The sequence below is a fragment of the Numida meleagris genome, chromosome 9 (assembly GCF_002078875.1).
Source record: "Numida meleagris isolate 19003 breed g44 Domestic line chromosome 9, NumMel1.0, whole genome shotgun sequence".
Lineage (NCBI taxonomy): Eukaryota > Metazoa > Chordata > Aves > Galliformes > Numididae > Numida > Numida meleagris.
This window is the reverse complement of record NC_034417.1, coordinates 12,395,459-12,533,744: the sequence shown is the minus strand read 5'-3', so window position 1 is coordinate 12,533,744 and position 138,286 is coordinate 12,395,459. Positions and strand designations below refer to the sequence as shown.

At 51.5% G+C, this 138,286-nt stretch overlaps 6 protein-coding genes and 2 long non-coding RNA genes across 12 annotated transcripts in view; 4 read left to right on the top strand and 4 right to left on the bottom strand.

Moving 5' to 3' along the window:
- Window positions 1–9,820, top strand: part of LOC110403925 — a 32,126-nt gene extending 22,306 nt beyond the window's left edge. Inside the window, exons 3-4 of the long non-coding RNA XR_002441914.1 lie at window positions 7,304–7,399; window positions 9,312–9,820. This is a non-coding gene — a long non-coding RNA (uncharacterized LOC110403925). The remainder of the gene's footprint in view (window positions 1–7,303; window positions 7,400–9,311) is intronic.
- Window positions 43,732–53,690, bottom strand: RHCG (Rh family C glycoprotein). Its single transcript, XM_021407741.1, has 10 exons — window positions 51,917–53,690; window positions 48,471–48,657; window positions 47,847–47,997; window positions 47,550–47,697; window positions 46,984–47,150; window positions 46,152–46,289; window positions 45,662–45,798; window positions 45,010–45,134; window positions 44,702–44,775; window positions 43,732–44,607 (listed from the first exon to the last, which is right to left on the bottom strand). Exons 1-10 carry the CDS (start codon window positions 52,125–52,127, stop codon window positions 44,542–44,544), a joined length of 1,404 nt encoding a protein of 467 aa, XP_021263416.1. The 5' UTR covers window positions 52,128–53,690; the 3' UTR covers window positions 43,732–44,541.
- Window positions 57,113–74,374, top strand: TICRR (TOPBP1 interacting checkpoint and replication regulator). Of its 2 annotated transcripts, none has more exons than XM_021407576.1 (22): window positions 57,113–57,951; window positions 58,646–58,931; window positions 59,500–59,738; window positions 59,947–60,190; window positions 60,699–60,831; window positions 61,576–61,712; window positions 62,299–62,508; window positions 62,825–62,973; window positions 63,709–63,803; window positions 64,094–64,187; window positions 64,337–64,416; window positions 64,697–64,939; window positions 65,531–65,627; window positions 65,804–65,876; window positions 66,538–66,678; window positions 67,167–67,257; window positions 67,752–67,813; window positions 68,590–68,745; window positions 69,454–69,602; window positions 69,809–72,086; window positions 73,484–73,597; window positions 73,926–74,374. In XM_021407576.1, the coding sequence occupies exons 1-22, from the start codon at window positions 57,310–57,312 to the stop codon at window positions 74,042–74,044; spliced, it is 5,832 nt and encodes a 1,943-aa protein (XP_021263251.1). In that variant the 5' UTR covers window positions 57,113–57,309; the 3' UTR covers window positions 74,045–74,374. The 2 variants fall into 2 exon arrangements, with proteins under 2 accessions (XP_021263251.1, XP_021263249.1); XM_021407574.1 differs by having other exon boundaries at window positions 61,576–61,721.
- Window positions 75,338–84,700, bottom strand: KIF7 (kinesin family member 7). Its single transcript, XM_021407554.1, is given in 19 exon segments — window positions 75,338–76,098; window positions 76,290–76,439; window positions 76,522–76,720; window positions 77,028–77,234; window positions 77,397–77,612; window positions 78,073–78,249; window positions 78,582–78,707; window positions 78,910–79,107; window positions 79,199–79,401; window positions 79,618–79,752; window positions 79,871–79,980; window positions 80,097–80,278; window positions 80,420–80,632; window positions 80,761–80,904; window positions 80,989–81,520; window positions 82,736–83,153; window positions 83,264–83,464; window positions 84,150–84,474; window positions 84,476–84,700. Coding segments are annotated over 19 exon segments (4,191 nt in total). The 5' UTR covers window positions 84,623–84,700; the 3' UTR covers window positions 75,338–75,790.
- Window positions 84,787–87,434, top strand: LOC110403836 (ras-related and estrogen-regulated growth inhibitor-like protein). Its single transcript, XM_021407557.1, has 4 exons — window positions 84,787–85,553; window positions 85,839–85,892; window positions 85,987–86,300; window positions 86,376–87,434. Exons 1-4 carry the CDS (start codon window positions 85,421–85,423, stop codon window positions 86,784–86,786), a joined length of 912 nt encoding a protein of 303 aa, XP_021263232.1. The 5' UTR covers window positions 84,787–85,420; the 3' UTR covers window positions 86,787–87,434.
- PLIN1 (perilipin 1) lies at window positions 87,606–93,406 on the bottom strand. Of its 2 annotated transcripts, XM_021407556.1 has the most exons (8): window positions 91,828–93,406; window positions 91,174–91,372; window positions 90,958–91,040; window positions 90,353–90,605; window positions 89,912–90,153; window positions 89,695–89,838; window positions 88,933–89,166; window positions 87,606–88,669 (listed from the first exon to the last, which is right to left on the bottom strand). In XM_021407556.1, the coding sequence occupies exons 1-8, from the start codon at window positions 91,870–91,872 to the stop codon at window positions 88,304–88,306; spliced, it is 1,566 nt and encodes a 521-aa protein (XP_021263231.1). In that variant the 5' UTR covers window positions 91,873–93,406; the 3' UTR covers window positions 87,606–88,303. The 2 variants fall into 2 exon arrangements, with proteins under 2 accessions (XP_021263231.1, XP_021263230.1); XM_021407555.1 differs by lacking the exons at window positions 91,174–91,372; window positions 91,828–93,406 and having other exon boundaries at window positions 90,353–91,035.
- On the bottom strand, window positions 93,780–98,400 carry PEX11A (peroxisomal biogenesis factor 11 alpha). 2 transcript variants are annotated; one of them, XR_002441845.1, is made up of 4 exons: window positions 98,227–98,400; window positions 97,893–98,008; window positions 96,369–96,998; window positions 93,780–96,263 (listed from the first exon to the last, which is right to left on the bottom strand). XR_002441845.1 is itself a non-coding variant. In XM_021407573.1 (3 exons), the coding sequence occupies exons 1-3, from the start codon at window positions 98,280–98,282 to the stop codon at window positions 96,436–96,438; spliced, it is 735 nt and encodes a 244-aa protein (XP_021263248.1). In that variant the 5' UTR covers window positions 98,283–98,400; the 3' UTR covers window positions 93,780–96,435. The 2 variants fall into 2 exon arrangements, 1 of the variants encoding a protein (XP_021263248.1); XM_021407573.1 differs by having other exon boundaries at window positions 93,780–96,998.
- On the top strand, window positions 98,470–106,976 carry LOC110403845. 2 transcript variants are annotated; one of them, XR_002441846.1, is made up of 3 exons: window positions 98,470–99,134; window positions 99,291–99,407; window positions 99,756–106,976. It is a non-coding gene; the product is annotated as an uncharacterized LOC110403845 (long non-coding RNA). The 2 variants fall into 2 exon arrangements; XR_002441847.1 differs by having other exon boundaries at window positions 98,470–99,407; window positions 99,756–99,854; window positions 100,602–106,975.

Below are 138,286 nucleotides of genomic sequence, written 5' to 3'. Positions count from 1 at the left end.
CCAGGAGGACCGGACCAGACTGAGACAGATGCCTAAATTAGTGACAAAGCCTTTTGAATGTCCCCCCTAGACAAGGGTTGCCTTGTGCGTGTGTGCGTGTGTGTGTGCATGCTCGTGGGTGTGTATTTGTGGCTGGGTGGCAGCTTGCATGTCTCCCCATGTTAATTAGTTTTGCATGCATGTCTGATAAGGTGCCAATGAATATATTTGTCCTTCCATTGGCGAAAGCTGTCTCGGCGGCAGGGGAGATGCGGGGCGCTGGGGGTGTGCTGAGCGCAGCCCGGGGTAATTGAGCTGTGCGGGGCTGGAGGAGAAGGGCTGAGAGCCCGGTGCATCAGCGGGGCCGGGCTTCCCAGCCATGGGTCGGCTGCCTTCTTTGCAAATTGCAGAGAGTTTAAAAAAGAACTGAAGCTTTTTTTTGGTTCACTGGGTCTTTCTGTTCGTCTTTACTGATTGTCTGGCTGAGGGTCTGTGGGCTCTTTCTTCTCCTTTGCCCTGTGTCTCTCTCTCAAGTCCCTTAAAAGGTGTTTATTTCCAATGGGTTTGTATCCATCTTTGTATGTACACATACACATGCAATCACTCACACAAAGCCCCAGCAACAAAACCTCAGCCTGCTTCTCCAGCAAGGCAGCCGCATCCACTGCCAGCTACAAAGCATGGGAAGGAGCGGAGCTGGGGTGTGCAGGGCATGGAGCAGTGGGAACAGGAGCTGGAGAGACAAAGGCAGTGGTGCTACCAAGGATTTATCAACATTTGCTCAGGACAGAGTTATTAATTACAAAGATAAAAGTCTTTCCGCTTCCCCAGCATAGGGACCAGCACATAGTGTAATTCCTAGAGTGTATCCATCCATCCGTCCGTCTGTCCATCCATCCACCTTCCTGCATTCTTCAGATTCACACAAGAATCCATAGGATGTAGAGATGTAAACACCAGTTCATGTCTAATTAGGGGTTTTTTTTGCATCCTTCCACTTAAACCAACAAGACTCGAGAGCCAGCATACATTTATTGAGCAAGAGGAAGCTCTAGAATGGCCAGAGATGCCTTCCCTCCCTGTGCCCCCCTCTGCTGCTGAGCAGCTGCTGTGCTGAAAGAGCAGGGAATTACATGGCTGAGCAGCGACTGCCACAGGGCTGCTCTGAAGCGAAGGTCATTTGGGGAAGTTTTGCTGCATGCAGGGTTTGGTGGCTTTGCTTTCTCTTCTATGCTTGGTTCCCGGCATGCGTGCTGAGGGTGTGGAGAGCAGTGAGGCTGGTTCTGGTTGGGAGATGGCTTGGTTGGAGCAGCTGAGCGTAGGGCGAGTGCCTCGAAATCAAAGAATCGTAGAATAACCCAAGTAGGAAGGGGCCCATAAGGATCATCGAGTCCTCCCAGCTGTTGGAACAGTAGGCATGGTGGGCAACTCTAAGCACTCCTGGGGAGCGTGCAGGAAAAAGGGACCCCCACGAAACGCAGATTGGAGAACAAAGGCAATTTCGTGTGGCTTATCAGCGGTGCCTAATTGCGCAGGGTGAATAATGAGCGGTGGGGGAGGCAGCTCTGCTGTCCTCCTGACAGGCTGCAGCCCGTGTCTGGAGAGCCCGAGTCAGTGCCAGCACATGGTGGGGGTCCTTGGAGAGGGCCAGCCCCGTCCTCTGCATCTGTGCCCCTTTCAGAGCCACTGGGGCTCCTCTGTCACAAAGCCACTGTGTTAACCCCACATCAGAGAATCACAGAATTGTAGGATCGTGGAATCATGAATCACAGAATGGCTTGGGTTAGAAGGGACTTTAAAGATCATCCCGTTCCAGCCTCCTGCCATGGGCTGGGTTGCCAGTCACTAGAACGTACCCTATAAACCAAAGGGGAATGTGCCGTTGGAAGAGGTCACTGCGCATGTGCTTGGACCCGTTGTTGGCCTGCAGAGTGCATGCGTTTTCCACAGCTGACCCTGGTGCAATGTGGCCTTTAATGGTGAGGAAGAACTGGGGAATGGCCTGCAGGACGGTGCCCTGTCCCTGCACAGAGGCAACACTGCAGACCCCTCCAGTCCATCTCCCACCCCTCCACCCCACTCTGTGCACCCCCCACCCGCCGTTCCCTCATTCTGCTCCCAACCCCGTGCAGGGCCATGGAAACCGCTTTGTCAGAGCTCCGTGCCAGCCTGATCTGCAGAAGAGCTTTTTTTTTTTTCCCCGTTGGGATGACTATTCCCACACAAGCAAAGCCTCTTAATGAATCCGTGGCAGCAAAGTAGGTGAGGCGCTCGCCCTGCCAAGGCTGCTTGGCACGGCTGGAGTCACGTAATCGTGCTCAGCTGCCAGCGGGGACAGAGCAGGAAGAGTTAACGTGGGGACAGCGTGGGGACAGCTAATCCCAGCAGGACGGGTGGCACAGACCTGTCCTTCCTCACCTCCTCCTCACCGCAGCCCACCTCTTCCTCTCCCACCTCCTCCCTTCACTCATTTCTCCCATCTCCATCACATTGTCACTCCTCCCCCGGCCCCTCCCGTGCCCCGCTCTCTCCATCCAGCACGTTCCCCTCCCGCACGCTCCGAGTGGGAGCCAGGGGCTGTGCGTTTGGGCTGCGGTGGAGGTCACAGCTATATGGGGATTGTTTAAAAGAGATTTGCCCACATCCCAGCCCATGTGACCAGCCTCAGCTGCAGGTCTCTCTTTCTTAATCTGGAGATAAGCGTGATTATCCGAAGAAGGGCTGTTCGGAGCTTTGTAACTGTGACAGGGGAGCTTTCAAGTCGCACTTTGCTGGCAGAGCAGCGTTTAAAGCCGGGGAATCAGATTCCAAGCGTGGCTTTGCATCTCTTTGCTGCTGGGAGCATGGCGCGGGGCTGGCAGCAGGGATGGGAGCTTTATTAGGACTTTGCTTATGATGCGGAAAAGGAACCGGGGGAGGGAAATGGGGAGGAAAAAAAATCCCAATTCACCATTTCCCAATCGGTGGGGGAATCGCAGCGATGCTCTGCTTCCAGGAGGGCAGCGGGGTCCCATTGGCCTCACATCTGGGGAGCAGTTTGGTGGCCAGGAGGTTCTGCTGCTTTCAGTGCCATGCAGCATGGGCGCATTGTGTCTCTTTGCTCTGCGTCCCCGTCCCCATTGCACAAGAGGTCCCCAGGGCCCTGTTTGGAAATGAAATGCTTGTGGCAGCTGGGGATGCTGTGCCTGGCTGTCCCCTGGACCCCATTCACGGCAAAGCCTGCTGGAGGTGCGTCTTGGTGGGATGTGGGGACGTGGCAATCGTGTGGTTTAATGTCATGTCTTGCCATCTCGTACCAAGGGCACAGTCCCCAAAGGCTTCTTGCACCAGGACAAGCGTCAAAATAGGGTTTAGTGGAAATGTTTCGCCGTAGAGCAGGCGCTTCTCTGCTTCTATTTGTAGAATAAAAACTCCAAGCAGAGACTCATCAATGCGTCTCCTTTGATGGAGATGGGTCAAGGAGAAAGAAACCTGGATCCAAGCCAGGGGCTGGAATCTGGGTCGAGGCTGAATGAGGACTGAGTGCCAGCAGCGCTCTGGCCCGTCGCTCGGGCAGCACTCGCTGTTCTTGCTGTATCCTCCTTGGAAGGGGTTCAGCTTCAGGCCAGCCTGATCCAAAGGACACCTGAACAATCCCCTCCTGCTCGCACCCACTCATTGCTAGAGCTGGTGAGAATCTGCAGCCCCTTCTCCTGGGTTTATTTGCGGGGAGCAATTTCTTGCTTGTGTCTCATGATGCCAAAAGAAATCAGATGTCCTTCTTCCTCTTCCATGAAGGCACATCTTCTCTTTGCATAGTTTGGCCATGGTGGGTGTCCAGCCTTAAAGCAGCCCAGGTGAGAAGTGGGGCAGGATGCGTATAGGGGTGGAAATGTGTGTCTGTGGGGCTGGCAGCTCACTGTACCTCCAGCAGTTGCAGGAGGGAAGCGGTTGCAGATGCATCATCTCGAGCATGAGCTCTGCACTATCTATCTCCTACGTGGTCTGCTGTCCCCAGAGCCCCATGCAGCTGGTCTGTGGGTGGGAGCTCTGTTTTCCTTGTACCCCCGTGAACTTGATTTTTTGTTATTTTTCTCTGCGTGCCGCTTACATGAATCCTCTTCAGTGCCTACAGCTTATTCCATGGCTTTACCGAGGATCTGGCCAACATATGTAGCCTTCCTCTAGGGCACAGCTCTTTGAGAAGCTCGAAGCTGGACACAGCATGTTTTCCCAGTGGCTGCAGGGCTGAGCAGCCCAAATCCCGCATTGCACAGATCCCACACGTGCCCTGGGTGGGGGAGAAGCAGAGCTCCCCCCGCTCCTGGCAGCCTGGCAGCGGCAGAGGGAACGTGGGCAGGAGCACGGAGGTGTTGGCGGGTGCGGGCAGGAACACACGTGTGCTGGGACAGCCGTGCCCATCTGCACCGGCACGGTCACACGTGTGCCTGCGTGGCAGACCGTCCCCGTGCACCTCACCTGCCTGAATCCGTGGGGAGCAGGGGGAGAATGAGGCATCCCCTTTGAGAGCCTTTTAAATAGGATTGGATCTCTAAGAGAAAGGATTGAATTGATTGCAGGGGTTGAGTTATCTGCTGGAGGTTTCTGCCAGCTTTTGGGCACGCACAGGCTCAGAATGGCCAAGGTGGGAAGGAACTGACAAGCATTGGTGTGTCAAAGCAGGACATGAAGAACTAGAGGCCGCGTCCCCAGCTCACCCCAGCCTGGCACAGGGGAACATCTCAGTTCTGCAGCCTTCTGGGGCCAGCTCTTCTCCAGCAGTGACTTTGCCTCCTCCTATTTGCAAGTCCCCAGCACGTTTCTGACTTGCCCTGACAGTGGCCAGGGACAGCCAGACAGCCCTGCAGAGCCCAGGCATGCCAGGACCTGAGCTGCCCTGAATGGAGAGCTTCTTCTGGGCTGAGGAGGATGGAGGGATGTGAGGTAGGGTGATGCTGCATAAAGCAAAAGGGCGGGTGGGTCTCAGTGGAAGTGACCGAGAGATTTGGAAGATGGGAGCAGGACAGAGGGGACCAAGCTGGGGCCTCAAAGGGTGGTTCCCCAAAGGTGAGCTGAGCCCAGCAGCCAGGGCAGGGTGTGGCAGAGAGCAAGGGGACCTGTGAAGGAGTGCGGTCATGCCATGAGGAGTGGGAGAGCGGCTGCAGGGCTGGAGGAGGAGCTGACACAGGAGTGACATGCAGCTGTGTCACCTGAGTGTCCCCTGTCACGGCGTGGGGCAGTTCCAGGCCTTGCTCTGTTGCTGTCCCTTGGGGCCATTTGCTACAGAGCCCCCAGCACCTCGATGCATGAGTCCACTTTTTGTGACAGATAAAAACCAAAAGATTTGACAAAAATATATATATATATATATATATTTTTTTTTTTGCTCACCACCTCATTGCCATAGTAACAGAGGTCCTGAGGACACCTCCATGAAGTAGGTCACCGCAGACCCCGATTTGCTGCTGCTCAGGGCCAGTGCCGGGCATCCCCAATGGTACAGGCATGGCTGGGCTGAAAACGTACCCTGCAGTGGGGTACCCATGGCCATGCCCTGCTGGGGACACCGTGACATCACCCAGGTGCCACTGAGGGCCGTCCCATGCCCGGACACCGAACGTGGGAAACTGGCGTCCCTCCTGTTGGTGTCCCCAAGTCAGGGCTCCCTCCCATCCCCCTCCGCCTCCCTCCCCCCTTTCACTGGAGCCTCTCTCCTCCTGATTTGCATAATTTTCCATTTTCAGTGTCCCCTTTTCTTTTTCTCCTCTCCATATGGTGCGTCCCCTTCTCTGCCTGGTGCAGGAGCCCTCCTTAACAAGCTCGGCAAAGCCCTCTCTCTCAGGGGCTGCACATGAAAGATGCTCTGTAAAAACAGAGGCCGGCAAGGAGCCCTCCCCCTCTCCCCCTTGATTTATAAGGGGCCGGGATGTGGGAACGTTCCTGGGTCGTGCTTTGGAGCCGTCGGGTGTTTGCAGCCGTCTGCAGTGCCTGTTTGCTCCATCCATTCAGCGCAGACCCCTACGGCTGGCGCTCCCCGCGTCTTTCATCTGCAATGCAAAAAGAGTGGTGGGGAAAGTTGGTGCCTCTCCTGCATGCCCCAGCCTTTGCTTTCAGCTGGTGAGGGATGCTCTGTGCCTGCTGCTTCGGGGATGGGCTGTGCCCTTGCCGCTGCTGCCCCACCTGAGACACAGGTGACAAAAGTGGCACAAGTGAAACAGGTGGCACGGCTGGCACAAGCTCCCTGACCAAGCAGCGTTCGCCATTCTTTCACCATTCATCATCATCTCCATCCCGGCCTGGGTTTTCCCACCACCCCGCGGAGCTTCATCCCCAGCAGCCCCACGGCAGTATCTAAGCACGGACCCCACTGCCACCCCACTGCCACCCGCGGGGATCCCACCAGTGCCGTGCTGCCGGGCAGAGGGTGCCGGCCCAGCACTTGACGGGTTAAGCCGGTCTCCAGCTAATTTCTCCCAGCGCTCCCCTCCTCCTCGCACTTCTGTATGCAGCAGGCAGGGCCTCCGCGCAGGTTCCTGCACTGAGCTGTTGCCAGGGGAGTAGTTAGGCGAGTCTGAGCTATGCGGGGAAAAGGCCCGGGCTGTCAAAGTGTCTGAGATGAACCATAGCCCGGTCCCCCTGCAGCTGGGCCCAAGCATGCATCAGCCCTTGTTTGGAGCCTGGGAATGGCAAAGCCCAGGGAGGTTCAAGGGCAAACTTGCTATTCATTAGTCAGGGGTCCTTGACGTTCCCACTCTCTGTCTCCCTTCTTCTTCTTCTTCTCTTTTCTGTCCCTCTTTTGACAGATTCCTGGGTGCTTTGGGGGGAAAGCTCCCCTCCTCCTCCTCGCCCCGCCAAAAGCCCTCCCCATAAAATTCCTGGCAGACAGGCAGGGGGACAACAATGACGGCACCGAGAGCCGCATCCCGCGGGCATCCTCTGCCCCCCGGTGCCGTGCACGATGCACTCGCTCCACGCGAGCTGCACGTCGCCCATGTTTTATCATTGCGATGCTCACAGGAAATTGTAACTTGAGATAAGAAAATGTCAGCGGTATTCTCCTCTCACTGAGCCCAAAGCGCCACGAAGTTCCTCCATCGGAAATGCTACCACGTGCCCAGGTGCATAGGGCGGGTGTGGGATGGAGGGAGTGGTGCTGGAGATCATAAAGGTTGGAAAGACCACTAAGATCATCCAGTCCAAGCACCAACCCATCACCACCACGCCCAGATAGAACCCACTCCCACTGCACACAGCGCTTCATTGCTTGAAGAATCCAAATCTCACTTGTAATTACCCAAAGCAAACAACACATGGTCTTAATTTCAAATGATTTTTCCCTCCCCAGGCCCCCGGAGCAGAACGGAGGTGTAATGCTGAGGAGCTGCAGGGGAGAGCGCAGCTTTGGTCACATTGGAGTTGGAGGTCTTGAACCAGGGAGGAGGTAGGAAGGCTCTATTTGCATGACAGCATGCGTGTGTGCAAAAAGAAAGATATCGGGGGCTCGCAAAATGCAGTCGGGGATGGAAGGGAGGAAAAAACAGGAGGGGGAAGGAAGGGAGGGCCAAGAAATCGACAGTGAATAAGGGTTTTCAATGTAACAGCCCGGCGCAATTAAATTGTCCAGAAAGTTTCTCCGCACCGGCGGAGCGGGGCTGAGCTGGGGGAGGAGCAGAGCCCCTCCTTCCTGCCCGGCCCCAACAACGGGGCTTTGGCACACAGCAGTGGGCCCGTCAGGCAGAGCCGCCTGCGTTGGCGGGCTGGCACTGGGGGTTCCACTATCGAGGGTGCTGCTATTGGGGTGCCATCACTGGGGTTGTCACTATTGGGGGTGTCTTTGTCGGCGCCGGGTTCCATCCAGCCGGCTCCTCCAGCCCCTCCTGCCCCAGTTACCCAGTGCTGGGAGGTGCAGACCCGCAGGTGGGTGGTGTCCCGTAGCAGCGAGCGTCCTCTTCATTGGCACATTAATTGAGTTTCTCAGTAGTTCGAAGCAAGATCATGCGGCGCTGCCCAGGGCACCAGCGTGGGTTTTCCCCGGTGAGCACGATGGCTGGGTATCCCCCTCCCCTCCTGGGCTTGGGGATGTGCCCACCACCCTTTGTGTCCCATCAGATGGGGACGTTTGGGGTGGCTTTGTGTTATAGAGGACAACGCGGCATTGGCCGCTCCCCTGCTTCCCAAGCCTGGCTGCGTGCTCCCTGCACACACACACGTGCGTGGGGTCTGCCCTCTCTGTGAGCCGTCCCAAAACCAACGCACGTGGGCTGGACTTTTCTTCTGCCCCTCTACCGCGTAGGCTCTTGTCAAAGTTGAGCAAGAGAAAAGGGATTTTCCTTGGATTCCCACCAAGAGCCCTATGAATACTGCAATAAAGGGGTTACAGGAGATAACTATTTTTAAGAGGGAGAGAAAAAAAATAAAAAAATAAAAAACCACCCATGGAAATTGCAGCCCGGACCCCAGAGTGTGGAGTATTTGCACAGTTCAAAGAGTGGCGGCGGTTCACGCAGCCGCAGCCCGGGAGCGCGGCGCTGCGACCTACGGCGGATCGCATGGCGCCTGCTCCCAGGGCGCCTCATTAGAGCCACGCCGAAGATTTATCTCTTAAAATGGGCTCGCAAATATTTTATAAAATTTGCAATATTTCATAAAATTACGATGTGGCGCACTAAAAAGAATAAATGAGCCGGCTGATGGTGCCTTTTGCGCCCTAGATCCAAGCGCGTGGAAGAATTAGAGGTGTATTTGTCTTTGCTCTTCCCAGCACAGCAGTTTATAAGCAAAGCAAAGGGAGGATGGCGAAGGACGGGGCTGGGCTGCATGCTAGGGGCCCGTGCCTGTGGATAATGCAGAGAAAATGGAGGAAAACTCAAGGAAAAGGGGGAAGAACACGCTATAGGGTGTGGGGTGAAAGCTACAGGGAGAGCCATGGAGGGGACGATGGCACTTTGGCTCAGCATCACGGCTTCGGCCGCAGCTCCGTGCCTCATAGGTATCACTTTCCACAGGCAGCCAAGGGCGCTGAGGGCAGGGAAAGTTAACGTGAAGATTAAAACATCAGAGGGCTGCTCCTTTAGTGGCTCTGACATGCAGAGTAATCCCATGCCCCAAAGCCTACGGGGAAGGACAGGCAGCAGCCCCTCGGTGGGGCCGGGGGAGTGCGGGGCCACGGCTCCGTGGGTCGGGAAGGGGTGGGGTGACACGGGGCGGGATGGCAGCGGGTGACGGGGTGAAAACGGGGATGGGGTCGAGGCCTCGGTCCGCCCGTGCTCCCGGTTCTGTCCTCAGCTTCTACAGTTCTGTGCGCTGATGGAGCGAAGAGATAGTAACCTGTGTGCTTTTCCTTTCCTTCCTAGATCCCAGTGAGAGGAGAAGGGATGTCCTAAGCCTGAGAGCTCCTTCCTGGCTGCCCTCTGCCTGCACTCTGCCCATTGTCTCAAGGATTCTCCAGGAGGGGCCCAACCTGCAACGGCACCAGCAAGAGGCAGTGTTGGCTCCTGGACGTGGAGGGGTTCTGCAGAGCTTCACACCTGCGGGGAGGGAGCCAGGGCTCCGTGTAACTCCTGTATGTCACCTCCAGGACCCAAATTCCCCTGGGCAGAGGGGTGTGAGCGCTGTCTCAGCTGGGTGTGGGGATGTTGGTGGGAGCAGGAAGGAGGTGTGAGTGGGATGGATGCCGTGTTTAGAGGCTCTGCTCATGGAGCAGAGCTTGGCCCACACTGTCCATCCACGGGTGCGTGATGGACTCACCATGGACTGACCGTGCCCGGTCTGGGCAGCATTCCATTGCACTGTAAGAAAAACGCACTGTAATTCTCCTCTATTAAAACCAACCCCACCCCATGCGCTGTTGCAAATAAACACTCCTTTCTGCAAAAGCGAGCTGTGTGATGTGGTGCAGTACTGAGGCGGAGGAGGCGATGGGCATGGGGCTGCCTGCAGACACATCACGGGGAGCACGGGAGCGGCCCAGAGCCGAGCGCCGCGCCGTGCCCGAGCCAACGATCTCTATTTGGTCTGAGCCCTGTCTGGGAAGTCGCCGTTAAACCCAATGCAAACAGCCCCTGTGAAAGGGCATAATGAATATGTCTCCGGAATGATTTGGAGCTCCTTCTGCTTGCAGAGCGGGGTTCCCCATTGTGCCCGGCTCCCGGCGTGCTCTCGGCAGAACACGCGAGGTGGCTGCTTTCCCAGCTGAAACCCGAAAAAAGCAAACAATGGGTCAAGGCCCGCATTGTGCGAGCCCAGGCAGGCAGAAGGAGCGCAGCCCGGCATGGCCAAGTTCAAGGCTGGGCAGGGGGCCGGGCGCGCGGGGATGCTAATGGGGCCGCGCTGAGCGGGGGGGAGTGGGGGCTCTGCGTGCCATTATCCTAAAAGCACCTTGCAGGGTAGCAGTGGGGGTGATTGCCCGCTGTAGCAAGGGGTGCTGATGGTGCCGGGAGGGATTTGGGGTGCTGGGATGACTGGGGGCGGCGTTGCTTGCCGGGGGGTGGTCTAATGGGGTGGGTGAGCGCGACCGCCAGTATTGACATTGCAGGTGGATATCAGTGGGGAAACTGGTGCTGGAGAGCTGCAAATAGATATTGTGGGGGAAAACGGTGCCACAGGGACAGGGGGACGCACGGGGAGGGGATGGCACGGTGCACCACTGCCCACGCCGTGCCTGCAGGATGGGGCTGCTTTTGGCATCTCTGCCTGCAGAGGATGCGGGCACGGCTCAGCCCCTCCCGGCAGCCGCCCCCCCTCCCCGCATCCCTCCCTTTCCCCGCCGGTTCCCCCGTTGCGGCGCGGCTCCCCCCGGCCCGGATGAAGTGTGTGGAGACAGGCGGAGCGGCCCGTGGAAAAACACCATGGAGGGCCCGCACAAAGGGGGTTTTATTCAAATTTGTTTAGAGTTTAGCGGATTTGCATGAAAAATGTGTGAGAAAAGCCGGCTCCAATGACCTCATCCCCAGCTGCCATTAATGTTCAATTAAGTGCTGAATAGCGGCAAAGGGGGGACCGGCCGGGACGTGCAGAGAATCCAGGCTCGGGCGCAGACTGTGAGAACCGGGCGGCCCCCCCCGGCCGTCTGGCAGCCCCTCCCCGGGCGCGGCGCCCCGACGGGATCTCCCCGCCGCCCCCCTCGCACCGGGAGCAGCGCTCAGCCCTCCGAGTGCCCCCAGCTCGGCCTGAATCGAGGGGGACCCCTCTGGGGGGGTGTCTGGGAGGGGGCGATGCCCGCCCGAAGCTGTCGGCCGGGGCCCGGCCGGGGCAGGGCCGCTCTCCGCTTTGCAGACGGTGTCAGAGCCCAAGTTCAAGTCCACGCCGAGGGGCTCTGCCCCGGGATTCCCAGCTCCTTCCCATCCTCCGCCTTTTGTTCGCCTCTGACAATTGCTCTTTATTTCTTACACACCCCCCAGCCTCCCCCCACCCCCCCGCCTTCCCGCACTTGGCACCGTTTAGCTGTCTGCCTGCAAACTTAACAACCCCGGTTCTTGGTATAAGCACTCCAATTCCCCCTCTTTCCCCGTATAAACGCAGCTCTCCCCGGGTGCGGCCCCCCCCCCGGCTCCACGCACCGGCCTCTGCCCGTCGCGTACAGCCGCGGCCGGAGCGAACTTACTGCTCTGGGACACACGGGAGCGAACCGGATCCGCACAGCCCCCCCGGAGCCGCCCCCAGGCCGTGCTGCCCCGGGACAGCGCTCAGGTAAGGGACCCCCACCCCATTGGTGTGATGGGGCGCTGGCACGGGCACGTTTATGGGCTCTCTTTCTGCACCCCCCCCACCCCCCCCAGAATAAAACATCGCACGGAGGTTGTGCCTCTCCCGGGCCCGGGGCTGCCTGGCGCTGCCTGGCGGGGGAGGTCGGGAGGCCACGGGGACTTCCCCAAACTTCCCGGGCTCGGCCTCTCTCCGCCCCCTCGGGAGGGGAACACCCACCTCGGAGCGGGCCGCTGGGCTCGGGGGGAACCCCGGCGAGAAGGCACCCCCGGCGGCCTCGCCGGAGCCGTCGGGGCACCGGGCCCGCTGCCGTCGGGGCGGGAGGGTACTGAGCTCCCGGCGGGGCTCCGGAGGCAAACCTCACCCCCGGGTTCCTTCAGCCCGAGGGACTGGAGGGCGCAGCCCGAGGCACAGCCCCCCGGGCCGGGCCGGTACTGTCGAGGTGCCCGTAGGGAGCGCGGCACGGGGCAGGGTGCGTTGTCCGGGAGCACGGGGCCGCGGTTGTGCCCTCCTCCGGATTTGGTTTCGGCTGATTTTAGTTTTTTTTTAAGGCAAATTTGGGTGAAGGAGATGGAATGAACTTTCCCTCCCGCGATTAAAACGGAGAGAAGGAAGGAACGAAAATACTTTAATTGGCGAGAGGGGAAGCGATTTGGAAGAAAGAAAAAAATAGGGGAGGCGAAAGGCTGCGGGATATGGCGTGGGGAAGGCGGGGGGGTCCCTGGGAGCCAGGACACTGCCCCATTTCGGGCACAGCACCGCGGTGCCCTTCTGCGGAGCCTCGGGGCGGGGCGGCCCTGCGCGCATTCGTAGAATGTCACATAGCGCAGCATCACAGCGCGTAACGATCCGGTGTCATAAAATACAGCATAACATGTAAATAGCGGTGCGGCGTGTTATAGGGATGTAGCGCTCGGCGCACAGCTCTGCGCTGAGCTCCCACCAACGCGGCCCCCCCGGGGGCTGCCCCCAGCCCCGTGACGGGGTGCCCCCATTCTCATCCCCGCCGACGCCGGGAGAGGGATCGCACCGTTACTGCGCGGGCAGCGGAGACCCCGCGCACCTTTCCCCGCGGCCGCGGAACCGCAGTGGGCTGGGGGGGGAGGTGAGGGGGCTCCTGGGGGGCCGCGGGGCGCAGCCACCCCCGTCGCTGTCCGTTGGGCGCTCCCCAAATCACAGCGCGGCACTCCGAACGGGCGCACGTTTGAAAATCGCAGCGTTGGCGCACACCGGGGTGCGGACACGCCTGCTTTGGGAGGGGGAAGGGGGGGGGGAGCGAGGCTATATGAGTATATATATATTTTTGCTATTAAAAATATGAAAGAAAGAAAGAAAGAAAGAGCGCAAAGGTGCCTCCAAATTCCGTCCCATCCGTGCGTTCCCCCCTCTGCTGCTGGATAGGAGAAGGGTCCCACCCCCGTGTCCGCACACACGGCTGTTTCTCCCTCTCCGACCCTCAGCGGACGAACCGGGGGGGACAGAACAACTCCGGGGCCGCACCCGCGCCCTCGGGGCACCCGCAGCGGTCCCGCCGTGCTCGGGTAGCAGAGGCCGGGCCGGCGTCGGGGCCCCTCAGGGGGATGGAAGGGGGCTTCCCCCCCCACGGGTCGGTCAGAAATCAGAAATCCCCCGCGCATGGAAACGGCCCTTCCCCGGCGGGGGGGAGGAGGGGAAGGACGGATGGAGGGATGGAGGGGGAAGGAGGGATGGAGGAGGGCGGGAGGGGGGAAGGGTGCCGCGCCCCTGATTGGCTGCTCCAGCACAAAATCCGGCGCTGGGCTTGAGGGGAGGGGGCCCGGGGGATGTCGGGGGGCAGAGGTGGGCGCCCCCGGCCCCCCCTCCCGGCAGCCATTTTGTGGCATTGCTCTGCCGTCGTGCCAGGGCCGGGGGGAACCCGGCGCCTCGCTCTGTCCTCGGTGGGGCTCGGGGTTGTGGGGGGGTTCGGTGCCACGGTGGGAAATATATTCCCTCGGCCGACACGCTCGCCCATTGACAGAGATAAACATGCAAATGAATCGATTTGCATGTCATTAGCATACAGGCAGATTGGGGGGGGGAGGGGCTGCCTGTGTGTGCGCACTGCAGCGTGTGGCAATGCAACACCCAAACAGCCATTGCTGAAGGCTCCTGGCAGCGGCACCTGCGGGCCCCGCTTCGCCCCGATTCCCCTTCATCCCCCGACACGGGCACAGCTGGGCCCCCCCGGGCCCCTCCGCGCCCCGAGTTCGGTTCCCCTTTCCCGACCGGGTGCGGCCCTGCATGGCACAGAGACGGGCACGGAGTCGACGTGGCCGAGCCGAGGCAGGGCGATCCCGGGGCCATTTCTCTATTTCCCCACCGTGCACGGGAACAGAGGGGCTGGGGGGCTCCGTTCGGCCGCTGTCCACTGCAGCCCCAAATCGCGCTGGGAAAGGAAACAAGAACCCGCAGTGATGCGGAGGGAGCGCGGGCCGGGCTGTGAGCTGGGCCCGGCGGAGGGTTCTGGGAGCCCCCGGAGCTGGGGGACATCGGGGTGCAGCCCCCGGGGTCCCCCCGCCTCTGGGTACACACACCGCGGTGCGTCCCTCGGGTGCCCCCACTGCGGAGCATCCATCCCTCTGGGCACCGAGAGCACCGCACGCGCGGCCGTTCCCGCACACCCCGCGGGTACCGCTCGCCATGCACTCGGAGTGCCCCCCCCGGCCCCGCACCCCTTTCTCTGCCGGCTGCGGTGCGGGGGGCAGCGGCTGCGCGGTGCCCTGCGCACAGCCCCGCGGGTTTTCGTTGAGCTGGGATCAGCTCGCGGCTTCCTGCCCGCAGCGGGCCGCGGGGCGAGGAAAAAGCATCGAGGGGCGAATCCAGCCCGGGAGGGGTGGGCGTCAAAGGTGCCCGCCGCGCTTCTCCCTCAAACCCCGCACCTCTGGGGTGGAGCCCAAGGGGCAGCGGGCAGCGCCCGTTCTTTGCCCGACCCGGGGCACCGCACCGCAGCCCGTGACCGTCCCCATTCGGGGCTCACTTCGAGCGAGAACGATCCCTTTTCCCTCAGTCCCCTCTTCCCTCACGTCCCCGTGGGCACAACGCGGCTGCGGCCGCTCCGCGGGAACGGACCCCGCGGTTCCGCTGCGGTGCGGAGCGGCGGCTCCGGGCGGGACCCGGGCGGGCGGCTCCGGGCTGACTCCGCTTCGCGTGGAGTGACCGCACCGCTCCGCCTCGTCCCTCCGTCCCCGCACGGCAGCGGAAAGCGCCGAGCAATTTGTTTTCCGAAACAATTTTTAACGTCTCACGTGTATCCGTCTCCCCCCGTGTTTCCTCGGGAGAGCGAGGACGCAGTGAGCAGCGCCGGAGCGAATTCTTCCTGCTGAAAATTCCTCCCAAACAGAGTTAATAGATTATTGTCACCCGTAATGCCGCCTCTTTTCTCAGAGACTCGATACACAATCCGAAATTAGAAACACCGTTTTGTTTGTCGGTTTATTATTATCTTTATTATTTTTTTTTTATTTTTAATGTACCCGAAATCTAATTTTCTTAAGCTTAGGCAGCCCTGTGGAATAACCCCTGGATGACAGCCAGAATTTCTCTTTTAAGACGACAAATATACGTATATATATTTATGGCTAGCTATACATTAGGCGAAGCCTGCGGGAGAAGCACTGTGGGAGGACAATGCCGAGCGGGGCTGGACGTGTCCGGCGGACACCACTTAACGGGATTCTTCCTATTTAATTTCAGTTCCGAGCGAGAAAATTCGGTAACCAACAAGGGGTCGGAAAGAGCGATTCCCGGAGACCTGCGGGGCGGCTCCGCCCCGGTCACCCGTTCTCCGTCCCTTCGGTTTTGTTTATTTTTACGCCGACGATTATTCCCCGTGCCCGAGTTTTTCGGGGGAACGATGGGAGCGGCGCCGCACGGACAGAGCCGGGCTCGGGGGAGGGCAGAACAAAGTTTATTACTGCAGTGGGTGGGGATGCGGGATGTGTCCCCGCTCTGCGGAACCGCGCCCCGTGTCTCGGTCCGGCTCCGGTTCTGGGCGCGCACACAGCGGTTGCTGGGCACAGCCCGCACCCAGCTCCGCCTTTGGGACCAGCGCCTGTCAACGAACGGGAGCTGTATCTGTGCCGGTTCTCGGCGGCTGGGGCCGGGCAGGGCGAGCCCGAGGCTTTGCCGTCCCGTTCCGCCGTCGGGGCCCGGCGGGGTGCCGGCACGGGGCAGGGCCGGGGATGCGCTTGTCTCCCCGGCAGCCGCGCATCGCGGCACCGGAGAGGGCGGCGGGGGCTCCCGGCTGCCTTTCCGTCCCCTATAAACGTTTCCCCCTCGCAGGCAAATTCACCCTGCGCTGAGCTCGGCTCCGGTGCCCGCAGCGCGCCTCGCAGCTCGGCGGGGGCATCCCGTCGGGAAGGGGGAAAGGAGCGGAGCACGGCAGCACCGCGAGCACCCGGCGGGACGCGCTCGGGGACGCACGGAGCCCCGCGGAGCCGCGCCCCGACGGACGGCCCCGCCCGCCCCCTCCTGTCCAGGGTCCTGAAAGCGGCCGCTCGGCCGGGCCCGAAGCTCCGACGGGGCGGGCTCGGGCGGTACCCGTCAGGACGCGGGGCCGGAGCCGGGCACCTCTCCGCCGCGTTCACCGGGGGAACCGCCGGCTCTACCGGCGGAGAGACGGGGCGGCAGCTGTGGCGCTGCCCCGACGGCGCGTTTTCATGCGCTATTCTTCCCCGATTTACTGCTTGTCACCGGCGACTCAATGCGTTTCCCACTCTTTGGGACCTTCCCCGCCGCCCCCCGCCCCGGGGCCGTGCAGAGCCGGCCCGACTGCCCCCCCGTTTCCCCCGGGCACACGGCGCTGCCCCGCGGTTCTCTCCCAGCGCACCACCGCAGCCCCGCCGGCTCCGGGGAAGTTCAAGAAGTTGGTTGGCCCCACTCCCTGCGAGTGCGCCAGCCCAAACAGCAGTGTCTGCCCCGGAATATTTCACCGTCGGGGAGCGGGGGGGGGGGGGGGGGGAAAGCTAAAAAAAAAAAAAAAAGCCCCCTCGGGCTCTAATCTCCTATGCATCGTTACAACTGTCCGCAGCGAGGCGGGGGAGGCCGGGCTGCAATTAGCTATAGAGCCGCTCGCCTTGCAAACAGAGGGGCTCGGATTATTGCAAATTCATTTCTATTTTCCAGGCCAGCGCTTGTATTCTCTGTTAGCATAAGAATAGAGCCAGGCCCTGTGAACTCCTCCGACCTACTGACCCCTCTCCCCAGAAATGAATAGCAGCACTTTCCGTCCCCCCCCCCCATCAGCCTCTCCAGCAGACTCGAGCCACGGCCTAAATTCCTAATCAGGGTAATTTAATATATCTTAAGCCCCTGGCTGCTTTATTTTCGCTCCTTTTTTTAGTTTGTTTTAGGCATTCACCGGCTCTCACCCCGTCATTAGAGATCCTTATTTGACGGATATAAGAAGCTGTTATGAGACTACAAGTCTCTTTTTATCTTCTAAATAAGCTGTGCTTCCCTGTAATTAGAATGGTATTCCCAGCCTTTGAGGCCTTTCAGGACCGCCTAACAAAAAACTTGCAGGAGATGAATAATCCCGAAGGACAAACTCCCGTCCCAAGCGAGGAGCTGGGAAAGCAGCAGCGCCCGGCGTGTCCTGCTCCGTGCTGTCCCCGTGTCCCATTGTCCACTCCCCGGGGGCTCCTGTGGAACCCTCGGAGCAGGCACAGAGCCCCCTCCCCACAGCACCTCGCGGCCATCACAGCCCTAACGCACGGGGCACCCCCAGCCCCCCCCCCCCCCCGTCTCCGTGCTGCCACCCTGTCCCCATCCCGCAGGTCCCCGGCCGCCCCGTCGTGCCGTCGAGGGGATCGCACCAGCGCTGCTCGGCTCTCATTGGCCACCTCGGGCTGACGACGTGCTCCCAGGCCCTCCCGATTGGCTCTGCTTTGTGGCATCACGATTGTTCGACGGGGCTCCCCGCCGCGGGGCGGTGGGGGGGAGGGTGAGGGGTGTCCCGAAGTGATTTACCCCGGCCCGGCTCGGAAAATATCCACCCCGACGGCGCGCACGGCTCTGCCTGCTGGGACGGGGAGGACACCGCGGTGACGGGCGCTGCCCTCCCTTCCCCGCCCGCTTTGTGTCCCCACGCAGCTCTGGAGGTTTCGGGGGGAAAAAATATCACATATATATACATATATAAAATAGATGTGAAAATGCGGGGAAAGTGGCTTTGGGATAATTAGCCTTCTTGATGTGGTTGGAGAGTTATCTAATCCAGAGGAGCCTAAAGGCATCATTACGGAGACAATATTTCAGGAAATCCAATTCATTGGAGCAAAAATATGACATTCATTTTGCTGGTTATGTTATTACAAATATCCTTCAAAGCCGACATTTCACGCCCCCCCACCCCACCCCCCCCCCCCCCCCAAAAAAGGAGGAAAAAAAAAAAGGAAAAAAAAATAAGGAAAGAAAATGACCAGATGAAGAGCCCCCAAGGTACGGACTGCACACGGAGGAGGAGAGGAGGATGCTGAGCCCAGGACCCCAGCTGAGAAAATCGGGGGCCTGGAGGCTGGAGGGAGCCCCCGAGAGGGCAGGGGGCTTGGAGGCAGGAGAGATAGAAGCGGCAAGGAGAGGGGAAACCTCCCGGCCCCAAACGGGGGACACCTGCGCTGCAGCTGCCCGGCTCTGCGGGGCTGCCCCCGCCTCGCCTCGCGCCCGCGGTGCGCGCTATTTTCATCTCTGCTTCGCTTTCCTTCGCAAGGTTTCGGAGCCGAGCGTTCCCCGCGCGGTGCAGCCGGGCTGGTCTTTCCCCGCTGCTCGCTTCCCCGGCTCCGAGGCGGGTGAACCGCGAGCACCAGTGGTGCTGCTGGTGCTCCTGGTGCGCGGCTGCGAGGCTCTGCGGGAAATAAATGCTCTGCCTCTTCCCCTCTGGTTGCGGCGCTTCCCGGGCTCTCCCGGCCCGGCCCGGCCCTTCCTCCTGTCTCTTTCGGGGGCTGCCGGTGGCCGTCGGTCTCTGTCGGCGCTGAGGTTCGCTGCGACTTCCCGAACCCTTCAACGAAATCTACCCCCCGGAGCGCCCCTCGCTGCCCCTCCGCGTCCCGCCCCGCCGCGTAGCCCCACGCAGGGGCACAGACACGCGTAGCCTCCCACTGTTTGGCTCGCTCCGTGTGCTTTTGGGGAAATACGTGCAAAACGAGGGAAGGAACGCCGTTTTCTGTTCTTGCACCGCAGCGTTTCTGCTGTCGCGGCAGACCGGGGCCGGGCCCGTCCCGATGGGGCTACGGCGGGGGTCGCTCCCGAACCGCGCCCATCCCGGCTCCTCCAGCTGCTGCCAATTCTCCTCCAACTCGCAGCCCGGTTGTTTTGTTTAATTAAACTCAATGTCAGTGTTAATTTTCCGCCTGGCCGGGCAGCCCTGCCTTTGCCGAAGCCGGCGTGTTGGTTACAGATGTCAGTACGCCCCGTCGGGGCCGCGCCGTGCCTGCCACGCGTGTCCGCGGCCGCGGGGCCATCGCCAGGGCCGGGAGCTGCGGGGCCGGGCAGGGCAGGGAACGGGCTTCCCTTGCAAAGCCTACACCCGCGGCTCGGTCCTGCGTGGGCGAGCAGGGTGGACAAGCGGCGTTTCACAGGTTTTGTAACAGAGGTGTGCATTCCCCTGCAAAGCATCCCTGCTTTCCTCCGGGAAATGTATTTTGGGAGGGGAGAGTCGGTCCCGCCTGGTGCTTTAGGAATTAGATCCCTTCCTGAGGTGCAGCCCCGGCTTGGGGGTGAGCAGAGGAACCCAAAGCCATGGCAGCTCAGGGATGAGCCACCTTCTCCCCACACGCTTCCTAGGGCACGGGACGGTGGCAGAGAGCAGTGTCCCCTCCTGCTGCCGTCATCCAGCAGAGCCCCCAGCCGGCCCCATTCCAGCACCTCTCTGCTCTTCATTTCTACTATTTTCCCAACTTCCCTGAACGTTTTGTCCCCACGCTCCCAGCTGAATGCTGCTCCCTGTGCTGGGCATCCAGTGGCACATCCGAAGCCCTCTGCCACTGAGCCAAGCGATGAATAAGAAGTGCCCATTCACCTTCTCCCTCCATTCGTGCTTGCACAGTCCTCTCTCTCATCCTCCCCAGTCCCTCTTTTTTTGCAGGCTGAGGAGTCCCAGTTTATGGCATCGCTGTGGCAGTTCCATTGCTGGGCAGGCAATGGAGTTGTTTTCTCCATCCACGCTCAACATCGAATCCCCCTCTCATTTTAAGGCTGAGTTCATCGGCACAGGGAGACCCTTTTTTTGGCACAGAGAGACCCTCCTATGCCCCTCTGCACAGTGCCACATTGTATTGGCACCGGACACTGTCACTGGGCTGCTCATCCCTTTCCCAGTCCCTCCTGAAGCCCCCCAGCACCACAGAGCTCTGCCGCAGGAGCCCCAGGTTTTGTTACACCACTTTGTCTACTAACTTTTACCCGGTTATTCATTCCCGAGCTGCTTTTCAAACCTCGGTTTGCAGCAACAGGACCGGCCTTATTTACCAAACAATCGGGTTTATTGCTGTTTCGACTCATTCTTTGTTACAATTTCTATCTGTTTTCCCCATTAAACTTGGGATGTTGTGATTTTCCGGACCCCCCATCGAGCCCTTTTTCGGCAGTTGGCGATCCTCCATTCCCATTTACAAAGACCGATTCATGCGGGAGGTACACTCCAGCTCCTGAAATACCCATTTCATATTTAAGCTCTCCTAAAACTCTGGTGTAAATCTCATCTTTTGTCACTATTTATTTCGGCGTGAGCAGTTTTATAACCTTTCCTACCATTACCCAGCCCGTGAGCACACCCAGCTCCCACAAGAAAGCTCCTTGGTGGGGCATTTTTATAGGATCATGTCGGTGATTGCCAGCGCAGGGAATCCATCTGATATCCTCCATCTGCCTGCCACCCAGCCCTGCCTGCTTGTCCACCACGGGGGCTTCCATTTGCCTTTGGCGAAGGGCTCTTGAAAATCTCTTTGTTTACACCTGTGCTGGGGGTGCTCTCTTCATGCTCCTTTGGATTTTCATCCACATCCCCATGGGTACCGAGGGGTGCTGAGTGGTTTGGGGGTCGATGGGGTGTGTGAGAGGTGCACCCCACACATTTGGGGCAGTTCTTGCAATTGCCGCCGCTTTCCTTGCTGCCACCGCCACCGTCCCCATCCCTATGCCACATCCAAGGGCAAACCTTGGGGACCAGAGTATGAAACACACTATGGAGGGGATTTACTCTTCTATGTCTCCCCCAGATCTGGGTGCCACTAGGGTACAAGCCATGAATTCACAGCCCCAATTCCCAGGCAGCATCGCAGTCCAGGAGGGAGACGCTGATCTCTGAGCACAGAGCCCTTGGCCAGCATCCACCCCCTCGGATGGAGGTGCAGGTGTAAAGGCGTCAGAAGAGAAAATAGCACCCACAGCAATGGGCCCAGTGGTATTGAAACCGCTCGTAAACAAAGCCACTTGAGTGGAGAGTATTCAGAGAGACCAACAGCCGCAGGAAACTATAATTACGTTTAAATATTGTTAGCATCATTATCTTTTATCCGCGATCAGATTAAAACAATTATGGCATTTTCAGGAATTGTCCTGGCATTCTCTTGACCGGCGTTATCTGTCAGGCAGGAAATGTGATTTTCTCCCCGCTCGCTGGGAGAGGTGCCAGCACACCGGGAGGAGTGAGAACCAGTGCAAGTTCCCATCTGATGGAGAAAACCTCCTCCATTCCATTCCCTGCCATAGGGCACGGTGCTCCTTCCCCGTCGCTTGGAGTTCCCATTGCTCTGGGTTTCCCAACATGGGGCCGGGTGGCAGGGAGCGGACAGGGGACATTGTCCCGTGCTGTCAGGGACGTTGGGTGCGCTGGGGTGGTGGGTTCGGCAAACACGGCTCCGTGCCTGAAAGCTGTGGTGAGCAATTTACCCGAGGAACTCATTTCAGGAGATCTAGTCTAAGTTAATTAAAGATGGCTGGCTGGGGTCATCGCCTTGGCAACAATTAAGGGCAGGAAAGACGCCTCATTAGTAATAGTTTTTAACAAAAACCATAATTTTTCATATCGAGACAATTCCTGGCACATGAAGCGATGGGGACAGGGACACGTGCTTTCTGTCTGTCTGTCTTTCCTCACCCATGGGATAGCCATTGCCACCGCCTCACAGAGCTTTCCTGCGCACCATGGGCATGGATAGCACCAGGGACAGCTCCCGGTGGCACTGCCACCCCCAGGCACCGCCACGGCTCTGCTCTCCCAGCTGTGCCCTTTTTTTCTATATCCTCCCCACCCCCCCACCTCGTAATCCAGAAATCTTAATGCCAGGCTGGGCAGAGCAGCTTTATTTTCTACTTAATTAACTGTCATCCCGTGATTGATCAATTAATGATGGAGCCATGGCAGCAGTGCTCCGGGAGCTGGTGCACGAGGGCCAGGCTGAGGCTCCCACTGCCCCGGTGCCCCAGTGTGGGACCGTGCCAGCTCCTCTCCTGACAGCAGAGGACGAGGTGACGGATGGAGGATCCCTTTCTCTCTACAAATTCGGCCCTTAGCGGAGCAGCTGTGGGAGGAGGAGTGGAGCCTGGGGTGATGCTCTGTCCGCACCTGGCAGTGGGGGGCTGCACCAACCTGCTCTCTGCCTCCTCCGCCTCCGCCTCCTCCTCCTCCTCCTCCAAAGTTGCACAAATGGCTCAAACAGGAGGGATAAATATAAACTCCCTTCAGATATCCATAGAAACAGAGCTGGAGATGGAAGACCCCATGCAGCTAGAACCTTCCTCCTCCTTCCCACACACTGCTATTCCCAGTGTTATTCCAGAGCCTTTTATAAAACCAGGAGAGCTGGGCAGGGACCATCAGCAATCACCAGAAAAGTGCTGCCAGAAAGACCCCAGAATCCACTGGATGATTTACCCAGCACCCTCACAAACCTACACGCACAGCCACACACTGCTCCTACAGCACTGCTGCAGTTGACCTGCACACAGCTTTAGGAACTGGGATGTGTTGGTTCAGACCATGCACCCATAACACAAAACCAAACTACCCAAAGCAAGCAGCTCATTCTCCCCAGGAGCTCCAGATTTGGGTGTTCATCTCATTACATCACTGTGCACACACCAGGCCCACACATGCACACATACAACCACGCACAGACAGCTGGCATAAGACCTTATATAGTAGTACAAACACAATTCTATTTTTTAAATTAAAGCTCCAAATTGTTCATCGGAGATGACACACACAGTGCATCTGAGACCAGGAACACTCCCAGGTTGGGAAGCAGTTCTGGAAAATATCAATAACCATCGGCATTTCCTTACCTTCCAAACCCAACCTGATATAATAATGCACATTTATGGAAAGAAAATGCTGGAAGAGGCAAATCTAAGAGAAAATAGGTGTTTCTCCATACAGCCCACTGCTGAGATCTCATTTCAATCTGTGATGGTTCCAGGGAAATGTTCCCATGCTCAACCTGCTTCCCAACCCAACCCCTGTCTCTGCTGGGTGTTTTGGGGCTGTTTTTGCAGTGTGCTGTAGCAGGGGACAGAAGGGGGAGAGGGTGGCAAAGCAAATCTCCCCATCAGGGAGCCCTTGGCAATATAAGGAGAGAAAGTGGCTGGAGAAATGGGGAATGTTTTTGCAGAAGCAGTGGATGAGGATCCTCAGTGCTTCCCCAGCTCCTCTGCCCCAGTTACATCCATTCCTCTGAGGGAATGGGATGCTTATATACCACGTGTAGAAGCACATGGTCATGCACTTAGGGATTTTTAGCTAAGACAAATCAAGGTAAGGTACTGGACTGCCATGCTCCTGCTCACAGATACTCGCAGCAGGCACTGCTGGGTTAAAAACACCAGAATTACAGGCAATGGGAAAACACAGAAACAGAATGTTTAAAACGCTTTATCAAATTGTTGGATCAATTAAAACACTTTGAACGTGCACCAGAGCAGCTCCATGTCCTCAGCTTCCACGTACTGGAAGTGGGCTCTGTCCGTGATGTCCCTGTCCCTGTGCCACGTCCCTGCAGGAGGAGCGTGGTCCCAATGTGCCATGGCCCTGCACAACGTGACCGGATCCTAAAGATGCTCCGAGCTGGAGCCATTTAAACCCAATTAACAATCTGTAAACCGCCCCGGCCCTCGCTATTCATTAGGCAACCACAAAGAAACTTTATTTTAGAGTTGCAGCCCTTTTTTCAGAGGGAAACTTTTTAAATATGTAATTGGCTCTGGGAACCGGGACCCAAAGGGGTTGCAAAAGCAAGGGAAGCAATTGCCTTAATCAGTCCAAGATCCCTGATTTATTTATGTATTTATTTCTATTTCAAAGCGGTGCTGCTCATCATATCAGGGCCTTTAGAAGCACAATTATTCTCCCGACACAAGCCCTAACCTAGGCTGTGATTATTTGCCTTGCTGAAAGGCGGTGTTCCCCCCCCGGCCGCCCTCCCCGTGCTCTCGGGGCGGTTTCAGAACCCCCCCTACCAAACCCCACGTTTCGGCAGCTTCAAAGAACGGTGCAAATGTGGACGCCAGAGCGCTCCTTTCTTCCTTCCCTTTGGCTGCTTTTCAAGTTGCCTTGCAGATAAACGGGGCTCCCGGCCTCACTGCTTGCTGAAGGCACCCGAGGTCACACGTGCAATGAGCTGAGCGGCCTCAGCCCAGGTTGGATGGGTTTTGGCATCAGGGTGCAGTGAGAAATGTTTTATCGATGCTTGATGCACGGGACGCAGAGGGGATGTGTTGCCAGGCAGGGCCTGAACGCATCGGAGTGATGGGAGAGAATGAAGGGGAACGGAACAAAGCAGCAGTTGGGGTGCACGCAGCAGGGCGATGCCCATCTGATCCCAGCCAGAAGGCGTGGGGCTTTGGGCGCAGCACCCGCTGCAAATGTCACCCCATCCCACCCCGGTGCCATCCCCGGGCCATGTGCTGCGGCCACCCCATCCCCACGGTGTCCCCGCGCCAGGCGCGGGCTGGCAAGAAATTCTCCTCGTGCCCCCCACCCCCCGCACTCCCGCAATGCATATTTTGCGAACGTTTAATTGGCTGCAATTATTAACTAGCACGGACACTGGAAACCTGCCAGTCAGGGAAATAATGAACCGTTTTAATACAAATTCAGCCCGTAAACAAACGCGGCTGCGGCCGCCCGATGCTCGGCGGCGATGCTCGAGGAGGGGACTGGGGTGGGAACCACCATTTCCATTGTCCCACTCGGGTCCACATCCCTGGGAACGGCTGTGCCCCAAATCTCTGGTATGGGCACACCCTGGGCAGCCCCTGTCCATGGTTCGGGGGGGGGGGGGAAGGATGGGGCTCCCCATCTCAGATGGGGGCAAATCTATGAGGACCCCCCCCAAAAAAGGAGCCTGTGCTCCCCAAAGCTCTGCTTCAGTATTTCTGCTCGGGAAAATATGCCTGCAAAGGTGCGGAGCGCGGCTCCTCCGCTTTTGGTTTGTTCTAAAAAGGGCACAATTCTCAATGCTTACCAAAAAAAATCTCCCTTTTTTCCTTTTTTTTTTTTTTTTTTTTTTTCAGTAAAATGGGCTGATGCTTCTTTTAACTTTCGGTAATTTATAGAAATTAAAAAAAAAAAATAATTTGCTACGCGACCCAGATTTTAATAGCGCTCGAAATTAATGTCTCGGGGCTTTGTTTTATTTTATTTATTTATTTTTTGGGGAGGGATGAACTCACTCCTGGAACGGTGCGAAAGCTCTCGGATTTGGATCATGGAAGCGGTTCTGAATTGTTTCCCTGATTTAAAATAGACGCTTCCAACCAATGAATTGCTCTGCGTCTGAATGGGGATGAAAATCCTCTCCCTTCTGCACGCAGAAGCATATTTTACCATTAGAAAATAAAGCTAAATTTGGTAAAATGGGGGCATTTAAAAATATGTAGAAATTAGCGGCAGGGTGGAGCTGTGTTTCTCTGCTCTCGGGGACACTGAGTATAAAGGGTTTGTACAGTTGTCTGGGCTCTGTGTATTGATGCCTTCAGCACCGACTCCTTCCCATGAATCAAGCAACAAGGTAGCAAAGATCCAGCATCGAGAAGGCAGAAATATATATATATAAAAAGAAAAAAAGCAGGCACAATTTATTAAACAGCCGCGACGTGACAATAAATAATTTTTACGTCAATCAAAACCAGATTATTGTCACCGAAATTTGGATTGAAAAGATAAAAGCCTGAAAAGGAGAACTGAAATCAAACCGCGGAGAGGATCCCGATACCTTTGTTCCGCGTGGTAAATATTTTGGGTGACGGTTTAAAACAGACAGTTCTTAATTTTGTGGGGAAAAAGGTTGAGTGTGGTAGGCTTGGAGGAATTGTACTAAGAATAATTTACTAAGGATATATGGGCAGAATACACACAGGTTTGCGAAGCAGTGAGAAAAGCTTTTTTTTCTTTTTGTAGCAGCAAGGAAAAGAATATATATCTTTTAATTAAAAAAGATGAATATTTAAAAAAAAATTCTGTCCCTTGCAGTGCAATGGTGGGAGAGAGAAAACTCACAGCTCTCAATATTCCCCTGCGCCCTTCTGCGTTGCCCAAACAGAGCCACGGGGACGCGGTGGCCGAACAGTGGGCACTGTGGGGCAGAACGCCCCGGTGAGCGTGGGCTGGTTCTTCCCTGAAATTATTTCTATGGAGAAAAGCAAGGTGGTTTTTAAATACTGGGAGAAATAATGTTTTCTCGCAACCCCTTTCGGGTGCAGGAGGAGTGATAGGATTGTTTCCCCGAGAACGGAGGCCAAGGATGCAGCTGCTGGGAGGCGTCAGCGTCTCCTTTTTTGCCCTGAAATGAGGATTTTGGGGGGGGTCCTGAGCATCCTTGGGTTGGGAGGGTGCCCTTCTGCTCTGCCCTCACCCGCCTGCATCGCGCTGTGGCTTGGCACCGCGTCCAGATGGCGCCTAATGCGGGGATGTAACACGCTCACATCCAAGCAGAGTGGCAAGGACAGAAACACTCCATGCAACGTTTCAGGCGTTCATCCCAACAATGCCTGGTTCCTCCTCGCCTCCCTGCTATTATTATTATTGTTGTTATTATTACGTTGAAAGGATTTAGGGGCACCCCATAAAGAAATACGCCTATAAACATACCCCTCCGTAGAGGTGCCCAGTACTGGCTATGGGGAGGTACGGGGTTGTCCATGTTTGCTCCTGGTGCTGATGGATGGGTGACGAGGACCCAGCCGGGGTCGCACAGCTCTCATCAGCCACAACAGTTGGGTGAAGAAGGGACCTGACATCCCGTGTTTGTATAAATCACACCCATAAAAACAGGGGAAAAAAAAAATAAATCAAGGGGAGATGGCAATGCTTTTAGTGCCAACTCAGTCCCCAGGCTGGAACAAAGCTTTGAATTTTTTGGAATAAATGACGCTGCGTCTAATGGCTCCCAGCCCTTCCCTGGTGCCTGGCTGAGACACAGAGGTGATGGGAAGCGGTGCCTGGGCCTGGTGCTGGTCTGGCTGGTGCTGGCAGTGGGGCTGGCAGCAGGGCTCGGCCCCGTGGCCCCGCTCATGGGGCCGTGCTGCCGGCGGGCTCCTCTCTCTGCTCAATTGCACAGCGCGCAAATGGAATCGCTCCGCTCGCTGTGTTTGTGGCCACGGGAGTGGAAGAATTACATCGGGCTGAAAATAGTATTTACTTTTACTGATTGAAAAATAGATGTTTGAAAAAAAAAATGCAAAAGCAGGAATTGAAACTATAATTACAACAAACCGTATGTAAACTCCCAGGTAAACACTGATTATACTGTGTCATTTCAGCCAGACTTTATTAGCAAGGGAAGAAGAGAATCTTCTCTCTCTCTGCCTGCGGTGGATGCAGCGAAGGATCCCACCTCCTGCCATTTGCAGAGAGCACTTTTCACCCTCAAAAATCCCATCGCTGTGGCCTCTCACCATCCCAGCCATGCATGTCCATGGGTGAGGTGTCGGGCTCTGCAGGGCCGTGGCTTGGGGGCTGTACGGGATGAAGTGCTCTGTGTACGGGGCTGCTGCAGTGTCATTGTTATGGGATGAGAAGGGATAGGATGGGACGGGGTGTGATGGGATGGGAAGGGATGGGATGGGAAGGGATGGGGTGGAATCGGATAGGATGGGGTGGGATGGGAGCCCTGTTGTAGCGTCGCCTTTCCAGCTGGAAGGCTCTAAGCTCAGGGAAGGGCTGGTGCCAGCCCAAGGCTCCACGCACAACCCTGCCAGGCCCTCGCTTGCATCCCATCCCTCAGCTGAACTCCTTTGTCGGGGTGATGGGAACAGAGCGGGCACACTGTACCCATGCAGATGGGCACCCAGGTGGGCGAGGCAGCGTCTCCTCTCGCTCGCAGCCCAGAGCCGTTGAGATTTCTGCCCCCGCTGGGACTGGATGAGATGGAGTCTCACCGTCCCTATGTCAGGACACCATGGAGGGGCAGCATCACCCTTCCCGTGCCATCCCCTTGGGCCGAGCCCCGGGGTGCCCTGCGTGCCCTCTGGCTGCGGGATTCGGGGGGAGCAGCACGAAGCCCGGCGCCAGGTAGCGCTTACACAACGGGGCCACTTCCAGCTTTGCCATAGTGGCACCCTGTGGCAAAACGCATTACTGCAGCCACCGGGGCCCTGGCAAGGGGACACGGGGCCTGAGCCGGGGGTGGGGAACACTCCGAGTGCGGTTCCACCCGGGGAGCGCTCCGTCGGGGAGCGGCTGGGGGACGGGTACGGAGCTGAGCCTCGCGCCGTGCCGCCCGGCGTCGGGGCAGCGGGACCGGGGGCGGCGGGGACCGGGAGCCGGGGGGGCACAGCGCTGCCTCCAGGAGCGGGGGGGGGGCGGCCACGAGAGGCTCTTTGTCTGCCTGTCACGGCTCCCGGCGCTTCCCAGCCACCTCGCGCAGGGCAGGAGCTGTCGTGGAATCTAAATGGGGCTGCCCCGGCCTCCGGCATCCCCGCCGGGAGAGATCCATCACCCGGCAGCCCCGTGACAAAGAGGAGACTGGGGAAGGGTCGCCTCCAGGGGAAGGGCCACCTCTGCGAAGGGGAGAGCATGGTAAAGTCCCCACAGAAGAGAACTCAGGGAGGGAGGTGGGCAGGGAGGTGGCCGTGCCGCCGAGCAGGGATGGGGAGGGTTATTGACACAGAGGGCACGCTGCTAAAAATGAAATTCTCCCTTCCTCAGGCGGTGTTGACAGAAGAGGATGGGTAGGAGATATCGGCAGCAGCCATGCGTGTCCCAGGAGAGGATCTGCGGGACTTTGGGCATCGTGCTGGAGAGAGAAATGAGCCTGTGTGCGGGACATCCACAGGGAAAAAACCTCAAAACCTGTGTGGGAGCTGGGGGCCCCTGAACCACCATCTCACAGCCCCCCCCAGCGCTGGAGAAGGAGATGGAGGGAGAAGACCCCTGCACCCGCTGAACATGAGACTCTTGGTCCATGCACCCAAAGAGGAGAGGTGGAAGAAGTGAGCCTGGGATTTTCTGCTGTGGGATAGGGCTTGGTGCAGGGATGCTCCACCTCCATGGGCCCCCTCTGCGGTACCAGGTATCACCATGCAGGATTGTTCCAGCACTCAGAATAAAGGCTTGAAGCTTATACATTTGAAGCAAAAGCCAACATAGGAAAGAAAACCCATTTCTGGAGCAGCTTCAGGTTCAACCCAGGGCACCAGGCAGGTGTTTCTAGCAAGTGTTGGGTATTGCATAGATTCCAGGGATAGGCGTGATTTAAATGGTGCTGAAGAAGTTTTGGGAGAGATGGACCCAAGTTTTAGCTCCTCTCAAGCTGCCTCACAAGGGCCAGGGCTGCTGCCAACCATTCCAGCCGTCCCAGAGCCCCCTCTGAGGGGAAATGGCACAGATAAGCAGTTTTGCATGATGGAAGGATGCTCAGCCCCCTCCCCTCCATATGGGGAGCACCCAAAAGTGATGGCAGGAGGTGGCCAATCCCTGGTGGGGGACTGCTGGCAGTGATGCCTGTGCCCATCCACGGGGCTCCCCACAAGCTGCATCCCTTTCCCTGCATATGCATTTATAGACCTCAGCAAATGTAAGGAGGGCAAATAAGGAAAGGGCCCTCACCAGGCACTAACCACAGCTTTGTGCCCTCCTCTGCCCCCGTGCTCAGCACCTCTGTCTGCTCTGCCCTCCCTCTGGCTGTCCTCACACCTGCAGACAATTGGGTCCCCAACCACCCCCACTTCCCTCCTCCTTCCATGCTCCCCTCAGCTGTCTTGAAGCCATATCTGAAATATGCGGTATGTAGGAGGAGAAATTCAGTCTGACAGCAGTTTAAAACACTGCACTACTTGGCAGATTTAAATGCTATTTTAAATATAAGCTATGACACAACGGACAAAAATAGCATTGAAAATACCCTGTCATGTTCCATATTGCGAGGAGTAGAGAAGCAGACCAGGCTAGAAAGGAGCAGAGAAAGAGGCCAGATGGAGAAGAGAGGTTATTTTGTTTGTTTTAAGGAAGCAGAGTAAATGTATTTTGCATGTGACCAGGTGGAAGTGTTTTACGGAGCAGGGAGCCATAAATAAATAAATAAGTAAATCAACGAATAAATAAATAAATATTTGTTCTCATGAAAATCTAAGTGTTGTGTTCCATGTGGGATCTGCCAAGCACGTATTCTGGCAAATAACTGGGGTGAGGATGTATTTGTCAGTGAGGTGGTAACACCCAACGCCAGCACCACCAGGCTGCTATCGGGCTGCATGTGGTCACCTCTGAGCTTTTTCTTATTTATTTATTTTTTTATTCCACAGTTTAATGGGAATTTGATCCGCTCAAGACAAAAGAAAAAGATCCCCTAAAATAGCTGGAAGTGACAACCTCAGGCGCTGTGGGATGCGGGGCAGCTCTCCTCCCAGCTCCTTATCTCCACACATGCAGATGTACGGGGGCAGGACATGCAACACCCCTCCTCTTTGGTCTTGTGCCAAAGGAGCAGATTTCAGCTATGGCAGAGGCAGGTGCCCATGGTGTGGGTGCTCCATCCCCCTGTCCCAAAGCAGGGGCAGGGCAGGGCCAGCAAACCTCAGCACACTGCAGAACACAGGCTTTTGGGACAGCACCAGGCAGGGAGTGAGAGAGGAGAAAGCTTGCTAAGCTCCCCAAATGGCACTGTGACCTCCTCAGGCTCAGGGTCTGTCAGAGATAGGCACCCACATCACTGCATCTCCATGAAGCTCTCAGAAGCCTCCAGGGGCTGGGATCAGGGTCCTTGTGTCCCATATGCCAGCAGGGTTTCCTGGGAGCCGCAGCCACGCAGGTACGAGCAGCAGCAGTGACGCTGAGTGGGCTTGGGACGTTTCCCCAGCTTGGCTGCCCTGAGTTCAGAAATGTCCCCCCCCGTCACAGCGCATCATGATGCCCAAGTACCAGGCATGGAGCGATGGGCTTGGGGCTGCATGGCCCAGCAGCATTGCCATCCTGCATCCCCCTGCCCTGCCCAGCTGCAGCGGCAGCTCCGCTCCTTCCTCGCTCTTTGTTAACCGCTGAATTCATCTGACAACTCAAAGGGAGCGAGCGAGGGAAGAGACCTCGTGGCCGCAGCGGCCGCAGCGGTTCCCCGGCTCCCCCTCTGCCCTCATTTGCAATGCTTGAGTGGGGATTTCTCTATTTACTAAGCTAACAATGTGGGTTCCCAGGGCCGGGGCTGATGATGACATCCCGGCGCTGGTGGGTGGTGGGGCCGGGGGGGGATTGCATAATGCCGAAGCGGGCGTGGGAAACCCAAGCATCTGCGAGCAAAGTCCCTGCCAGCCGCTTTGAGCGGGGCTCAAAGGGCTCCCGGGGACCCGGTGCCGAGCGCCTGGCGTGGGAGAGGCTGGAGCCCGGGCGATGCCGTGTCCCCGCGGGCACACCGTGTCCCTGCCGCCGGCTCCGTGCCCGGAAGGGTTAACGCAGGTCTCCTCATTACAGGGTTAAGGGGGAGATGGCACTTGCAAATCCCTCAATTACCCGGGCCAGAAGGCTGCTCAGGAAGAGCTTTATTAACGGTCGCCGTCTTCATTAACTGCTTCTCAACAGCTGCCTAATTACGGCCGCCATTAGACTTGGCGGGGTCTCCCCACCACCGCCCTGACCCCCGGCCCTCTGATTAACCTTAATTACCCCTCCTCGGCCGGGCGCTCACCTGAGCAGGGCCGGGGCCGGGGCTCGGGGCCGCCTAATTGCGGGGGCACAGGGAGGGGGCCGGCGGTCGCCCGCCCGCTGCACGCCAGATGTTCAGCGCTGAAAAGCAGAGGGCTGCCCTCGCACTGAGCTAAGCGGCGGCAATGAGATCGCTAGCAGGGCATTGAGGGAGGCGGTGAAAGGCTCTCCCACCTGAGCCGATGGGGCCGGGCGGGCTTTGTCGGCGAGGAAGGCTGCGACAAGGGACGGGCAGCAGTGGTGTTGGGTTGCGCTACATCGCAGGGCCTCCTTGTGCCGTGACAGGCTGGGATGACCCCCAGGGAACAGGGGATGTTGCACTTGGGGTCTGCCCACGCTCTGTATTTGGGGCTGTCCCTCACCGCAAGGCCGTGATGGAGGTCACAGCGGGGTGAGGCCCTGCAGCCTAGCATTTCTACCCAAGGGCCCAGCCACCACCGCCTCAGAGCAGCTCTGAGCATCCCAGCTGAGCCCAGGGACATCCCCAGCCTTCTCTTCCTGTGTCCCGGTGCTGTGACACCGCTCACAGCCACAACAGCAGTGGGTTGGGGCGGCGCGGCCTTCTCCAGCCCGCCGGGCCTCCTCCCCAGGAGCTGCCACAAAGGCACGGCCGCTGCTTTTCTTCTCTCCATCACCGACCGCGGCGGAGTGCAGCTCCTCGTTTGCAGGGAAAATGGAGACTCTTTCTCCATCTCCTGCTCGGTGAGATGCCCCCACCACCTTCCTCTGCCACCCCTCCTCCCCAGCGCGCACCTCCCTTTTGGGAGAGGAAAAAAAAATAGATAATAAAGTTCTTATTTCCACCACATTTGCCATTTCCTGGTCTAAGTAAAGAGTGTCATAAGAGTGACAAGCTAAAAGCCACTGATTACTGTGGATTCATGGCATTTATTCTCCTCGTGAAAAGAGCAAACATCAGAAATAATGTGGTCCGGCCTGCCTCAGAGCCTAACCCTGCAATTAATCAGCATTCATGTGCAGAAGGTGCACGAGCATCTGATATGCAGAGAGGGAGTAATTAAAGGCAGATGCAATCCCCGCTTCCCGCAGGCCTGGGGAGGGTGAGCAGCCCCCGCCGGCTCTGTGCCCCCACCCCATCCCCTGTCCCCAGAGCCGCTGCTCCCAGTCACCCCTCTGCACATTGGCTGGAGGCTTTGGGGCCGAGCGCTGCTCTGGTTTTGGAGAAGGGATGGGGATGCACACGCCACGCCGTGCCCCCAGCAGCCCTGGCTTTCCATCCAAGTGTTGCATCCAAGGGGAGCGAAATACAGAGGGAGGATTTGGGGAAGGCGGTATTTAGCTGAGCTTCCGATGCCTTGAACCCTGACACGGCTCGGTGACACCGCGAGGAGGGGCGAGGTCCCCGCGGGCTGCTCGGGGCTGGGGCCTGCCCGGCACTATCGCTGTCCTCCTCCCGTCGGGGTCTGCACCGCTGCTCCCGCTGATCCTGTCGAGACCTTTAATCCGTGGGGGATCAGCAAATTAATCCACTAAAGCATGAAGGGCCTGAGCTGTGTTTAATCGCTCCCTTTTGTGTCGGGGGACGGCTAAATGACCATACAAGAGAAAAACCCACAGAGGGGTCAAAGGGGAGGCGGTGGGCGATTAACCCCCGTCACCTCCCTGCCGGCTGCGGCGCGGGGTGAGACGGAGCCGATCCCACTCCCTGCATCCCTGCGATGCTGGTGGTGAGCGTGCGGTGCTCGGCAGCCCCCGGCCACTTCCCATCCTCGGGCGAGAGGTCTCGGCCCAGCTCCCAGCGGACGCGCTGTTATCACGGCAATTACAACCCGATGCGCCCTTTGGGAGCTATTTGGGCCGAGGGGTCAGCGGGGCTGGCAGTGGCCGCATCCTCCCCTTGCTCCCGGGGAGGAGGCAGTGCAGAGCAGCCTGCCCGCCGCAGCGTGCATTGTGCCATGGTGGATGCTCACAGTTGGCACCGTTCAAAAATATCCATGGGGGAACCAGTGCCACCACCTCCCCCTCACCATCCTCACGTTGTAAAGCCCTTGGCCCTGCAGGGGCGGCCACGGCAGCATGGGTGCTGCGGCCCCCTCGGCCCTCCCCCCCAATTTGCTTCAAAAGGAGAATAACCTGCAGTATCTATATATTTTTTTTTCTCCTTTCTGGAAACTAATGGACTCCTTAAATAGCAAAAATTGCACCCTGTAATTAAGATCTTGCTTTTTAAATGATTAATCATTCTAACCCCTTCCAGCGGCATCCCACTTACTGCTGCTCTCATATTGAAATGCAGATCTGAGAGGGTGGGAGCCGAGCAGGTCTGCGGAGAGGAGCAATTAAATCTTCCAGCTGTCGCTGGTCCACCGTCCTCCTGCGTTTTGGGAGCCCTGGGCGCTGTCCACTGGGGTTTGCTCTACACCCCACACTGCATCTCCAATTTTGACCCTCTGATCTCCCTATTTCCAACCCATCTTTTCCTGTCGTCTCCTGTTTTCTGGGCTCAGTGATACCTCCTCACTGCAAGGTCTGATCCTTCTTTCTCTGGGAATGCTGAGCTTTCCACAAAAAGTGACCTGGCTGGTTTTTTTTTTTTTTTTTCCAGGTGAAGGGAGAACAACATCATCAACCTGGGGCTCATGACCTCTGTGCTTGCACCAGGACTCACCTCCCACCCTCCTCTTGGCCTTCCCTTGAGCAGCATCCAGACATCAAAAATAAAATCCTGTAAAAGACACTCATTAACACAGATCCCCTGCAAAGGCTTCCCCACAACCCAGACATATCACCTCCCTCATTCACTCTTCCCTGGGACAAGCCATGGGTTTCTTAGGAGACTTCAGCAAGGTAACAGCACAGCTGTGTAGAAACCACAGCCAAAAGAAGCTCCTCCAGCTCAATTCGCACTTATAGTCCCTGCTCAGGCTGGATGGGATCCTTCAGATGTTGTCTGTGATGTTTTCAGCCTGGTGAGGTGGACATAGGGGTGGGTGAAAGTCAGCCAGGGGAAATATTCCTGGCTTCATTCTGCTGGCTCGGGAAAGGCATGGACTCTCCTGAGCAGCCACAGAGAAAGGACATGGGATGCGTGTTTCTATTGTAATCTTCTCCAATAAAACCCATCCCTGCCCTCCCTTCAAGCTGCTCTCTCTCAATAGAGACCCCAAGGTGGAGAAGGGTGCTCCCCATCAGGTGGCAATGACACAAGGCAATGACACTGCCCTCCACCCTCATCCACCTGCCATGAAGGTATCTGAGAGGGAAGAAGGTCCCTAGATTCTCCCCATGGAAATATGCTTTGGTCTTCGCGGTCATCAGGGTGGCTTGTAATGGTGTGCACAACATGACCTGGAACTTTATTTCCCACTCAGCTAGAGGCCTTTTTCCTACAACAAAATGGAGATAACATCAACAGATCGTGCAACAGAAGATGGGGATCCACAAGATGCCCTTTTGTAGCAGTGCCTCTTAGCAGCATTGCATCCCCCATTACTTGGACACCCTCTCTCATACAGGTTGGGCTCTCCCAAGCAGCTGATGGTCCTCCGGGATTTGAAAGCCTTAAATGCTTGCTTTGTTGGTGTTTTAGCCTTGGTTTGGCTAGGGAAACCACTTAGGCAGCCTGATGTGGAAAGATCCCAGGGCCAGCTGGCTCTGGGCTGGTGCAGCTGGGAGCACAGGGAGGGTATAGAGGGACCCGATGGGACCAGATTTCCAAGCACCAGCAGGAAAGTGGCAAAAAACCCACCAAGCTCACTATTTACGGGTGAGCTTGGTGGGTTTTGCATCTCCGCACGGCCCCTTTCTTCCTTGCCTTTGCTTTCCTCTTTTTGCCTGGGCTCCAAGGCACAGGACCCCAACCCATCCCCGAGCCCCCTCCATACCGTCATTTGCATTTCCACCAGCCTTGATTAATGCCAGAGCCTGTTTATAGAGTTACAATCTCCAAATTAGGTTGCCGAAGGCATCCCGGGCCAGCCCTGGAAAAATCTCAGTGGCTGAAAGGAGCCATAACTAAGCCTTAAGCAGACGTCTTTATTCAGCTGTAATTGACGTTTAACAGACGTCTGTAACTTCGTCTGGACTTATAAAAAAAAAAAAAAAGTTCTCCCCTCTCTTTATGTTCCCCCCTTTTATCCAGCAGTCAAAAGTGTAAGAAACCACCACACAGCCCCACTCGGTCAGCGTGCAGCAGGGGCCGTGACAATAGTGGCGCTGAGACAAAGCCGCAGCCCACGCTGCACACACTGGCGCCTTGTATGTCTATTTACCTCCTAGAGTGGTTTATGCTAATTTATTGGCGAGTGGAGACCACTTCTGCATACTGATTCGCCTCCTCGTCTTCCTGAACGGGGGCCCTTGTCTGTAGGGGGGGGGGCAGTGGGGTGATCCCCTCCCAGTGGTGCCCTGAATAACGATGATCAGCGCCCATCGGTCCCCATCATCTGCCCCCCGTGTCCTCCCGCCCCACCAGATCGCTGCTTCCATGGCACGGTGGCTCTTTGGCTTGGTCCCTTTTGATGATGAAGGGTGGGGTGCATGGGGACAATCCGGATGCTTGAGCTACACCGAGGGAACCAAAGCAAGGGTTGGAGCCATGGGCACAGACAGGGCTGCTATAGATAGCTGTGGAGACAGCAGGATTTTCTTATAAATATCTCTGCTGTGTGCCTGTTCTGCTGACATGTGTGAGCATGGGAGGGTGCGCACAATTCAGGAAGACACTAGAAATCAGGATAAAATTATTTTCTTCTTTCTTGAGTGCTTATATTGTGTACTATTCTTTGCTGCACAATGGTTTATTTCAGCACTGGGACATGAATTCTCAGGTCAGGTTTTGCTGACTGTTCCATGAAGGCAAATTTGCCTTCCTCCTTCCAGAAGATGTGGTGCTGGGCAAAAGCCCCTGTGCTGCCCCTGGGTTTGGCATGGCAGGAGGACAGCTGGCCCCCTCCCAGCCCTCCCAGCAGAGCATTTTTGGGGCATTTCAGTGCAGAACAGAAGAATAAATGGGTCCTGGTGCTTCAGGAGTCCCAGCAGAAATGCAAAGCTCTCACCACTGAGGCCCTTCCAAGCACTGGTCCCAGCGAAGTCAAGGCTTGGGGGCAAAACCAGAAGGAATGACCAAGGCAAAAATAATGAAATCAGGAGCACTCCATTGGGTGCTGGGGGCCTGTGATCTGCAGCACATATAGGTCCTAGATACCTGGTCACTGCCATCAGGACAGGAAGGTTGGGGACAGTCAGATGCGAGTCCTTATGTCCACGAAGTATTGGGTGAGGGGACTGGAGACTGCACTGTGAAGGAAAGGGCAGCCTGCCCTGGCTGCACAGCAAGGCAGAGACTTGCCATCATCCCATGCCGGAGGAGAGCTCATCTTGCCAGAAAAGCCATTTTTTTCAGCTGCTTTGTGCTGCTTGAGCTCCGGAAAGGAGCTGTATTGCAGGCACAGATCCGGCCTTTTGTGTTTCAAACCCAGTGGCTGGGGGGTTTCTTTCCTTTTGGTGCTGCTCAAAGCGGCAATAACTCTCACAGCCCTTCTGGCATCTGGTTCAGCTGAAGGAAAGTCCCCTGCTCCCCCCATCCCCCTGACCAGGGCACTGGGATGGTGCCAGCCCGTAGCCTGGCAGTGGGCAGCCCTGCTTGCATCACTGCCTCACAGGAGAGGAGGGAGATGTGAGCACTATGGCTTAGGCGAGGGCACCTCATGCTGGCAGCTCCAGAAATCGCCTGGGAGACCTTTGTTTTAGTGATTTCTCTTCTTTCTTACAGGGTTGGCTTGGGCTGGCAGGGGGAGAGGGTGCTCTGGAGCAGCATGGGGCTGCAGGAACCACAAAACTGGCCCAGGGCTGGAGATCGCCCTCCAGCTCTTCTGCCTTGTGTTCCCATCTCAAACCATAACCAGAGGCACAAATGTATAAAGCTAATTTACTCTTGGTGGCTCTTGCTGGTGGCTCTTGCTTGGCCAGCAGTGGAGTGTCCTTTAAGGCTGCTTCCCCAAGGTCCCTATGCACCCTGATCCAATGGGATACAGGAGCTGTGGTGACCTCCTGCAGCCAGGCTGGGGAAACACATGTGTGGCAGCACACCCCAGACATTCAGGGTTGAGTTCCCAGCCCTGACACCACTGTGCAGAGCCTCCTGCATCTTCCCTTCCCCAGGACCAGCAGTGCAGCGGGGGCATCCCTGGGCCTCGCCTGCGAGCTGTTATCTGCCAGTCAAAGCGGGGGGAGAAGAGGACTCCCCCCAAAAAACAAGATGTCTGGTGTGAATCTCCTGATCCCGCTAACCCAAGGGCTCCGTGCAAGCATGCAAGCGGCAGCCCTGGGTCTCACTTAGCAACACGGCACGGAGCAGCCTGTGGCTCGCAGGAGAAAAAAGGGCCTTTTCTTGTCGGTGAAAGATTCATCGTTGGGCTGAAAGTGGCCCCTCCCCTCTTTCAAATACTTGTCAGCAGGGAGAATACAGCTTAGATACTGGGCTGATCAGATCATGGCTAATCTGTTATTCCTGCCCGCTAAAACTGCCGGAAGACTTTCAAACAACTTCACTGGGAGCGTGTGCGGCGAGAGGGAGCAGGCGGAGGCACGGAGCCACTGGCAGCCCCAGGGCACCTCCTGCACACTGGGCGCGTGGGGCATGCAAGCCCATTCCCCTGTGGACAGAGGCGATGGGTTGGCCAAAGTATACCCTGTGGTGAGAGCTGGGTCCTTGCAGTCCTGCTCCTCCCAGCCTGGCTGTTTTGGAGACGCGTGTTGGTGTGGAAGGATGTGCCTGGGCAGCTCAGCAGTGCAGAGTAACAAAAGAAGGTGGCCAGACCAGAGAAAGGTCTAGACAAATCAAGCAACTTATATTCCATAGATTACACGAATTTCACATGGTAGCCCAGATTCTGCTCTCCCATAGGTGGGGGTAAATCCTAGAGTTCTGTTAGTGGGAGAGGTAGGAGCACGCTCACAAATACCTCCTACCAGCACCATGGGGACAATGCAGCCTGTGGCCCCCCGGCTCTGCTTGGCTGTGCTCTCACTGCTCCTCTTCTCAGCGCTCACCGCCATGCTGATTCCTGAAATCAGCAGTGGGAGTGAAGAGGGGCGGTGGGAAAGTGGTGCTTTTGGCTGGGAATTGAATACAAAAGCACTTTGGCCCAAACCATGGAATTTATAATCTTTGATTGAAACTGCACAATTTTAACATTCAAAATACAATCAGACACTGTTCTACCTCTCCCTAAATGCTATGCATGCCTGAGCATCTTGCCCACGTGCCCTGCTCTGCTCCCTAGCTTTCTTGCTGCCTTGCGTTGCTGCAAGAACTGCCAGCTCAGAACTAAGCCTGGATTTAGCCCAAATCTTCCCCTGTTGGGCTCAGCACTAACCGTGGTTATTTTGCAGACCCTCAGAGGGACAGCTCTGCCTGTCAAAAGGAAAACTCCCCTGAAGTGGCCTGAGCTGATGGAAGCTGTTGGTTGGGACACAGGGTACCCAGTGAGCCTAGAGACAGGCTCACGCCCCAGCAAGCTCCTCTTGGTCAGGAATAATTAATTACCTTCTTGAGGATCTTAGCTTCAGCCCTTCCCTGCTCATACACAAGCTCTGGAGAGGAGGGAGGGAGGAGACGGCAGCGAAGAGGGTAGAGAATTAATTGGACATTGTGTTGGGAATCGCCTCCTGGTTGCTGTCAATCTTGGGAGTGAACAGCCTCTTGTCTCACTCAATAGGAACTTTATATGCTCCTTTAATCCTTCAGTCCGTATTGTCAGGGCTTCCCCCCTCCTCCTGTCTCTCCTTCCCACCGCAGGACTTTTGATGACCCCAGCTGTCTGAGGCAATACAAAGAAGCCCCTTAACAAACACCCTGTGATCTATACAGGCAATAAAGAGGCTCCCCTTGACAAGGATTTGCGGGCAGAATATATGCAAATGCTGGGAGGTGGGTGGGGAGGTGTGTCGCAGGAGCTACTGTGCAGCTTGGCACAGCTCCCGGCCTTGCGATGGGGTGAGCAGGGGATGTGGCACAGGTGAGGGAGGTGACACAAGCAGCAGCCAGCAGGAGAGGGCCCTGGTCATCCAGGCTGCACGTGAAGGCATCCAGGGACATGCAGAGGGGGCTCCCTGTGACACACAAGTACTTTGCTCCCTGCTGTCACAAGGGGTGAGGAAAGGGGGTCTTGGGTGGCAGTGGGGTGACTGAGAGCCTTGTGTGTGTCTGTCACAGCAGCATCTCTACAGCTCATGGATGCCTGCAGCATGGGTTCCTCTCACTATCACCCTTTTCTCCGTGTCCCTGTAGGCTCAGGACAAGTGGCAGTGCCAGCAGGCAGCTCTGTGTGTGCGTGTCTTTTGCCGGCTCACAAGGTATGAGAGATACAGGCAGCATCTCTCCTTGTCCATCGATGGTGATGCCACCTCCCCCCTCTATCATTCACCACCTCTCCGTGCTGGTCTTGAGGTTTTGTTCCCACTCCAGAGCCAGAGGGGTGAAACACTTGGCATGGCAGAGGCCGGGCAGCCCTGCAGTGAGGTGTGAAGCTCAAGAAGCAGCAACACTATGTCTTCACATCCATCAGCATGTGAAGGCCAGAAGTCCTTGCTGAGGCATGGGGTGGCAGCAGCCTGTGGACACGGGGCTGGGTGCGGGCACCGCGTGCTGCTCCTTGAGAGGCCACGGCCACCTCCTGAAGTCAGGAGGCCATGCTCCTTCCCACATTAGCACATGAATGGGGCCGGGGGTGGGGGGGGAGGCGGGAAGGGGGGCAAGCCCCCACTGTCCACTCAAGCAAACAATTTGGCTAGCAAATTGACATAATTACAAGGGACAGAGAGAAAAGAAAGGCAAGCCCCCTCCCCTGCGCTCCAGAGGGCCCGACCCCTGCCGAGTTACTTAGACCCTTTGTGAGACTCAATGCTAGGTACTGATTAGGGAACGTATGCCCTTTTCAAGGGCCCTAAGTGATTGGCTGCCTTAATCTGATTACAATTTACAGCACTCCTGAAGAAGGGGCTGGAGAGCCTTTCACACAGGCGTGGACGCACCAGGTCCAACACGCACACACTCACACCAGCACAAAGGTGCACGGATGGGCACTGCCACGATGTGGCCAGACAGCTGGCACGCGTCCCTACGGGTGTGGTGACGGGCACACGCACGTGCAGTGCCAGCATGCACCCGCAGATGTGCCAACGTCATTTGGCACGGGGTGCTCATTGTGCTAGGGAGTGTGTGCATGTGCTCAAAAAGTGTGCATGTGCTGGGTGTACGTGCATGTGAGACAGCACCCACACAGTTGCAGCGTGGGCATGGGGATGAGGGGCTTTGCATGCACTTTGGGCGTGCAGTGAGCCCACTCCAGCCTCAATCTGGGGTTACACTGTACACCCACACCTACATAGACACGCACACAAGCACAGACATAAGCACGTGTCCTCTTGCCACAGATGGGGATCCTTTGCAAGGATGTGGGGGTCCCCGCCAGTCTGCGCTGCCGTTCTCCAAAATCTTTGCAGCAGCTTGCGGGAGCGGGAGTGTGATCTAAGCCCACCACCTGCCTATTAAAAGCAGGATTAAATGGTGCTGTTCCCCCCCTTCCCACCCCCTTCCCTCTCTCTCTATCATCCCCTTGGGGAAACCACCATCTTTACATGAGATTTTCTCTCTCTTTTTTTTTTAACCTCTTTTCTGCTTCGTGCTCCATAGCTCCCAGGGGATTAGCAGCCAGGCTGGCCCTTCCAGCCTCCTTGAAGGAGGGTTGTTTCAGCCAGCCTCCCCATGGGAACCTGCCCCAGGACAGCTCTGGTCAATGCCTCCGGTGCTTCCCAGCCAATTTGTACCACCTAATCCCCATGGGTATCAACAGCTCCTTTCTCACACCTCCTCCTGCCTGCCAAAGCAGGCCAATCCTCCACTCCCCGTTGAGAAACCCTCTGTCCACCGCTGGGGCCGTGACCACACTTCAAACGCGCTGGTCCGACCGTGGCATTGTTCATCAGGGAATTAAAGCTGCAAGGCCGGCCCCAGAGAGTGATTTAGGTACTGAGACCAGACTGAGCCCCACGAGAGCACGGGCAATAAAACGCTTCACTGCCCAGGAGTCTGGGCAATTCAGGTGTCTTCCCACGAGGAGGAGGCAGAGCCCAGAGGACAAGGAATGGGGCTGGGGCTCCCATCCACATGAGCACATGGGGCAAGACTATGTCCCGGTGCTCAGAGATGTATGAGATGTGGGCTAACAGCCTTGCTAAAGCAATGAGGGCTGCTCAGTTTTTTGGTTACTGAATCCCATGTTTTTCTTCAAGCTGCTGGGAAGAGAGACCAGAGGCTCTGGAGCCAGATCTGGCAGCCTCCCCATAGTGGGACACAGCCTCCCCAACATGCGTGGGATGACATGGCCAAAATCTCGAAGCTCCTCATTTTCCTGTCCCTGAACTGGATCAAGGTGGAAAAAGTAAGCCAGCTGGACAGTCCAGAGCAGGAGCAAAACTACCCTGGCCAAAGCCTTTTGGGTTGTAGACAACAACATCAGCACCTGGAATGAGACAGGGAGATTTGTAGCTCAAGTCTATTACTTAGGGATGCTGAACTGCTATATTGAGGGACACCCGAAGCTCATCCCAAAGGGGGCACAGCCAAGGAACCAGGAATGCCCTGTTATAACAGCAATTTAGCTGAACTTCCTCTTAGACTACAAAGCCGTCTCCCTGCATCCTACGCTGCTGCTGTGCTGGTGATGATTCCTGTGGAGGATTTTAGGCCTTTTCCTTTTTTGCTACTCCTCTTTTTTTAACCAGTGAGGTTGTCTCAGGCTAAGCAAAGACAACCTTGGTTCAGAACAGAGCATCTCCTGTGCTTGGCTGTCCCCATCCCCTCGACATGGCGGGGGAACACAGTGTTTCGGCACCTCCTCCTCTGTCACAATGTTTTTCAGCTCCACCAAGCAAAGTGTCCAATTAGAGCAGAGCCTCTTGCTTCCATCTTTGCCGACATTTAATTAACATGCTGCTGCTGGCAGCCGCTGACAAATTCCAGAAACATGTTGTAAAGGGTTTTTGTCTTTACCCAGCATGGAAAATGAGGGTGTCATATCCCAAGGGGATGTGAATAGCTACTTTTGACTCCCCCCCTCAGGTGTGAGAATTACAGCTAGACACGGTGAAGAGACCTATCAGCCCTTCCACCTCCTTTTTTTTTTTTTTTTCTCTTTTCCTCTCCTGCTCCTCACATATCACGCTGGCAAACACACAGGTTTTAGGCCTGATTTTTACTCCTGTCTTTTTCAACTCTGGTTGAAATCTGATGTTTTTCCTGGCTGGAAGATAGCCCAGTTAAGAGATGGAGGCAGTGATCTGTCGTTGGGCTCTTCCCACCAGAATAGCACCATAAAGTGGAAAGAATGGTCCGATCATAGAATCATAGAATGGCTTGGGTTGGAAGGGACCTTAAAGATCACCCAGCTCCAACTCCCTGCCGTGGCTGCTTGCCCAAAAGACCAGGGTGCCCAGGGCACTGTCCAGGCTGGCCTTGAGCACCTCCAGTGATGGGGAACCCACAGCTTCTCTGGGCAGCCTGCGCCAGGGCCTCACCACCACCTGAGTACAGAATTTTTTGCTAACATCTAACCTAATTTTTCCCTCTTTTAGTTTAAAGCCATTTCCCCTTGTCCTATCACTATTAGATCGTGTAAAAAGTCAGTCCCCCTCCTGCTTCTAAGCACCCTTCAAGTACTGGAAGGCCGCAGTCACGTCTCCTCAGAGTTTTCTCCAAGCTGAACAAGCCTCTCAGCCTTTCTTCATAGGAGGGGTGCTCCTGCCCTCTGAGCATCCTTGTGCCCCTCCTCTGGACCTGCTCCAACAGCTCTACATCCTTCTTGTCCTGGGAGCCCCAGACTTGGACACAATACTCCAGATGGGGCCGTACAAGGGCAGAGCAGAGGGGGACAATCCCCTCCCTCTCCCTGCTGGCCACCTCTCTGTTGATATAGCCCAGGATACTGTCGGCCTTTCAGGCTGCAAGCACACACTGTGGGCTCATGTCCAGCTTTTCATCCACCAGGACCCTCAGGTCCTTCTCCGCAGGGCTGCTCTCAGTGGGTTCTTCTCCCAGTCTGTAGACATATCTAGGATTGCCTTGACCTAAGTGCAGCTCCCTGCACTTGGCCTTGTTGAACCTCATCAGGTTCTTGTGGCCCCACTGATGATACTGGAACAAATGGATGTAACAGTAGAAGAGGAAAGGGCCTTGCTGGCCTGCAGGTTACATGTGAACAAGCCTCACAAAGAGCTGATGGAGGTCTCAGTAAAGAAGTCAAGAGGAAATGATGGTGGGCAGCACAAGAATATGGTCTGATTTTATGTGGTTATGTGTGGAGCCAGGAGTTGGACTCAATGATCCATATGGGTCCCCTCCATTTCGGGGTATTCTGTGATTCTAAAAGCAGGCCTTGGGCAGCACTATAAGCGCAGGGGCAGCTCCCACACCCCACACCACTTACCCCAAATCACAGCCCAGGGGCTCAGCCCTAGCCTGCATGCCGTGCCCCACTGCCCTCTGCCTGCATCGGGGGCCTATACTATGAAAAAGAGCCACGCTTTTATTTTATTCACAAGAACTAATTACAAAAGTGAGCCACCGGAGAAGTGGATGTTTTCCTTCACCAGCTTTCCCCAGGAGTCTCTCTCCACACGGGCAGGGCGGTGCGGCTGAGGACGGCGGCCGCCATCTTCCCGCGCCGGGGGCAACCCCCGCTGAGGCGGTGGCAGCCCGGCAGCATGGCGGCTCAGGGCGAGGCGGCCTTGTCGGGGTTGTGCATGTGGTACGCGTCGCTCTCCTCGTCCTCGGGCACCTGCAGCACAGCGCGGCCCGCTCAGCTCCGCTGCCGGCCCTCATGCGGAGGGCGGCAGCGCCATCTTGTGCCGCCCGCCACCCCCGGGCCTCACCTCCCAGTAGATGTCATCCTCGAAGCAGTTCTCGTCGGCCGCATCGCCCCAGATGGGCAGCTTCAGGATGGCTCCTAGAGCAGGGCCGATCGGGGCTGGGTTTTGGGCCCTGTCTCCCACAAACTCCCACCCCACCTCCCTGCCAGCAGAAGTGGAGGCTGTGGTCTGATCCATACTATGGCTCATCTCTTGCAACACAAGCAGGAGGGACCCACCCAGCCAAGGCAGAAGTATGTGGATGTCTCCATTTCAGCTGCAGGCTTGACTCAGACCTTGCCTCTTCACACCCCTCCTCCCCCCTGGCTTACCCACAAGGGTTCCCCCAGCGAAAGCCATCAGCAGAGAAACCACAATGCCAGCTGCCTGGAACCCTCCTTGCATGCTGGGTGTCCGTGTCTTGTAGCTGCCAGTGAAGTCAAATGCCTTGATAAACCTGCATAGGTTGGAAGTTGTGAGAATTGCTTCGGGCAGGAGATCTTCCCCAGTCAGAGAAAGATTGTGCTGAGCCAGGGTAGAAGAGCTCTGTTGCCCTGAGCCCTTGAGGACTCCTCCCTAACCCCATCCACCTTCTGCAATGGACTAGGAGATTGCTGCAAGACATAAAACACTGCTCACTTCCTTCTTTTATGGTTCCTGGCAAGGTTTTACCTAGGAGGAGTCCAAAATACAAGCATTTATTTTGTATTTCAGAACTTCAGTCTTACCTGAGCCCCAGAACAATGCAGAGATAAAAGGAGGAGTGTTTCTGCATGCCCTGTGCCCCAGAATACTACCAAGGAGTAGAGCTATGATTCACTTTTTGAAGACAGCAGAAGTCAGTAAGCTCAACATAGTGCACCCCATGTGAAAGAGATAACAGTGAACACAGAGCAAATGCTATTAATTGCTTCTCTCTTCCAGCCCGAAGAACCCCAGAAACTCCCAGAAGAACTCTCGTGGAAGAGTTTCAAGCCGTCTTACCCTTCCTTTCCATATACATCCTCTGTAGCTGCAGCTGCAGTGATGGCTCCCACAATGCCCCCTATAAGGCCTGGCATGCCATGGAGGTTGTGGATGCCACATGTGTCCTGGATGTGCAACTTGGACTCCAAAATAGGCTGAAGGAAAGGGAGGTAGAGAGAAATCAGAGGAATGAGCATAGCCCTGGAAAGGATTAGTTCCTTCCATGGAGGACTGGGATAAGTAGAGAAAGAAGAGTGATATTATGTGTCCCATTCTAGAGCTAAGGACTTGTAGAAAAGTAGGTGAAATGAGCTCAGGGCAAAATAATAACTCTCCTTCACTCCCCTGTTAGGAGACTGAGCCTTACTTGGCATTTTGAGGTAGAAAATGGAGTCAGAAGTGCATCTCCATAAGGGACAGTGGAAAACAGGAACCCTCAAAGGGAAGTGAATCCATTCCTGGTCTTCTCAACAGAACCAGGGCTGCAGACCCCCAGAGCAGCACTCACCGTGAGGTAGACATACCCCACTGTGGACACAATGCCACAGATGAACCCAACAATGAGGGAGCCATATGGAGTCAACATCATCTCCGCGCTTGTGCCCACAGCCACACCACCAGCCAGCGTTGCATTCTGGATGTGGACCTGCAGGAATAAGCACCCTGTCTTGGCATCTCAGAGAAATCTCAATTGTTCAAAGCCAGTGCAAATGGTAAAGCAGGAGAATCAGCTCTGAAAATACTTCCAGAGGAAATATCAGGGCCCACTTTCCTGTTCATTGGTGAAAAACAAGAGGAGAAGAACAAGCAGCCTCTGTCTGTAGCACAGGCACACATAGACTCCCACTCTCCATACCACACACATTCTTTGCATCCACCAATCTGGGTGGGGAGTTGTGATGAGATGGAAATTGTCTCACCCATGTGTCACGCCAGCTCTGCTGTCACACACTGTGCACCCACACACATAACACGTACAAGTCAGCCCCCCGATTGCTCACAAGCTGCTGCACAGGCCCTGCTCAGCTTGCTGGGGAGTGCTGCCAAACATGGCTCTGCATCATGCCCATCAGTAGCTCTCCTGGGAGAGCATGTCCAGCCCTTGCTGTGCCTTCTGCCCATCACATGCAGGGAGGGCATGAGCGTGCACTGCGAAAACATCAGAATTCACTTCCCACCTGCTTTTTCAGTGCAGCCTGAGTTTCTGGCTGGAGGTTGTTTGCACCAACACGCTGTGAAACCCAGTGCAGCGAAGGACAAGTGTCACTCAATTCCTGGGCCCTTGGTCAATTTCAGTGCGAGTTCCTTGGGTAGTGTAGGGCTATCTGCTCCCAGCTTACCATGTCAAGCTTGCCTTTCTTCTGCAGCATGCTGGAGAAGGCCACTGTGGTGAGGACACAAGCAGCCAGGGAGCAGTATGTGTTAATGGCAGCCCGATGCTGGGCATCCCCATGTTCAGAAATAGCTGAGTTGAAACTGGGCCAGTACATCCACAGATACAGGGTACCTGGTGGGATGGGGAGGAGGGAGTAAGGAAGAAAAAGGGAAAAGAAAGAATACAGAGATTGGAAGAAAACCCTCTAAAGGAAGATGTTTCTGCAGAGCAAAGTTAAAACCCCTAGTCATAACGCCCCAGAGCTGTGCCCTCCATGATGGGATCAGCACCAGGAGGGGCTTGCAGCGAAGGGGAACCAAAATGCTGCCTTGTCTTCCCAGGCACCACCTCAGCCCAATCACTACTGAGGGGAACTGAGTACTTCTGAGGTGTTGAAAACTGGGATGCAGAGCTTCTTGGTCCCAGATCTGGGTTTTGGTCTGTTTTTTTTCCAGAGACCTGAGAGGGAGCAGCTCTCTGCAACTGAGTGGTACGCACATACCAATGCCACAGAGGCTGTGCCTGACTCACCGATCATAGCAAAGAGGTCGGAGTGGTACACAGAGCCTTCCTTGTCTTTACTCTGCTCCAGGTTGGGTCTGTACAGGATACGTGTCACGGTGAGGCCAAAGTAGGCTCCAAAGGTGTGAATGGTCATGGAGCCACCTGCGTCCTTAACCTGCAGCCATGGGAAAGCAGAGGTTCATTTCTGGAGTCATCGCTTATTCTGGAGATGAGATGTGGTCTACATCCTGCCCAGCATGTCTACCCATCTGGCTTTCCAGTCTGCACTCGGTCTTGGGGAGAAGGGTTCTGCCTAAAGCTTACGTGAAGCAGGTTGAGGAGGATGTACTCATTCACCGCAAAGAGTGTGACTTGAAACAAAGTCATGATGAGGAGCTGTATGGGGCTGGTTTTGCCCAGGATGGCCCCAAAGGCAACGCACACAGAACCCACGCAGAAATCAGCATTGATCAGGCTGGAAAAAGGGAAGGAAATTTGTGATTTTATAAGGAAATACTCTTCCATAATAACTCACCTTCACCCACACTGAGCTTTAAGAGATCCCACTGTAAGGCATATAGTCAGTTAGGAGCCAACCCCGGGTTTCTCATTGACTTTTCTCTCAACTTGACATGTTGTCCAGGTATGGAGCTTTCCTCCAAATTGTTTAAATAATGAGAATAAAGGATCTTATGTGTTCTTAACATTGGGGTCTGTGGTGCTCTGGTTGGGTACTAAGAGATGGCACTCATTTCTCATGTAACAGTACCACCATCATACAGGTACCTTTGGACTAAAAGGTGGAAAGCAAGTGGGGTTGTGCAGAAGGAAGACAACATTTTGGAGACTGTAGTTTGCACATAACACAGGGACAGGCACTGGCTCTCATCCCAGCTGTTCCACTGCCCAGTCAAAAAGTGGCATTCCAGGGCCCATATCTCTCCTTACTTTTCCACTCCAATAAGAATCTTCCCATTCTGGAAAGAGTGGAACCAGCCTTGCATCAGAAGAGCCCACTGGATCCCAAAGGCAGCAAGGAGGAAATTGAATCCCACGGCTCCGAATCCATAACGCTTGAGGAATGTCATGAGGAAGCCGAAGCCCACAAAGATCATCACGTGGACATCCTGGAAAGCTGTGCACAAGGAGGGAATCATCAGCTCTAGAGGGGAAGGCAGGGCTGTGAGTGTCATTTGAATTTGGCAGTGAAAGGAAACAACATCGGTGGCAGGAAGGAAAAAATTCAAGGAAAAATGCATGCATTTGTCTCATGTCGTCCCATTTCTAAATCTGAAAATGGCTCGGCTTTTGGAATCTGGCTTTTTGGTGAAAGGGCTTGCTTTTGAAAGCCAAATGTGTTTGTTACAAGCTATGTGCCAGAGAAAACCAGAGAATAATAGAGTGTACAAAAGAGAACTTTTTAGATAGTCTTTTTTTCCCCCGTTTATAAACAAAACAAAACAAACAAAAACCTCTGAAAACATCACATACAATGAACAGTACCAATTTTTGTTAAAACCACATGAATGGTCATTTTGGGTAAGCCTATGCCATATAGGGTCCTGGTGTTGGCTCAGAGCTAATGCTTAGGGAAAACACAAGAACAAGGGAAGTTTACAAATACGTTTTTATTTGCCACTGAAATCAGTGTCAAGATACCTTTGCTATGAGGATCCCACCTTGTGAGATTTTGAGTGCATAAACCAGAGGGAGACAGTTCTTCCAACAAGTGCTCATACCTGCTAACTGGAGCCCCTCAGATGCCCTTCCCTGGGGGAAACTATACCTGCATGAGCCTCTTGAGAGAAATTCTTGGTGCGATAAACCTGCTGTACTTTTAAATGCTAAACGTTTATTTCAGATAAGCATCACTTTGCAATTAAGTGAGCTGAAATGCGGCATAATTACAATCTGAACCACGCAGACCCTCACACTGGAGGCCACTCCAGTGAAAAGAGCAGGAGATGTAATAAGCTCAGGGCAGAGGAAATTCAGTGATTGAAGATCTGCTGTGCCCCTGACCCTGTGCTGGCCCTGAGGCACGCTGGCCATCCAGCAACCCTGGACCCACTTCTGTGGGGAAGGTGGGGCTGCACCCGCTGCCTCCACTATGCACTGGGTGAGGATTTGGGTATGTGCAATTGCAGGTTAATTTGCTTCCTTTCAAAAATGGCCCCACACCTATTAAATTACTCATGAGAGATGAAGAAGACAGGACCTGCAGGTGACCCTGCTCAGCAGAAGTCTCTTCATGTGGAACTCTCTGCACGTCCTAAGAAGTGGTCTTCATAACTCTAGTTTTAACCATGCAGTCACACACACTTTCCCTCTGCAGCTAAATTTTTTCTCATCACCTTTCTTCTCAAGCCTAAGCGGCACAATACACAGCTAGAATTATCTGCAGCCATTTGCATTATATATTTGTAATTTCATCCTGAAAGCAGAAATACACAGGTCAGAGTTAGGGCTGCAGACTGTGTGCCCTCTGAAAATACTGAGAATTTTCACTGTGTCTTACACCCTGTAGATGCCCAGGAGGAAAAGCAGGCTTTTCTTCAAACTGCACACAGCCTAAAGCATTTTTCTAAATCTTGCCTTTGTTTTCCCTTTGGAAGAATAATACTTGTGTTGCAGGCAGCCCAGGTGCTGCCATGCTCAAAAGGTTTTGTGACCTTGCTTTTGTGGGAAGGCAATTGCAGTCACTATCCAGAGGAGGTGTTTGGGCTTTAAGAATACTACCTGTACTGAAGGATCTCATTTCTTTTCCCTAGAGAGCAGATGATTCACTCACTATGGAGTATCAATGTGTGATTATAAATTAGACGAATGTGTCATGTTGCCTGGAGTTGAACTGGCAGCCCTGGCAATGGGCACCATTGACACGACCGCACAAACATCCCGCAGTAACTAATCATCTCAGGCTGTCACTGCTCACCCACTGCAACATCTTTGGACAGGTCCTACAGGCAGTAGCAGTCACAGACGTGACAACACAAGTGATCCTCGGGTGTTTAGCCATTGCATTCTCTTCTAAACAAAGCTGGATGGACATGGATCAGAATGCTCGGCTTCTACCATCTTACCATTTTCGTCTGTTTTTGCAGAGAGATTTTTCTGATTAGATAATGGAGGAAAAAAAAAAAGCTGATCTTCCTACATGTGAGCCCTTCCTCAGGTTTGAAACAAAAAAACTCAGCTAAACTGAGCTAAGCAGCCGCTCTGAGGCTAATTTAGCTGTGTGAATCCACTCAGCTGTTTAAGGGGGGATATTTGGCGCTTCAAAGTGGAGATGGGAGATGAGGACACTATAGGTGCAGTGTCCTGAGCTCCACCAGGCTCATTCTTGACCTCTCTGCTGCTCCCCCAGCCTATCAGAGATTACAGCAACACTGGGGCACCGCTGCTGCTTCACACTGACCAAAGTGGATACATCCATGGGCAGTCTGGAAGGAGAGCCCAGGGCAGCCATGGCTCACACTAACCAGGCCAGCTGAGCAGCAAGTTTCTGCAGGCATATCCTTCTCTGAACCAGTTAATCCTCAGGAGCTACAGGTTTCTATAGCTCCTTTGATTTAGCAGGTGTTTTTTAATGGAAATATTCAAAATAGATGCATGACTCAGGCCCATTGCTTCCTTGGAAACAATTGCCTAGAGAAGCAGCCTGTTCCCATCAGCTCACAAAGAAGATGACCAGCCCTAGAGATCAAAGCCAGCCAAGAGTACCACTTGGCCTGAAAGGCTTTGACCACCTGAGCGATCCCCATGGCTACAAGGCGTGGTGACCGAAGGACCATGGGAAGCTGGCAGGTTAGGAGGACTTTGGCATCAAAATGGCAGCAGCTAAAGGGTAATTTGCTCGTGAGGGGGAGGATGTAGGAAAAGAGGGAAGATGTCACAGGATCTCGACAGCCGTTCCTCCGTATGCATGAGGAAGCCGAGGGAGGGGCAGCAAGCCGAAACTTGCAGGGTGCTGGGAATGCGTCAGCCCTATTCCTGGAGAAAAGACGTCATGTGCTGGTGGCACCCTGTTGACAGACCCCCAGAGCACTGGAGGGCCACAAAGCTCTTCTCTCATATGATGGGGTACCCCAAAGCAGCTTCAAGGTGAAGCCCAGCTCCCCAGCAGTCACTGGAGACTTCACCTCTGACAGGTTCTGTCCCAAGACAGATTTAACCGGGAAAGACTAAAGAAGTACTTAGGAAGGGACTACTACCCTGAAACCTCCCTATCACCTCTTCCCCAAACCCTTGGGGCAACAAAACAGATGGGATAGAGTGGGATGGGATGGGATGGGATGGGATGGGATGGGATGGGATGGGATGGGATGGGATGGGATGGGATGGGATGGGATGGTGGCCAGCCAGCACTGGGACTGGGCTTCCTGAATACTCACAGGGGTATCGGAAGTAGAAATCATTCTCAATGTCACTGGTAAGGTTCATCTCATGCTTCTCTTCCTCCCAGTGCGCATCAGCTTCAGGGCCAAAGTGCACAAAGATACCGAAGAGGATGATCATTGCCACCTCCCAGAGGAGGCAGACGAGTGGGAGCCGCCAGCGCATGTAGGTGTTCTTTGCCATCCCCTGGTGCCTCGGCCGCTCCATCCGCAGGGATGCCTGGGGCCTCGGCACAGTGTGTCAGTCCACGTCCCCTGTGCCCTTGGCGGGTGACATATATATGTTGGGGAGCGCAAGGTGGGGCCCAGGGAGGTGCCTCCAGCAGGATCACATTTCAGACGCGGGAGGCTCCAGGCTTGCATTGTGCTCTCACCCTCCTTCCTCTCTGGGAGGAAGGACGGGGCTCCAGCAACTCTTTTCCCAGCAGCTCACAGCAGTAATGAGCCCTCCCTCCCTGGGACTCCTGGCTATGGAGCCTGGGTGTCCAGCCCCCTGCTCAGTCCTGCCCCACACCCCTTCCTATCCCCTTCCTGGAGCTGGGCCAGGCATCCTGACCTTGCCACCCTGGCAGCCTTCCTGCCTGCATCACATCCTATTCCTCTAACCTCTGGTCCAGCTCTGCAAATGCCCTTCCCCAATGCCAGTACCAAGGATGCCAAGACAGCCTGAGCCATTGGGCGCAGGTCCTGCTCTTTGTTGGTGGAAAGAAGTCTGTGTGACAGTCCCAAGAGAGAGAGGAAGATAGATGCTTCCAACCAAGAGTCAAGATCATGCACAGGCATGCAATGACTCTGCCAAAGCTGCCATATATCTACAGGGATATAGAACTGACACATCTCATCATTTCCTGGTGATTTAACCAGCTTGTCCTCTTGGCAAGACAAGGCAAGCTGGTGCTGCATGGACTAGGGCAGTGCCCTGAGTTGGTGCCAGAGAGGGGGCTAGAGACCTTGGCACTACAGCCCTCAGCTGCAGGCTTAACATCCCCTCCTCTGGCATAGTGCTTCCTTTAGTGTTATATTAAACACAACCTTCCTTTTTCCATGGTTTTGAACCATGTGTTCCTTCCCCAGGAGCCAAGTCCTTCAAATGGATTCCATCTCCTTCCTCTGCCTGCAGATCCGAGAGATGCCTGTCAGTCTTCCAGAGATTAAAGACTGCAGCCCAGGCAAGCTGCCCGAGTTTGCTGATGGCATCTAATTGTGGCCTGCGGGCTGAGCAAGCAGCACTGATTTCTGTGTTGATTAGGCAATAATTTGAGTTTGTCATTATTTCTTGTTTCCTTTCTTCTCAAACTGACAAATGGCAAAAAAAATGCTGGAGATGGTCCTGAAGAGACTGATGGCTATACAAAATCACTCTCAGATCTCATTTGAGCCCCATACAGGGCTTTGGAAAGAGCCTTGGAAATGCAGATCAGGTGCAAGGAGCACTTCTCTATGGCAGAACAAGCCAGCAATAGGCATGCCACATAGTGTCACCTGGGAGTAGGGCAGCAAGTAAGCCGTGATGCTGCCCAGCTGAGCTATCACTGGGACATTCACTGGGCATCCCAGTGAATGGTTTTCCATAGATAAACCAATTATCTATGGTTTCTGCAGAGCAGTTGCAGCTGTACACACCAAGACCTTCAGCCAGAAAGAAGCTGAACCCTAAGCAATACCAGAGTGCTGATTGCCAGAAGCACTGTTGATAGTTGAGTGTTCTCCTGACAGCCACGTGGCAGGACCAGGCTTCAAACCTGCTCTGCAGCAGCTCTTAGAAATCCTGACAAAGGAGACACAGGGGCACAAAGGAACATTTTACTACATAAGGGAACTTGCTATACCCTGGTAGTGTGGTCACCAGCAGTTACACTGCATGGTTACATTTCAGCAGAAGAAACCCACACTGCAAAGCTTTCCAGTCTGGGTTCTCACTGAATTGGCGATGTCTCCCAAAAAGCAATGTGCAAAGCCCTGTCCCTGCTGAGCCCACAAGGTCCTGCATGGGCCATCCCATGGCAGTAGCTCCATCCCTGCCTCCCTCCCCAGCCTCTGCAGGCAGAGCACAAAGGATAATAGCTTTTCCACTGGTCTGATAGTCTCACCTTGTTGCACTGCCTTGCATGGCCCCTTCTTATCAGCCTGCAGATCATCACCATGCCTCTGCTGGCCTGTCGGAGCTGGCATGCTCCGCTGGCTTCTCGCACTCCAGGCTCACCCCTCACCTCCTCCTACCCACCCACGACTTGGGAACTTCTTTCAGTAGCAGCTGCTCTCAGACTGCTCTACTGGGCAATGCTGGGAACTCCACATCAGGGTTGTCTCATCACATCTAGCACCTGTAAAACCAGATTCATTGCAAGTTGCCCTTCCCCTCCTTCACAGCAGTTAGCACCCTTGAGGTTCAGCCGCCACTTCCCCATGAGTATATAGGTGACTGTAAATGAATCTGGGAGGCAACCCCCACACCCAAGATTTCCTAGAGAAATCAGCTGAGTTGTGCAGCGGACTTGAAACAGGTCTGTTTGTCCTTCTCCTCTGGGACATGGGACTGGGCAGGTCCTGGTTGCCTTGGGAAGGCTCTGGGTGAGGGTTGTACTGTACTGGTCCCAGCTGGGTCTCTCCAAGTTTCTCAACTTTATGAGCACTAAAAATATTTGAGAGACGTAAACACAAAATCTGAAGTGTGCAGAAATCCCTCCCTCTTGCCTGGAGGCCTCTGGGCAGCCTTGCCCAGGAAAGGAGGGCATGGGGGCTCCTTGGTTCACTGCGAACTGTCCCAGCAGATCTTATCACCGCCAGCGCTGGGACACAGACTCTAGTCCCAGAGGTGACCTCAGAAGGTATGTGCCAGAAATCACCCTTGTCTGGAGGGAGAGCGGTGGGACACATCCTGCTCCTCCCCAGATTTGTGCTGGAGCTCATGCTGGCAAGCAGATGGTGACAGATCTCATCTATTAAGACAGAGAAACAAGGAATTTGCCTCAATTGCAGGCAGTCACAACAGCCATCTCTGCAGTCTTTAATGTTCAGCAAGCCCATCCAACCCTCCCAATTTCCTCCTCCAAAATTAGGAGCAATGCAGCAGCAGCCTCTACCAGCGGTGCTGGGCACACAGCATGGGGAGGGTGAGGGGATGTGGGGAGGCTCCAAAGCTTTCACGCAGCACAGGGCAGTCCCCAGGCATTGTGCAGCATCTCAGGTGACTTCTTTCTTGTGCAGGTCCTTGGGAAGTGTCCTGTAAGCAAAGCATTTGAGAGAATCCAAAACAAAACTTTCTGCCTGGCTCAGCAGAATAGAAAACAAACATTCCTGTGGGGCTGAAGAGAGTGTTGGTACAGCAGGAGATCAGATCTTTCATTGAGGTGTGGGGTTTTGTACACAGCGAAGCCTTGCCAATAAATATCACTCAGAAATACTGGAAAAAGGTCAACACTGATCAAGAATTTTCTAAGTAAAAACAAAACCAGAAACAAAACCCAAAAACAAACAAACAAAAAAACCCAAACTAAAACTTTTCAGATCAAATTGCCAACCAAACGTGAGCCCAATCTACAAATGATTTTTCTGGCATCCTTCCCTTCTTCCCATGAAACCACATTTATCAGCAAGTAAATGATTGCCCAGCAAGAGCCCAGTGGCTCTGCTGGAAAGAGAAGTCGCTGGTGTCCTTGGGGAGTAGGCGGAGAGGGCAAACGTTCCAGCGAGCAGCAGGACAGTGTGACAAGGAGTGGTGTGAGCAGCTCCAGCTGCCAAACAAGCAGGTTCTCCGGAGCTCAGCCATCTCCCATGGCTTTAGTGAGAGCTGGATCAGCTGCAGGAGCCAACACCTGGAGCAGGCAGGGAGGGAGCAGCATGGGGAGAGGAGAGGTGGCTGGCCCCAGAGCAGGGCTGTAGGGTGGTGCTACACTGGGAACTGCCACACTGTCCCCATGCCCTGAGTGTGTTTCTGGTCCCAGGCAGCCCACGGTAAGGTGGTCACACTCTGCTGAGTGTCCTGGTCAGGCTGCTGGGACAGATGCCAGCTGCCACTGGTGGCAGCAGGGGCACAAAGGCTCATTGTCAGGGCTGGCACATGCTGGTGACGTATGGGGCTGAGTGCAGCCCCAGCAGCTCCTGGGGTTTGGCCATGGCTCCTGGCCAGCAGCACAGGCCCTGGGCAGGCCAAGAAATGGCTCTGATGCCAGCAAGGGAGCAGTGGAGCTGGAACCAGGCCAGACAGAGGTGAACGGGACCTGTGGGACTGGTGACAACACGAGGGCACCACGGGCTGCCCACCGAGCCAGGGTCCTTCCTTGCTCTCAGCGGGACAGCTCATTAGCACTGCTCACTGATTTGGAACCCACGTGAAGGTCTGCTTTATTTCTGCAGAATGGAGTGCTTAGGATCAGTCACAAAGCAGCACCCCCAAACAGAAGCATGTTATTTATGTGTGGCTCTTTACAACACTCTTTTTGCAGTTTCTAATTGGTTCAGCTTTGCTGGGCACATGTGTTCTGGGGTAGAAGAGCCCAGATTTGAGAGGGGCAGCTGCTGTCTGGTTACCATCTCCATACCCACAGGTGCTTTTTTTGGTACATGATCAGCCCTGAATGAGCCTAGAGATCATTTGCAGGACACTTCCTGGTCCACCTATAGGGCACATTATCTCGTGTGTGGCAAACTTGTGCCTAAATAGTTACTCTTTCACTTATGTTTGTGATCAGTTGCCTATACCTCCTTGTCCTTGGCAGACTCTGAGTTCTCCTCTCTGAGGCTATGAACCCATGGTTTCTAGTTTTTTCTCCTCAGCAGACTGCTTCTGTTGCTCTATCAACAGGCGCTGGTTCAGGGCGGAGTGCTCGGGGCGGGGCTGCAGAGCGGGGACCGCAGCGCTGCCACTGGACCCCGAGGGGTCCCCACCCAAAGCGGCCCGGGAGGAGAGAACAACGATGACGTCACCACCACGCGCTTCCTCCCGCCTTTAAATTTTAAATTTGCAGCAGAGACCAATCAGCTCGCTCTCACCACTGGCCCAATTTTCCAGCCCCCCCCCCCCGGTCATGAGTCACGGACACTGGCCAATGGAATGCCACGGTCCACGCCGCTGCGCTCAGCTACTGGCCAATGGGAGGAGAGCTCCTCTCCAATGGCCGCCCTCGCTCCGCCCTTCCCTCCGCCCTCACCTGGCGGCGCGTAGCGCGGGCGCCGCACCGCGCAAGCGCGCCCCTCCCACGCTGCGTCGGCGGTCCAATGGAAAGCGAGGAGAGGAAGGGGCGGGCTCGAGGCGGCAGCCAATGAAGACGCACGGTGGGAGCGCGCGAGCTGTTGGAGAGGGCGATGGCGGGCGTGTAGCGATGGGCGCTCCGTGAGGGGCGGCGGGTAGGCCTGGGTCGGGCTGAGCTAGGCGGGCCCGTCCGCCCGCTATGGCGTGCTCGCCTAGCGCCGTGTTCTTGTTGGACACTGCCAGCCCGGGGCGGCGGGAGCGGTTGCAGCTGTGTGCCCTGCGCCTCCTGAACCACCTGTGCTGCCGCTTCGGCCTGGCCCGCCTGCGCTGGGCCTACCGCTTCTTCGACTCCCTCGGGGGCCGCGGCGGGGCCTCTCGAGGCGGCGGCTTCCGTCCTCCGGCTCCCCGGGCCTGGGCGCGCTTCGAGGAGGAGCTGGCGGAGCGGCTGGGAGCGCGGGGCTCCTCCGTCGTGCTGCCCGGCCCGGCGACCCGCCTCGCCCTCACGCACAGCGGCCTGAAGGAAACGCTCCTCGACTTCCAGTGGGACCGCCCCGAGATCGCGTCCCCCGCCAAAGCGCCCCGCAGGAGCCGCGGGGCTGCCGGGGATCCCCCCTCGAGCGGCGCTCCCTCCGAGGGCTTCGTGAACGCCGTGTTCCTCTTCTCGCCGTGTCCCCGCTCCCGCCGGGAGCTGCGGCAGTTCGTATTCGGCGGCGGCGCGGCCCCCGCGGAGCCTCCCGCGCTGCAGGAGGTGGCCGAGAGGCTGCTGCCCCGCAGCGTCCGCGAGCTGCTGGCCGAGCAGAGGATCACGCTGTACTGGGTGGACACCGCCGAGAGCTCGCAGGTGAGGAGCAGAGGGAGCACGGCTCTGCGTTGCAGTGCCGGTAGGGCATCCTCCCGTTGTTCTCAGTTGTAATGTATGAGCGGAGGAAGTGTAAAGGGTCTTCACTTAATGCCGAGTGATCCTATTCTGTATGAGGCTGAAAACTGGAGCGGTGGTGATCCCTGTGGAGACTGAGCTGTATCAGCGGTTTATTGACTGTGCAGTGTTTACTGATGGGCTGTCTTGTACTTGGAGTTGGGTGGGATTTACAGGTATCCAGAATGGCAGCCCAGTAGTTCAAGTATATTCATACTAAATTAAGAAAACCCCACACTTGAAAGCATTGGTTACGCTTTAATTCAGTGGGAGTGTTGTCTTTGTTGTGCTCTCCTGAAAGGTAAAGTCCCTGAAAACAATTTGAAGATGCTGCATTGAGATACTCTGTATACAGTTCTTATGCCAGTTCTTCTAAAAAGACATGGTGCAATCCTTATTGCTTGTTTGGATGGATGCTATCTCACTGCCAGCACTAGAATCATAGAATCAGAAGGGACGTTTAAAGATCTATTCCAGTTCTCATGCAATAAACAGGATTATCTACAGCTTGATCAAATACTCAGAGCCCAGTCCAACCTGACCTTGAACGTCTCCAGGGATGGAGCATCCACCGCTTCTTTGGGCAGCATTAACTTGCCTTTCTCTGTCTTCATTTCAGCTGATTAAATCCCCAGATCAAGATGGATATTGGACAATGCTTCAACTGCTCCATCAGATAGGAGGCACCATTTTGCCATCTGAAACCTTAGTGCAGTGTCCGAGTCACCGCAGGGCAGACCTTGCTGATGTCTTTCTTGGAGACTCAAGTTCCACGGTGCCACAGACTGTGCCATGGTCGACGCTTCTGCCATTGGACTCAGCCTTGAACAGTTTGTTTTCAAAGCCCTCTGTATTTCATGCAGTGTTCCCCCAACAAGAAGGGACATTGTTTCTCAGCACGCATGGTAACTTTTTTTTTTGTAAAAGACATAATAATAATTGGTCTGTGATGTAGGTTTCTTGATAAGCTTCCCTTATGAATAGTACATGTGGGAGAAACTTCAGATATTTAAGGATCTGTTTTTTGTCCTTATTAAAAAAGGTGCTCTAGTTGCTTTGGTGTGAGAGCTATTGGTCTGCATTCCTGATTTGATCTCTTTGTGTGCCCAATCTTTGGGAAAGCACAGAAGAGTGAAGAGCTCTTTGCTGGGCCCACGCTGTAGACGTGCGTGCACTCTTCTACATGCTGTAGTTCAGTTCCTTGGATATGGCTGAACTAAAAGACAAATTGAAAGGCCTGTCAAAAGAAAACAGATTAGTTTTAAAGCAACATGTTGTGTGCAGGTGCTCTTTCTTTAGCAGTCCCTTTCTAAACTCTTCTCCTTCGTGAGTGAGGTTGGAGGGAACTTAACTATAGAGCTGTTCCCTGTTTGATGCTGAACTTTGCTTTTCTTGCATTGAAGTTCTCTTCATGTAGATGAAAAGCACATTTTGTACCTCTCAGGACTTTTGCTTTATTTTACCCTTGCACAGAAGGAAAGAAGGAAAGCTGTTCTGTGATTCTGGAACCTCTAGCCATGAGCCAAAGACAACTGCGTTCTCCACTCAACATCATCTTGAAAGGAAGCATGACGGCTTGGAACTGGATGCAGGCTGTCAGCTTTCTCACAGAGAGCTGGATACTGCGCAGCGCTGACACTGAGAGCACAGGGCTAAGCCAGTTACTGTTCCATCAGCTGTTAAGAAATCTAGTGATGAAAGAACTGCACATGGTAAGTCTTTTTCTTTGCCCTAAGCTAGTAGCTATTTTTAAATGAGATGTGGCAAGAAAGGTGATAGTTCCGTGTGTCATGTCGTGAAGACGGTAATGGTATTTGTTACACAGCAAATTGGTTGTTTGGAGCTAAACCCAGAACGTTCATGTCATAAAGTCTCTCTATATTTCTAGGAAATGTAAATACCTTTTCTCTTTTAAAATAGATTGCTGAAGTGTCTCAAACTAAATCTTCGTGCTCCTGCACTGCTGTTTTATCACCACTTTCTGAGAATACTGCTGTCCTCACTCTGTTCTGTACTGAAAAGATGGCTGAAGTTCAGCGATGCAACCTCAAGGGAGCTGTAGTGGAGAGCTCTTCCCAAGATCATGCTCTGGATCTCCCAGATATTGTACATAGTGTGTTGAGCAAGATTGACATGGCAGTGGAGGACTCTCTGGCTACTACAGGTAGGCATTAGGAAAAGCGAAGCAAGTCTTCTGTTCATCTCTAGATCTGATTTGGGGTGGAAGACTCAAATGCTTATGAGTTTCTTAGTGAGGAGTCTCATTTTTTGGGACTTGTTAATTTTGTCTTGACTTGTGTGGCTCAGGCCTTGCGATGCAGAAATCTGCTCTGGTGTACTTTACAGTTTGATTGACAACGTTAGGTTTTATTAGCTTATAGATAAAGCACAGCTGCACATACTTGGGCGCAGGTTTTTAGAATGAGGGTTCCTAAAAGTTGTCATGTGGATCATCCATGGCCAGTCAAATCTTTGCATGCTTTTTCAAGAGAACTGCATTTGGCTTGTCTGTTTTGTGTTATTGGGAATCTTATGAGTGTGTCAGCCTGGCGAGTAAACTGCCCCTTCATGAGCAGAGCTTTGGAAACTTCCACCTTAGAGCCTCTGTGAAGGCCAAGTGTTCTAATGTTTCATTTATAGCTTTGTGCTAATACTTTTATTTTTCTGTTCAGGAGAAAAACCTGTGCCAGAGTGGGTCCAGCGAGAGCTGTCCAGTACGGGGGGCTGGCATCCTTCAGTGCTTGAAGCGTGGTATGCTGCTTCAAATGCTTGTGGAGCAAGCTCAGATCTGATGGATTCATTCAGGTACTTTTCTGAAACAAGTCTGAGTAGTAAGCAAGATTTTCTGCTTCCTTCTAAGGTAGCACGGCAGAATTGTTGTGTAGTTCTGGAATGAAGTGCTCATCTTAGTAAATTGAATACAGAAGTAAAAGCATTATGTGCTCTTGTTTCAGTATGCTTTGGTGTTTATAACAGAAGGGTCTGGGAACAGGATGCTTGGTGGCAGTGGGCTTGGATTAAGGTCTTGACAACTTCAGGAATGAGATAGTTTAAATGACCAAAGCTATTACAATCTGCCAGGTGGCAGATCTTGCCTCTTCTGCTGCGATAAGATTCACTGTAAGATTGTGAAGACAGTTGTATTATCACAGTTGGTATCTAGTGGAAATGGATAAGCTTTCTTTTTGATTTTAAATAACTTGCTGAGCAAAATATTAAATGCCTAATATGAGATGAAATGATAGCATGAAGAAGCTGCTCATGTGTGTTCATGGCATGGTGTTCATGTTGTTCATCAGGCAGCTTTTGCTATGCTTCTTTTCAGTTTGGTGCAGTTCTAAGATGTTTTTTTTTTCCTCAGTGTTGCTTAAGTAAGGCTTTTAGGGAACAGGCTGTGGAAAAATACTAGCTATGTTACTTGCAGTATAGAATTGTGCTTCCCTACAGCTTGCATGTAGGGAGAAGAACAGGTGCTGTGGAGTAAGAACAAGATGTATGCATTCTGCCCTGTTGCTTTTGATACCTGTATTGACTTGTTCTCTTCTATAGACTTCTGCAGGTTCCATGTACGAATGTGAAGGATGATCCAGACCAATCTGAAGTGGAACTTTCAGAAAGTCTGTCTGAGCTGTACCAAAGAAAATGCAGTGAAATATCTGCTGGAGCAGGAAATAACAGAAAAAGACGTATGCATAGTGTGTGATAATGTGTGTTTTATCAATTAAAGATGGTAGAGAAGCCTTCTTATTGCATAAACCCTAATGAGCCATACTCAGGATCCTGAATAGTGGCATGCTTTAATTTCTTTTCCCCATTTAAAGACAACATCATGTACATGTCAGTATTAGCGTTTAGAACGATCCAAATGATTCTGAAATTCAAGGGTACGCAATGACTGACAAAACTGCTAAGAGAGCAGTGTGTGGATCTCTGCGGTTTCACTGGTTCTTGGAACAGGGACTGCTACAACTATTGCTAAATATTGTAACACCTCAACTTTATTCAGAATGGGAGAAATTAAAAGCTTCTTCTACAAAGAGTTTCATTGCTTTTTAATGTGCTAACCAGAGGTGTTTATATACTCATCTGCTGTACGCTGAAGTCTTGGTCTGTCAGCTGTTTCTATTTGTGGCTCAAGATTACTTTGCTGTATATGCTGCTTCTGATTCTACTCAACTTCATAAGCAGCAATACAGAGTTCTGTATTATGTTCTAACTTGGTGTTCTTACCCCACCCAGTGTGTCTGAAACTCCCTTCTTGTGGTGTTGCAGGTGGGGTTCCTCGAACCCCGGTCAGGCAGAAGATGAAGACCATGTCCAGATCCCTGCAGATGCTCAATGTAGCCAGGTTGAATGTAAAAGCACAGAAGTTTCAACCTGATGGTGTGCCAACAGTGAGTGAGAAGGTTCCACAGAAGCTTTCAGCAAAAAGGTTGGATGAGAAGTTGGAAGAAAAGGAAAAGGCACTTAAAACATCAGTAGGTATGTACTCACTTACCATTTACTCTGACGTGGGGTAAAGCTTTTCCTTGCAGCTGCCTGGGACTGGTGTGATGAGCAGTGAGGCATTACAGTAACCTAGAAGCTTGGTGAACGGCTTGGAACTAAACTTCTTATTTGTGCTGGACCTAAGACTACTTCTGTTAGCGTTCTGTGGTCTGCATGCATATTTGCTGGTGAAAAATCTCTTTAATAACTTGTATTCCTTTCTGCAGCTGGAATGAGTTGTTTATTTTTTTTTCTACCAGTAATGTGTGGTAAACTGGTATTTTGTTGACTTAAACTATTTCCCTTGCAGATTTCAAAACTGAAGAGGAGCTGCAGTCTCACTTAATTACAAGCTATCAGAAGGTGCTTGCTGAGGAAGTTCTTTCATCTGCGTGTGCACAGAATATGATCATGGCCATTAAAAGGTTCTTGAAAATACGGAATGGCAAAGAGAATGAGGTAGGTAAGAATATGTGAGCAGAGCTGTTACTGATTTGAGAGTGAAACAGCCAGATCTTTAAAACTACTTTTCCTTCAACTTATTTATATACACACTTGTTAGTGGTTTTCACCAAGTCCTTTTATCTGTGCTCAATCAGTAGTAAAAACTACGAATAGTTATAAAGAACATAGGAAAATCCATTTCAGGTACCAGTTTACACCTTTGGGTAACACATTGCAACAGACTTGTTTTCCTTTGCACTGGCCTTATTCTGAATTTTTATTTAAAGTCAATATTTTCAAAGAAGTAAATTCTTAAAAGACAACTTTAAAAAACATGGTTTCTTTTTTGTTTTCATGGTTAATCTAGGCAGATTCATTTCTCCGAGGAAGAGAAATGATCAAAGGTATTTGAGTTTGAGTAGTGTTATAGATTGTAAGTTGGTTAAGCTAAAATTGGTAAGCTTGTGAACAGTCAAAGCAAGTACTGTGAAATTCAGATCCATAGGTACTGAAGAAGGCCTGAAGCTGCAAGCAGTCCCACGCCTTTTGTCACTTCAGGCTATATATTTTTCTACATCTTGCACTGTGACTTTACTGCTGAAAGCAAGAGAGAATTCCTTCCTTGAAGGAGGGGGAAAAAACATTAAGCTGTTGTAAGAAAAAGAGTGGGATAAGGAAGGGGTGGGAAGAACCTGTCCTGCATACAAGGAACTCACTTGAAGCTTTTGCTCTAATTTTGTGTATCTGCAGGTGGCCTGTGTAGAAAAAGTCAGAACCCATCTCCTGAAGACGAGCAAATTGCTCAGGCAACAGCACGGCTCAGAGAAGGAAACCAAAATCAGAGAGTATGACACACTCTACTTACTTTAACCTCTGAGGTGCAGTGGAGTTGGTTAGCAATTTTTTAATGGTAGCTTTTTTTGTGCAAGTAAAAAAAAAAAACTTTAGTAAAATAGATTAAATGCAAAGGTATATATATTGTATGATGAGCATTGCAGCATCTCTCCTGCCACCAAAAGGAAGTGCTAACCAAATTATGCTGTCCAATCCTTACTGCTTTATGAGCAATTGTTTAGGAGTAAATACCCTGTTTCTGCCAGGCAAAGAGGCAGTAAATGACAACTTCTTTTCTTAGGTGTCGACTTCAGGTTTTTTTGCGGCTTGAGTTGTGTCTTCAGTGTCCTTCACTACAAAGCAACGCTGATGAAATGGAGCAACTGTTAGAAGAGGCAAGTATGCTATGTAGACCAGGAATGCAGGCCCAGAACTTGTAATTTTCCCCTGAATTTATTGTGACATTCTAAGTTCCTTGCTAAAAATGTAGTGTTGACAACTGTCATGCCTTAATCCATTTTTCCTACCTGATGTTCTCTTCCAGATGACAGATATGCTGCGCATTTTATGTCTGGCTGAAGACCCAGGGTATCTTACAAAGTTTTTAGAGGAAATACTAGAATTGTAAGTTCTTCGGGGTGACTTGAGCTTTACTGGGGACTGTGGGTTTTATTGCATACCTTTTCTGAGAAAACAGCAATGTACAGCTTTGATTTGCTGCATTATTGTAACACTGACAAGTTTAGACTATTGCTTGCTACTAAAGGAAATATAGCTAATAAGAAAATAGACTAATCATTTTTTAACTGATGCTTAAAAACAAAGGTTTGGTTCAAGCCTTGGGATTGTAGCATTGACTGCTTTGTTGGTGATTGTATTTGATGTGGGTTCTCTGATGTTCCAGGTATATGAATTCTATACCAAAGACCCTTGGAGATCTTTACTACAGTCTGGGTACACAAATACCCCCGAAGCTGGCTTCTGTCCTGCCTTCAGACTTCTTCAGTGATGATTCCATGACTGTGGATAGCAAATCTCCAGGCCTTCCACCATCTTTATCATCTGTCCTAACTCCCACTACTGTTTGCCTGCGCAGTGAGGGTGATCAGCTGGAGGAACTGCGCACTCGATCTGCCCAGAAGAGAAGGTAATAATCCCAGATAAGGGAGCCAGCTTGTTGCAATCTGACCTATGTTGGTGGAGCTGTCTAAACTGTAGCTCAATAATTCTGACTTCTGCTGCTGAATAGTAGTTGGGGCAAGCTCACGCCAGCTGAGAACTCTGTGAGCCAGAGAGAAATTTAAAGGGCTCCTGTTTTTCATGTTAATTGCCTACTGCTAAGTGTGAATTTGGTGGATTCTGTATGTCTGTTCTATGCACGAGTAGGGTTTGTGAGCCTCTTCTGTAAGAAGAGGATGTTCTAGTATGCGTAAAGTGCCCCTGTATCATTAAAGTTAAAACTGAGATTTACTGTGGACCTCTGCGGTGGGGATCCTCTGTTCATTTCTGCAAACTATGAAATGAGTTTTAATAGCAACCTTAAAGTTAGTTGCGGCTATTTATATTGCAGATCACCTCTGTATTGTAATGTAAGTGAGGTACCACCACGAAGAATTTGCAGTCTGAGTTTAGGTGAAGATTTTCTATCTCTAGAGTCAAACCTGTGTTTAATTGTCAATTAGATGGATAACTACGTTTCTGATCTTATTTTAACTTAATCTTTGTGTAACTTCTGAAGGAATAATGTATTAGCCCGACACAGGAGCATGACAGAAGCATCACAGAACTTGCGTCAGATTGAGATTCCCAAGATAGACAAGAATCCCATCAGAAAGGTAAAGCTCTTCCAGAAGCATTGTGTGTGGGTTGCTCGTGCAGGGGTGTAGCAGTGCTGTGAAGTGACATGAATGCAAAAAAAAATATATTGCTCTGTAACTCAGTAGGCATTTAAGAACTACTGATACAAGAACCACTGATAAGTCTAATTTAATTATTGTTTTTCATTTTTTAGGAGAGCTCACGTTCTTACCTTGCTACTGAGAAATCCCAACAAATGCCTTTGCTGCAGAAAGAAGCAGTGCAAGGTATATTGACTTCTAGCTTTTCCATGGAAAGGTGCGTCTTCAGCACATCATCCCTGTGAATTTCAGTGAGCTGTGGTGAAATCATGCTGAAGCATGCTGGAAATCTGAAGGAAGCTTTGCTGAATTTCTCAAAAAATTTGAGAGGGGGAAAAATATAGTTACTTCATGTCCTTACGCACAGAAAACTTCTATCGTATGTCCTGAAAATAAAATGTTAGTTCTCCCTTGATTCTTGCTATTATTTCTATCTATTAAAAAAAAAAAGTTGAGGGCAGGAGTAAGCATTTACATTTGGAAACACATCTCAAAATGTTAACAGAATTAAATCCTGTATATGTTCCCTGAGCCCACGTGTACTTCAGCTGGTGGCAGACTTTCTGCTGGGGCACCTGCTAGGAGCTTACTGCTTTAAAGTATGAATAATATAAACTTGTAACAAGTCCAGAATAGATTTAGAGAAGGACATGTTCTGATAACAACTATTCTACCTCAAGACACAGAACAATAAAAAGCAACTCCCTCCCCCGCCCTGCAAAATATCAATGTCTTCTGGCCTCTAAAATTAGTTTTTTTTATACATGGGTATCTGATCCCATCTCCAGTGGCCTGAAAGAAAGATGTCTTTTTTCCTTTTAATTTCTTGCTTTCTCTCCTCTCACAGAGGTTACAAAGGTGAGGAGGAACCTCTTCAATGAAGGGATACGTTCACCGTCGAAAAGGACTACAAAGAAGATGCCTAGAAGTCAGTCAGTATCTGCTGTGGAAGGCCTAAGATACAAATGCACTGATGAAGGGGCTAAAGGTAGGATGTGGCTTGTGTGCATAGAACAGCTATGAGAGCTTGCTGATAACTAATTGTGCATTGTTTTCAGTAAAGGAGAGAATACTTTGGATCACTGTTGTGATTGTATAGCAAATAGGATGGTTTTGAAACTGAAACCTGCTTTTAACTAAACTGGATACGCCTCTCAAAGAAATCAAATGTTAAAAATAGTTACAGAAATGATGTGTGAATGAAGGATGAGGAATGAAAGTTCCTCAGGAGGCTTATTACGTCTGTCACATCAAAGTCAGTACTATTAATAAATAATTTCGAGGGAGTAGGAAATAAATGTAGACACTGGACTCTGAAATATATGATTATAGCTTGTGAGTGCTGGGAGGCTGGTACACAATGATTCTGTATTGGCAGTCATTCTTAAGCTGAAGCTGATGTGAAACTATTCTAACTGCTTTGTAATTGTGTGCTGTTACATCCATTGCTTGAATTTATTTACTTCTGTTTTCAAGATCATCACAAGTTACTGACTAAGAGAGTTGCAGAAACACCACTGCATAAGCAGGTCTCTAGGAGACTACTGCATAAGCAGATTAAAGGCCGGTGAGTAAGCTCTTAATTTCTTCAGTAAGTGCTGGATGCTTAATTAATGGCTGTGAGCACAAGAACCAGCTCTCCTTTGTGTGATCAGTGTGTTATTTTCACCTAAGGTAGCAAAGAGAATCGTGGAGGCTATGTCCTATTGTGTGAATGGGGAGAAAATCTGCTTGCCTCGTTGTGCATGTCAGGGTACTTTAATTCCTGCTGCAAGGTGCTGTTTAGGGTTAGCTGCTGCTTTGAGGGCTTCCAAAGAAAAAACTTGTGCTGGAACCTGTGCAGTTCAGGCTAAAACTTAATTTCCATTTAGAACTGTTACTGGTAATACACTAGGAAGTTCCTATCTTAACAGGAAGCAAAGTGCTTACTAATTGCTCAGAGTACCCCACAAGGCAGTTTACTGTTGTGGAATATGGTACTGCTTTTCAGTTTTCATGGTAAGTTCTGTTTCTGTAGACGTGAATGGTTCGTTGAGTCCAACATGTTTGCTGTTTTTCAAGGTCTTCTGATCCAGGCTGTGACACTGGTGTCGTAGAAGAGTCTCCAGAGAAAGCCATAAGTGGTAAGCACTGATTTTTTTTTTAATTAAGGTGTTTTTGCTGCGTTGAAGCACTCAAAGCACACTCATCCTAGGGGCTACAATTTAGATAGTGCACAAATAGTCAATACAACAGTATTCTGCTGTTCTTGGTGGAGCACAGCCTTCCCTGATACCTAAAGGGTGGGTATCAAGTGGCTAGGGCCAGGCTCTTTTTATGGTGCCCGGAAACAGGACAAGGAGCAGTGGGCATAAACTGGAACCCAGGAAGTTCTATGTGAATGTGAGGGGGGGAACATCTTTACATTGAGAGTGACAGACAGCTGGAACAAGCTGCCTGGAGAGGTGGTGGAGTCTCCTCTGGAGATACTCAAAACCCACACGGATGCTTTCCTGAGTAACTTACTCTAGGGAATCTGCTTTAGCAAAGGGTTGGACTAGATGATGTCCAGAGGTCCCTTCCAGCCCCTATGGTTCTGTGACAGAAGCATCTGTTCACTACTTTGGACGCTACTTGAGTAGAATATGGATTTTCTAGTATTCCTTCTCATGTAATTGCTGGAGGGGGAGGGAAGTAATCATGACTTAAAGGACAGGATGCTGAGATTTGGAAGGAAACTTGCATACATTAGCATTCCAAAACCACAAGACAGTTGAAGCAAATGCCTCAGTATGCGAGATGTTAACTGTGTGAAAGCTGCTGCTTAGAGTGTGTTGTTTTCCACTGTGATCCCTTCCTGAAGATGTCCCCATCACTAAAGGTGGAAGAAGGCTCAGTCTGTGATATCATTACATTTCAGAAGCAGGTTTAAGAAGAAGTCCACGCATCAGACAGCTGACTTTGAATAGGTCCCACTCTGGTGTGTTTTATTCTACTGCGCAGCCCAGCTCACAGAATTCCCAGCAGGTCCACTGGGGACAAGAGGAGGAGAGCTGTACTCAGCAGGATGTAGCAGGTACCAAATGGAATTTGAGTAGGCTTGTATTGCTGCTCTGAAAAGCTGACCCGGATACCTCTAAGTTTGATTTGATTTGGTTCTACAAGAGACCATAAGGAGCTAAGAGCTATTACGTAATGTCTTCTGTAGACAGGATTAATCCCCACTAACTTTTGAATTGAGAATCTGAATTTGGAGGATGGAAAGACAGCTATTTCTACAATGAATATACTGCCATCTTAAGAAACTAGTCAGGCCCGTCTAACAGAATATCACTGATTGTCAGTCTGCATTCCTTAAATGCAGCGAAATCCCTGTAAAATATGGGACAGAAATCCTAAAGCTACTTTGTCTCTTCTGGCAGCATAAAGCAGTGACTGATGGATCTTTGCAGGCTTCTTCTGTAGGATTATCAGCTGTAAATGGTGACATTTACTTCTTTATATTATACCTACTAGAATCCTTAGTCATGAACCAAATTTTTCTGATGCCATGAGCTATAAACAAAATAAGAATCTGAGTTATTTAGGTTTTTTCTCTAGAGCACTCTTCCTATGGATGATTATTAATTTTAGTTTGGGAAATAATTCAATTGAATCTTCAACATCAAGCCAGAAATGAACTGCTAGGGCTGTGAGATGCATACACTACCTGTCCATACGTTTTGAAGTGACTGAGACAATTGTTTCTGGTGTGTTAGTTGAATTGTACTGTTCCGTTTTCTAGGTGTTAGGCTGCGCTCTGGGTGTCCAACTCCCAAGAGATTTTTCTTTGGTGCAGTCATTGACACGTGTAGTCCTGCAGTGAAGCATTCACCTGGAAGGAGGAGAACAAGAAAAGATTCCTTGAACTTAGAGGAGCCGGCTGCCTGTCAGGTAGAAGCAAACACTTGCTACTCTCTTTCTTTCTTCAATTCTCTTATTCTATTCATGTTTAGTGAGACTTACATGTCTTAAATTTAGTGTTTCTGCAAGTCTAACAAAACAGTTTACTTTAAATCTTGAGAAGTAAATAAAGAGGGATAAATAATAACACTCAAGCAGAACAAGCTTGATCTTTTTTTTTTTCCCTCTCCCTGTAGACTCCTAGAAAATCACCTCCGGAATTTGCACAGAAGCTACTGAATTCTGCCAGTAAACCACCGAGGAGATCACCTCGCCTTCTCCACAGGACACCACAAAAGGTGGAGAAGACTCCCAGCAAAAGTCCAGCTGCTAAGCAGACTGTAGCTAAGTGTTTGGGAAAGTACTTCTCTCATCCTGCACAAAGGGTCAAGTCACCATCTGTGTTAACAGAAGGCAAAAGGCCTTGCTTACTGCAAGTAACTAAGGACTGTTCTCCAGCAGGAAAACTTTTCTCTCCATACAAAGAGGCTGGTTTACAGATGCCAGAACACAATGAGATGTTGAGCACTGTAAACCCTTCATTACCTCTGCAAGATTCAACTCCAGCTGCTTCTTCCCCACCTGCCACCCAGAAAAGCTTTTTTGCAGAATTGCGAACTCCAAGACGTTCTTTGAGATCCCTCTCAAAATTAGCATCTCCAGTTGGAGCTCGGAGGCGAATCCTTCCAAGTGAAATTGAGGTGCAGCCAGAACCAGTGTCTCAAGTGATGGAAAGTACTTCCAGGAAAGCTGAAGATTCAGGTTCAAAACTCTCAACCAGCCCACTGAGTGGTGTAGAAATGTCTCTTCTCACCGAGAAGCTGGACTCTCCCTTCAGTTCTCCCTCTGCAAAAGCTACAAATGCCGTAGCAGCCAGCTCTCCTTCCCACATGGAGACTAAGGAGTCTGATGGGGAGTTTAATGTGACTGAAAAATCTCTTTTAAAATCTCCAGGTACCAGTGGCTCTTTGCTGAAGTCCCCATTTTACACCTCTGAGCAGGCCAAAGGTGAACCAAATTCAGGAGGAGAGAACCGAACACATGCATGTGAAACACCTTCCAAAAATAAGGATGGTCATCATGATAATGGTGATAATTCTTGTGTAGAAAGCGTCCAGTTGTGTAAATCCCAAATTCCTGAAGATACCTGTGTACTGGAGAATGAACAAATGGATGCAGTGGCTCAAAACTCTTCTCCAAGAAAGGACTCTGAAAACTTGGAAAAGCATTCCTCTCCAAAGCTGTCTGCTGGAGAACATATGCTGAATGCTGAGGTGGAATGTGAGCAATCAAGTAAGGAGGGTAACTCCACTGTGAACACCTGTGAATCCTTCCTAAGCAGTTCTCAAACAAGCACTGATGAGTTGGAACCAAAAACTGTGCAGAAAGGAGAATGTACAGGGCCAAAGGCACCAAGCCTTAAGAGACACTCCAGATTTGCCCGGAATACCTCACCCCCACTGCCAAAGTCAGCTCCTGCCTATTCTTTACGGTATACTGCAGACAGGAGGCAACGGGAGGCTGCAGCACGGATGGGAAATCCAGGGCTTCCAGCCAAGTTCTCAACTCCTAAAATTCACTGCCAGCAGCCTTCTGATAGCTCAACAACTTACGAAGTTGAACTTGAAATGCAAGCTTCGGGCCTGCCCAAACTTCGCTTTAAGAAAATTGGGTCTTGCTCAGCATTAGATGTTCAACCTGAAGCAAGCGTTAGCAAACCCAAGGGAGGAGAAAGCCCTTTTGGCGATCTCGCTATGACCTGGTGTAGCAAACACCCAGGAAAACTAGCAGCTGCCTGTGTCTCACCCTCCTGCTTTCGCTCTTTCCACAGTACGCCTGGGAAAGGTGGAGGACAGACCTACATATGCCAGTCATACACCCCAACGAGCTGTGCTTCTAACACCACTTCCCCATCCCCCTTGGAAGCAGAAGTTCCCTTGACTCCTCCAAAGCTGAAGGGGAAGACAACTCCTGATGCTATTAAGGACTGGCCTCGGAGAAAGAGAGCAGCAAGCAGTACCACTAATGCTAGCTGTGGTCAAAGTGAGAAAAATGCAGATGAAGCAATGTCAGCAAGCAGAGAAGGAAAATCGAAGGGCTTGGAGAGCTGCAGTAGCCAAGTAACATGTGCTTTTGGAGAGTTTGAACTGGAGGGGGTTTACAGGCTCCAGGATCAAGTGTCTCCTAATGACACTGAACCCAGAGATGAGGAGAGATCTGCCTTGGGAGATTCTGGCTTGACATCTCGTAAGCGGGTCTTTACGTATCTATCACCGGAGAAGGAGGAGAATTATGAGGCCAAAAGAGCTTGCACTGAGAAGTGCAACGTGGTTCTCAGTGCCTTTTCCCCAGAAGAGGGCAACAGAAGCAAAGCAAGGACAGACTCTGTGCTTCCTGAGAAGTCCAAAGCATGTTTGCTTCTAAGTCCTGTGCGGAACATTTGCATAGGGGACGATGATGTCTTCCTTTTGTCAGGTAATTAAGTGGAACAAGTGACGCTATTGAAATTCAGAGGGAGCTAAAAACGCAGAGTGGGAGAAAAAGACAACAGTTCTGTCTGACTATCTGAGGGAGACTGAGATGGAAGGGGAGGGTGGGTTGCAAATAGCTTGCAAGCTAATTATGTGGAGAGGCAGATCAGGTGTGAGGAATTCTGCTATTGGAATCGTGTGAGCATTTAATCAGTGGGGTAATAATTGAGAGACTACAAATAGAAAAGAGCAAGAGGCTGGAAGAATTGAAATACTAAGAACGTGGTTTTGTTTAAGGCAGGATCACAGTTACAACCAAATGCTGTCTGTAGGAGCAAGTAATGAAAACTCAAGTGGGGGGGAAAAAAAGATGCTTCAAGCTGACTGCACTGCTCAGGATGGAATACAACCATGACTTGAGGGACATGCAGCACTTACACTGCAGTATGTTTTGAAATTAGACTGGGCAGCAGATTTGAGTTTGTGTGGATTCTTTTGGCTTATTCTGCCCTGTTTCTACGCAGCACTGAATGTAGCTGTCTCAAGTCTAAAACTTGGTTTCTTCAGTGTAGGTCAGCACCTCGGGGGCTGGTGTGACAGATGTTGAGATTGATTGGTGCCCCCATGCTCCCCTGGGCCTGTGGCAGTGTATCTGCTGAAAGCATGTATCAGAAACCTTTGCCTCTGTAGCAGTGGTACTGTATCAGGCATTTAAGTTTAAGAAAGGTCTCTGCTTTTACTTTGTGCCTGACCTTGATAAAGCTGTCTCATCTCTTTGAGTAAGGCCTTGTGAATTTCAAATACTTAACTTCTGAAACAGTATTTGTTTTCTAAAACAACCTTAAGCTTTATGGAGGACTATGGCAGATGCTGTTTTATAGTCACAGCATGCTCTGAAGTGTTAGATTTCAGTGTCTTATCTCCATGGAAGAGAAGTTGTGTACATAGAGGCGGTGTCTTAAGTGCTCAACAGGTTATCACTGAGGAAAAAATGAGCAAACTTGCAGGCAACATTAGTCCATACTCAGGATGTGAAATAACAGCAGTGCTTAACCTTGAGTTAGTCCTGTAAGAGGACCATCTGTACCTACAAACCTTATCTTTGCATTTACAGACTGTGGCTGTAACGGTGATTTTTCCTTCAGGACACTTGAGCTGTGAGGAACAGTATGTTTAGTAAAAGTGGAGTGCTTTCCTACTAAGAAAGCTAAATCCTTAAAGAGCTATTGCAGACGTCTTGGTGGCAGAAATCCACTGTGCCAGCCAAGACTATGCTGGGGCTAAATACCAAGTATTGTGCTGATGGAAGCTCTGAGGTAGGGTGAGGGCTGTGTATGAGACTTACCAAAAAAGCACTCTTGAGCTGTCAGTTTGCTGCAGTCTGTCGCTGTGCCTTTCCAGGTGCCACCCCTCCAGTGAAGAGCTCTCTCTCTGCCAGCAGCCTTCTAGCACTGACGCAGTCCCCACTGCTGTGTAAGGGACAGACACCGCCATCTCAGAGGAATTGTGTTCAAGGTAACAGCTTGTGCTGCAAGGAAGGGCTGGGTGTGCGCTCTGCGTGCCTACAACTAAATGAGAACAAAAGCATGCTGTGCTAGAGGTTGTTCTTCATGGAGAAAGCATGTGTGTATTTGCCATTTCTGTGTACAGTGTCTATCTTGCATGCTTCCAAGAAACTTGGCGTGAGCTGGGAAGATTAGGGGGGTGAGGCAGTAGCAATGAATAAATGGGTAGCTTAACAGAAAGTGCAGCGTGCTGATTCTGTTGGTGCTGGGTTTCTTGGAGTCACAGGGAAGTGAGTTTTAGTAAACTGTGGCTTTAATTTCATCTTTGTATTTTGCAGATGAGGAATCCAATGACCTTGAAGTTATTACCAATCAGGAGCTGTCTCCATTCCACAGCATGGCTCCCAGGAAGCGTCCCCTCAGCAGGACTTACTCACGGAAAAGGCTGCTCAGCTGAAGTCTGGAGCCAGAACACTATGGGAAGTACTGCGTTATGTGAGCTGTACAGTATGGATTTTAACAAGGCACTGTTCTTTGGTTGTGGCCTGGAGCTGTCTACATTGATGTGAGATGGGATGGCAGTGGAAATACGGAACTACCCTAAATGTTTTAGCATGAATTGCAGCATCTCTCCATCCTTTCTGGCACGTCTCCTGTATGTAGTTAGTAGCTCAGTTCTGCAGTGAAGGGTTCAATCCTGCTAGGTAAAGAGGGGGAATTGTCACTCTTCTGGTTTGCTTATAAAATAAACTAATGTGGATTCTCGTTGTTGTCACTTCACCAGAAATCTGGCTTATCTCATCCTGAATCCAGGCATGGCAATTTGGAAGCTTGTTGACTGGTTTTAAGGTTTTGAGGGGTTAATGGTGTCGAATGGAATTTGCTTTTCATGCGAAGGTATTTGCTTCATGGAAACCCTATTTGTTGAGAGCAGGAAAGCTGACTGTTTCCTTCTGCAAGTGGAGGAACAGTGTGCTCAAGTGACAGGTACACCTCTCTTATAAGCAAATCTGCTTTGAGGACATGAATTTATACAAGTGTGGAGCTCTAAGACTACTAATTATTTCTAAGCAAGTGGGGTGGGTTTTCCTTCTTCCCTGCTGAATATCTTTGTAGAAAAAAAGGCTCTGAGCTTAAATGTGCAGCTTAGCCAAACCTCGAGTCCCCAGTAATGCTAAGTTCCTGTTTCAAGCACCAAAACCAACCCTGCAGCCAAGATTAGGTATGTAGGAAGGTGACTTTATGCTTCAGATGCTGGCTCTTAACTTGGTGCGATATACCTAAGAGTAGCTGTGGTGGTGCTCATGATTTCAGCTGAAGCAGAGGAGCTTGCTTTTAGTGTGAGGCAGAGAGACGAGTGCCTGCTTATCTCTCTCTTGTCCTCCTCAAATCAGGTACCTGGGCTTTTATTTTTTGCCCTGCTGGAGCAGAAAATGGTACTGAACCAGGGCTGCTTTTATCCGGGATGTTTCAGGCAACAGTGTTGCTGTCTGGAGATGCTTTTCCTACTTAGTGTAGGAAGCCTACCGCATCTGCTATGTGGGTAGAGGAAATGCTGAACTAGTAAATGAAAAGCCTTTTCATGAGAAGGCATTTGTCCAGGTTATTCTGAGCACTTACAGAACCAGGTACTCAAACATGAAGGCACCACTGTGGCACTGCATGGCTGAGTTCCCATGCAGTGAGCTTTAAATGAAACTTTTTTCCTACAAACCGTGACCACCGAAGCCTTTGACAAATGACTGCTTCATAGAACTCACTCTGCTTTATTAGAAAAGTTACAGTAGAAATGTATTTTTTTAAAAAAGTTACTGCAAAAAAAAAAACCTATGTACAAATTCTCCAGAACTGCTGAGCATCTCCCTCTCAGGCTGCCGAGACTGAGCAAGCCATCCAGCAGAGGTTGCCAAGCTGTAAAAATGTTCTTAGTGTTAGAGGACAGGGTGGGAGGTGTCTCCCACTTCCCAGTGTTCAGGCTGCTGAGGGTGCAGGAAGAAAGGTGTTGGATGAGTGCTGTCTAGGCTGGCGGCAACACAGTGTAAACTGGCTGTCCCACACCTTGCACACTTGTTGCAAGTGAGAAGTTGCAGCTTTTTCTTCCTTAGGCCTCACCACGCTGGCTTAGCAGGCAGAAAGGCTTCAAAGCTCACGCCAGCAGTATCTACTCCTTCCTGCCTTGTGCCAGCAAGCATTAAGCCTGTGCCTAGAGGGGGTTTTTCCTAACGTCGATCATTGCTGGGTGGTAAGGCAGGGGGGTGACATTCGGGCTGGCTCTGCGAGGCTCCCGGCGTGGCTTGGCAGGGCCCAGGCTGCGGGGCAGGTGCACCTCATGCCTCAGGTCTCCGGTGCTGTCAGTGGGCAGGGAGGAACGTCTCCATGTTGCTGGTAGAGGAGCATGCACCAGGTCCCTGCTCTCATCCCTGCCCCGATGGCTCACTCCTGCAGGAGGCAGAAGCAGCTCCCCATGGCTGGATTCCTCATAAGTCCCTGCGTGCACGTTTCTCTCCATCCCTGTTGGGAAAGAGTGAGATGAGTGTTAGGATCTCTACTGCTGCATCAGAACTGCTTCCTGGAAGGCACTTGCTCCATGCCAGCACTATTCCTGGGGCTCAGCTGTGCTCTAAGCTCTTCCCATTGGGGAAAAGAATTTAAATTCCTGTCTTGAAGTTGGTAGGAAAAGCACAGCCTGGGCCTCCTCTCACCTTTAGTTGCTCCTGGGTGGAGACTGATGCTACTAAGCCTCTGGCTGAGCTCCTGGTTTGCCCGCATGTAATGGCTCAGCTCCTTTTCCAGCACCTGGATCCTCCCCTCATACTGCAGCTTGCTGCAGGCCAGCCCCTCCTCCATGTGCTCTGCAGGGGAAAACCAAGTTATTGTAAGCTGCAAGCCGTAGGGAAGGGGACAGCAGTGCTGTTCTGGGAGCTGGGCCTTTACCACGGCTCTGCTGGAGCAGCAGCTGCATGTTCTGCTCGTGCTCCTTCTGCTGCAGGGTGAGCTGCCGGTCCATCTCCAGGCGCTGCCGCTCCACGGCTGCCTCCAGCCAGCGCACCAGCTGCTGCTGCTCCTCCAGCTGCATCTCCAGCTCTGAGAAGGCGATGTGCTGCCGGTGCTGCTCCTCTCGCAGCGTCACCACCTGGCCAGGGCCCAAAAACAAGCTGCTTCAGAGACTGGGCAGCCTTCCTCGCCCTGCTGTGCTTCACCAAGTTAGATTTTTAGTAAATCGTACGAAGGAAGAGCAATGTGTGGCTGCACGGGTGCGGCAGAGCCCTGGCAGGGATGCATGCACCCTATCATTGGTACTTAAAACCTGTTCCCAGGTGTTGGGAGAAGCAGGGACCTATACGGTCATGTAGATCTACTGGGCAAAAAAGCAGCAGAAGAAAACAAGAGGTTGGTCACACACTACAGCTCCCTCCAGCACAGACAGCATTCTCTCCCACCTTGTCGAAGTATTTGCAGAGCAGAGCTCTTGTCTCGGAGGAGGAGAGGTAGCTGAGCTTGGCCATGAGGTTCATCTCGCACTGGGACAGCAGGCTGGCCGAGGCCCGCAGCACACGCTGCCGGCATGTGATGGACTCATTCTTGTACTCAATAGCTGCATCCAGAGCCTCAATTGCCTCATCCAGCTGGAACAGGATCCGCTCCTCCTGTAAGTGCAGAGCTGCAGTTAGCAGAGAACAAAGGATTTGCTCTGTGACCCCTGTCCCTACCTCCTTTATCATCTCATGGCCAAGACAACGCTGGCAGGAAGGTGGGACGTGCCCTGTCTGGGGACCCAGAGGAGCATCTACCCGCCAGAGAGCAGGTACCTCTGGGGACAGCAACGTGCCCTGGCGCAGCTTGTTGTCAAGCTCCAGCCTCTGCTTGAGCAGCTGGTCCTTCTCCTGCCGCAGGTTGCTGATCTCTTGGCGGATCTGCTGCTGGTCGTGGGCGCTGCCGTGGCGCAGCTGCCCGTTCTTCTCTGTCAGCTCCTTCTCCAGGTGCTCCAGGCGGCTGGACACGCGGACTATGTCATCTGTCAGGGCCTGCAACAGATGTTTCAGGTTGGATATTAGGAAAAAATTCATCTCAGCAGTGATGCACTGGCAGAGGCTGCCCAGGGAGGTGGTGGAGTTACCGTCCCTGGAGGTGTTCAAGAGCTGTGGGGATGTGGCACTGAGGGACGTGGTCAGTGGGCATGGTGGGGGTGGGCCGACATTTGGACTAGGTGATATTAGCAGTCTTTTCCAACCTTAATGATTCTATATTTGACTGCTCTAATGGGAAGTCACATTCCCAGCTCCTTGCTACTCCCTCGCTTAAGCCAGGACTATTGGAATAACTCGGTGAGATGCAGAACAAGCAGATTTCCTTCCCCCCTTCCTAACACCATCACATTACCCTGACCTGCAGTCTTCTGCCAGCCCCAGGTGGCACCGCTGTCTTTCAGCCTCCTGCCTCTGTTGGCAATGAAGCAGGGACACAGGTGTCACACTCCTGGCCTACCTGGCTGGAGCGCAGCCTCTTGCTCTCCAGGCCATTCTTCTCCTGCAGCAGAGCTTCCTTTTTGGCCACGATAGCTTCACGCTTCCTCAGCTCATCCTCCAGCTCATCTAGGGCCCGGCGCTGCTCCAGCACTTTATCCATCTCCATGTCCAGCCACTTCTTCTGTTCCTCAATTTTCTGAAGAGAGGAGGCATAAATCATGTACATGCATCCAGATAGCAACAACTCCAGAGACTGCTAGACTGAAGGGCAGCAGAGTTAATTCTGTCTCTGCTAACCTGTACAGCCCTGACATCACTGCTTCTATCCTTCTGCATCTCCCACTACCCTTCTGCGAACAAACAATTTGCAGCTTTCCTACTGATGCTATGATTTAAAAGAGATTCCAGTCCTGGAAGTAAGATATGATTGAAGTCTTTTGCTATCAGATTCAAGTGACGCTGTGGGCTGTCTTTAGAGGGAGGATGGACTGCTGCAGGAGCCTCTTTTGGCCGGGATGGTGCCTGTACCTGCTGCTGCTCCAGGCTGACGACGGAGCCGTTGCTGCCACTCCGCCGCTTCCTCTGGAAAGCTGCAATCTCCTCTGTTTTGATGCGCAGGATTTTCTGGTGCTGCTCATGCTTCAGTTCCAGCTCCTGCGTGGGAAGGAGCAACCTTCAGCCATCTCAAAGGGACGTGAGCTGTCTCTCCAAAACCGAGGGCTGCGGGCTGATGGGCAGCTTATGCTCCCGCAGCAGTGCCTCTTTAGCTACTCTTAAAAAGCACAGTACCCCCAAGCCCGATGCTGTGCCAACCACAGCCATCATCAGAGCTACCCCAGCTCCTGCCGGTTCCTACCTTGACGCGGTGCTGCCGCTTGCTCATCTCCGCCTCCAGCCGCCGCTTCTGCTCGCTCTCCTCCCGCAGCCGCTTCTGTAGCTGGCCCTGCTGCCGCCGCATCAGCTGGATGTTCCTCTCCAGCTCCTGCACCCGCTTCTCGCTCTGGGCCGAAAGCGACACCAGCCTCTCAGTTGCCTGCTTCTTCTTGCTCAGCACCTGTTGGAGGGCCAAAGCTGCCCCTGTGCTCTGGGCAGAGTGCTGCCAGCTCCTGTCAGGGCAGAGCCAGGTGCTCTCTGTCCACGCTCACCTGTGCCTTGCTCTGGGCAGCTGCCACACGTGTGCGGTACTCCTGCAGCTTGCGCTTCTCCCCAGGGTCCCAGGGCTCTTTGCCCTCCAGCTCCTGGAGCTGCTTCTGGCTGTCGCTCAGCTCGGCCCGCACCTGCTCCGCTTCCTGCTCCAGCTCACCGATCTTCTGGCAGTACTGCTTGTTCAGAGCCTGCGCATCCCTGCCTGCAACACAACCCCTCGTGCTCACCTCCAGGTCCCTGCTGTCCCAGCCACGCAGGAGGGTGGGTCCCCCTCTTTCTACTGGTAGGTAGCTATGGAAAGTGCAGGGATGGGGCACACAGGGAGGTGAGGATGAAAGCAGGGACCGAGTGTCCCACCTAGCAGATGGGTGCTCCCCAGCTGCCTACCACGCGCTCTGCCCCACCAGTAGCTCTGCACCTGTCTTGATGAGCTCTGTGATCAGCTCTTCCTTCATGCGGATGTTGATGGCCAGCTCCCGGATCTTCTGCTGGGCTTGCACCAGCCTCCACTCAGAGTCCTTCCCTGCAGGGCGCTCCTGCCTCCTGCACGCCTCTGCAACACAGACTGCTGGGTAAGGACCCCCCTGTCCCAGCCAGGGGATAGCAGGACAATCACACATAAGAGCTGCAGATGGCACAGCACTGTCCCTCAGCCTATGGCTGCCACTTGCCTTTAGGCAGCTCCAGCTGCTCCTCCTGAATCAAGAGGGGGTGGCCTCCGCTCAGCTCCTCGTTCAGCTTGCTGCTCACCTCTCTCCTGCTCCAGCTGGGAATCCTGTTTCTAGAAAGAGCAGCAAATTGATCACTTGGGTCTGGGCACCCCTTGCTGCAGCAGCGTCATTTCTAATTCGGGCAACTGCCATAGCAATGTGCAGTGCTGGGACAGCCTCAGCTCACCGGCGCTGATACAGGGATCGCCTCTGCTCCCACTCTTCATCCTCATCTGAGGAGAGCTCTGCCAGCTTCTCTGAGCCCTGGCTGTGCTCCCTTCTCAGCGCCTTGTCCCTGAGCTCCGTACTGCTGGCTAGGCTTGGGTGACAGCTGGCCGGGTCCTCCTGCAAGGAGGGACTGCTGTTAATCTGGTGAGGCAGAGAGTTGCAAAAAGATGAAATATGCTGCAGGAGAGCCAGCGTTTAGGGAAGCAGCTGACTCTCAGCTGAGCATTGCTGCTAGGCACAGCAAAAAGGCAGCAGCTCCTTCATGGCAGAGCTCCAACTCACCTTCTGACAAAGAACCCTTCCGCTCTGCTCGGTGGGAACCCTGCCGAGGCCATGGGGCTGTGTGGCTGCCAGCGGGGCTGTGTGCGGTCTCTGGGCGGCAGTCACCAGCTGCAGGTTCTCCAGCAGCTCTGGCACACACAGGTTTGGCATCGCCATCTCCAGGCGCACGTGCAGCTCTGAGATCTTATCCTGCTGCTCCTGCAGTTTGTCGCTCTAGGGAGTCAGCAAGAAAAATGTTATGATGTAACACGGATCCTAGAGGTGCTGCGGAGGAAATCCAAGGCAGGATTGTACCCTGGAGCAGGGCAGGTCTCATTTAAGAAAGTACAGCCCAGCAATACCTGCAGCTTATACTGTTCCATGGCATCCTCTAGGGCAGCCAGGAAATCCCGGTTCTCCTCCTCCAGGCGCTCCACTTGTCTCTGCAGCTTGGCCACGTGCTTGTCCTTGATGGCCTCACAGCCCTTCTCGGTGCTCACCTGCCCCTGGGATACAGAAGAGACATCAGTCTGCAGATGCAGGACAAGTGGACAACCCCTCTGAGCTGAAACCCCCCAGCCGTTCGTTACCTGGGCTCTGGGCGGCTTGCAGCCCTGCGCCTCGAGGCTCTGCTCCTCTGCAGAAGTGCTCTCGATGCCACTATCCAGCCCGGCCGAGGTCAGCTCGCTCCTCTCGCTCTCCACCGCGCACAGCCACTCCTTCACCCGCAGGATCTGCTCCACCGTCAGGTTGCTGTCCTCCTGCAGCTCCATCAGCAGCCGGTATGCAGCATCCGTGCAGGTCCGGTAGTGTGCGCACTCAGCCAGCAGCCGAGCAGTGGGTTCCTGGGGGCCGCGCTTGGCGGTGTCCGAGCGGTTGATGATGCGTGTCTCGGAGCGGTGCCGCTGCTCCAGTGCCTTCTGCAGGTTCTTTATCTGCAGGTGGAGCTCCTCCACGTGCTCTGTCTCCTTGCGGCAGTTCACCACCGCTTTGTTCTGGATGTTCTGAGCTCGGCTGGCGTAGTTCAGTGTGTTGAGGCTCTCATCGAAGTCAGAGGAGGAAGGGCTGACACACGCTATCATCACGGTCTGGGCATTGCCCCCCAAGGAGTCCTTCAGGATCCTGCAGAAAGCAGACGCTAGTGACTGAGATGGCTGGAATGCATGACAATGCAGGAACCAGAAGGTTTTCAGTCCCTTTCAGAGGCTAAACCCAAGGAGAATGATACACATGCTCTGCACTATTGAAGAGAGCAGAACGATTAAGCACAGAATCATAGAATTGTTTGAGTTGGAAGGGACCCATCAAGGCCAACTGGTCCAACTCCCCTGCACTGAACAGGGACACCTACAGCTGATCAGGTGCTCAGAGCCCCGTCCAGCCTGACCTGGAGTGTCTGCAGGGACAGGGAACCCACCACCGTTCTGAGCAACTTGTGCCAGTGCCTCACCACCCTTATTGCAAAAAAAATTCTTCTTTGTATCCAGTCTGCATCTTCCCTCTTTTCATTTGAAACCATTTCCCCTTGTCCTATCACAACAGACCCTGCTAAAGAGTCTGTCCCCTCTTTCTCACAGCCCCTTTAGGTACTGAGAGACTGCTTTCAGGCCTCCCCCGCAGCCTTCTTTCCTCCAGGCTCCCCAGCCCCAGCTCTCAGCCTGTTGTTTTAGAGATGTTCCATCCCTTGTGTCTTTTTTGAGACCCTCCTCTGGATGCACTCCAACAGGACCACATGTCTTCTGTACTGAGGGCTCCGCATCTGGATGCAGTACTCCAGGTGAGGTCTTGCAGAGCAGAGGGGCAGATCCCTTCCCTTGCTCTGCTGACCACGCTGCTTTGGATGCAGCCCAGGATACAGCTGGCTTTCTCAGCTGCAAGGGCACACTGCTGACTTATGCCCAGCTGCCACCCACCAGTACCGCCAAGACCTTTTTGTTTGGGCTGAGCTCCATCCTTACATCCCCAGCTTGTACTGACAGCGGGGTTTGCCACGACCTGGGTCCAATACCTTGCACTTGGCTTTGCTGAACCTCATGAGGTTCTCCTGGGCCCAGTGCTCGAGCCTGTCTAGGTCTCTCTGAATGGCAGAGGATGGAGCAGTAACAGCTTGCACCATGGCAAGTTTCCATCTGAATAACTCCTGGAGCCAGGTACTACCCAACTCTGTGCTCACTGGCATAAGAGCCAGGAGGGACAACTTGCCCTGTGAGCTCCTCCTGTTCAGCCTGGTGTCTCTGCCAGGAGGCTGGGCGTGAGAAGGACCACCAAGAAGCATCATGCCCCTGCTGCTCGGCCACCAGCCCACAGGATGTGCGGGGTCCCGGTCCCCAACTGTACCTGGTGATTTTGGAATCCCTATAAGGGATGTGGCTGCCCTTCCTCCGAGGGTCCCCCAAGGCGCTGATGACGTTGCCCAAGGCCAGCAGCCCGCAGTTGATCTGGATGCTCTCCTTCAGCCTCTCCCCGGTGTTTCCCGTCTTGACGATCCGCTCCGAGCCTGCCAGGTCCACAAAATGGAACTTGGAAACCAGGACCTGTCCTGAGGCGGGGATGGCGGGCTGGTTGGACAGGGCAAGGCGGGTGACGCGGCCAGCGCCACGCCGCTGCTCCATTGTCACCGTGAAGATGGTGTGTGAGCGGCTCGACTGCACGTTGATGTGCGTGGCGCCCGTGTGCTTGGCCGTGTTGCCCATCTCCAGCAGGCTCAGCACCTCGTCCAGTCCTTCCACCTCGGACTCCTTCACGCCGCAGAGCACTGCAATGGGAAATGGATAAGGGACCCATCAAAAACCCAGCAAAATGAGAAAATCTAATAACAGCCTTGAGAACGGGGAGAAAAAGGAGCCCACGTGCAGCTGCACGTACCGATGTTGCCCTTGTCGTCCTCCCGGATCTGGATGTCTTTGCTGGCCGTATCCACCTGCAGCAGGTCCCGGAACTCCTCCTTGTACACCTCCAAGTAGGACACACGCACTGTGTAGTCAATGAGGTCATTCTCATCGATGAGCTGGAAGGTCTCTGCCATGGCTCGTGGGATGATGCCCTGCTCATCTTCGTTGATGGAAGCTGGCAAAGAGACATGGACACGGTCACGGGATGAGGCGTGCACCTGGAACCACGCTGGCTGGGGATGGGCTGGAGCCAGGACTGCATCATGGGTTTTATCCAGAGAGGAGCGGCCCCCCGGCCTTCCTGCAGCCCAGCACTGCCTCAATCCAAACTCCCTGCGAGGGGCTTTAGGACCTGGCGAAAACCTCACCCCACTGCTCCCCCTGCACAGCGGCGGTGGATTCACGCAACAGTTCTTCCTTGAGAAGGAAAAGGGATGTTAATGTTCCAGCCGGTAACAAACACCGAGCATGAAGCTAAAGAGTGCTGACCTCTGAAGCCAGCGTTTCCCCACCAGCTTTCCCAGCTCGTTATTTGGCCACTCTGCCATTTTGATTTTTAAGCTGTTCTGCTTTTGTCTGCAGCAGCAACGCAGAACTGCAGCCTCACACCTGGAGCTACAGCCTGGCCTGAGAACGGAGCAGAGACAGATTTCAAAGCCCAGACAGAACTCAGCGTTCCCAAATGGTGCAGTTAACCAAGGCTGAGCAAGGCACCCGCGCTCCGTGCCCACTAAGGTAACCGTAGATCCAATCATACCATTGGAACAACTTTAAAAAGAGGGACAGGCGGGATGGGATGGGGGTGATGGGATAAGATGGGATGCGATGGGATGGGTGGGAAGTTGCTGCCCGCCACTCACCGACGCTGGCCTCCCCGATGGTGTAGGTCTTGCCGGACCCCGTCTGCCCGTAGGCGAAGACGGTGGCGTTGAAGCCCTGGAAGAAGGCCCGCAGCAGCGGCCGGACGCAGGCGCCGTACACGTCCTCCTGCCCCGCCGCCTCGGGCAGCACGGCGGCGAAACGAAAGCGGCGGCGGTGGCCCAGCACCACCTCCCCGGTGGCCGCATCCCCGCGCAGGCAGGACCGGTGCCCGCGCAGCACCTCCTTGGGCAGCAGCGGCCGCACCCGCACCGCCACCCGCACCGCCGCCCCCTCCGGGCCCATCGCGGGGCGGAGCGGAGCGCAGCGCTGCTCGGCGCGGCGCGATGGCGTCAGGCGGCCCCGCCCGGCCCGGGGCTGCGGCGGGGCGGTGCGTGGGGTTGGGGGTAGCGCTGCTCCGTCGGTCGTGACGTGTCCCGTCGCTTCTGAGATGCTCGTGGAGTCGAAGAGTCATGGGATGGCTCGGGTTGGAAGGGATCTTAAGGACCGTCCGGTTCCATCCGCTGCCGTGGGCTGGTTGCCACCCACCGGGTCAGGTTTGCTCAAAGCCCCATCCAACCTGAGCGCCTCTGCGGATGGGGCGTCCGCAGCTTTCCTGGGCAGGCTGTGCCGGTGCCTCTTTGCCCCCATAACGAGCTCCTCACCCACTCGTACTCCCAAGTCCTCCTCCATCACTTTCGAGATTCTCCATCGCTTTACGCTGTGCTCCACCGTGCTGTGCCCCATCCCCGGAGGTGCTCAAAGGCAGGTTGGGTGGGGTCCTGGGCAGCCTGAGATGGTGCTGGTGCGTGGCATCCAGCCCAGGGCAGCAGGGAGGAGCTGGGTGACCTTCAAGGTTCCTCCCAGGTGAAGCCATTCTGTGATTGGTCATGACGTACTCCATCAGTCGTGAGGTGCTCTGTCATCCATGAGATGGTCCATCAGGTGCGATACACTCCACCGCTTCTGAGATGTTTCATCTGTTGTGAGACGTCTTCCATCGTGAGATGCTCCCTGGGTGACCCCCAGTCTCCATGGGAAGGGACAAAGGACCGCATGTTCCCACTGCGGAGCAGCAGCGTGGGCAGCCTCCTGGGATGCTCTGCAGCCATCCCTGAGTGCTGGGAGGTGACAGGGCCAGCCCCAGTGCTGACGTACCGTGGGGATGATCCAACCCATGGCAATGTTTTGAATCCCGCTGCCTGCAGCTGCAGGCGGTGCTGTGGCCCTGGCAGGTCCCCAGGGTGCGCGTGGAGGAGCCAGGAGTGCTGCCATGGGGCTCCGGCTACGCAGGAGTGCCAGCTTCACCCCTGAGCACCCAGCCCTCCTGGAGCTGCCCGGCCCTGCTGCCCTGAGAGCAGAAGCCAGTGTGCTGGTGATGGGAGTGGACAGCGTGGGGAAATCAGGTAAGGAACAAGTGTGAGCTGGGAGCTTGCAGGCAGGGAAACCCATTTCTACTGCAAAAATATGTTGCGAGCTGCAGCGGGGTTTGGGGAATGAGCTGCAGAGAGCAGTCCTGCCTCTCTGCTGGTGTCTGGAAGGGGGAAAATCAGAGGTTGGTCCCAGCAGTGGGAGTTTGTAGGGGAATGCATCCTCAGTGTGGACAGGTCTATGCTGACCGTAGGCTAGCTTTAAAATGAAAATCTCAGAGATTTGGGATTATTTTGTGATCCTTGTTCTCCCCTTTGCAGCCCTGACTGTGCGCTTCCTCACTAGGCGTTTTATCGGGGAATACGGAGACATGGGTGAGTGCCGGCCGCGCCAGCCCCATTCCATTCCCGTTAGGGACAGGGAGGTCGAAGGTTTGGTTCCTTCCTGTCCTCTCCCGTATTTTTCTAGAGCTCTGCAGAGCCTTGATGTTCATGTGTGGTCAGGAGCCGTACTGTCACCGCACTGGGGTGCAGAGGGCACAGCTGTGCTTGGGCCGAGCACAGGGGCAGTGCTGCTCGCAGACCCACTCTGCATGGCTGCTCTGTGCCCCCAGACCTTGCCCCAGGACCCTAAAGCTCCTGGAGGAGGGCGGCTGCGAGGGAACCGTCTGCAGAAACAAACAGCCTCGGTTTCATTTTTTGGCGGAGTTCATCTACAGCCACACGTTGACCGTGGATGGCCGAGAGGTTCTCTTCCACATCTGGGATGTCCCTAACTCGCAGGTGAGAGGCCCTCATTCCCACAGTGTGCCCTCTTCCCAATGAGGAAACCCAGCCCTTCCTTTCCCTTTTCCCCAGGACCAGGCAGACGATGGCTCCTCGGAGGAGAAACGAATCCAGTGGGCGGACAGCTTCGTGCTGGTCTACAGCATCTGTGACCGCGCCAGCTTCAACCTCCTGCCCCTCAAAGTGCAGTTCATTAGGGCGGCCAAGGAGGGGCAGGGCCCGGTGCCCATCGTCATCGTGGGCAACAAGCGGGACCTGCAGCACCAGCGGGCGGTCTCCAGTGAGGAGGGCCGGCTCTCTCTGGACTGTGGTTTCTATGAGGTCTCTGCGGCCGAGGCCTACCATGGGGCTCTCATGGTGTTCCATGGACTGGCCGAGCGCATCCCTGACCCCAGGCTGACGCTGAGAAGGGGTGCCGGCATCCGGGACATCGTCAAGACCGTGTCAGCGGTGTTTGCCCGCAGGCGGACAGACTCGCTCTGAGCAGTGGCTTTGCTTCTGTGCTGTGTAGCTGTATGAGGCCTCCTGTGTGCCGCGTAGACTGGGCGTGTTCCAGGAGCACAGCAAGTTGTCCAAACCTCAGGATCTGGGTCTCTAGCTGTACGTGGTCAGCAAGGCAAGGGCCTTCCTCTGCTAAGCTCTCAGCTCTGCGGTTGGCTGCACCATCCCCAGCTCCTTCTGTGGGCCAGCAGGGAGGACATGCAGCTATGTCCTGCTCTGTGCTGCCGCTTTCACCGCATCCTGGCCGTGTCAGTCCTGAGCCTGGAGGACAGCAGGCAGAGTCCTTCACCCTCCACCCCACCCCATCTCATCCTATCCCATCCTCTGTGACTCCAAGCAGCGCTGTGCTGCTGACCTCCCTCCTGCAGCCTTTCGGTGACAGCCCAGGCTCGGCATGGGAAAGTCAGGCGCTGGGCTTTTTCCCAGGATGCGGGACTGTACCGCGTGTCTCATAAACACAGACCTCTGAGCCTGCCTGTCCCTGGGGAACAAGGGAGGTGGGAGGAGGGCAGGGGACCGTTCCCCTTTCCTGGTGTGCCTGGGAAAGCAGTGTGTAGGAAGGAGGTTGTGTGCGTGCAGTGCAGACAGTGATTGCTCTGCTCTGTTCTCCTGTAGATGGAATAAATCTTTGGCAGGAAGCCCCTGGCCCCTGATGGCTGTGGGTTTGTACTCCAGGTACAAGAAGGGGCATGTATGGTGCTGGGCACTGCCCCAACACTGCAAAAACCCTCTGCACCCCAAGCTCTCTCCCTCCCTCAGTATTCCCAGACCTTTATGGCTCACCAGCCGGAAGGCAGCTCTTGTAAAGCAAACTATGCAAGGGGTTGGGGGAGAAGGTTTATTATTGCAGCAGATACAACCACAAGTTGTAAGAAATAAGGCAGTCCTACAGGAGACGGGGGTTCTGGTGCTCTGCCTGGTTGTGTCCCCAGGCCCAAAACTGTGGAGGGAGGGATGGGGACCCAGGCTGCCCAGAGAAGCAGTGGGTGCCCCATCCCTGGAGGTGCTCAAGGCCAGGTTGGCTGGGGTCCTGGGCAGCCTGAACTGGTGGGGGGCAACCAGCTCACAGCAGGGGAACAGAACTGAATGAGCTTTAAGTCACTTCCAACGAAAGCTGTTCTCTGATGATTCTATGATGATGTTTGATGGTTGTGTTGCCCTCCAGTCCATCTCAGTGCTGTGTATCTCACCCAGAGATACCGTGTATTTTACCTTCTTTTCTCCTCTACCTATTTCTCCAGCAGCTGCGCTTTGGGCTGCCTTTATTCTCCTCTTGGCCCCAAGGAGGGGACATCCCCTTGCACAGCTGTCACCGAGCCTGGTGCAGAGCAGGGACCCTCAACCATGGATGGACAGAGAGATGGACAACCCCAGAGGGACAACCATATCTGTGCCAGGTTGGGGATGTGGGTATGCAGGCAACGTGGGCTGTGGGATGTGGGTACATGAAGGTGAAGCGTGCTGGGGGCAATTTGGGGCCGGGGTTCTCCCGCTCACGGTCAGTCCTTCTTGAAAGCCGGGCTGTAGAGGTTGGCGTAGTAGGCCCGGCTGTACATGGCCTCGGGGCTGAAGCGGTAGGAGCCCTCGCTCACACGCCGGCTGTAGGGTGTGAAGGCCGATTTCCGCGGCACAGCCTCGGGCTCCAAGGCTGAGGTGCGGTACAGGTTGCTGCGTATGAAGAGGGGGTCCTCCAGGCCCAGGAAGGACAGCGGGTGGTGGCCGCGGTACAGCCGCCAGTCCCCCCTCAGCTGGGCCTTCTCCTCGGCGCTGCCGGCCTCTGGCTTGCTCTCCTCCTCCTTCTGCTCGGCCTCAGGGCCCGTCTTGCTGCCCCGTGCCGCCGCCTCACACTTGGACTGCCTGCAGAGCTGAGGGCTGGGCTGAGCACAGGGATTCTCCCTGGGGAGACTTTGGGATGGGTGGTTTGTCCCCATGGAGGCCCTCAGAGCAGTCCTGGGGGAGCAGGTTGGGGACAGGCAAAAAAGGGATGGGCGGAAGAAAGGGAGGGGATGTGGTCCCAGCATGACCCTCTGCCTCCCCTTTATGAGGGGAGAGTGGACCAAAAGGGGTTTTGCTGGAGATGAGCGGGACCCAGTCCCTGTGTGTCCCCAAGGTGCTGGGATGCACTCACCGGCACATAGCTATACAGGCTGCCCAGCAGGTGCTTAGGGGCACTGATGAGGGTCCCCCCAAGAGCATCTACCGTCTCCAGGGCCCTGGAAAGCCTGCGGGGCGTGAACAGAATCAACCCCTCTGCTGCATCCCAGGCCACAGCGGGGACCTTCTTCACGCTGGAGATGCCGGAGACGCAGGCGCTCTGCAGGTTGTGAGCCACGCTGCCCACCAGCCCGAGGCCATCCCCTGCCTGCAGATAGAAAACAACGTCACTTATGGCAGCCCCCCCAGCCCGCTGGGACCCTGCATTTCTGCTGCAAGTAAAGGCAAGGGGCACTGACCCCGACCTGCAGCTTCCTGTGCTTGTGTCCCAGCGGAGCTGCTACTGCCAGGGAAAGTCCTCCAGCCCTTGTGCTGTCAGCAGGCCCCCCCCCACCTCCACCCCCCCGCCCAGGGTCCTCCTGCTCACTGCTGGGACCATGGTGGGAGTACGTTTGGTGCTGAGACCCCAAACCGACAACAGGGAGCTAGGTGCTGTTTTGGGAATTGAAGCACTGCCTAGTCCAGAGACTGCTGCAGCCCTGTGTGGGAGTTCAGGGCTTTTTCTCCTAAGGACTGAGCCAGAGATGCTGGTCGCTGAGTCCTTTGGATTGCACCCAACCCCTGGGAGAATGCCAGAAGGGGAGTGCATTGATTTGGCTTGTTGAAGAAGGGAGAAAGAACATGGTAGAGTCGGGATGATGCTCTAGGGTGACCCCATACCTCCATTTTTCCATACCTCACTGGCATGGTTGTCCTCCTTCTTCTCTGCCTTCTCCTGCTTCTGCTCTGGGACCCTACTCTGCCGCCAGCTGCCTGCGATGCTTTGTCTCTCACTGTGGCTCCGTGGCACTGTGGGTGGGCTTGGCTTAGCCAGGCTGCCCTGCAGGGGGGATAGAAACCAGTTCTCTGGGTGAGTCCCGGGACCCAGGGCTTTGGGACAGGCTGGGACTCACCAGGATGGGGATCCAGACGACCAGCTCCTGCCCTTTGGCTTTGGCACGCTGGAGGTTCTGGGCGGTGTGCTGGTAAGCACGGTGGGAAGCGGTGCTGACCAGGGCTGCGATCCTGCCCAGGGTGCTGGGAGCACTGCTGGGAGCACTGGGAGCGCTGTGAGCCCTGTAAGTCCTGGACCGCTGCTGGGAGACCTTCGTTGCTGGCCCACAGGTCTGCTTGGGCTTCTGATCTAAAGGCAGAACTGCACAGGGCGAGTATGGGGTGTTACAGCCTGGTGGGACAGCCCTGCACCAAGATCCTCCTCTTCCCACCTGTACCCCATCAACGAGGCCCCACCTCCATGGGGCCAGCCTTGGGTGCCTCCTCCACCCCAGCAGACCCCTGCCCTACCAGGACATCCCTCTGCAGACACCTCAAGGTGATCTGGGCACCAGTACTACCTGCTTCCTCCTCCTCTTCTGGCAGCAGGTACTCCATCAGCTTCTCCAGCCCACCCAGGGCCGTGTCCATCCCAGCGGCCACCATCTGGCTCACCGAGTTGCTCCTTGTGTACCTTGCTGTGGTCTCCACGGTGCTCTTGGTTGTCTCATAGCCTCCCACTGCCAGCCCCAGGATCTTGCCCATGGAGTTGCCAATGGTGCTTTTGGCAGTTTGGATGGGGGTGGAGATGGTGTCCTTCAGTTTGGAGGCAAGCTGAAGGCAGAGAGATGGAGAAGAGTCCTTCTTGTGTGCTCTGGGTAGCACAGGGCAGCTGGAGGGACCATGGACCATACAAGAAGATATCCTCAAGAGTGGCAGAACAATTTCCTGTAGCCTGGGCTGGAGGTAGCCAGCTATATAGGACATTGCTGGCCTATATTCAGGAGCAATCCAACCACACCTGTGGCCAAGTCCTTGCTTTGAGGTGCCGTGGGGAAGCCCCTTGCCATCACTGGTGGCCAAGTGGGAAGCAAAACCAGGGTCTGGCCCAGAGGAGAAGTGCTGTGGGCTCCACAGACGGGGTTGGAGGGTCCCAGAGGCTGCAGCTTTCCCACCCATGACTTACCTTCTCAACGGGATACTGAAGGGCTGGGATCTTCTCCTCCAGGTGGTCCAAGCCCCGACATGCCAAGTTGTTGGCCATAGTGACTGCCTTGGGCAAAAGCATGAGAGCAAGGTGGTGATTAAGGCTGGGGGCTGTGCCAGGGGTGAGCGCAGGCGCTGTACCACTATTAGGTACCCCCGCCACATCCCTCCTGGTGGCGGTGTTGTACGGACTCACACTGGGGCTCCAGCCTGCGCACCACAGGCTCCACGCTCCACATGGCCAAGGCGCTGGCACCCTTCACGCCCTGCTCGTAGACCTCACACACTGAGGCCACAAGCGGGTGGACTTCTTTGGTGCTGGTGTAGGTCCGCTGCAGGCTTTCGCAGGTTGAGCTCACCACCGGCAGCTGCAGGACCCGCTGCAGCACGTTCTCCTGTGCATCAGATGGGGTCCAGTTAGAGGCCAGCCAGCAGCCACTCCCCAAGAAAATCTGAGTGTGCCTTCATGGCCCGACTGGACTGAATCTGCGTGTTCAATAAGGAAAATACATCTCCTGCTGATTTTATCTTGACATGGAGCCAGCTGACCCAGAAATCCCGCAGATAAGTGACCCCAGTGGCTGTAGTTGTGCTCGCAGCTGTGCATTGCTGGAGGTTTGTGGTCCACCATGGGGACAAAGGTGAAGTACAGGCACTGCTGATACAGTGCTGAGGGCTCCTATCAGATCAAGGTTACCTTTGTTGATTTTCAGATATTTAATTTCAGGCATGTGAATGGTTATCCCTTAATGGTTGCTCTGCATTATTACAAGCAAAGATAACACACAAGACAGCATGGTATGAGCTATTCCCCTCCTCTGCCCTTTCCTCTCCCTCTCCCCGCACTCACCTTGGCCCTTCCGTTCTGCAAGGGCTGATTCTTCTTCACCGTCATCGTGCCACGTCTTCCTGCAAAGCAAAGTGCAGAGCCGCAGACCGTGCCGTGAGGTCTGAGCCGGGCTGGAGCTCAGAGCACGATGTGCAGGGGCTGGGCAGGGCCACGCAGCTCCCTTGGGTGCTGTGGTTGTGGCATTGCCCAAGCTTTGACTTTTTACCAGTTAAACCCTAGAGTCAGTGCTCCACACACTCCTCCTCTGCTGGAGCCCCTCAGCAGCCTGTCCTCGCTCGGGTCCTGTGCCTGGGGTGTGTGGTGCTGGGGCACTACTACCCCCCAGGCCCCACCTCCAGCCTGGGCTGGGCTGGGGGGGGCATGGGTTGCTGAGGAAACTGGGCAAACAGCTCCCCAAAGGCTCTCATCTTGTGGGATGGATGGCTGCAAAATCATCCCTGTATGTTAAGTGAGGAGATGATGAATGCAGCAGAGATTAAGACCTGCCTGTGTTTGTGCAGCACTGTGGCCATGCACCAAGACCTGGCAGAAGAGGAGGAAGAGGCATAGCAAGTGTGGGCATGCAGCTTGTGTTTGGTGCAGCACAGAGGAGGGAGTTGAGGGAGGGATGGAAATGTGGCTGTAGCCAAGCAGCAGGACAAGGGAGTAAAAGGACTTGGAATGGGGATGAGCAGGAGCACTTTCCCTTACCAGTAACAAAGGAAGGGTCTGTCAGCACAGGGAACACACACCTGGCTGGGAACCTTACTTACCTGGACCAGCAGGACAGGAACATGGGCATTGTTCCGTGGGAGGAACAGGCTGCCCAGGGAGGTGGTGGAATCACCGTCCCTGGAGGTGTTCAAGAGCCGTGGGGACGTGGCACTGAGGCTCGTGATCAGTGGGCATGGGGGTGTGTGCTGATGGTTGGATGAGATGATCCTAGCGCTCCGTGACTCCTGGAAGAGCCTGGGCTTGCCCACAGCCCTGCACTAACGGGCTCACCCCTGGGTGGAGGCACACGGCTGTCCGTCATCCTCTGGCACAGCGCTGAGGTGCTTCAGGGCTCTCCAGACAGTGGGACAAAGGGCAGTAGGCTGCTCATGGGTCTGATCTCTTGGCCGTGGTGAACGGACATGACACCAGGGGCCGTGCCAGCCTTCCCTCTGCCCGGTGCGAGCAGGGATCCGCAGACAGCACAGCCTCTGCCCTACTCTGTGCCCATCCCCGCCCCTTCCCATGGGGCACTGCCTTCCCCGTCAATTTCTTTAGTGTTTTATTTTACTTAAATTTCAAACCACATTGCCTGCATGATTTAATTCTCCTTTGTGGCAACGTATATGTATTACCGCTTGGGTGGATTAGAGACTAATTTATTGCCTTCCACTTGACAGAAAACCTTCCACACACCCTCCCTCAGTCACCTTTCCTCTACAAAACGGCTCACGTGATCCCTCCCCTGAGATGTTGGTTTTTAGACCTTTGATTGCTCCTGCTGCTCACCCGGGAATGCTGAGTGGCTCACTCTTCCTGAAATATCACGCCAAGCACAGTGTTAACATTAGGAAAGCCTTGTCTGTGAGTAGATTACTTATCTCACTTACCACTCTGCTGTTAATTGCTACTATTATGAAATGTGTATAGGAGCAGTCATTCAGAAGGAGAGTCTTGCTAAATCACTGCTGAATGCAATGCTTTGTACATTGTTCAGGGAACGACATTTTGGAGCTTTCACGTTTGCAAAGCTCTTGCTGCAGGGGATAGGAGTTAGCAGTAAGCTACCAGCAAGAGCTCGTTTTTACTGGTTATCCCTTCTCCATCCCTCCCCATCTCAGCTGGAGATGTTATCCTTCGCTCTCTGCCCTGAACAGGTATTCATCATTAAACATCTGCAACAACTTCAGAAATCTCTTCAGAAATCTCTTCTTCAGAATCTCTTTTCCCCATCCTCAAAGTCACACACAGATGCAGTGTTATACGCATCAAAGTTTATTGCTTGTGTTCAAACGGCTCTCCTTATTCCAGCTGTTGTATTAGAAACATACACAGAAAAGGCACTAAAAGGATTTTCTCCACTTGATTACAATTCTATGGCTTCAGTCACATTACATTAAGGTACTTTAAATTGCTAGCCCCCAGCTGGGGAGCAGAAAGGCAGTATTAGTGCTTAAAATCCAGTAAAGTTACTCCTGTATGCTCTGACCTGTGTTATGCCAAATGGGACAGGTAAGGCTGAGACAGGCTGAAAATTCATCACCCCATCTCCCAGGTTAAGTCTGTACTTGCTGAGCCATCCCAGCTCCTCCAAGAGGAACAGCAAAGACTGGTTTGTGACTTTGCAGTGTTTGCTTGGCACATGGGCAAGAAACCACCCTGCTCCCTCTGCAAAGCACAGAGAGCTGTATCTAGCCAGGGCCACATCAGTGTCTGAATCCATTCCCCCTCACCTATGAACTACATGGGAAAAGGAATCAGTCTGCAAACCAGCGTAAGATCTGTTTTGTATCCAAGAGGTCCCCTGAGAGGAATTCATGTGGTTTCTTGCAAGAAGATAAATTCTGTGGGCTAAGGGTGGCCAGAGCTCTGTTGCCAGATCGCCAAGACTCCTCTCCTTTCCTTATGGGATTGCTGACACTGGGATAATGATCAAATCTGACCAAGGGAGGGATGGGCTGCACAGTGCCAGCAGCTCAAAGGCACATGGACTGAAGAAACAAAGAAATGACAACAAAAAACCCAACTGTTAAACAAGTATCAAGAAAAAGCCCTTGAATACAACACATCCATTATGGCCTGAACTGCAGCGTGCTCTACTTTTAGTGCTATTCATTCCCATATTAAAAAGAAGAGCTGCTACAGGCCACGTTTGGTATTCAGACACACTTAATTACCCTGCTCAGCAACCCCTATTTGCAACACTTCGTTGGCAGCCTAACACTTCAGATTCAAAGTGGAAGTAATTCCAAGCACGACCACAATGACTTAAGGTAAACTGGGGCACTGCATTACCATGCCTGCTCAATTCCACAGCCTCCTCCTGTAATAAAGGAGACCAGCACCTTTTAATTTCTGTTTACAGAGAGTATCAGAAATAATAAGAGAGTACATTGGTCCTGGTTAGGATAATCTCTATTCACATCTCCTGACAGATTAAACAAGCAGCACTTGCAGTCAGAAAGCAACAGAACACACAGGCCGAGCTCTGATGAAGAAAAGCGATAATTTTGTGTCCTATACGATGTGCAAATTTTTCTCAAGATGGTGTTAGAACTGGTACTCCACAAAGGCAGAAGCAACAATGACTGCACACCATGCAAGCTGTTAGACAGCTGGACACAGCATTTCTCCTCTAACCTAGCTCACCCTGCCAGGCAATCATTCCCAGCTAGAAAACTGAAGAGCAGTTATGCAGTCACAGGGCAATCACAAGGCATTTTCAAATGGTAGAACCAGTGAGGGAACACACAAGAAATCTTGCTGTCATAATGGAAGCATAAAGAGGACCAAGAAAGAAAATCCAAAATGTGAATGCCCAAATCCAGGTAATAAGCTTCTCTTCTCAAGGACATTCTGATATATGATCAAATCCGACTCCATTCCCCTCCCTCCAGGAGCTTACACAACTGGAAACACCCTTGCAGCTTTTCTGACTTGACAAGCTCCCAGAGGGCCTTTTCTCCTTAAGTGCAGGTTCCAAAGCTCCTTATTACACTGGACATTTTCAAGTAAAATTAAAACAGCAGAACAAGCTGCTTATCACACTGTCATTAATGTAAAATTGTTCCACTTGGAATCACAGGAATTAAGGTGTGGATGTAATGGGAAATGTAGTGCTTATGACAGGTTCCAGATTCACAGCTTCACCGCACGCAGATCCTTACAAATCACAGCATTAGCAGCAATGAGACCAGCTTTTCCCACACGCTTTTCTTCACCAAAATCCTCAGCCACGGCCTGCTGGAACAGTTAGTTGGTGGCCAACCCATCTTGGCTTATATTATCAAAGGAAAAGAAGGTTTTGATTTCCTGGGACGTAAGTTGGCACTCACCAGACTGCAGCTCCAGAGTCACAGATCACTGAGAGGTCAGGTGATACCACTTTTCAGTTATCATCAAACCATTGCCTACAGAAATCGGAATCCAGCAATCCAGTCCCATCAGAACACTCAAGCTTTACTTTAGGCCATCTAACCACACTTCCTAACTTGCCTGAACACACTGTGGAAAATTTGGCTATAGGAACCTTTGATTGGTGAATTCTAGCTTTCCTGTGTAAACATGATTAGTTATGAGTCATACACATACTACAGTAGTCTAGGCAGCTATTTCATAAGCTGTATTAAAATATAGGAGCATCAGTATTTCCTTCTCTAGCAGCCATGTTCCAAGTCCTCTTTCTGTTTGTGCAATGTTACTCTGCCTTCTTCCATCTTCACTCCACTGGGCCGCAAACTCATCTGCAAAGACACAGGGAAGGACAGAGGGCAGAAGTCACTTATTCAGAGGGAAAAAAACTCATCTTGAGGTTAAAGTGAGACATCTTCATTTTTAAAGTGCCATACGGAGAATAAAAACCCGTCAGAAGATCAAAGCTGCTGGCTCACTGCACACTGAGCAGTTCCTCTTACGTCACTCTTTCAGCTTCAGATGTGGGCTTGCTAGTGTGAGGATCCCAACCAGAGAGGAGAGGAGCCCACAGAAACCAATCACGCCTGGATTGGTTTTGTAGATCCCCAGCGTATCCAACGGACCAGAGAGATCACAGAGGTTCTTCACCACGTCTAGCAGCAGAGGAGGATGACTTCTGAGTATCTGAAAGAGCAGGAAGAGAAAACCATGCAAACCATTCCATTTGGAAGAGTTTAGTTCCTGATTTTGTTTGTCCCAGCAGCAGTTCTTCATCTTTTCTTCCTGTACAGCTTGTTCCAGCCTCCAGGAGACCTCATACCAATCCCTGGCCAGGTTCATCAGCAGTGAGAAGTAGTAGCACTTGGTGGCCCAGTTCTGCCACTTTGCCTTATTGATGTCAGATTGGAGTCCAACACTCTTCAACCACAGCACCGTGTCGCAGAAGAAGTACAGGGCACGGGTCAGGTTGGAGGCTGTCAGGCAGATGCGAGGCAGCACTTCGGGAAGCTCGGTAGTTTTCCTGGCTGCTACCAAGGCGTGCACCACGTTGCCCAGCCGGAACACTGCAAGAAACACCACAAAGGTTAGAATGGCTATTGCAGGGGCACAGCTCCGTGCACAGCTTGGAATGTCACTGCCCCATGTGTCCATTTCAAAAACTTAACAGGCTTTGAGCACTGGTATGTTTAAACAGCTCCTGCCATATGGAAAATGGTGAAATTGTGCCTCCCCAGCCATGAATTTGTCACATAGCTCCCTGCAAACAGGAGCAGTATATTCCATTTCAAGCCATACCACAAGACAAGCCGGATTTCATCCCTTGCACAGCCTGGGTTTCACCCCATGAATGTTAATACAGTGCTATGCAAAATACTTTTTATAACCTGCTGCACTGCAACAGTGGCAGATGTTGGCAGCACCCAAGGGTTAGTGGAACTGCAAGGCTCTGAATTTAGGCCTGAAGTCTGTTAGAGATTTGTTTTGCAAGAGAATTGATTAAGCAAGAGAATTACAGCTATGCTGACACTCTCCCCTAGAAATTATGATCCTCCAGACCTAATTGGAATAATAAATCTAGGGTAGTGTATTAAGTTAGTGCATTACCCTCTGGAAATTGTTCTGGAATTGAGCAATTGACAAGTAGGTGTAAGGTCATCCAGAAAGCAAACTGCAAACGCAGCAACGGCACAAGCGTAAGGGGAGCAAGTGGGACACAGGACAGAAGGATGCATTCAAGTCAGAGCGTGAGGAAAGTATGGAATGGTGCATGACTGCGCTCCCAGAACTGATTAATGTCATTCTGGCCCTATCGATTCTGGCTGGTTAAGGCAGGACTGTGGGCAGTTCTGGGAATACACTGACAGGGGTTCTGCGGCCGAAGGAAAGCACCCGAGGCCAGGAGCTGTTCGGATGGAAGGAGCACGCGGGGAAGGACTCCTGTGCACATCGGTACTTACTTTTACGGCCAGAGCTCATGCTAGATTCCAGCTGCCTGAGTTTCAGCACCAGCTTCTCGTTATCAGCATTACGCTCAATGACATAGCTAAGCAACATGCATGTGTACTGAGTGGCTCTGGAATGGAAAAACGAGGAAAATGGCACACGGGTGAAACGCGGACAATTCGCAAGGGGGGCAGGAGAGGAGCAGAGCGGCTGCGGGAGCCGGGGCGGCAGCTCTTGGGGACGGGATGGAGGACGGGCACGGGGAGGCCCGGGCGCAGCGAGGGCAGAAAGCGTCTGGGAGCCCCGAGGAAGCCGGGATGGTGCCGAGCACCCCAGCCCCGCACTCACCGGAAGAGCCTCTCCCTCCCCTGGCTGCGGTTGGTGAACTCCACGAAGCCCTGCATGGCGGTGGCAGCTGGGCACCCCGGGCGCTGCGCGACCGCTCCGCTCCGCCCCGTCCCACGGCGGAACCCTCCGCTCCGGAGCGCGTTTCCGGCCGGGCGGCGCCACCATCGTCGTTACCATGGCAACCGATAAACGGCGGGGCGGGGGCAGGCGGTGTCACCGTTAAAAGGGTCCGCCCAGGTACAACCGCCCGGTAACGCCGCGCGGGGGCCGCCAGCTGGGCATCGTTTGCGTTCGTTGGGTTGATTCACCTTTCGGTTGGGTTTATTCACTGCGGAGGTTCTTTTCTTTTTCTTTTCTTTTTTCTTTCTTTTATCTCCTTTCTTTTTTCCTTTTCTCTCTCTCACTCTTTTATGTGTAGCCCCCAGTATTTGCATGGCTGATGTCCCCACACCATGAGTAATGCATGCAACAAGCAGAAATGAGCTGTGTCTAACAGGTTTGCCTACACTGCGAGGAACCCGCTTCCCACTTAGAGCTCATAAATCACCTTTCTCTTTTCCCCCATTACCTCATGAATGCAGATACCGTGCGGCTCCTTGTTTTGCGTCTCCTCTGGTAGCAGCATCCGTGCTGTGTTTTGCATCTGGAAAGGCAGAAGGATGTCTGTGCACGTCGGGCAGCATCCCCCGGAGATTCTTCTGCCATCTGAGTGGGACTGGAGGAGGATGAGGAGGATTTCTTCCTGCAGGATCCCGACTGGCTATGTGATGTGGCACCTCAGCCCCTCAGGGTGGTCAGCCAAGAAGTGCTGTTGGTCTTTGACAGTCGTTAAGAGGAGGGAGGCACTCCGAGAAGCATAAAAATGAAAGGTTCGGCCCACCAAGAGCTTTCCCACAGCTGAATTCCAGGTACAGAGCCCCTCAGAGCAAGGAGGGCACTAATTACCTTAGCAGTATTTCTAGAGAATATCTACTGAGTTGATTTTGCAGCCTTCCGTCCATCACCTTCCTGAGAACACACCACCACTCCGCTGATCCACTGCAATTTCTTGGCTTGCCTGACAGGTTCTGCTTCTCACTCATCTATCACACCTCTCTGAAAAGAGAGAAGCAGATGCTAAACAGCACTAAATTCACCTTCTGCTTTTCTGCCTGGCTCCGCCCTTGCTTGCTCAGGAGAAGGTAATTAGTAGCATACAAATGAGCGAGCTGAGGATTGTGTTATGGTGAATACTCTGTATGAGAAAGGGGCTGCTCCTGTGGGCCATGGGAGCATTCGGAGCAGATGTGCTGCCTGTCCTATCTGTCCCCTGCCCAGGGAGGTGGTGGAGTCACTGTCCCTGGGGATGTTTGAGAGCCGTGGGGATGTAGCGCTGAGGGACGTGGTCAGTGGGCATGGTAGGGGTTGGCTGACAACTGGACTCATAGGTCTTTTCCAGCCTTAATGATTCTACAGTCTTCACGTGGCAGCATCCAGGAAGCTGTGCCTGCTGCTGGTCAGATGTGCTTATCTTTTCCCTTTCTTGGTAGGTAACTGGGACAGCCAATTGCCTGGCAGTATCTGGAAAATACAGCTTTGTTGGTCTGTCCGTGGGTCTGGCTGCCTTCAGGATGTTTGACTGTAAGCAGGTCAGTGCTTGGGATACAGTCAAAGCAGAGCTTCGTGCTGTCAGCTCCTCAGATTTAGGGAATGAATGCCACTCTGCACTTGCTGTGGATGAAATGGGTGAGCGGGACATGGGTTTCCCCACCCTGACTGGTGGGTAGCTGTGCTCTGGAGCTGAAGAGTTGGCAGCTGCTTTATGGAAGAGTGCTAAATCAGGAAAAGCGTGAGTGTGGATAACAGGTTTCCTAGAAAGCCCTGCAAAGAAAGGTGTTAGATAACAGGTTGTAGGGTGATAGAGTGGCCCTAGGGCCTTGGGATTAGAAAAGGGTGTGGGTTCGGTGTCCTGACTGGGACAGCAGAGGCAGATGTGGAGCTGAGGCTGAAGTGCAATGTATTTTAGGAATACATCGGACCAGACAGAAAGAAGCATTGCTAGGTGTGACCTCTCGCCTCTGCTTTGTTTCAGCATCTGTAATTGCACGGTCCTGTGGTAAATAGGTTTGTTTCTTGATTCATTTGAAACCTGTCATTTCTGGCGGAGATAGCTTTCAAACTCCATTATCCATCGCTGTGTACAATCGAGTGCTTGCTGGTGTTGACATAAGGAAGCCAATGAAAGTTTATTGCTGGAAGCAGTGGGATATTCTTCCATGTGCCCAGGAAAAGAATATAGCCCTGTTCACACCCCAGCACATTGTAACAGCCCTCTCTCAAGAGCACGGCTGCCATCTGTTCACTTTCCTTCTGCTGCTTCTGTGTTTCCATTCCAGGGCTTGTCTGGCTCTTCTGCTTTCACAAGGAAAGCTTGCTGCTCATTAAAATCCTAAATGAGGTGGTAAGTACTGAGTCAGTTACCATCACCATAGTATAGCTTGGGTTGGAAGGGACCTCAAAATCATCCAGTTCCAACCCTTCTGCTGCAGGCAGAGTTGCCAGCCGCTAGACACTGGTCAAGGGCAGGTAAATAATGTCATGAAGAGCACTAATTGCCCATGACAGAGTTTCCAGAGGTCAGCAGAGAGCCTATTCACTAAGCCAGGAGCAAGCAGGTAGTTTTGTGATGTGATGTACACTCTCTGAGTGCCAAACTCATTTCTGAATGCCAGCATCCCAGAGATGTATCTGCAGCAAAAGCAGCTGCTGGAGGTCTCTGACATTGTCCTATATGGACCAGAGGAATGAGCCTTCCTTTAGCCTAGTCTCAGGGAAGTGATTCCCACTGCTTTTCTAAGCATTCTAGATTCCCTGTGATCCTGTTTCTAATCTTCCCAATTCCTCCTCCAGCTTAGAGAGTTGCTTCTGCCACTCCTTGTCCTCTCCAAAAGGCCTGAAGTGGATCAGCACTGATCCCAAAATTTGGCCGACTGGAACAGGTCATGCAGTTCCTAGTGCCAGAAGGCTCAGTGAAGCAGCTTTCCCTCCTGTGGTGCTCGTGGGACTCTGGGAGGCTGAGCTGGAGGCTGTGATGTCAGTCTCAGTCATGCATATGAAGCCTTAAGTGGGAGGAGAGGTGGGCTGCATGAAGTTTGCAGGGATTTCATACTTTAGAAAATAGCACGTGTTGTTTTAAGGATGTAAGATAGCAGAAGCTGCTTGCTTGAGAGACCTTTCCTCCTTGCTTCCAGTTGCTCAACAAGGTTTCCCAAGGCACGCAGCTCAAAAGTTTGGCTGGAGGTCTCCTGATTGCCTAAGGATTCCTGGCTGAAGGAGACAAGGAGAAAGCTCCAAAGCCGAAGCAGGGCTGGCTTTCAGGGAGAAGAGGTTAAGCTGGACATCTGCAGTACAAAACAGTTCCCTCCTCTCTGTGCTATTTCTTCTTATACCCTCTTGCCTACAGCTCTTTCCCCAAGCCTTGCCCGTGCAGACCGTGACAGCAAGATACAGGCTGAACGAGTCTGACAGCCCAGGGGGATGTGTCTTTGCAGCTGCTCCAGCCACCCAGCCCACACTGCACGAGGCCTTTGTGCTACTGGGACACGCGTACTTTCGCAGGACACACTTTCCAACAAGATTCCTTTGGTCCCAGGGTCAGCATTCCTGCTGCCCCTCCCTGAAACTGCCAGCTCCTTTCCCAGCAGGATTGCCCCATCTGAGGAGGCCCTGTGCAAGGGCATTCCCAGAGCTTCTCCCTTGTGTCACTCGGGGAAGGTGAAGGAGCAGGCAGGGAATCAGAGCTGGTACCTCCACTGGAGGGTCTGGCCTGGGTAGAGACAGTGGCTTGAGTTCATGTTTTAGACTGCCTCTGAGAGGAGCCAGGTGGGTTCGTAGCTGAATCCACCCTGGCACAGAGAGCTTGTTGGAACTAACCACTGCCACTTCTGTTCTTTGGCAGGGAAGTCTGGAGCAGCATGGAGACGGTTCTGCAGAAGTGGTAACTGGCCTTGGTGAATGTTCTGGGGAATTTAAAATGCTGAGTCAGTGCTAAGCCTTCTCCCGTGTCACTTTCACCCTGTTAGGTTTCACCTCCATCCAAGTATCTGAGTTTCCACCTCTTCCTTCTCAGACATGGTTGATTATTTAGCCCGACCTGTTCTGTTTAGCCCAGTCCTTGGTGTGTGTTAGTGTGTGGGTGGTGCTGGGGACACAGCAGTGCAGGTCCCCTTAGGATTTCCCATTCCCAGCAAAGCACGCCTATGAACTAAAATCCTAGGCTCCCTGAAGTCAAATCTTTTCTTGCATTCAGCAGTGCTCTGCAACCTTCAGTCCTGCTTCTGCAGCTTTATTTTTTTGTTGAGTCTTCATTTTTCTGTTGCAGGAGTCTCCCGTGTCTGCAAACAAAGCTGATGTAAAGCTGAGTCTCCCAGTGCTGCTGCTGAAAGTGAAGCCACTCAAACCCATTACAGGTCAGAGACTGCTTCTGTACATGGAACACGCAGGTGGCAAAGGAATCTTGGCCCTTCAGTCTACAAAGCAGCCAGAATGGTTTGGTAATGTCCTCCCTCGTCCCTCCCTGTCCTGTCTTTGTAGTTACCTGTAATCCTATAGTGGGAGTTACTTGTTAGCCAACCATCTCACGTGTCACCTTTGTTAGCACAGAATACTTCAGTGCGTCTGGGATCAGGTGTCATGCAGGGAGAGGAGGCTGCTTCCTAGATTCTGGCAACCTGGCAGCACCCTTATCTTGTCACTTTGATCCTAGATTCATAAGAATCTTCTCCCTTACAAAGAGGATGGAGATGGAGCTAACTTTGTACTGAGATGGTGTCAAAATGCCTCAGAAAGGCAAGGTGAGCTGGGTCCTCAGATGGCTTGTCCTAATTTCTCCCTTCAAATATTGGAAAATGGGCTAGTGATATGGAAAGTCTCTTGTGGATATTCTTAATGTTGAACTACTTCTACCAGGAAAACGCAGTGTGGTCCTTTTCAGGACAATGCCTCCCTGAAGATGGGATAGTAAAAGTGCATCTGAGTTCTTCCCCATCTCCATAGTGTCTGTTTCTCCCAGGCTGAGACTCTTCCCTTTATGCTTCTGATCTAAGAATGAATTTCAAAAGCCCTTTGGATGCCTTGAAGAAAATAGACGATGGCAGCATCTGGGTTTGGGACACAGTCACCCGATTGAGGACTCCCAGTGGGAGCAGCAGGAGGCAATTTTCCACAGCACTTGTTGGGGGTATCTGGAGTTGGAGGGTGAGAATGAGAGCAAGGATGAGGTTCCCAGGTGAGCAGGAGTCCCAGTCAGCATTCTGTTCCATGAAACTTCAGTGCGGGACACGTGAAGTGCAGATGGAAGCTTCTGGCTTGGTTCTACTGCTTTCATCCTAAGGTTTCAGGGTAGGGGGCTAGCATCATTCCAGATCCTGTTGCAGTGCTACCTACTTATCAAGGCCTTTCTTTTACGTGTATTTCTTCCTTCCTTACTCAGACATGCTACTTTTCATTTTCTCCTACCCAGCTGGATCCTGTAAATGGGACTGGTCAGGTAATCCAACTGGGCAAAAAGTTGTTGACGTGTGAAGTATGTTACTGCATGACACTGAGCACCAGTTGGAAATCAGTGACTCTGGGTTGGGCTGACTCTGTAAATTCCACCTTCCAGGACAAAAGTCTGGCTTAAATTGTCAACTCTACTCCAGCATGAAGACAAACAAACTTTGCTGCTTGGTTTAAAATAAACGAGGGAGCACATAGGCAAAGTTAAAAAATAAAATAAAATAAAATCACGGGCAAGGGAGGGTTTGTTGTGTTCCAGTTTGTGGGAGCAGTTCTTATAAGTCCTGGCAGGAAAATTATGAGAGCTCTAATGAAAGCTTTCTGATGGAGTTTTGGTGTCCTGGATTGTTCTTTTCCTCATTCCCTGATCTCCTTCCCACTTTTATTGTCCCTTCTGCTTACCAGATGTTCCAGCTGGCACCAGTGTGCACTGGGATGGGAAGCACAATCTCTGCTTTTATTTACTTAAACCGATCATTCAGGGAGAAAGCGGGGAAGAACGTCTTGCTTTCCCTCACAGAGCACTCTGTGGGGTGTGGGAATGCTCAGTGGCCAGTAGCTGTCACTCAGCCAGCTCTTCACTATTAGGGGAAATGAGGAACAAGAGGAGAGCGAATCTGAAAATAGTCTTTTTAATCCCTGCCCAGGTTACCCGCTGTCTGTGACTGCCATTCTAGAGGAACGTCTTGTCCATCGCATCCATTTTCTGCAGAGCACTGCAGCTGCCAGCAACAAGACATTTTGTCCTGGTATAGATTCTGCCTCTCCCATTGTGGAGCTTCTAGCACTGTGTACAGAGAGGAGTTTTTGTGTTTGCTGGGAGTATGCAGGGGCAGGAAATCCAGCATCGTGCTCCTGGCAGGCAGGTGAGGCAGCTTCTGGTAGATCTCGCTCCGAAGGAACGAGGTGTTACAGTGGCTGGGTCCAGCAGGGAGGCCCAGATTTCTTTAGGTAGAGGATTTTCTACTAGCTTCACCGAGATAGCTGTGCCATGCCACACAACTTGGTTTTGCTAGGAGTCAGTCCCAGCCGTGAAATCCAACAGTTATGCCAGAACTACAATTATTCCTGCCCCAGGGCTGGTGTTCAGCTGGCTGGGTCTCTGCCAGGTACCCAGGGCACTTCTTTCTTGTTTCTTCTGTGCTTGACAGAGTAACTTCTACCTGGAAGACAGAATAAGCATTTTCTGCCATCTTTCTATCGACTCTGCTGCTCTGGGGACTGTGGCTTTTTGCTTGCAAGGCAGCCAGGGGACTTGCATCTCCAGCATCAACCCCAGACAGGTTTTGGGTGCTGCTGCCCAGCAGGAAGCAGGCTTTGTTTCCATAGGGAAGGGGATTGGCTGGAACCTCACACCAACCCCTTTGCCACATATTGCCACTGACATTATTACAGCCTGTTGGTATGCAAGTTATGTCAAAGCAGTGGCAAAATCCTGAGTCAGGTGAATGTCTGAGAGGGGGGAGCATAAATTCTCACAGCATGATCTCATGGGTTAGTCTACAAGAATTGCTCAGACCTGACAAGCTTGTATATGTTGGTACATCTCTGCTAACAGTCCTGCACTGTTGCCTCTGACCAAGAGATGAGCAGCAGCAGCAGGCAGATGTGTTGGCACAGAGCAGAGCCAGTCACTGCATCATCCTCATTTCAGCTCCTACCCACTGAAGGAGGCTTTCCCAGAGGAACCAGATTTCCCTTTCAAGTCCTCAGAGAACCTGTCATTGAGGGATGTCACATTTTCTTTCATGATTGGTAAGCACAGAGATAAGTAAGGTAAGTGTGCTATTGCAAGCTATGGTGTCATGTCCATGCAAGGTCTCATCTTGGAGCTTCTGGGCTCTTCTGTGCACTGTGACACAGACATCCGCCTGGGTAAGGTTGATGTTCAACTAACTGCACCCCTGCCAGGCCTCCAGAACGTGTGCCCCTTCCTCCTCTGCCTTCTGTCCTCCCTAGAATAACTCACAGCTGTCAGCCTGGGTGCCTGGGGCAGGCCTCATTCCAGGTAAAGAGAGCGTGCCGGTTCTAGGTGCATTTGTGCAGCATAAATCATAGTGCAAGACTGTCAGATAACGATACTTGCTTAACTGCCTGCCTCTTCCTTTCGTCCCCATAGCCAGGCAGAGCTGGGATCTCTTTGTACCACGCTGCTCCCCTCTATGCCTAGGTTAATTTGATGCTTAAGGAGGTTTGTGTTGTTGGTTTGTTGGCTTGAGAAGCACGCTCGTGCCCGGTGCAGAGCTCAGCAGGTGCACGGAGTTCATGCTGTCACTAGATGGCAATGTGATATCTCTTATTGGGTCACTTCTTCCTTGAATTCTTCACCTGAAGCCAGATCCTCATCAATAACATTCTGTTCATTTTTATCACTAAGCTTTAATTTTCCAGTCTGAAGTGGAACAGATGGGCACAGGTATGACCTTACAGCACTTGTTACCTGGAAGTCTTCCCTAAATTCCTTGTATCCAGAGTGAATCCCGTGGTGTTATCTGGTCAGCTGGGGACAGAAAACTTTCATCCCATCCCACCAGTTCTGTGCCCTAATCTTAAAAAGCTGGAAAGGAGGCTCCTATCTGCATCATGCCAGCGGAAGTGGGAGAATGGCAGGGGCTGTGCTAACGCTCTCCTTCCCTTGCAAGGCAGCAGTGTCTGCTAGGATTCAGGGAGCAGCTGTCTGATACTGGAGTGGATGCAGGCACGAGCAGCTGCCATGGACAAGGAGAGGCAGAACATAAAGGGACAGAAGAAGCTGTAGTCAGCCCTGCATCCTGAGGGCCAGGCTCTGCTCTGTCAAAGGCCTGCAGACCTATAATCCAGCAGAGATATTTTAGCAGCAGCTCTGTTCAAATCCATCCTGCTGCTGTCCAGCTTGGGGCAATTTGTCACACGAACTGTCTGCTTGCTTGCCACAGTGCAGCCACCAGGATCTGCACCCTGCTTCTCTTCTTACCTTCCAGCAGGGCTCGGCTCCTCCTCATCGGGGACAAATGCAGCTGATGGAAGAGTCTCCAGGTAGGAAAGAACTATTACGGAAGTGATAGATCTAACATTTGTGTGCTTCAGCTAAGGATTTGTGCTGGATTTCTGAGTCCTCTCAAAGCCCTGGAACATCAAAGCAATATGGTGTGTTATAATGTCCGTCCTGAATAAAGACTTTTCTCCAATAAATGGCATTTTACCAGGTTCCAGTCTTCTGCCCTTCTTGTTTCTGGGGCTCACCACTGTGCCTCCTCTACTGCTCTGAGCCAGGTGGGCAGGCAGCAGCATCCTTGTGATCAGTCCTGGGCTTTTCAATCCAGGCTGCAGATCAGCCATGAAGATGGGCATCTCCAGAGCACAGCAGGGCAGTGACACTGCGGAGTGACTCAGGCCTGACCTGGGCTGCTCCTCAGCCAGGAGCATGGCCAAACACATAGAGCAGAGGCCACAGAAAGGTGAACCTTCCCTTTGTACTTTCAGGTCTGTAGTTGTGTGGCAGCACCTTGGTTTTAACTGCAGAATATGACTGCTCAGTTGGGCTGACAGCAGAACTGTATTTTTGCACTGGGCATCTAGGTTGCTTATGACAGCCAAGGGAACTTGAGGGCATTTAGGAGAGGAGACTGAAAATATGCATTTCAAGCATCTGCAAAACTTGTTTGCCTGGCTCCAGGCACTGCAGAGCTGTGACATTACAGCCACCACCTCAGGAGGGGCTGTGTTAGTGCACGTAACAAAGATTTATATAAATACCACGAGAAAGCTTCAGTCTCTCTACAACTGATCGTGCTTCCAGGGTGACTGTCTAATCCACAAAGAATGTACCCAAGCTGCCAGAAACCATTCCTGTGTGCGTGGCTGAGCTGTATTTTTTCCATGTCTCCCGCTGGTGACTCCCCCAGAAGTTCAGCAAAGCATCGATACGTGGGAGTCAGCACAGAGCTATGCAGGCACTCCCATGCCAAGGTCCCATTTTAGGTTTTCATAGCAAATTGTCTGATTTCGCTCTGAGTTTTGAGGAGAGATCTCAGCTCTTCTGGATGTAAAGGCAACCAGTCTGATGTGGATGTAGGAAACAGGAGAAGCATCCCAGTTGTTCTGCAGTTTCCGATACAAGCTATTTGAATGTAAGCCTTCCTATTTGCTGCCTTGGTGAAAGGTTTGGAGAGCCCCAGTAAAGCCCTGTGTGCTGCCATTTTCCGTCTGCCACAGCTTACAGCTCACAGCTCATCTGATTGTTATGGATATCGATACCGGGCTGTGTGAGCCCTTGCCATCTGCTTCAGTGCAATGCCAAGCTGGTAAGCTCCAACCACCTCCAATGCCTGTTTAAGCTGAGCCACCTGGTTCAGCAATGAAGTGAACAAGGAGCAGTCCTCGATCCTTTGCTCTGCTCTTGCTCTGGTGGCAGTAACAGCTGAATTATTTTGTTTCTGTGGTAGTTTAAGAAACAATGGACCTTCTGTCATATCTGGGCACAGGGGATTGCTCGGGGCAGGATTTCCCATTCTGCAGAGAGCCAGCACAATGATTACGTGGCTACTCCAACAGCTAATTCTTGCTGTTTGCACAAATGTAAAGGGCTTGGGGACCTGAGCCCTCTAATCACACCCCATCTGCTGCCTGCCCAGAAGCAGGACAGGGCTTTCCCAGTAGCTGTAGGAGAGGCAGGGAGGGATCCGCTAAGCAGCGAGGTGTGCTGTGCATCCACCAGATTGTGTGCGTTCATCTCAAGATGTGCTTGTTTGTTTGCAGTTGGAAGTTGCTCTAAAACCCAAATCATGTGCTTGGCCAAGATAACCAGGAGCTGGCAGGCTGCACGGAGAAAGGAAAACAACAAGCAGCTGCAGGAGGCTGATGAAGAGCCTTTGTTTTTCCTCATGACTTCAGCGGGGGACCATTTGTTTCCTGCCTCTTTGGAGGGATACAAGAGAATTGGTTTGGTCAGGGTGTTGACACGCGTGTTGGTGACGGAGCTGTGCGCTGAGCTCCATGGCACGTTCTGCAGTGGATCAGGGGCACCTGCTGGCCTCTTCCAACAAGGATGCCCCTGCCAGCCCTTTTGTCATTCCCTTCACTCCGTGAGCCCCAGGCAACTGTAGATCTGAGCCAATTTGGGCTGTTTCGCTGCTGGAAACTATAGAAAAGCTTCCAGAGGTATCGTAAAGATGACCATCAAAAGATGAAGCACAGTTTTCCCCGGGCCAAGTGACAAGCTGAGAGGCACTACAGTCAGGCTCTGTATTTAAGAAAGGAAAAACATCACAGTAGGTGGATTGTGTGCAGGAGGAAGAGGACTGAGATCCACACAGAGGCGCTGGAGCAGCACTGCTCAGCACAGCCTGCCTGCTGCCCAGCTGGGCGGAGATGGTGTCTGGGGGAGAGGAGCTGCTCTTAATCTCTCTAAATGATCTGCTGTTCTCTGCAAGAAGCCAAATGTCAGCTTACTTCTTTGCATGTGCTGTGGAAGTGAAGGAAATTGGGCTGATCTGATAAGATTCTGCCACTCCTGAGGGCCAGCAAAGGTTCAGGCTGTTGGGGTGAGCCCTGTTGGTGGGGTTGGAAGGAGTGTGGTCCTGGGTACGTTTGTTTCTTGCCACCTGTGTTGGCAGTCCTTCTATCCCCCAGCACTTTGCTAACATGCAACTTGAAGCCATCCTGAGGAGGAATGTGCTAAGAGCTCTGTGTCCTGTCTGGGGCGAGTTGTGTCACTGGTGCGCTGGGATGTATGGTGGGGACTGGAGCAGAACAGTCCCAGCAACGCTTATTGTGTTTGCTCTGGGTGTAGGGGCAGCTCCAGCGTCTAGATTTAGGGGAGCCAGGTATTGCATCCCTATCGCTTCTGTCCTTTGAGACCAGGCTATAGCTGGAGCTGTGCTGTTGAGCCAAACTACACAGATTAACTCTTTAATCTCCCCTAGTGCTTTGTGCCAGGCATTTCAGTCTAGTTTAACTTTGGTTTTCTGCAAACTTGCAGTTGTCCCAGTTTGTGGTTGCACAGTGGTTCTTGTACCGCTCTGTCTGGGACCCAGTACAGTATTTCATGTGCAGTCAGCCTCTCCTGGGGCAAGAAGAGCCTGGTTCTGCCACTCTTTATGCTCGATACTGGCTAGGATGGGAAGTCAGCTGTGTTTCTGAGGCCAAAATGCAGGAGGAAGTTGGCTGAGAGTGTCAGAGAGAGGAATCTGCACGATAACCGGGCGATGCTGCTTTCTGGCTGTAGCCCTGTGTGCTTCCAGGTACCTTACAGGGTGGGGGCGGTCAGGGCTCTGCCGTGAAGAGCTTCACCCTCCAAGGCCAAGTGCCAGGGCTGTGCTGTGCACATCAGGCAGCAGAGCAGTAGCAGAGCATTTGTCATCGCCAGAGCCTGGCCCTCCTGTGACACACATCTCTTCGGTGACATGTGCTGGCTCAGCCCCAGGGAAGTCCATGCTCTAAGAGGAGGGGAAGGCCAATGACTCACGTCACTGTGCAGCATCTGCGATGCAAATTGGCCTGGGCTGCCAAGGGTGAAATGCTTCTCCTGTCCCCAGCTCCTCAGTGGGGCTAGGGTCTGGGGGTCAGCCCAGCTGAGCAAACAGCAGCTCCTGTGTACACAGGGCCAGGTTGTTGTTCCAGGACGAGGGGAGAGGGAATAAGTGGGTGATGTGTGGGGGTGTGGACAGGAAATGGAGCTCTGCAGGAGGAGAAAAACAAGTCCCGTGCTGAGCTATGAGGAAGAAACTTTAATTAGGTGAAGAGGAGGAACCTGCCAGTCTGCAGTCCTCACCTAACCATCAATTACAGTGTAATCTGGCTCTGTCACGAGGAGTAAACACAACATAGAGGCTGCTTCTGAATTAATTCCAGTTTGAAACACAGCGATCACTTGAAATCATCTGGTCCCCCCGTTTTTGGCTGTCATGGACTCCGTCACAGCCCTTGGTAAGTTGTCCCGGTTGCTGATGTACCTGTGTTGCCCGAAGCTGCACTCTATTCTAACCTGAGTAGGTTAGAATACCTGATGTTCCAGCCTCCAAGGGGTAAAGCAGGTGTAAGGGAAAAAAGGAGGAAGCCCAGAGTCATTTTGCTTTGCTGTGATCACTTTAATCAGCGATTTTCAGGAGCAAGTTGTATTTTTCTTCAGTGCACATTACCACTGCCGTAAATCATCGTTCCTCAGGGATCAGAGGGGCTGAAGTTATTTACTTGTGTGAACCAGAGTGCATAGATAGAGACTTACACAGTTCCTTTACAAAAAGAATCTGAATCAAAAGCTTTCCTCTGTAAATTCTCCACCTCTTAAAGGAAAGGCTGAAATCCAGATCTGAACCTCACATTGCATCCCTCTCTGACCACATGGAACCCTCCAGATCTGCTAAGAAGACACGGAGCCTAACACTGTCACTTAGGCCACCTGCTCTGCATGTGAATTTCCATTTAAGCCAGCCTCAGCACCTCTTCCTCCTACCAAATACGCTGCCATCCCCCAGTTAGGAGATATTAGCAAGGCTCTGTACTAACAGAACAGACACACAATCAAATGTAATGAATTGTTGGTGGAAAAATCAGCCAAGTAATGCCTTCAGCTGCTGCAGCTCCAAAGAGACATTCCCTCCCCCACAGGTGGATCAGGCTCTGTTATGAATTCCTAAAGCCTCTTTAGAGAATTTAAATGCGCCGTCCAGGTTGAAGCAGTGGACTCACGTAGCATTCTAGCAATAATATTTTCCCAAGGATGAACTGATCCTGAACAGAACGGCCACAGAAGCGCATTTCGTATGGGAGGGATTTCAACTCAGCAGGAGCTTATGGTTATATAAGCAAGGTGAGTACAATCTGTCAGAAAGTTGTAAGCATCTCCCCAAGAAGTTTGAAAAAACCTTGTGGAGATGTTTTCAAATTTTGAGTGCAAACCCAGTGTTTTTCGCTTGCCTTCATTATCTAATTAGAGGTGCAGGGTGAAGAATAAGGACTTGAAAGAAGCACTCATTTCAGCCCTCCTCTCGGTTTCAGTGCCCCCTCATCGCAGTCAGGCTGATTATTTGTGCTAATGTCCTCATCTCTGGTGAACAATATTGCTGCTGTGTTTAATATGAGAGAGGGTTATTACAGTATTATGCGGAATGAGCCGTCACCATTATAGGTTGCTCTGCATCTCAAAGCTAGTTTTAATTAAATCTGCCAATAACTTTTGAGCTCTGTGCCTTCTGGAGTGGAAGCAGAGGAACAAGGTGCTCAGGTGCTTGCACCTAATGGTACAACTCATGATCAGAAGGGAGGAGCTGGCCTTGCTGGCAGCCCAGCCCTGCAGCCAGAGCTCAGCCGGGCTCCCAAGCACATGGGTGCATTAGGGTGGTGAGGTGCTGGAGGGGTGGTGGGTGCCCCATCCCTGCAGACACTCCAGGTCAGGCTGGACGGGCTCTGAGCACCTGATCAGCTGTAGGTGTCCCTGTTCAGTGCAGGGCAGTTGGACCAGATGGCTTTGAAGGGTCCCTTCCAACTCAAATTGATTCTATGGTTCTATGAATATCACCTGGAAAATATCCTGCACTGATGTCAGCAATTTCCTCACCTCAGGTAGCGGTGGGTTTCCTCTATTCACCATCACCGTCTGTGTGCTTGGGGCTGTAATTGCTACCTGCAGGAGCAAAGCACCCCAGATTTACCCTCATAGGAGGTGTAGGCTCAGCTTTGCAGCATGTCCTGGAACACCACCAAGCCATCCATCCCACGACTGGAATGATACAGTTAGAGGCCTTTGTAAGCAGCCCCGTGTATTTTGGCTTTATTTTGATACTTAACCAGGTCATACTGAATCAGAATTAGCACCACAATACACGAATAAAACAGCTTATTTATTTGAGAAAATACAGGCAGGTGATGATGGGATGTGTGCGTGATATTCCCTCTTAATGGTGCCCTGAAACCATTTTTTCTCAGTCTGGATCTTCAGTCTTGTTTTTCTTAATAGCCACTGCTTTCATTCTGTTCTCCTTCCTCGGCCTTAAAAGTTATTTACAAGGTACTTCTGAGAGGGGTGATTTCTGCTGCTCTGATTCTTGGTTTGTTTTTGTCTCATCACATTGCCTGCTGACCTGCAAGCGGCGGCCAAATCAGCCTGAAATTAAAAAGGTGGTGGAATATGCCCCAGTCTCTCCTCAATCAATACCAGCCTAAATTACTGCAAACCTGGAGCCATGGTGCACGTAATACATCATTTTGTAACCCCATAAATTGCTTTTAGCCAGTCTCTTCTGATTTCTTTTTAATGGCCTTTCAGCTAAGATCAAGTGTAGCATCAGTTTCACATCAGCTGTGTGCCCTGCCCGGGGTCCGTTGTGTTGGCACTGGGATGATCTCAGCCAAATTGCTGTAATTCCTCAGTGCTGGTCATTTCTGAGCTGCCTTTCTGTGGTGAATGGCGTTCGCAGAGGCTGTAGTTGCCTGCCACAGACCTTCACATCCTGTGCAGGGCTGGGCTGTTGCTCATCTGTTTCTTGTTTTAGTAAAGGAAGCAAGAGAGGATGCTGGATTTGGGATTTAACCATTGGGTTACGGGGCTCCAAGGCACTTCCTATGGCTTTTTTTTTTGGCCAAATTGTGCAGTTCCCCAGCGGGAGCCAACCCCTACCCCACAGGAAAGGTCCCACAGATCTCTGCCCCATAGATCTTTCTGCACATGTCTGGCAGGGGAGAGAAGTCAGCTGGAGGCTGGCTATGCTATTGGCTCCAAACATGAGTTAAAAACCATAATACAAAAATATTTTCCTCTAGTTTAAGTGACATTTGTCTTGGGCTTGACCTGGGGGACAGATGCAAGGGAACAGGTGAAGTTTGGCCGTGAGTTTTTGGGAGCCAAGGGAGAGCTCACCTCCATCCTCATCTCTTCATCTTGTGCCACCCACTTCCCCTCTTTCACCTTCCCTGAGCTGCAGCACCCTGAAATGAGAACATTTGCACTGCAGATGTTTCAGGCTCTCAGAGATGGCCAGAGATCACGTTTTCCTGCCAGAAGTATCAAATACCCCCTCCTTCCACCTGCATAGGAAAAAACATCCAAGGTGACGCACAGAGGCTGCAGCTGTGGCCTGCTCCCCTCAGTGGTCTTTGACTGGATTGGCACACAGCTCCTCGTGATGCTCAAGTGATGCTGTCCTGGCTGCTCCCAGGATAAGTACCACTTCTCCCTGTTATTCCCCATGGGGAGCCTTAAAGCTCCTCAGATCTGTAAGGAGAGAGGGTGCACATCCAGCTGCAGAACCTGTAGGTAGGCAGCCCCCAGTGCCTTTTTACACCTCTAAGGGAGATTGCAGTATGTAAAACTTTCCATTAATAATAATAAGAATAATAAAAATACCCTCTTAATTAATAGAGCCTGTAATAGGCACTCTGGCATAACAGAGCAAAATGTGACAAGAGGAATTACTTCTGCAGAAACATAATAATGAGCGTGTGTGCAGATCACAATGCTGATAGGCATAATGTACTGCATCTGGTTTCAATTTGCATTTCTGACCTTTTGTTGGAAATGAATTTTAATAGGCAATTGACTTAAATAATTGGTATGTGTTCAAATCAATACCGGAACGTGATGGCTAAGTGGTTAAAATAATTGAGGTGTGTGAAAGGGTTGTGAAAAGATTTTTAGATTCAGATCAGAATGAGAGCTTTATAGAGATCCGAGCTCAGCTCCACAGCTGCGTTATCCATATCTATAGGCACATCTTCTTTTTTTAAGTGGTATACGTGTCCTTTGCTGGCCCTCATGTCTTTAATTTTTTTTTTATCAACAGAAATATTTGTTGCTTTGTTCAGGAAAAAAAAAAAAAAAAACTCCTGAAAAAGCCACCGTTGGCTTTTTCCATTTGGACGCCGCCATCTCTTCCTCTGGGCTGGCCTCCCTTCTCTCTCCCATGAAGCAACACAATGATTTGCCGTGAAAGTCACACATTTCCTCCCTAGGAAATGCATGCAGGAGGTGAAATCCATCAAGGGACGAAATCCACTGCTGTTTTGCAGGGCACAAAGCAGTATGGATGAAAACACACTTGAAACCCCCATGGAACTCAGTGACAGCTCTTCCAGAGCAACGAAATGGAGGTTTCAAGCCTTTTTATTTTTCTTCTACAAGAGAAGAAAAGCGCATGTGAAAAACAGATATGTTTTGCAAAACCACTCACCTTCCTTTGTCAAAAATTCAAGTTCTCCTTAGGGAATATGATTTGGTGGGACACAAACCTCCTCCTATTGCCTGGGAGCAACTGGCTAACACATGGCCCAGCATCATTACTTCAACATGCCACTGTTTGCCAGCACTAGGAGCCTGGATTAAAGATCTTCAACTCGTTAAATATTTCAGCATCTTATTGCACACATCAGTTATTACCAAACCATCCTTCCCAACGGGCAGACCTGACCTGTAAAGCACAGAGATCAAGGCCACACTGGGAAAACCTAACTGGAGGCTGGGGATTAGAACCTCCAGGTGAAGAAAATGATCTTTTTTGGTACATTGAATCCACCTGAAAATCATTAAGGTCCATGAGTTAATAAAGGCTCTGGTGGGTGGTGGTATGTTAAGTTTTTTGGGTTGTTGCCTGCAAGATGAGGATCCTTTGTAGAGGAGGAGCTGGCTGTGGGAAGAGGCGCTGCTCAGGAGCCTGGCTGGAGGTTGGTGTGGTAAGTGCTCTGGTTTTGTTGTGCTTGAAGCAGCAGCTTTGCTTTGGGGCTCAGCAGAACCACTCCAGCTGGTGCTGGAGAGGTCCACCATTGGCCTGAATTTGCAGCAACCCTGCAGGAGGCGTTTAGAGATGCAAGGTGTACTGCTAACTTAGTAGGAAGCAATGGGATCTGTGCTATGGCTCAGTTTCTCTTCTGATGGGTGTTTGTCCTGGGGACCTGGGCATCCCTAGGTGCCACAGGCTTTGCAGTGTGTGGTGTTGATGTGCGCAAGAGCAGCGTGGAGAAACCCTGTGGTCCCTGTGTGTGTTTGCTTGGAGGAGCACAGCCTGCCTGTCCAGGATGTATCTCGCAGTGCTTTACTCTCTGCAGACCAGCCTTGTTCAGTGACGCTTCTGCTGTGTGGTCTTAAGCTAAACTTAGGATCTATTTAGGAAGAATTGCCCCTATTTTTAACTCAGCTCATCAATCTACTTTACTGTGCAGCTGTCATGGAGGTAGCAGGGTGGGGCTGAGGAACAGCAACAGACCAGGAAGGTGTCCCTGCGGCTGTGCCCAATTCACCCTAGAGTGGGGCTCTGAGCTTCCCCAGAAGGGTTAAACTGGGGACAAAAAAGGTAAAGAAAACCTGCCTGCAGAGTTAGGAAGGAGGTGGTGGCTGTGGTTCTGCCATGCCTGGCACCAGCATCTTGGCTCAGAGCAAGCTGAACCAGGCTCAGCCCCACCTGGCAGTGCTGTTGATGCTGTGATGATCCATCCAGAGAGGAATACAGCCCCAGAGCAGGTGAGTTTGCAGCAAGCTGAAGCTGGGCAGTGTCTGGCTCCAAACAATTTCCTTCCTCTCCTCTGCTCCCAGTCTCAGAGCTGGACTCCTGTCAGGAGACTGAGCAATGGCATTAACATCCTTGCCTGTATTTCAGCAAATACTTCTTGCTCTGAAGGCTTTTTTTTCCTTATTAAACCAGCCAGTCAGAGGTTGAAGAACTGTAAGGAGAGATCTGTTTTCCACAGGTTTTTTTTTTTTTTTAAGCTGTAAATTCTATAGGCTAGAAAACACTTTTAGCTATATTTGCTGTCAGAACAGAGTGCTGCCAGCTCAAATATTTTTGTGGTGCTTCTGTAAATAAGGCTCACAGACATGACTGATACAGCCATGTGCCATTGTGCCAAGTGGCTGCTCCACTCTGTGACTGCGATTTGATCCCAATGCTGAGTTACTCCCTTAATGCACTGGGAGGAAAAACCACAGCTTGTTTTCCCAGGACATCACTTCTCTATGAAGGTAAAGAACCCAAGTCCCTTAGTCAAGCCATGTTTCTGCTTAATTAATGTGTGAATACTGAAAGGCTGGTGGCACACTTTCTGGATATGTCAAAGATGAGCATGGCAGCGGGCAGTACATGGATCTGACGCTGATAGAAAAGCATAAGGGGAACAAATCTACCCTGTTCTCTTTGAGTAAGTGGACATCCTCAGCAGTGTATCCGTCATAGGACTGTTGAGATAACTCGTCTTCCAGAGCCTGAAATCTGACAGGATTTGAGAGTGATGGACTGGAAAATGGAAAATGCTTTGGCTCTGGGCAGAGAAATCTCTTCCTGGGGTGGGATTGATGGCAGAGGGAAACCAGCTCCTTTGGACCTCAGGTCGTGGCCATTGCACTTCTACAGAGAACGCTGGTGCTGTGGGAACTGGCCTTCTGGGAGCTGCCGCTTTCGTGTTTCCTGCGTTTGCCTTGGTTGAAGTGCTGCGTGGAAGCTGTTTTTATAGAAAGCTTTCTGCAGCCGTACATTATGTACTCGAGCAGTTTCCCAGTGCTAAGCAATGTCTGGAGGAACAGTGCCTTCTGGAGATATTTCATCCCAATGTCTTCTGGAAAGTTCATTGCTGCCTTGACAAAATTCAGTTTTTATTAAAAATGATTAATGTCTAGGAATTTAATCAACGCGTATTCACACGGAGGCGGCTTTACTATAACAGTTTGATTTTAAGCAGCTTGTGTCCTGATGCGTGAGGTGTGTTATGGTATCTGACAGCGGTGACATTTATATTTGTAATTACTAAATGGCGACAACCCATTGGAAAGCCTGCCCCACTTGAGGGAGCAGAATGGATGTAAATGCACAGCACTGAGAAGCAGAGAACTCACAATATATCAGTGGATCCCGAGATTAAAAAGCAGGGGATGACATTCTCCTTCCAAAGAAAGCACGTGCATGCTCCGAGATAAATTGCTGAGTTCTAATTATTTCTTTTGTGTTTATGAAGTGGTCTCTTCCTGCTTATTGCCTGACCCTGTTGCTTCTATTTCATAATGCGGGAACGTCTTGAAAACAAAAAATGTGGTATGTGGGATTATGAGCCTCTTGGGGTTTGACTATAGAACGCTGAAAAATTGGGTGAGTCAAGCTGGGATGGAGATCCCAAATTTGATATAAATCTTGATAAATAGGTTGGGGAGAATATTTGAAGCTGCTGTTTTTGAAGAGCTGAGATGTAGGATAAAGTTATCAGCTGGTGGAAGCTATTTTGGAAGTGGCTTTAGACTATTAATGCTGTGCAGATACAATCCTTTCCCTGCAGGAAGAAGCTCAGTATTTATCCAGGTGCCTGAAAAACTGGGGCAGTAGGGAATACAGATATCCCCTGGCCTGTTGGTAATTAATAGGATTATCTCCTAGTTAGGAAAGAGTTGTGGGATGTGATTTGCTACTGAGATTGGGCAGACACAGTAAGCACGCAGAGCTTTAGATGAAATTTGTAATTTACATAGCTTATGTCATTACACTCAGATGTCTGGTGACGCCGGGCTCAGTTTGTCCTTGAGTCCCATCTCCTCTGCTCATCTGTGAGGTATCCTAGAGCGCTTCCCATCACCAAGCTGGATGTCTGTCCTGTCCATGGGGAGACGGAGGCCTCACTGGGTGTGCACAACAACTAGAAAATCCCTTCAGAACTGTTCCTGGAGAAGATCTAAGTTCTTTCTAGTTGACCCTACAGCCACTCTGAGGCGATGCCCAGCCATGGGGCTGAGCACCTGGCTTTGGTGCGTGACAGATCTGGCTTTGGCTAGCTGTAGCATTGTTCACCCACCTTCCTACTGTGCAAATTGCTGCTCACAGTGTTTGGGTTTTCTGTGCAGCTCCAGTTGCTGAGCAGGTCTCGCTGAGAGCCCTCTGCCACGAGCTGTAAATAGCAACCTCGTGACTTCCTCTGGCGGGTGTTGCACCTGGGGTATGTCTGATAGTCATAATAAACATTTTCTCTCCTTGTGTATTGGATTTATCCTTTGCAGACAGTAATTTACCCTGATTGCAGCTCATCTTGTCTTGCCTGCCACGGCGTTCCTTATGCTTTCTAATTTTCTCAAGTGCATTGACAGCCCAAGAGTGCAGTACTGAATCCCTGCAGAGAGGTGGGGATGGGATAGCCATTGGTGCTGCCCAGTGAGTTTGTTCTGTAATGTTTCATTATGATAATCCAATGATGGCGAAGGTAGCAAAAGGTTTATGATAGCCAGCTTAGTTAAAATAAAATCACTGTCATAAATAAGCGACCGATTTTTCATCCTGCCTCCAGTCCTTCAGTCACAACTAAGCGAATTTCTTGCATCTACTGGAGTCTTCCTCCCCAGATGGTTTGCTAGGTTTTTAATCACATCTTGCTTTCAGGAATGATCTATAATCTCTGCCAGTATTTATGTAAAAAAGAGTTCATAATTCAACATGGAGAAATGAAATATTTAGGTAAGATTAATCCTGAAGACATCACTGCTTCGGATGTGCAGTCATTCATCCAGTGTCACGGGCATATTTGTTTGGCTACTAACTTTTTCCTTGAAAGATCGAGTTCCAGCATAGCTTAAAGTATGAAAGAAGGTTTGGATAGAAAGAGAACACGGTGTGGGGATGGCAGCTGAAGGCCTTTAATCCAAAGGTACACTGCCGTAATCTGGCACAGGAACAAATGTAATTAGAATTGCCATGTTCTGAAAGCAGTCCCTGACCATATGTGCCTGCTTAGTGCAGTTTACAGGTTTCTGTCCATGGCGTCCCTTGCAGGCAGTGGGGAGCTGCGGTCACAGCACCTGACTCCGGGAGAAGCTTTGGTGGCTGTTCCCACCACAGAATTGTTCAAGTTGGAGGGGACCCTTCAAGGCCATCTGGTCCAACTCCCCAGCACTGAACAGGGACACCTACAGCTGATCAGGTGCTCAGAGCCCTGTCCAGCCTGACCTGGAGTGTCTGCAGGGATGGGGCACCCACCACCTCTCTGGGCAAACTGTGGCAGCTCTTATCACCCTTATTGTTATTCAGAAACTGCAACGGGTGAAGCTCATCTTGGTTTACCATTAAGGAAAACAGTGTGGCTTTCTGTCTGTGGTCCCCCGTAGATGAAATCCTCTGACCCCCACTGCAGCTGCTTCTGTGTGAGCTGGGGAAAACATACCCACAGTCACTCATTTTTAAGGCGACCCCGTGCTTGTGTTCTTTGGGGTGGGCCACTATGGAGCCCTCCTCCTGGGTGGCTGCTCTCTCCAGCAAAGCACTGCTGTGTGCCACAGTGGATTGCAGCTGGCTTCATTAAATGAAATTGAATTTCAGATGTCCTGAGGCTGAGAGAGATTTTGCTTACCTGTCTACAGTATTTCCAGACCTAAAGCCTGATTGCTGTTGTGGCAACCTTGAACTTTTGCTGTTTCTCATCTTGCAGCTAAAATATTCAGCCTGGCAGGAGGCTGGTGAGGCACTGAGCTGCTTATGGATGCATAGCTTATATCAATAAGAAAACCGAAATAATTCCTCAAAACCCTGCCACAAATCAGTTCAGCTACAGTGTAGTCAGCTGTGGGCTTTCCAGAGCTGAATTTTTGCTAAAACACATTGTGGAAGTGATCCCCTGCTCTGTTTAGGGGTAATTAATGACACACGGTCTGAATAAAATCCCAGTCCACCCAGGCCTCAGGTAGCTAGAGCCCATGGATCTTCCAGCAGGTGCTGGATCCCTACCGTGTGCCCAGCCCTGCCATTTTCCAGGCACTTTGAGATTGGGCCAAGGAATCTGAGTATGTACTGAAGACACAGTTCCTCAGAGCATGGAAGCAAATGAGCTCTCAAGTCCTGTGCTTCTGACTTTTTTTTCCATTAGTAAAGAGCATCCTGGCGCCATCCCACAGGGGAAGGGGGCAAAAGCAGTTGCTGTATTTACAGTGGATGCTGCTGTGCAGCGAGCCTGATCTCTGCTCCATGCCAAAACCTTCTTGTGATGCAGGATTGTACTGGAGTGGAGACAAAGGCCTGAGGGTTTTATCGGACAAAGTATGAATGATAAAATTGTGACATTCCTGCAGTTGTATAATTGAACATAAATTACAATTTGTTTGATTCTGCCCCTAAATTATTAATTTTCCAATATTAGACTTCTCTCCCTTTTCAGAAAAACTGTATCTGCTTCCTGGAAATATCCGGTGAGGATAGACTCTGTATCAGCCTTCCTACAAGATGAACACTTTTCCTACCATAGGGAAACTCTTCCAGACTTGCCTTCATCCAAGGCTTAAACACGTAACTGACCAAGGAGTTCATTCTGGAAATCAAATGCAAAATTCCTCTTCTGAATGATTTTTGTCTTATGTTGCCAGTGGAGATCAAGATCTCTTCAGATCTTGGGACTTGGTGCATAAACAGGCAGGGTCTGATGTTGGTAATCTCCCTGATCTGGTCCTAGGCTGTAATTGAACCCCCAGTCTTTAATTTTCAAACCAAAATGAGCTATTTCAGTCCTCTTTTGCAGAGATTAGCTAAACGTTCCTGACTGTTTGCACTTTTTTCAGGTCTGGATTAAGTCTGCGTTGAATTGGGATGCCTGGTCCTGCCCTGGTTTTCATATTCTACTGCTGCAGAGCAATGACACTAATCTCCAGCTTCTTCTGAGCGGAGCTTCTGAAATAATTACAGAAACTCATTAGCCTCTCTTGTGGCCCAATCATATCATTGGCTTGTTCTACCAACACATATACAAAGGTTGTTGTCTTCCTGGGGGCTACCTGTTACACTCATCAAATATAATTCATGGGAAAAATTACTTTCTAACTCTTACTGTATGTGATACAGTAGTTTTCCTGGACTGGATGTGTGGTGGTTTCAGGATCTCTGCAGACACACGGGAACTTAAAGCTAGCAGCCTCTGTCCCTGAGGGGGTGAAGGATATCAGGCAACTTCTTTAGTATTGCCCAGCAATTCTGTTGCCTCAATAGTAAGTCAAAGCAGCTGTAGTAGGGCCGATCCTGTCTGCCCTGCATAATAAGATAAGTATTTGTCTCTTGTTGTGGTGTTGTGGATGCTATTGTAGGGATCTGCACAGAGCTGCTTGGTTTTGCGACTCAGTTGGCCCCTCTGCACTTCAAGCTGTCAGAGCTTAAAGCTGTTAAATCGCTATTTGTTCTCCAAGAAGTCAAATGGAAAGCAAATATGTTGCGCAGTTGCTGTTGGTTAACAGTAATAACTAGGGATTTCTAATGGTCAGGTTCCTTGAGCACTCAAAACTGGCCTCTTGCAGAAAGCTACAGCTGAGTTTTTCCAGCACTGGGTGAAATAATGCATGAGGCATCATCTCCGACCAACAGGTCAATTCCTGTGAAAGAAAATCTGATCAAACCCTTAATGTATCTTCAAGTGAAGACAGCAACAGCACGTTGTGAAGACGCTTATTAAAAACCACTTCAACCTTAATAAATCCTAGAGAAAAAGACAGCTCTTAATTTTCCAGTTGGCTACATAGAATTTGTTAAAGCTGTGTTTGGAGAGAGTTGGCTCCCCCCAGCCAGCGTACAGTCCACCACATCAGGCCTTGACAAAGGGCCTCTGTGAAGCAGCAGATGAGCACAGAGACCTGAATGGCTGGGTATGGTAGGTGGCTTAAAAATTATTTATCAGAGGAATTATTAGTGCCTGTAGGAGTTATACAGCTGCTTTAGAACACTCAGTGCTCTCCAGAAAGAACAAGTTGCAACCAGTAACAGGAAACACTAACTGGCTCAGCCAAGATGGGCGTGTTTTGAATCTGCAGGCTGCTTTAACTTTCTGGGTCTATTTGGGGTCTTAAAGCTTATCATGTATTTTTCCTCCTACCAGCCTTTATGGTTGGACTAGATCTTAGTGGTCTTTTCCAACCTTGATGATTCTATCTTGTCAACCCAAAATGCAGTGGGGGCCATGTAAATTGCCTGATCCTCTTTGCTCACGGTAAGACCCATCAATGCCTGAGCCTGCTCCCAGCTTCCCAAAAGTCAGTCCACATGAGATGGAAGTGCCCAGGGAAGAAAGCAAGGCATCGGGAAGTTGGACTTGATGATCTCCAGAGGTCCCTTCCAACCCCTATGATTGTACTTCTGTTGGCTCTTACTTACGTATGAAGTCTACTTCCGTACTTCAGTGGCTGATCCCATTCCTTAGCGGAGCCTTTACCCTACCAGGACTGTGAACATGCAAGTTCTTTGTGATTTTTTTTGTAGTGGATGTTTTGCTGTGAGTCTACCTCCTGCTGCTGTCAACTAAGCTGAGACCCATATTACAGGGAATATCACCACGAGGGCATGTGCCCTCCTCACTGAAGGAGAGTGGTGTGTTTTGTGCACAGATATAATACATCCACCTGCCAGCTCTGTTCTTGATTCCAGTGCCATGCAGGACTCTAGTATTTGCAGAGCAATCCGTCCAATATTTGTCAAAGCTATCTATAATATTGGGTAGGGCTTCCTCTTGTGTTGAAACAGAGTTACTGAATGTATGCGCAGAGATGTTTCCAATAGGATTATTTTATAAAGCAGAAAACAAACTGAAGAGCAGCCCAGCTTGACAAACATGCTGGATTTTTCTTTAATTCCTACTGCACACAGAAATTAAGGCTATTCTTAAAAGAATTTCCCTTGCAGGGGCCAATTCTGATCTGAGCACTTGCATGCTACTGAGCGGTTGGCAGCTGCTGCCTGCTGCAAATGGAGTGAGGTGGGGGTTGGCCTCTTCTCCCACATAACTAGTGATAGGATGAGAAGGAATGGCCTCAAGTTGTGCTAGGGGAGGTTCAGGTTGGTTGTTAGAAAAAGTCTTTGAAAAAGCAATGATGCACTGGCACAGGCTGCCCAGGGAGGTGGTGAAGTCACTGTCCCCGAAGGTCTTCAAGAACTGTGAGGAGGTGGCACTGGGGGATGTTATTAGCGGGCATCGTGCGGATGAGTTGACAGTGATCTTAGTTTTTCTTTTCCAACTTTCCAATCTTAATGATTCTATGGATGGAATTTTGAAATAATGACTCTTAGGGCTTAATTCATGAATTCAAAGCTCTTGGAATTGGAGGTCTTGAGGACTCCTAGAGTCTGAGGCAAATCGATAACAGTAATAGCCTCTTTGTTGATTGAGCTCAAATGAGAAATGTAGGATGCCAGCTATGCTTGGTAGTGATGGCAGACAAGTGACAACTTCTGGGCAGTCCCCTGTCTGAATGCACCTGGGGTATCTTCACTTGGTAAACACGAGCCTGGACAGTTCAACTGGTTATCCTGACCTGGTGCAGATAGGCTGAAGACCTCCACATCTCCAGTGAGTGCTTGTCCTTCAGGAAGGGAGGTCCCAGTGATGGTGTCCTGGCCCTTTGTAGTGCCTCCCACTTCAGTGTAATGGAAACACGTGCTCCTGGCTTGCGGTTTTTGAACCTCTGTGTTAGAGCCATTACTTGGGGGTTAAGCTGTCTGTTGAATATCAGAGGGCTCTGTCGGAATTGCACGAAAGTTAAATCTCTGGGCCTAAATGATTAATGATTAGGGGCTGCAGCTGCAAATCCGTGAGTTCTGCTCTGAAAAGAGGAGTAAAGCAATATATCCTGGCTGTCAGGACAGTGGTAATTCAGGCAGGCAGTATCGCTGGGCTGGAAAGCTGTTCCTTTCCAGCAGACAGCCATATGAATCCCTACTCCCTCCTCTTCTGAATGGAAGGGGGGGGGAGCGGAAGCCAGCCACCCTGTTTAGCAGGCAAGTCAGCTTTCCTGCAGCCTGATAAATGCTCCAGGCTTGATAGTCTAGCTTCCTCCATAGCAATGCTAGTAGCCATTTGCCAGCTGTTTGCTCTGACCTACAGTCATCAGTGTCTATCAACACACTTTTCCAGAGGTGACAACAAGAGATCCAGCAGCCATCAAGTAATCTGCAGCATTGCCCAAAGATCTATTAGACAAACTGAACGAGGCAGGAGCCAGAGCTGGAAATTGCCTTATGCTCCCAATCTTAACTGCAAGAGGTATTTTAAAAATAAGGCTTAAGTTGGATAAAACAACATGTATAAGGAAGGCTGCCTAGAAATGTGTTATAGGGAAGTATCTGCTTAGAATAACGTTACTTTGGTTTAAATGGAAATACAGGAGGGAAGCAGCTGTAAGCAAGCTTTACGTGCCTTGCACGTGGGAGCAGGACAGTTCTGCAGTGCATGTGTTGGTTTTTGCAATCCAGACAAAGCTTCTGGCCAGAAAAAGTACCGTCCATGGGAAAGGATTCTAAACTGTGCTGAATGCATAGAATTTTTCAGCACATGCCATAAATATTCTGCGGCAAATAGCAATGGCTATAAAACAAACGTATATGATTTTGTTATCAGCAAAACACTTGTGCTGTCATTTGAATTCTCCTCAATCAGAAACTTTGCCAGAGCAGCAATTTTTTTATTGTTGCAGCCGACAAAGTTTCTTGGAAACAAAATAGCACTTCAGAATTAATAAACGCTGATCTGTAAGTTCCCGTTCAGGGGGATGATTTGCTGGGCAGGAATTCAAATGTTCTGGTTTGCCTGCAGCAGCTTGTTCTCTTCTGAAGCACGAAGTGCATCTCCTGTGCCACAGAGCAGGAGCTGCCACCAGAGCAGGGTGAGAAGTGCCCATCTCAAAGCTTCCTGTGCTGTCCCCATCAGCAGAGCGTTTAGGAGCTGGATGACATCAAAGCAGTGGCCCTTTGGCTGCTGTGAACTTAAGGCTGAAATAGCAGTTTTCTGTCTGAATGTGGAGCTGGTGCACAAGGCAGTGTGACATGGTTGAGGGATGTGGTTAGTGGGCATGGTGGGAGGGGTTGGCACTTGGATAGAATGATCTCAGTGGTCTTTTCCAACCCTTACGATTCTATGGCAGAAAGCAGTGTCTGCTCTTTTTGTAGGGCAAAAGAAGCCTCCAACAAGGGCCACCTCCGCTCTTAAAAGTTCTTGGTGACTAAAAATAGGAAAAACAAGAATATTCAAAAGCTGTTGTCCTAGAGGAAGGAAGTAGTGGTTTTTTTTTTGAGGTCATTAGTTTTCCTGTGTTAGACTCTAAGTGTCTAATGAACCCATATTAAATTGCCTCTGTATTTAAGCCAGCTAGATATCTTCACCTGTAGTTACATGCCCTCAAGCACGCTTAATTTCTCAATTTTCTTCAGCTCTTTGCTCTGTGTTCCCAACTCTCTGCCAGCACAGTTTCACTTTGTACTTGCTGATTTGCATCTGGGATTGGCTGCCTCTCTTCTGTCCATCCCCTTTTGTCCCAATTAGAGGTTTCCTACAGCAATGCTGTCTGTCTGCCTCAGAGTGGTCTTTTAACCCTTCCTGCTCCCCCTATCCCAGCTTGCCTAGTAGCTCTCCAGATGGTTTTACAGCAAGTATTCCTCCTAGGCAAAGTGGACAGGCCAGCTGAGTATCTTACAGCCAGTTAATGTAGCTATCCCTGAACACCCGCATCCATTTCCTGTTTATCCATGTCTAGAGGTAGAGTAGGGGGATGATGTGGTTGGCCATCCTGCCCACAGTAGGGGATTGGAACTAGATGATCTTCAAGGTCCCATCCAATCTAAGCCATTCTATGACAAGCACCTGGATTAATGCAAAGGTGCCTTGCAAGGAGTTAACTGCATCAAGAAGAGACATTGCTGTGAGGGAAGATAAGAGCTGCTCAGCAAGACACCTGCTCTTTAATAGTGTCACATCTTCTCAGGTACCAGAGCTTTTTCAACAGGCATGGACTGTTGCTTTGGCTTAAACATGGGTAGTAGCTCATTTTCCTGAGTATCAGTTGGAGTATTGCTGCAGAAGCACTCAGTGGTTCTCAATATTTGCTATCCAATCATATATCAAACAACCCTGTAGAAAGAATGAATCCTGGCTAAATGGCCATGTTTATTGGGGTGGTACAGCAACAGCCACCAAACTGAACAACCACTGCTGCTTAATTCTTGGCTGATGAATGAGCCAGCAGTTTTCTTGAGAGCTGGAGCAGATTTGTTTTCTTCAAGTTATCCTCATTTTTCTCCTTTCCCTTGTATTTCTTCTAGACCCATGGTCTATAGTAATAGATTAAGGAAAAGCTCTCCTTGGTGATATGCAGAAGAACCTCTGGAGAGCGCAGTACGTGCAAATGGTAAGCTGATGTCTGTGTTTTGCAAAGTAATCTGTGCCTAGTGCTTTGGGAGTGCTCTTGGCTCTGGTTGTTTGTGTTAATTGGGCATAACTGCTGGAGCCCTAGAAATTCCTCAAAGATGCAATTCAGCCTCACAGCTTTCCTCTGTTCCTGTCTCATCTCCCTGACTCAAACAGCAGAAGCCTGTGATGGTGCTGTGTTTAACGTGGGATCTTTTCCCAAGCTGCAAAGCCTTTAGCAATGCTTGTCAAGTCATTGGCACTGAAAAAGGACCTGTCTTCAGGGGATGAATCAGGAATATTCCCTATCCCCACCCAGCAAACCCACTGCTGAATTATTGGCAAATCAGAGATGTGGGGATTTGGAGGGCTTCCTAAGGCTTCTGCTGCTGCCTGGGACCACTTCTGCTTTGCAGACTCTTCTTTCCCTTAGGCAAGAGGAAAGGACAGATAAGTGACTATTCATTTGAGTCTTGTTAGCTCTTCTCTACCTTTTGCTGTGACTCTTTGGCAGCCCTTTCCAGGACAGTATTGCTATAGCTGAAGACCTGGTGTGCTTGGGGCCAGGAAGGGTGACCTCTCTGAGTAGCCCATGAGGGAAGATGACCCCTGGACCTCTGTAAACGTGCCTTATTACTAAATGTGCTTTACTATCAGTCTCTTATTTTAAGAGCTCTTTGGAACAGTAGTGTTGTTCAAGATTGCTTTCATTAACTTTGGCATTAGTTTGAAGGAAATGCAAGATTATATCTTCCAGTAGCACTTTTTAATTTTAAAAATACTGTGCTCGAACCTATCAGAAGTGCTGTTTGCATACAAAACAAAAATTAAGTCCAGTGAAACTTCCTGAATAAGCACTAATTGCTTCAAGTTCATTAAATATGATATAGGTTATTTTCAAGAGAGCCTTAACTGAAAAAGGAGCTGGAGACATTTAACTGTTTATCAGCCAGTCTAGGCCAAATATTGACTGTATCCAGAGCAGAAAACATAGGTTAAATCTCTTTCCATTGAAACAAAATGAACATTCAGAAAATGAAGAGCATTGTAATATCCTTGCTTTGGGTTTCAAAGAAACTTCTCACCTGATAAGAGTTGAAGATACTCCTGGAGTATGATAGCCTCATCCAAAGCCTTTGAAATCATAGAATCATTAAGATTGGAAAAGACCTAAGATCATCTAGTTCTACCATCGACCCATCACCTCCATGCCCACTAAGCCATGTCCCAGTGCTGTATGGGGGGTGGTGGTTGTGAGAGCTCCCTTAAAGCCTTGCCATGGTCCATCTCAGTGTTTGCTTGAGCACTGAAGTTGGTACTTTAACAAGGAGAAATTTTGTTGTCTTGTACAGGATATCTTCTTCAACTCTGACATCTTTGCATTTTCCTGTTAGGAATGCTGCTCCTGGGCTGGGGAGCTGTTGGATTTGATGCTTTCTTCCAACTTAATCTCCAGGACTTTTGGAAAGAGTTCCAAATGGTCTTCTGCTCCTCAAGCCCACTAAATACTTGCTGAAAAACATTTTTCCACTTTGTGAACTTTCTGGTTTCTGTGGCTCAGTCTTGCTCTAAGTAGATCTGTGCGAACCCAGCCCTCATCAACGCCACAGACTTCTGCCAAAGCTCAGCACAGCTCCCATGGTGCTCCTGTGAGCAGCAAGAGTTGCTCCTGCGCAGGAGTTTGTGCAGCTTGTGCTCTCCAAGATGGCTCCATTAGAGTTGCTTTGCCTGTCATTGCCGGGCTTTTCATCAGCACTATGTGCTGAGTGGGAGAAATGTAATTCACCATATATTGGGAAGAATAAGCAATTATCCCTTGTCAATTAAGCCTTCAGTCAGTGCATATAAACAGCTGGTGATGCAGAGCTGTCTTCATTTAAAATTAGCAAACCTTTTTGGAGAGCTTGTTAATTTCCGTATGTTTACCAAATTCCCTTCCTATAAAAAGCCACGTCTTCTTTAAAAATCTGTGACTTAATCCTCTAGGTCTCTGGGGCAGGCAATATATTTTTAGTGACTAGCTAGTGAACATGTGGAAGCAGAGGGGGACTTTAGAGCTGCTCTGCGAAGAGCTCTGTCACTTGATCGTTTGGGTGATGGTTGTTGGCTGTTATCCATTGCCAGCTGTTCCTGGCTTGGATGGGTGGGGTGGGACCCCCAGGCCGAGCATAGCCCCATGGGCAGGGCATGGGGTTGGTGTTGGGGTGATGCTCCTTGATGAGCATTGCTAATAAGCTATTATAAGGCTAAGTGTAACATGCATGGCAGTTAATTTTGGCTTTAATTTTATTTAATAGTTCATAACATTTAATCTCTGTATTTAACTAGCTTAAATAGAATGAACATCTTGTGCGCTTTTTACGTTAATTGGCAATATTTTGCTGCTGACTGCTCCTGTGCACTTCGTCCTTCTAAATCTTTCCCTTGACCTGAACTGATGCTCTCTGGGCCTTTTGTTGTGATGCAGTAGAGGCTGTTTTTCTGCTCTTTGTTACCATTTTTATGCAGAGAATTTATCAAAGCGCAGGGAAACTTGCAAGAGGCCTTGTGGATGCCTTGGTCCTACAGCCTCTCCGGGGCATTTTTGTTTGCTGGGCATATCTGCAACCACCATTCCCAAACACAGCTGCTTTGAACCGTGTGAGGCTGCACACAGGATGTGATTCCAAAAGGAGAGAGAAAACTCGGGCTCTTGTCTGTGCCTAATATGCTCCACTGACCAAAGGAAGTCAAATTTATTTTGCTTTGTGAAATTGCCACTATTTTAGGCCAAAATGGAGTTTACCAAGGAGTGGAACAAATGATACCACTCTGAAAGTATGTGCAATGGGTGGCTTGGGAAATGGTTGGCTTTGGGGAAGGTGCAGAAGTGAAAGAACTCAGCCGGAGATCAGAGCCTATTTTGTGGAGAAAATATCCTCATCCCCAGCATGGCAATAATAATTCTCCACCAGCACAGCTGAGCAAGGATCATTTTTCTCCTCTCAAATGATGACGGGTGGAACAGCAGCGAAAATCCTGTGAGCTACCTGCTGTCTGATTGAATTTGAGTCAGAGAACTTCTTACTGTCCACTGCCCCTCTTGCCTGGTGCTCGTAAAATGAGTGGAGTACAGTAATTCATCCTGTCTGTGTTCCCCTTAATAGACTACATCATTTTAGAGGGTCTAATAGGCGCTGGGAGCTCTTCTATATAACTCAGCAGCAGTGCATTTCTCCCCACCTTTCTCCAGGGTATCTGTAAACGTGCAGTATGCAGTCTATGCTTGTCGTTAAACTGGAGGTAGTCGGTATTATTTCTTCTCACGAGACTGCAGAAGTTGGGGATGTGTAAACTCATTTGCACCAGCCAGGGTTTAGACGCCTATATCTGAACTTTGTCTCATCACCAGAGTTAATACACGGTGATAGATGCTGATAGCAGAATGATGGATTGACTGAGGTTAATTTCTGCGGCGGTTGAAGGGTACGTGTGGAGAAGGAACACGTCCATCTCACAAATCAGTGTTCTATATTTATATATAGGGAGCAACTGCTGCCGCTCAGCTTATCAGGAGAAATAGAAATGTGACTGCATCGCGCAAAACCAGAGTTCTTTGTGTCTCTGACACTTTCCTTTGCCAACACTGTTTGTTCTCCTTGGGAAGCTGTGCTCATAGCAATAAGAATTTATAAAACCCCACAATGCGTCTTTGTAAGTGAGTGTTACTCTCCCCATTTCTGCCTCTCCCGTGGGTCGGTGAGGTCTCTGTTTCACTCGCACTCCTGGGCAACCATTGACATCTGGGAGCAATAATGAGAGCAACTGCAGCTCTGCAAGTGTTAACAGTGCTCTTTATTGAATTCTGTTATAGCTGCGCAATTAAGCTTGGAATAGTAAGTTATGGCTAATGTGTTTATTAGGAAATCTAGTGAACCAAAGCAAACATATCCATACCTGATCTGACAAAGCTATTTTCCACTGAAGTTAATTAAAGAAGAGAACTCCTCCTGACTTAATATTTTTTGCCTTGCATCTTAAGAGCAGGTCATTTGAAACTAATTGGATTGTTAAGTATTCTCAACCAATTGTAGTTCTGACTGCAGGGACTTCCTGGGACGTAGTCAGGCTTTGTATCTATTGGGCACCCAGCTGAGCAGGACCCAGCCTGGTGCTGGGCTGCAGGAGGGGATGCTCTGGTGTTTGGCGTTGAGGAGGGGGTTGGCTCTGAAGCCAGGAGATGGGATGTCCAAAGGAGTCCTGGACTGACCTTGGCTTGGGTGATCTTGGGTCCCCAAAAGATGCTGAGGGACACACCCCCGAGACAAGTGGTTTTGGTGCTACTTCAGTGGTGGCTGATTAGGGCTTGGGGTGAAGCGGTAAAAGATTGGTGTCAGTTTTCTTGCCTCTTGAAATATATAAGTTTCTACAAATAACACTTAATCACCTTCTATACATTTCTGAGCCTCTAAACATAGAGCTGATCATTCCCAGTGAGCTCCAGAGGTGCTGTGAGACTGGAACTTTGCAATCAAATTTTCTTCTCTGAAGACCAATGTAGAGATACTGTCAGCTCTGTCATAGTGTCCAGCTTAATATTGCAATCTGTTTAAAAGCTGTCATTGCGTCTGCTACCTGTTAAGCAAGAGTGATATTTCTTTAATAGAGAGAAAACACTTTTACTTATTGAGTGTTATCTGAGATTAAAAACTTTATTCAATTACCTTCTGAATGGAATCTCTGTATGATCTGATGTACGTGTGGTAACGTGAGCTGATTTGATTTTGCTCTGACTGAAATATTCAATGTGGGATGTGGAAAAACCAAAATATTCTCCAGTAGTAAATTAATATTCTCCCCCTTCTCATAAAAGATCAAATGCTTGTGGTATTCATATATTTTAAGCTTGCTAGGATTGCAATTGTGTGTGTTGCCCTTTGTGAGGAATGGCTGTTTATTCATTATTCCTGTAATAAAAAATGAGCTCTGGCTCATTGTCACTGACTTCTGTTCCACAATGGCTGAACCTGCAGTCTCAGGGAAAGCAGAGCTGAGAATCGGTGCATGCCTGAGCCGCTTTAAAGCAGCTAAATGATTACAAATCACATCATGAACAGACCTATTTCTGTTGCCCATTGGCAAGCCAACATCCAACTGCTGATGAGGCTGCTCTTTGTAGGTGCTTTCCCAGTAGGTTGAGCACCTTCCCATCCTGCCCCCAGCCTCCTCTCAGCATTCTTTACCACATCATGATCCAAGAATGGCTTGGGTTGGAAGAACCTTAAAACCCATCAAGTTCCAATGCCCTGCCATGGCCTGGTTGCCATCCACCAGCTCAGGCTGCCCAGGGCCCCAGCCAACCTGGCTTTCAGCACCTGGCCAGGGATGGGACATCTCTGGCAACCTGTTCCAGTGCCTCACTACCCTCTAAGTAATGCATTTCTTCTTACATTGAACCTAAATTTCTCCTATACTGGTTTAAAGCTTTATCCCTTGTCCTATCAGACTGTAAGAATTCAGTCCCCCTCCTGCTTTTATAAGCTTCCTTCAAGTAGTGGAAAGATGCTGCTGCAGGACACCACAGAAAGTAGAAATAATCCAGATTATCATTCACATCCTTGAGTGGGTGATGTCCTAGCAAGCCTGCTTGGTGCGGAACTTGGCTCTTCAGCAGTCTCTGTGATAGCTTGTGTGCTGTTGGCTGTTTTTGCAAATAGCTCCTGAACCTGAGATCAGGATGCTTTTGATTAGAGCGTGCTGGGATGGAGGCAGAAAGTGCCTGCATGATATTTCCAAAATAGGCACCTTTGCAACACTGCCACATTATGGCCTGGAGACAGGAAAATTACGTGCTAGCTTTCTATATTGTTTTTTCTCTACAGTATTCAAATCACTTCCTTTTAATACTCTGGCTCGCTGTGGTTGGGGTGGAGATCTGTACGATGTCGTGCAGCCTTATTTGAATTTTATAGCAGTCTAGCACCACTTGGTGTGAGCAGCCTTCCCTGATTTTATTTCTTTAATTGCCATACAGATGCATTCATGCTGGTGAACTGCCACTGCTAGTAATGGGAAAATCATGCCTTGCAGGTACCAACTTGTGGGGCGAATAGCTGGGGCAGCAAGGAGAGCTCAGGTGGGTCTGTGCTTCTTCAAGCCAAGAGGAGGATGGCTTTATGAGATCTCCTGAGCACTACAAGGTTGGCTGCAGTCTGGACCAATGTCATTCCTGTAGGGTACCAGATCTTCCTGTGGCTGAGGGAACTTGTGCACTGGGCTTTTATGCAGTGGTTGGCATTGGGTTTGCAGCACAGTATTGGTTAAACAGCCATAAAAAATACAATGGCAGGAGGATGGTCCATTGTCTTTTCCTTGCTGGTAGGTATCCTTTCCCTAACTGTGTTGTTCTGCGCTGTGGAAAGAACTGCATGATTGGGGAGATGAGAAGCATGATGTTTTATGATGTGAACTTCCTACAAAACATTTTAAGAACAAAGGAGATTTACAGCACCATCACGTTCTGCTCCTAAGGACGGGAAATTGTTGCACTCCTTGAAACAAGCTCATTCTGCATGTAGGTTTATAAAGCACCAGAGATGTGAAAATTGAATTTAATCAACTATTAAAAAAAAAAACAAACTACTACAGCAGTGACCTTAATCCTTTAAGGTTTATCTAAGATAAGAGATAGGAAAGCAAGAACAAAACACAGAAAACATTGTGCTGGCAATTGGTTAGTGCCAAGTGGGATGTAACTATCAGCTGGGGGATGCTGGGCAGGGACTTGTGTCACCAGTAAGGATCTGTTTGCAGCCATATAAAATATGAGTTGCCATTTTCATAAGAGCAGTATTACTGGCCTCAAGGTGGTGATTTTGTAACCATGTGTGAGAAGGAGATCCTGAATGGACCTCCTTATGGCCCCAAGTTGAGCCAGGGGAGATTCAGGTTGGATGTTAGGAAATAATGCTTCTCCGAGAGACTGGTAAGGCACTGGAATGAGCTGCCCAGGGAGGTGGTGGAGTCACCAGTCCTGGAGGTGCTCGAGAAACATTTAGATGTTGTACTGAGGGACATGGTTTAGTGGGAAATATTGGTGATAAGTGGACGGTTGAACTGGATGATCTTGGAGGTCTTTTCTAACATTGGTGATTCTATGACACTCTGAATGAATAATGAGTGGCGTTCAAACTCCACCAAATAAGCACAATGAAACTATGTGCATCTGTAAGAGATACTTTGGTGTTCTCTTCTGTAGCATTATGCAGGAATTTTGGGGAATTTCTAGTGAAAATTGCTGACCCAATATATTTTAGGATTGAACTTCTCCTTTTCGTGGGTGGTTCATGCCCACTCTGACTTGAGTTCATATTTTCTGTTTCCAACAGATGATATCTTAGATCAGACCAAAAATGCTCATTAATGCCTACATGCATGACTGAATTTTGAGATGAGATCATTATTTTTAAGGCTGCTGTTGGGGGAGCATCCACAACTTCTTCGGGGGGGAAAAGTTTGGTGCCAAGCTCGGTCCCAAGGAGCTGATCCCTATGGGGCCAATATCCCCTCCTGGCCACTTCTTTGTCAAGTTCCTCACCCATTCCCTGTTCTTGGAGCAGTCTCCTTCTTTTCCAATTGCAACCAGCAATTTTGCATGCGGTTTATTACCAAGTTCTTCACAGATACCCAAACAGATTAGATCTACCATATTTCCCCTGTTGAAAACCAGTTATCTTTTTAAAGAAAAATATTAAATTTATTGGCTTCCCTTCGTAAATCCATGCTACTTTTTATACCACTTTCCATTAACCACCCTATCTTTTAATTACTTCTCCCTTTATAACTTGTTCAGGAAATCTTGCACACACTTGCAATTGAATTAATGGGATTTTCTTAAACATTGTTCTACATTTGCTGTTCCCTAGCACTCACTGCCATCTTTTCCTTGATAGATTTACTTTTTAAAATTATCACTATCCTCAGGAATTACCCAGCTCCCCAGACTTGAGTGTGCTAAGCTCTGAGTGTTACTTCCACTTCAGATGGGGATGATTGCCATTTCTATTAACTCACTTGTGTTAGTCATCCAGTTTACATCCCAGAGCTCAAAATCCACCTCTCTCAGTACACACCTAAGCTTCAAGTGTTCATTTAGTTTTGGAACCATATTGAGCGATATTTTACCCAGAGAAGCTGTAGGTGCACCATCCCTGGAGCTGTTCAAGGCCAGGTTGGATGGGGCCATGGGCAGTCTGGTCTGGTGGCTGGCAACCCTGTGCATGGCAAGGGGCTGGAGGTCAATGATCTTTTAGGCCCCTTCCAACCTAAGGCATTCCATGATACTTATTTTTGACTCCATCTTGCTGTGCAGGAGGCCCCTGTGGTGGACAAGGCACTGAAGAGACTTTGGTGTGAGATCGGAGCTAGTGGAGTTGTGCAGGCAGAGCACAAGGGGAGCAAAGCGTGCAGTGGCTCTTCCCTGTTGATGTTTGTCTTTGTTTCCCCTCCCCATAGCCAGGAACCCAGAGCGGTACTTTGCGTGAGGGGGAAAAACAGCACCATGGGAAGCCAGCTGCGCCTTGAAAGGCAATGACTAAGATGCAGGAAATTCCCAGGTCTGCTCCGAGATTGCTATCACTTCCTATAGAATCATAGGATGGTTTGAGTTGGGAGGGACCATTAAAGGCCCCCTTGTCCAATCCCCTGCAGTGAACAGGGACACCTACAGCTGATCAGGTGCTCAGGAAGGAGACCCATGCGTGCCCCGTGACTCTTTCAGTGGCTTTAGTGGATGCTTCTCAGGCTCAGTCTAGACACAGGGTTCTGTTTACTCAAAAAGCCCTATTTTTTAACAGCAGTTTAAAAAATGGCCCTCACTAATGCAGTTTGCTCTCTTTCTTGAGAGCACTGTGTTGTTTAGAGAAGAAAAAAAGATTCAATTTAGTATGAGACTGAAATCTGCCCTGAAAGAAATGCTCGCACTTTCTTTTTGTATTTTCTTTTCCTTTCATATGAGAAAAGAGGAGTATGCAGCCTGAAAGTCTCATTGTGCTCACAGGCTTTTCCTGTGATCAAAAGAAGTCATTTCAGCTCCCTATCAGCTCTATATCTGCACCCAATTTGCATTGATGTGGCTGTGCAGGGCCACCCAATTTGTTTTTATTGGTATTTGCAAATATTTAATTGAAGGGTTTGATGTGACTGTGTGTGCTAGAGCCTTCTAGGTTAAGGGAGAGCATCACGTCTTGTTGTAGTGTTAATTAGAAGAGGGAAGAAAACTACAAAGGGAAACAAATACTAGCAGCCTGCTGGGGATGGATTTGCTGTCCTAAGCACAGTGTGGGGCACTGGAGGGTCCAAAGGGCAGAAATAACCAGGACCAGAGGTATCTCTGCACTCCAAAGAATGGTAGTAAAAGGTCTGCTTGTGAAGCATGAGCTTGAAATTGCTTGTAGTTATTTGTTAATGACATCTTGCTTGAGGAGAGTTTCCTGTTCCAGCTGGGGGGTTGTGATGGAAGGAGAAACTATTTATTAGGAAGAGAATATGGAAGAAAGGAGAAAGATGGGGTGAGGAGGGGGAAGGAAAAAAGGTGCTTTTAGTTCAGCCTAAAGGAAAAATAAATCAGGATGAAAATCTTTGCTTGCTGAATTTGGAACGCTAGGGAAATGGTGCACAAGGGGGGTGAGCAAACCGATGGCCTTGAAGAGATTGTTTGGACAGAGTAGCATTGAAACTGATCCCTGAACAAAGCATTGCTTAAAAACTTGTAAACAAAGGCTGCTGTGGGCTGGGAGCGGAGCGCTGTGTGACTGGGAGCAGCTGGGTGGGCTGCAATCCTTCAGCACTGCTCTGGATTTGCCTGCTCGGAAACACTGCTCTCTCTTTACTGCTGGAAGAGCAGGAGTAATTCATCAGTGTGTTTTTCTTTTTTTTTTCTTAAACATCGCTAACCCTGCAAATTAAAAAGGGACCCATGAGTAATTAGGCTTTTCTTTTTCCTTTGTTAAGTGCATAAGTGATGGCGACAGCTGAAAAATGCACGTGTTTTTCTCTCTCCGATTCCGCAGACCTTGGAGGTCCCCGAGTGCAGGAGAAAATGTTCCGAGATGCACACTTTCTTGGGTTCCCCATGGAATATTTTTCTCTGGCTTTTCAATTCTGTCTACACAGGTTATAAATCTAGTTCAGGAGAAGCAAGGCAGTTTTTAATGGAATTTTTTTTGTTAAAACTAATTAAACATCTGTCTCTCTCATCACCACAAACGGACAGAAGATTAACTACAAAATAATGGTCGGCTTGGAATTTGAACAAGGAGTTTGGAAGACTTAATATCTTGCATCCACCTTCTGCTTTATAGGTTACTGTGTTTTCTGGGTATTACAGGACATCACTGGCAGCTCAGGGTCGTGCCCACTTGAAATGGCCACAGAGCAGAATTAATACAGGCAAACATTCAAAGGACGGGAACTAATGAAGACCACCATCTCTAGCAGTGATTTTTATTCCCTTAATCATGTCTTCATCTGCAGGTTGCAGGCAAGCCTTGGCTTCATGCATCACGGTTCTGTCAAAAATCAAACTGTTATGGAAATGCTGGAAGGCTCTTGACAAAATTGGAGCAGACGCCTTTACTTTACTCTGACATTTTGTTGTAGGCAAGGCTTAATTAGGCTTTGAGAGTGATTGCCCTTCCTGTGGATGGCCTTTTTTTGCCAATATAATGTCTTATAACTGCGGGAGATGCTCACAAAGTAGCCCCACCAGCACCATGCTCATCCCTTCCCCTGGTGTTAGGCAGCTGCGGATGTCATTCCCTCAGTGTTAAGGTTTGTGGCTCGAAGAAGGCAAGCACCAGCAATCCTCTCTCCATCTGCTGAGATTCAGATGAGTGCTGTGGGCTTGGGGAACATTTTTCATAGTGGTCTTTTCCAACCTGAATCATTCCAAGATCACACAGTCCAACCATCAACCCACCCCACCATGACCAATGACCACGTCCCTCAGTGCCGCATCCCCATGGTTCTTGAGCACCTTCCTGGGCAGCCTGTGCCAGTGCATCACTGCCCTTTTGGAGAAGAAATTTCTCCTGACATGGGATGGGTGACTGCAGTGCCTGGGAGGCTCAGCAGCTCTCCTGGTTAGCAGGAACTCCTTGGGACTGCAGGTAAACTTCTTCAGTCAGAGTTTCTCTTCACCTTCTATTTAGTTTTTAATTGTTAAGCTCATTGATTTAACACTTTTGCTCCTATTATTCTGTCCTGGTTTCAGATATAAGAGTCTTTCAAGTATTTTGGCAAGAAATACGTGAGTGCATTGGCTTGATATTCTCCCACATTTAATATTTTGATGTAGCTCTTTTATTTCCTTCTCCTTTCTTTTTCTCTTTTGGCACCTCCACCTTCATTTGTTAAGGAAAGAAACCTTCAGAACAAAAGAATTTCTTTGTGTTTAGAATGCTCTGAATAAATG

Coding starts and splice junctions, on each gene's coding strand:
- PEX11A (XM_021407573.1), bottom strand. CDS start 98,282: ATGCAGGGCTTCGTGGAGTTCACCAACCGCAGCCAGGGGAGGGAGAGG. Junction 98,009..98,226: donor GGGAGGGAGAGGCTCTTCCG/GTGAGTGCGGGG, acceptor TTTCCATTCCAG/AGCCACTCAGTACACATGCA. Junction 96,999..97,892: donor CATGAGCTCTGGCCGTAAAA/GTAAGTACCGAT, acceptor TGTTTCTTGCAG/TGTTCCGGCTGGGCAACGTG.
- TICRR (XM_021407574.1), top strand. CDS start 57,310: ATGGCGTGCTCGCCTAGCGCCGTGTTCTTGTTGGACACTGCCAGCCCG. Junction 60,191..60,698: donor GGACTCTCTGGCTACTACAG/GTAGGCATTAGG, acceptor TTTTCTGTTCAG/GAGAAAAACCTGTGCCAGAG. Junction 73,598..73,925: donor TCAGAGGAATTGTGTTCAAG/GTAACAGCTTGT, acceptor TGTATTTTGCAG/ATGAGGAATCCAATGACCTT.
- PLIN1 (XM_021407555.1), bottom strand. CDS start 90,950: ATGGGTGGGAAAGCTGCAGCCTCTGGGACCCTCCAACCCCGTCTGTGG. Junction 89,167..89,694: donor AGGACAACCATGCCAGTGAG/GTATGGAAAAAT, acceptor TTCTATCTGCAG/GCAGGGGATGGCCTCGGGCT. Junction 88,670..88,932: donor GCCTGTATAGCTATGTGCCG/GTGAGTGCATCC, acceptor CCCAGCCCTCAG/CTCTGCAGGCAGTCCAAGTG.
- RHCG (XM_021407741.1), bottom strand. CDS start 52,127: ATGGAGCGGCCGAGGCACCAGGGGATGGCAAAGAACACCTACATGCGC. Junction 45,135..45,661: donor GATGTATATGGAAAGGAAGG/GTAAGACGGCTT, acceptor CAACCTATGCAG/GTTTATCAAGGCATTTGACT. Junction 44,608..44,701: donor AGGATGACATCTACTGGGAG/GTGAGGCCCGGG, acceptor GCTGTGCTGCAG/GTGCCCGAGGACGAGGAGAG.
- LOC110403836 (XM_021407557.1), top strand. CDS start 85,421: ATGGGGCTCCGGCTACGCAGGAGTGCCAGCTTCACCCCTGAGCACCCA. Junction 85,893..85,986: donor CGGGGAATACGGAGACATGG/GTGAGTGCCGGC, acceptor GTATTTTTCTAG/AGCTCTGCAGAGCCTTGATG. Junction 86,301..86,375: donor GGGATGTCCCTAACTCGCAG/GTGAGAGGCCCT, acceptor CCTTTTCCCCAG/GACCAGGCAGACGATGGCTC.